This window comes from Eptesicus fuscus, chromosome 16 (assembly GCF_027574615.1).
Source record: "Eptesicus fuscus isolate TK198812 chromosome 16, DD_ASM_mEF_20220401, whole genome shotgun sequence".
In the NCBI taxonomy this organism is placed as follows: Eukaryota; Metazoa; Chordata; class Mammalia; order Chiroptera; family Vespertilionidae; genus Eptesicus; species Eptesicus fuscus.
The window spans coordinates 22,830,713-22,939,041 of NC_072488.1; the positions used below are offsets into that span (position 1 = coordinate 22,830,713).

Below are 108,329 nucleotides of genomic sequence, written 5' to 3' on the forward strand. Positions count from 1 at the left end.
CAATGTTGTTTCTTTCCTTCATGCAAAGAAGAAAAAGGTAAGTGGCTATTTTGAATTTGCTAATGCAGCCATTTCTTTTATTTGTACTGAGGCTATATAATGTGGGCTTTGTAAAGTCTGCAGGATACATTTCTAATGGAAACACTCGCGTGCACGACTACAACAGCAAAGCAATAAATTACCATGATTTTGTACCCCCTGCAGCTCTGAGTTCCATCATACCTCAGGAATGTTGCTTTCACTTATAAAAACTCTACAGATATTGGTTTGCCAGAAAAACAAATATTAAATGAAAATTGTGCTCAAAGACGTGAGAAAAAGTGTGCAGTCAGTCATTGAAGACTTGAGAAATAAATTGCACTGGGGAGAACAATTTGCGATATATAGCTTGCTTAATAATTTACTGGAATTTGCAAACACGGTGATTATGCCAGGCAACGGGTATTTGATTAAATGGAAGAAAATAGCCTTACAGTGTAAGCTGTCCAGAGACTGGGAACACTTGTACTAACGTGAAAGGTTTTTGTATTTGTTTTTTTTAAATTGGAATATTCTTAGAGATTGCAATTTTACTTTTAGCTGGATTGCTTGTTTTTTGTATTCTCATAGCAACTAAATGACTAGAGTACTAGCATGTGCTATATGGCTGTGATTCTGGGCATATTAACTCTTGCCCAGAGTAAGATTTAGTAAGCCCTTGTTTTCTCGCCATGAATATCGGGCAAGAGGGGGGCCTGGCACATGGTAACATGTTCATGTTAGATGTGAAGAACCCACAGAACTGACTACAGGTAGCTCGCTTTACTGTGAACTCAATCAAAGCCAGGATTGTGCTTGGCCTGGGGATATGGACATGAAGCAAAGAACTGGTCCGTCCGTAGGGAGCCACAACCTGTGTTTTTCAGTGGCTTTGGGAGCCCTGGAAAGAGAATAATTGATATACCGGATGGGGAGAGGGGCCAGAGAAAGTGATGCCGGCCTAGTAAGCATTCAGGAGGAAGGAATAGGAGGGTGAAGCAGAGGAACAGCGTGCTGCAGACAGCCCGTGTGGAGGGGATCCGAGTCATGATGTCTGTAAAATGCTCCTGCTCTTCTGACAAGGAAAGGTAAAATCCCCTGCATTTTAAGTGTTGATTTATCATATATCCAACTCTACTAATTCTTGCCAACTCTGTACCGCAGGGATCTCAAATGAGCTATCTTAACAGATGAACAGAGACTTCACCGGTTCTCCACACACTGTACACCCAGGAGATTCCAGGAACAAGAGGCCACCACACAATTTTTAATTTAAAATTTTAAGAGTCATGTCCTTGAAATGGCTAAAAGCAGTTATACAAAAATCTGGACTACAAGTTATTCAAAGCATTTCACATTAAAATTATATTAGGCTCAAATACACGGATGCTCAGTTACATATAAAACACACTAGTTTCCAATGATGTGTACTTTTTAGAATTAGCTGTTTGCTTATAATTTGAACCTAAAACGTATTATTGAGCATTGCTATAATTGTGTTTACTCTGCATTTCCACTCATTTCAATTTCATTGGTAGATATTAGAAAGCATCCATTCACAAGCCCACCTATAATACACAATTATTAAATTTTAAATATTTACATTCAAAAGGGAAAGCCAATCAGTGCTAAAGATATGACACGATAGTTAATCACGTAATATATTCAATTAGCTGTTTAGAACGCTAGGTTAGGATTTGTGCCCATTTCCTCTGCACTACACCACATTTCACCAGCCAATACACAGGCTGGCTTGGAGTCACTTCATGCGATTGAGATTGTACTGTTTCCCCAAAGACGACAGCGAAGTCCAGATTATGCCCCAGGGTTATGCCTCATTTTAGAGACCTCTACTAATGAACCTTAATAAAACTGAGCTCAACTATCAGCATAACTGCAAAAAATAGGGCCTGCTTCAGTGGAATCACTAATGGAGTGAGGCTCATGGCAAATCCGGAAATATAACCACAGCACGTGCAGGTCCTGCACCCAAGTCACAAGGAAAATTTCATTAAGTCCTCTGGGTCTAATGGTTCCTTAGGTCTAACTACAAAAAGATGAAGAATATGGCCAATGTCATAACATTTATTTATTGGCTCTCCTCCATCATCCCACCCTCTCAAGCAATCTGGCGGCTCTAGGTGCAGGATGGCTGGTCCCACAGACAGGTTAGCAGTACAAACAGCAGGTCAAGCTATTTCCCCAAGGCCAGGCCGCCCTCCCCACTGCCCCCCGGCCACTAAGTAAACAGTGGGAAGCAGGTAAGTGATCACTGATTTCAAATAGACAAGGAATATAACAAAAAGGGGATAACTCTCAAATGAAACATTTTCAATCCCCATACCTTTGTAATGGCAAATTGACTATCATCTTACATTTTTTATAGTACCTATTTACAATGTAGATATTAACAGGCAAGAAAAACAATTTGGAGATAAAACTGAATGTACACCAAGATTCCACTCCTTTGTATATTAAGTCACATATTTATAGGATCTGAGTATGAAGTAAGAGGCTCAGTGTAGGAGTATTTTGTGCTGACAATTCCTGAAACCAGAATGAGAGGAAGTGCCTGGCTCTATGTCATGATCAGTTAGGACTCAGACTCAGTTTTGGAGACTTCTATGAGCAGAGGCTCATGGGAGCTATTGTGGTAGAGGGAACGCATGGTGAGGAACCTCTAGGCATTGGCAAATAGTACCCCGACCAAGGGCAAGCAACAGTCTCTTTGATTCTGCTTCCCTGGAAAATGAGCACTGGGTTTGATGGCTGGTAAGATACCTTCTAGCACCAACATTTTACAAAACTGGAAAATTATGCAGGGCTTCATACATGTAAAGAATTGATATATCATAGAATACTAAACATTAGAAAACTCATTGAACGCCATTCTGTGCAGTTCCAACCTTCTTCAGATAAACAATATTAACAAGTAAGTCTTCAATAAAGGAACAACCTTTTAATAAAAATAATAAATGAAATTGAGTACAGGGCCGGAAGATGAGTCAATTGGAAGACCCTGAAAAATTATGGCTTCATACATACATTAGGAACCTCAAAGAAAATGCCATAGGTTTATGTTGTAGGCAAACCCAAAAAGGTCTGGTGACCAAGTGCACACAGCTATCAATGAGATGTTGTATTTATCATATCCCTTATTACCAATAATACAAGCACATAAACAGATTAACTTTTCATTTATTTATTTTTGTCCTCTCAAATACATTTAAAAAATAACATTTTAGACACAGAATCACAAATACATAAAAAAACAAAGTAGTGCGTGCTTGCTTCACAAAGGAGTTTCCCTTAATTCCTTTAGCTGCTTTGCATAAAATTCAAAGCTTTCCTGTTGAGGAGATAAAAAGGAAGGTAAGGTAAGGTAAGATTTACTAGCAAGAGGTGATGGCACAAAACTTAAAAATCATGAAGTACTGCAAACTGGCAGCAGCACTTTGTTTCATGAAATCGTCAGCCCCAGATTCAGAGTAAACGCTAGCACCAGGAGCTTGCGTGAGCGTGTGCGTGTGCGTGAGCATGTACGTGTGCGTGTGCGTGTAGGTACCTGGGCATGGACAACTGTGGTGTTTGAGTCAACATGGTGTGTGACTTTCAGTTCAATGACACAATAAAAAGAAATACTGCTTATGATTCCTCTTGTTAAATAGAACAATAAAAACAATAGCCAAGGCATAGAAACAACTTAAATGTCCAATGAATGGATGGATAAAAAAGATGTGCTATACACACCAGTGGAATATTATTCAACCATAAAGAAGAATGAAATCTTGCCATTTGCAACAATATAGATGGACCCTGCAAGCATTATACTAAGAGAAGTCAGACAGAAAAAGATAAATACAATAAAATCTCACTTATAGTAGAATCTAACTAACAAGACACAAAACAGAGCTCATCTAAAGAAGACTGGTGGTTGCCTGAGAAGAGGTGGGGGATGAAATGGGTGAAGGGGGTCAAAAGGAACACATTTCCAGCTATAGAACCAGTAAGTCATGGGGATGTAATATACAGCATGGTGCTTATTAGTTAATAATACTGTACTGCATGTGTACAAGTAGCTAGCAGAGTGGTTCTTCAAAAGTTCTCATCACAAGAAAAAAATGTTGTTACTACGTATGGTGATGGATATTAACTGGACTTATTACAGTGTCATTTTGCAATACATACAAGTATCAAATAATTACATTGTACACTTGAAGCTAATATAATGTCAATTATATCTCAATAAAAAATGTCCTAAGTGAAGAAATAAAAACAAACTTATTTAAATTGAATAAGCAATTAACAGTTCTATAATACCCCTGGCTATTGAAATATAGGTTATGAAATGCTATTTCAAGTTGAAATAATGAGAAAACCACCCCAAGGACATTTGATAAATTCATAACTATAGTTGAAAGTCTGAAACTGACCTTGTATTTTAAACCTCACTCCCAGAGGGTTACGTTCTCCCACAGCCCATGCCCAATGAATGAAGGTTCAGTTCTCGAAACCCTCCCCTGAGGGTTTTCCACAGAGATCTAATCCTCATGTAATTAAGTATTCAACTTATTTTTTTTACACATTATTGTGAAGGGTTCATAAATCTGTAGAGGTGATTTTTTCCCCTTAAGAAATATGCCGAAACCGGTTTGGCTCAGTGGACAGAGCGTCGGCCTGCGGACTCAAGGGTCCCAGGTTCGATTCCGGTCAAGGGCATGTACCTTGGTTGCGGGCACATCCCCAGTGGGGGGTGTGCAAGAGGCAGCTGATCCATGTTTCTCTCTCACTGATGTTTCTAACTCTCTATCCCTCTCTCTTCCTCTCTGTAAAAAATCAATAAAATATATTTTTAAAAAAAAAAAAAGAAATACTCACAGGGGGCTCAGGGAAAGGGACAGGCTCTCCAGCATTCTTCAGCAAAACTGCATAACGTTTTAGAAACAGATTATCCAATTTTATGTTCTTTGCAGTCAAATTTTCATACAGTGCTTTGGCAGATGAGACATCTTTGCTCACGCCTAAAGAAAAAGATGTTAGTCACAGATAAAGACAACCTGTATTACTCTTTTCCCAAAACACTTAGCTATTCAGGGACTCCTACCTGGATGGCTTTATCCCAAATGAACACTTAACTACTGTTAGCAAAAGCCACATTCGGAATCTACAAGCACCCTCACTCCTTCCCCACACTTCTCATTCACTGAGTGTGTGCGTGTGCGTGTAGGTGTTTATACATGGGTATGGAAGGTTGAGGTGTTTGAAATAGACATGGTGTAGTGACTTTCAGTCACCACGAAAGAGAAGGAAAATGACAAATACAACTATTTTAAAAGATCCATGATTGTAAAAGTGACTACAAACCGAAATCCTCAACTACAGAGTAAGCACACACCATTCAACTCTCTTCTGCTTAAAACCACACTCTGAAATCAATGTAATTCAGGGATTGTCGTGGTGAGGGACATGTAAATTATGCAGAATCTTTATCTACATCAGTATCAAGATCATCAGCTAAACAACATCAAAAAGATTTTTAATACAGTCTTCTGTTATAAAATAAGCAAATGCGAGGAAAACAGTTAGCTACAACGACAAAAAAAAATCCATACAAAATCAATCCACATGAAAAGCTATATACATCTACCTATTAACAATTTACACTACTATTTCACTTAAGTGGGTGAGCGAGTAGCCCAGGAGCTAGGGTTAGCTGGCTCTCCACCTTGGCTGATTTACAGAAGTTTCCTTTTTACATTTACTGCTAAGATTATAGGGGCTCTGTTATTAACTGCTGGTAACTGTTAACATCTAAGCACCTAACAACCCCCTTACCCTACACTAATGTTCTATAAACAACCCCAACGGTGGCAGCTCCAGGGCGGGCCTCCAGAATGGACATCAGAAGTTTAGAAATCAACCGAAGGATCACCCAAAAGGGAGCGAGGGTGATGATGCAGCAGCTCTCACTGTGTCTGAACAGATCTTTGTAGGCTGGGTGAACTCAATTTCCTGTGTCAATCCTTTCCCTGCCATGCCAAGGGGCCATCTTCCAGAAAGCCGCTCAGAAAGCTCTGATCTTCCCTTTCACCACTTCCTGGTCTCCCTGCTTCTTCTCCCTCCCAATTCCCAAGTGCGATTACACAATTTAATAGTTTGATGCTGTTTGACCCTATTTCATGTTACTTAGTTATTATTTAATATCTGCCAATGGAACTCTGAGAAGGTTTATGATTATAGCTCTGTTTTCAAATACTTCATGTTCTCCTGACAAGGGTGGAAAACCAGAGGGCCAATTTACTAATTAATGCTGACTGCAACCTGTTGTCCTGCCAACAATAAAATCAAAAAAGCAGTTATTTATTTACCTCCTGCCTCAAGGGAGCAAATCGGTGGTTGGCAGATGGCAGGTGATCTAAACTTAGAAATGCTACCGTGTATTTGGATTACTGAGGGAACTTTAGAATGTTCCCTCTCATATGTGATGGGCAGGCAATCAGGAAACTCCCTAAAAGACAGGAATTTCAACTGTGACTAAAGGTAAAATTTTGGAGCCTACTTTTTAGTAAAGGGCCTATTATATCAAAGGCCTTGGTAGGCAAGAAGGGTACTGAAGGAGCAAGAAGGCAAGGCAAGTGGTAGTCTCAAGTATGTACCTATTTCATGCAATGTTTCAGGTGGCAGGGCCTTGGGGAGAGTCGATTGGTTCCCACTATGTAAACCCAACTGGACTTCCAAGACTTCCCAGGAGCCCGGGATCCCACTCAACACACAGGGCCGCTCTGAAGATGCTCAGTGATACTTGTTTTTATGTTAAAGATATATAAATAATTTCATATTTTTCCTCATAGTTTTTAAACATATTCTAAAGCTAAGTAAATTATTTACATAATTATCTGGTATTTATGACTTCTACCTTGAGCTAAAGACTAACTTAGTTGACTATATCATAAATATTTAAATCACTTAAATAATATAGTCAGATTAAACTACTTACTACAGCTTTTCATGATGCAAGTGTATATTTCTTCTTTTTCAATTAATTCAGGAATCAGTTCTATTAAAGATCTCAGTATTGGTGTCTAGGATATTAAAATAGAAGTCAGAAGAACTGTGAAATAAAACACTGATATATAAACATTAAATCACAAAATCTTGACAATAATTACAATAGAACTGCCTACTCAATTTAATAGACTATTTCCCTTCTGTATACAGGCTGGGTTCAGTTCTAGACTACTGCAAGAAAGCAAGTATCATAATAAGCAAGTCGTAATTTTATTTGCTAGATTAAATTTGAAAAAAAATAAAAAATAAAAAGCAACATCGCCTGGCTGGCATGGCTCAGTGGTTAAGCATCAAACTATGAACCAGGAGGCCACGGTTCAATTCCCGGTCAGGCACAAGCCCGGGTTGCAGGCTTGATCCCTAGGATGGGGCATGCAGGAGGCAGCTAATCAATGATTCTCATCAATGATGTTTCTATATCTCTCTCCCTCTTCCTCCCTCTCTGAAATCAATAAAAATATACCAAAAAATTTGCAATTAGGTAAAAACAAATTTTTAAAGTGTGTGTGTGTGGGAAGTGTGTAGAAATTAAGGAAATCTTAGACCTCCCAGACTGGAAACAACCTAAATGTTTCACAATAAAACAAACATTATAATTGGCACTCAATTTGAAACTTCATAATGTGCCCAAATAAACTAAGAATGGGGTTCCTGGTGATCAACTGGTAAAATCAGATCTAAATAATTATTTTTGGAAATATGCTTTTATTTTTTTTTTTAATCAAAAATAGGACTTGGTTCTGTTCTACGCACCATGCATGAATCTTTTAGGTACGTGCACAAATTGAGAACATTAATTTTTGGCACATACCAGTTTTAAGGCCAAATGGCTAAACTACCAGATGGTTAAAAATGGTAAAAAATGGCCTCGTGATGAGGGGAATGTTTCTGCACACTGTTACACGTACCAAGTGACCTAAGCAACAGGATTTTTATCTCCTGTTTCTCTGGGCCCTTCCTGGGGGCTCCTAATGCATATGCAGCATTCACTGCATGAACTTGTTTTGCGTTTCCAGTTCAACTAAGGAGCCACACCAACTTTTTATCAACATTTAAAAATGTAAACAAGTATAGACAAGTGAAGTCTTCGATCTTCAGTGTTTTTAGATCAGGCCCTGAAGCAACAAGACTGGCTTATAGCATCATTGACTTGTCGGCAAGTTAAGCATAGTACCTTTCCTGGCCTCTGGGAACTCCTCATAAAGAACACCACGAAAATTGGGGTTTGTTCAGCAATTGCACCACATCTCTAAAAATTGAAACATTACTCAGTAAGTGAAGGTTTCTGATAAACAAGCAGACCAAGGCAATTATTTCCAATTAAGAAAGTTCACAATAATACAGTAATGTATCATTACTAATAGGAAGGCCTAGTGGTCGACCAATATTTTTAAGGCAAGAAAAAAGAACCATGTCAAGCTTTTGTGAATGCTACCCTTGGCTTTGCAAGTATAAAAGTTTGTTTAAGAAGACAAGGGAGAAATTAAACTAGTGCTTCAACAACCACAGAATAAGGTTTAGGACTGCAAAGAAAGAGGAAAAAAAGAAACACTACTCCTCTCCAATTATACTGCCAAGCATTCACAAGTGAGCTAGGGATCATAAGGTTAATTATACATTTAATAAGGTGTCAGGGAGATAACTGCTCGTTTCTTTATAAAAATTAAAATGTACAAAGCAAGTTCTCTTTAAAGTATAATTACCTACACTTATGCATACAAAAGGACTGATTTCAATCTCTCTATTTTATAAAAGGCTTTCATTGCGACAGCCAGTGCTTGAGAAAGACACAAAAGTTAAACTAAAAAAAAAAAGTTTATATGACAGACCACATAAATCAAGTGTCTACCCAATCTTAGATGCAACAGTAAAATCAAATATGGCAAGACAATATTTTAGTTTACACTCTTCATAGATGTCATTCCTTAAGTTTCTAAAAGCTCATTCCTCTTTCAAAGCTTTAAAACATTGTCAATACTAAAACGAATAATATAAAAAGAACTTTTGGGGACACACAGAACATTTACATTATAAACTGATGTTTTCGACATCTGTGAATAAAGTATTCTTCGGCACAGTAAGAATAATCTTTTACTATTTGACAAGCAGGTAAAGGATGGGTAAAGGCTTTATCATTTGAAACCTCAGTCTACTGAAGGGATGAAAACGAAAAGACGGCTGCTGTTGCATAACACTCAGCGGTCACCAAGAGCTGCTGGGCAGGCCGCTATGGCTGAATGCAGCTCCGAGGGCAGCAGGCTCCCACCCCAGGTGCTAAGAGCCGGTTCAGAACAAGCTGGTAGAGGAAATAACAAGCGCCACCCTTCTAAAGAACCATCAAAATACTGTGTTAAAATTGAACAAATACTACCACATGTATAATTAGATATGCAAATACTCCTAGTAGGTACACTGAGAAATGTACACACAAAGATAAAGCATTCGAGTTTATTTCTTTCAAGAGAGAATCTGAAATGCTAATGGCAGGAAGAATTAAAAATTCCTGAAATCCCTATCATAAACTTCCTTTTCTGTTTTGTTTGTTTTTGTTTTTTTGAAGGTAAAGAAACCAAACCAAACGATAGAATTTTCAATTAACTGAAATTTCTCTCTGGCCAGAAAAAGAAGTACAAAAGCCTTAAAGGAAGTGCCAATTTACACTTTTTACAAAACTGTTAACACAGACATATTTCTCAGGCATACCTTTTAAAAATGGCTTGGATTCTACTCTCAAACTAGAAGAACTTTAAGGACTGAAACTAGAGCTCTGGTAAACGAGTAGTTTTATCATCCCTCTCTACTACTTAAAAATGTAAGTGAATGTAATATTATTTACTATCAGAAATCGGCCCCAGACCTCAATTTGACACAGGGAGTCTACACAAACACGCCGCCGGCAGGATCGGGTGACTGTTTGACTGCCGCCCGCTGGGAAGGGGCTCCGCAGTGGGGCCTGTTTGTGTACATTGCCAGTGGCAGCTCCGATCACCCACCGTTCCCCACTGTTCCCCACTTGGAGCGGCTTTATATTTAGTGCTGCTAAAATAGCAGGAATGCAGTTGTCTCCTTCCCTGAAGATTGCTAATTTAACTGAGAGTGTGGGCCACAGAGACCTGCGTTTGCCGTTTAATATGTCTGCGACACACAAGTGCATAGAAAGCAAATTCAACTCTTAATAAACCTTGAATAAGGCACTGAAAATGTTTGAGTATTCAAGTGGAAGCGGTACTTGAAAAGCAAACATTTCCTACTTTTTGTTTGCAAACTGTGTTGCCATGGTAATGCATCGTATTTAGAGCATTAGAGAAATTAAAGTAGGAAATCAAAAGAATTGTTACCTATCTGTAGAGAAACATTTGTCTTTAAATCATTTCATCAAAACAAGTCTTCCCTCTGCGCCCCTCCCCTCTACAATCCAAGGACATTTCCAATCTGATTTGGCACAGCATCCTACAATTCACAATCCAGTCCTTATCGTGCAACCTTGACTCACAATGAACTTAAATGTGCTAGCAGCACCACAATTCCATTCTAATATTCTACCACACACTTGTGTCACGTAATTTCTCAATTTACTTCTGACGAGCCACCAGCCCCACTGCTCCATGTGTGGTGGGTCATTACCTCTAGGAGAGCTCTGGCATCATCCACCTTGCCCGAATCCACAAGCTGAAGGAAAAGGTCGGTGACAGGTTTGTATACGGCAAACTGATTGGCCAATCTCTCTGCCATGATGCTTACTGGGAAAAAAAAAAAAATGACAGGGGAGAAAAATCTTTCACTTAAACCATCCACCAAAGAAATTTGGTCCAGCCTCACTAGAGAGAAAATGTGGTTCCGTTTTGTGTGTGTATTATTTGTTTTTTGTTCCTTTTTTAAAAGCAAAAAATAGCTAACTTACTCTTTTCAAGTGCTGGTTCCAACTGCTCCTCTATTACTTTTCTGAATAAGTATGCCAAGCCAAAATACTGGGTTTCCGTGGTTTGATTCCCTGAAGTAAGCATACTTTCAATGTTTTCTATTGCAACATCTATGTTATTGCTGTAAAAGAAAGATATAAAGAAATACTTGCTCTTGTATTAATATTTCAGGTAGTTTTCATATGAGAACTTACCTTGGGATTCACACATGCAAATGCTTAGGGGAAAAAAGGAAATACATTCATAATTAACCAGAAAAAACACTATGCAAGTTGAACCCAATCATACTTTGGTAGCAAAAACAATCCCTAGGTGATTTATGCTACAATAATGAAAAGTAGTTGCTTATTTGAAAACACTGCTCTAGAGACAAAATCAAACTACTATATATACAAGCATTATAACTTTAAAAAATTGTATCTTAAATATTTAATTTGATTTTGTAGCTCTTTGGATATAAAATAAAAACTTGTGTAAGTGCTACAACTTTGGCTGTATAATCTACAATGGTCACTACTGCATAAAGTTACTATGTACCATCTCAGGATTCTTAAAGATGCTGATGATGTCTTTAAAAGGTGTACTTTCAAATCTCTCAACCGATAGTCACAATAATTTTTTCTCTCTCAGGTATTATAGAACATTTGAAAAATATTCAATTTATATTAAAATTATCAGAAAAAAGTATCTTCACACTTTACATTAAAAATTCAATTACATGGCCTTATTTAACAAGTTACAGTAAAAAAATTATCTTTATAACTTCTGGGGTAAAGTACTCTTTAATTGCTACTTTACAGTTATGGCACTCCAAATAATTTTTATGTTGAAATTATTACCTAAAACATAAGAATTCTCTAACTAAAAATGAACACCCATTACAATAAATTTTTCTTACAGGTCTTAGTTAGAAAAATTATTCACTAGTAAATAAAAACATATTCTCCACATCATATAAAACTGTGTTTTTATGATAACATTTAAAAATTCATCTGCTCTTACTTGGATAATTTCCTTGAACTTAACATAATGACATTTTCTCATTAACGGGAAAGTTTCAAGTTCTGTTGGGGAAATAGTTTTAAAAGGTAAAACGAAACACAACTTCTCTGCCGAAAGATATAGAAATCAAAAAAACGCTAAAAAACACAAACATTACATTTTAGTATCATAACCCATTAAATATATGTAAGATTAACTACTAAAGTACATTTTTTTCTAAAGGCCTAAAGAGGTCAATTCCATAATTATCCTCATGAATTTTGAACTTGAGAAAGTTAATAAAAATCAAGTTACTTCTTTCTACAGTGGTGATTCTCACAAGGAATCTAGTGTTGGTGGTAAGAGAATCACCTCTATATACCTCCTTTTTTGTGGAGCTGTAATGACAGGGTAGATGGTAGGAGGGTGGGAAAAGAGAAACTCCTATTTCAAACAAGCTTGCTGGGCCCTCTATTTCACAATGTTCTACTAGACTGTCACCCTCAGTGTTGCTGACAATCAATGAATTCATTTTTCACTTCGGTAACAACATGTTTCCACAAGGGCCTGGCCTGTATGAATGAGAACAGTTAGCAACCGTGAAACAAATTTTACGAATTTGAAAAATTTGATAAATGTTTTTTATTCTGATTTAATTTAAAGCTAACACATATTTCATAATATATAATAAAGTATTCCCAAACAGAGAATGGTCAGCAACTGGCATCAATATTTCCTCTTTAGTTGATGTGGTTTCTAATAGCTTTAAAAAGTTTTAAAAGGTAGTATTAGAGGTAATGTCCCTCCCAGCATCTGAAGGAGAAAAAGAAAGCTTGAAAATACTCACTTCTTTATTTGTGCCAAAGCAATGTTATTGATGAAAACCATATGTGAAAGTCCAATCAACTCTTCGAGTCCATTTACCATCTTCTGAATTGCTTGTATGCTTTCTAAATCACCCTTCAAAGCACACGCCTGAATCAGGCGGGTCACTGCTAACTTAGAAGGTGTCTGCCCCTGATCCAAGGCCGTCTTTAGCATTGTTAGAGCCTCTACAATAGAAGAGCAGGTGACAGAGTTTTTCTTGTTTTAACCATAATGACTTTAATGCACTTTGAAAACCAGCTTTTAAATACAAATACCAAATAGCTATAGACAAAAAGCTATGAATAATTTATCCTAGAATACAGAAAATATTAACACTTTATAAAAAAACCTAAAAAAATAGCAATTTATTTGACTACCTATAAGATAGAGACCAGAGAAATGTCTTCTTCTTTTTTTTTTTTTAAATGTCTTCTTTAAGTCACAGAAAATACAAATGATATTGAAAGAATGTGGGTACCATTCTGGGAAAACATTTAGTCAATTCAAGGAAGTTGACAAGTTCAGAGGAATATAAATAAGAATTTTAAAAAATAAAGTTTCCAAAAATACGTAATTTCTACTATACTAGTATTTATACTTTCCCAGACTTTATTATACTCAAAAATTAGATGATTATCAAATCTTCTAATATTCCAAAGATTCTTTCTGGAAAACAATATCTTCTTCTAATTCAAACAGGATCAATTATGCAATAGCAGCCAAACTGAAACATTCAACTTTCACACTAGCAAATTTATTTTACACTTCTGAAAAATATCTTGTAGGTAGTTTCTTGCACTCATTTTTCTAAGAAAATAAAACATCAGATTTCCATAGATATAGCCACAGAAATTTTTTTTTTCTTAAGTACCTGATTATGGATAAATTTGGAACATCCTTTTGATTTACTGACTCATGCAAGTGTAGTGAATTCGTTATATTAAATCAAGTGGTGGATTGAGTGAAAATATAATACTTAGCATAACAATTAACACTACTACTACTACCAAAAAAACCTTCACAGCTTACAGCAATTAAAGCAATGTAACCTAGACAAAACTAAGACTCTCAAAACAGCTTTCCAAATAAGGAGAACCTTTCTTTTATAGAAGAATGGAGAAAGGGTAATAATTAAAGTCTATTACAAGTGATATAGTGAAAAGACAATGAATTCAGTGTTTATTACTGAATAAACAATTTATAATAACTCCAAACCCCAGTTATTCTCAAATGGGGAAAAGAGGAAACCGGTAGTTTAAAAGGCATATTTAATAAAATTTTATAAATATGTACATATAGGTAACAAAAAATGTTAATATAATTTATAGAAAATACGCTTGGTAACATCTTTTTAACTGGTGGTCATACACAGATAATTTCAGGATATATATATATTTTTAATACGTTTTATTGATTTTTTACAGAGAGGAAGGGAGAGGGATAGAGAGTTAGAAACATCAATGAGAGAGAAACATCGATCAGCTGCCTCCTGCACACCCCCCACTGGGTATGTGCCTGCAACCAAGGTACATGCCCTTGACCGGAATCGAACCTGGGACCCTTGAGTCTGCAGGCCGATACTCTATCCACTGAGCCAAACCGGTTAGGGCAATTTCAGGATATTTTTATTAACCAAGAATATTGTCAGCTAGGGAGGATTTTTCCACCAGTGAATTAAAATTAAAACAAAAATAAGATAATGATTATGATGATAGTAACTAGCATTTATTGAGCTTTAACTACATTTGTTGAGCCTTTACTACATGCCAGGCACAGTAGTAAGCAACTACACTCACAACTACCCAAGCACCAATTTTACAGGTGAGAAACAGAGGCAGAGAGTTTAAATAATTTGCCCAAGGGTCATATTGCTAGACACTAACCCAAGGACCTAACCACCGCAGAGCCTGCATCAATGGATGCACATGTGCATGACAGAGTGGAGGATCCAGGAGAAGAGATCACATCATATCTACCCTCAAGGAGTATGGCACTTAGAACCTTAATCATATTCCCAGGACCTGCCTTCTCTACAGTTTATGACTTAAGAGACAATAAAAACCAGTACCTATCCCCACCTGATCCTTTTCACTCTCACCTAATTTATTAGTCATATTGATTATATTGCAAAGGTAACAGGTATCAGCTATTAATATTCCAAAATAGTATTTGCTTATAAAATTAAAAATGAATTGGCTTTATTTTTCTTCCTGTTTTAGATGGGATTGAGAAAAAGAAACGTAAAAAAGAGAAGAGGATTTTAAAAATTGGGAGCTCAGCCACAGAGCAAAATAAAGACATGGGGACAGTGCCAACACGATTCCCATCCTCGCCCATAATCATTTTAACAACAGGTAAGTCTGTGTTGAGGCACAGGAGGTGGCTCATGGTTCCTGCTCTCAGCCAACTTCCAGTTCAACTGCATAGCTGAGATGTGAAAATTACAAGTCCAAGTTTCTTATGGTTTCTCCAGGGTATCTCACATATAAGTAGGGGGTAGTAGTCAAGTTAAATTCAGTTCAGGTTCCGCTCAAAAATTAATCCCTTGAAATTAAATAAGTGTTTTATTCTTATCTCCGTGCCTACAGATATATATAAACTAAAATACCAATTTGACAAAAAGCCTCTTTTGAAAATGAAAGCTTTTAAAATATTAAAAACAAGCCCTACAACACTCAATTATGACTCAAGGCTGTCCAAAAAGACTGTGTAGGCTGGCCCTGCCTGTGGAATGCTGAGGTGAAAATTTTGCAAAGAGAGAAACTATCACTTACACAGTCCATCCTAATCAATTAGGAAGACACCTAAAGATCAGCGCATTTAGGTATTACAGGCAACATTAACGCTACACAATCAGAGAGCAACTTTCTCTGAGGGATATGACATTATTTAATAAACACACAAGTGAGGAATAACATCATTATTAGACTGGTGAAGAAATAAGTAACATATCGAATAGTTAAAAGCTTTTTTCAACCTTCCTTAAAGATTTCCTAAGTGGGTTTTTGTCATACTGGCAAAACTATGGTGTTCCTATACTGACTACAATTCAAATGTAAACCTAACCATGAAAAGATGTGTACCTAATTTTAAGGTTCATCATTTTCCCCCTGGGGAGAGCTCATTCATAAGACCTCCAGATCCAAACCCATTCTTCAGCAAACCCATAAACAGCTTCTACCGAACAAGCGGCCCCTATCCCAATCCTCCCCAAAGTCATCTCTATATATTTCTGGTATTATCCTCTTAATATTTATTTAAAAACTCTAAATTCCAAACTCCAAACAAACACCACATTTTATTACTGATGGTATTATGAACTATTAAAAAAGTATTAGATTAAGTTTTAAAAATCAATATTATAATCATTTGGTGCACAATCCCACACATTTAACACTCAATTTAACTCATTTGCTATCTCACACACAACCAACACAATATGCAAGAAACAACTGCTGGGAATTGTTTTAGATGCTCTAAAGTAAAGTATGTTAATTTCCAAAGCAAAGTGACTTGTGCTGTGAATTTTAACGCACTTGAAAGCCTGTACTTTCTCTCGTTCTGGAACACAAATTTTGCATGTCTGAAGAGCTGTGATTCATCTTAAGAAAACCCATCTTGTGTTAAATGGAATGGAAACTGGACTAAGTGGTCAAATGACAAGTACATTCATATTCAAGCTGTATTATAAATGCATGTACAGTAATTTACGTCTCTCAGCTACCACAAAAGGCTCTTGATAAGCAGGTAATTTGCTAAATGGACTCCTTTATCCAAGTATTCGAAGGGCGTTACAAGAAAAATCTGCAGAGGCATTAATGTGACGTAAAGGTCAAGCATTGTGACATACCTTTCAAATAATCCCGCCTAACTTGCGTTATGATGAGGAGGCTGTTGGCAGCATCGTTCAGTGTGAAGCCCTTGATGTGGGTCTCAGCGCTAAAAGAAGCAGACATTTAGAAAGGAATTACTGACATGCTTCTGATACGATAATAAATGGTTGAGCACCAAGGTGAAATTATAAAAACTACTGTTCGTATGTTAAAAATATTGCTGCAAAATATCGACCTGGAGACAGCTTTTGTGTTATCCTGTCAATGGTTATAGAAGGATAATTTTTTTTTGCATTCTGACAGATGACAAAGTTGGAAATGAGCAACAAAAGAAACAAAGTACAAGATTTTTTTAAACAATCGGTTCAGATGCTGACATATTAGATGACTAAAATAACTGCATGCCCTGCATTGTTCTGCTGTATCCTAAGCTGGATCCCTTTTCCTCTTTTTTCTACATTCACCATAATTATAAAATGTAAAACTATTCTTTCGGCAACAAAAATGAACACTTATTTTCAGCACTGTATATTTTAAACATAAACTAAAGCATATTACTAACTAGCCTCATATCACTTGGTTGATTAATTTTTAATTTGCTGTCATCATACAGTTTTTAAAGGTGAACATACTGTAGAACTAAAACCATTGTTACATTAAAATTTAAAATTTCACACAACAATCTTGTCCTGGACTTAAAAATTTAAAATAAAACCCCCCAACTTTTTAAAACCCAAGAGCAAAAAAATGCTTTACTTATGACTAAAACCTACAGGATTTAAAAAACAAACAAACAAACAAACAAACCCTAGTCAGAGATGATTTCTGTTTGCTACACTGTTTGTACATCTCCTGTGATGAAATTTCAGCATCCCAGGGCTCACCGCCCGATTAGGAAATCTCCACAGGTCAGAAAGAGCAAAAGCAATTGCTGCCATTTGCCTTATCAAGCTCAGTGATGATCTTGCTGCCAACAACCTCAGCCTGCCGACGTGGGCAGATTTCGAGAACAGCAGGGTCACTGCTAAATTGTTCTCGTCAATCCCAAGAAAATCCTCCAAAGACACAGTGATGTGCCCATCCTCTGTCATTTCCAGCCTCTGGGGTTCACCCCTGCAGCCCCCCTCACCCCGAGGCGCAGGATTTTCTTATCCCCCAACCGATCCTCTTAATCCCACCAAAGCACCCACTGCTCAGTTTAACTCTTTTCCTTTGTACCATCTGCCAAAGCTCTTAAGTCAACAACTCCTGCAGGAGACTATAAACTGCCTAAAATAAAGGATTTACTTTCTCAATCTTTACATGATTAAATAAACTGTAGATGCTATTAAAATTAAGCTTACTTCTTATGCCAACATTATTACATGTATTATACCATATTTACTTGAAAATACTACCTAAAATTTATTAAAATCATGAGGTTAACAAAAGTTCTCTTTTAACGGACATCAGGTGTGAATTATAAACTGTTCAAAGACCTCAAAACACAGAACATTTTCTTTCCCACCTTGTGAAGCTACCTATTCAATACAAACATTAAAGTGAAATAAATAGGAAGACAAAGACTCTGTTCAGTTCCAGTATATACCAAACACTTATATTTTGCATATGTAGAAGTAATCAATCACATCCAAAGTATATTCCAAACTGGCAAAAGGAAAAAAACTACAAAAAGTTACTGGCAGAGATCTTTGAATTGGACTCATTCATACAATACAATAAAAGAAGTTTACTTCTGTCCCATAGTTTTGATCTTTCCTTTTGAAAAACCATCTAGTCCAGGGCTGTCAAATCAAACTTCCTGTGATGATAGGATTGTTTTTTATCTGTGTTGTCCAACTGGGCAGTCACTAGCCACATGTGGCTAAATGTGACAGAGGAATGGAAATAATTATATTTAATTTTAATTAATTTAAATTTAAACAAGCACATATGGCTACAGTAGCTATTGGGTCGAACAACACAGAATTCTAAACGTTTTCATTTGTAGAACTGCCAAAGTAAAGGAAATAACTACAAAGGATAAAGGGCATAGATCTTTTAACTTACAATCAACTGCAAAAATTAACGTCTTAACCAAAGGTGATAGTATTGTAGGGAGCGTTTCATCTTAGAGATTTCAGAGTAACAACAGGTCTATGGATTATACTTATATAAAACACACAGAAAATTAGTTGGTAATTATAATTTATCTCACTTTGTATAACAACAACTGGCCAATCCAGTAAAAACCATCAGTGAATTATTTAGCACTATTTCTAGACAGAATGCAATAAGAAGCTGGTAGGAACAGGAGAAAACAAAGTGCTATTCTTGAAAGATAACGTAGTGCTATTGCTAAGAATTTCCTAAGAATACAGCTTAATGTTACCAGATATTTTATTTTTATTAATTTTTAATTTTCTGATTTGAGACAGACAGACAGACAGACATTGACTTGTTCCATTCATTTATGCATTCACTGGTTGATTCTTGTATGTGCCCTGACCCAGATTAAACCTACAACCTTGGCATATCAGGATGACACTCTAACCACCAGAGTAATCCATCCAGGGCCATCAGACATTTTAACAATAATGTATATCCCTACTGTTCTCTGAATAAGCGGTTCCAAACCCTTGAAATAGTTCACTATACCTAGTTTTATTTGAAGCATAAAGAAAAGTAGTAATTCTAACTAAAAGTGAAAACATTTTGTTTTCTTTAAAAGTTTTAAAGACAGCTATTGCTAATACTTTTAAGGTTCTATTACTAGTGGGGAAGATTAAATGACCTTGTAAATAAAACTGAAAAAAATCTCATTAGAGGTCAAGTGAATCTGCAACACATTAGTGACAGCAAAAGTATAGCAAAAACAAAGATTGCACTTTTTATTAGTTCACAGGAAAAACCATTGCTCCTAAGACTGAACACGTGGCATTGTGTAGGTAATTATAACAACAGACTGCTATCTGGCCGCTGTTAATTGAGAGTAATAGCACCAGAAAAAGAGCAAGGGATACTGCTTCTCACTATGTGGCTCACTTGGTTACACCGTATTATAATAAAGATGCCTATAAAACAAAGCAGCAATTCTTTTTACTCTAATCATAGATACAGAGCTAGAAGGGCCTCATGTTGTCAATAAACTAGGAAATGAATCCGGAGAAGTTAGGTGACAATCCTTTAGTAACATAGTTAATTAGTTAGAGATTGGAACCACAATTTCCACTTGTGAATTACCAGTCCAGAGTTATTTTCAATGTAGACCTAACCCACAATACAATTCTTCATAGTCAAATAAAACATTTTATTGATTCCAGGGAAAGGCTGTGCATCCAACCTCAGATCAGGTGCTTCTGGACATTCTAAGGCTTTGTATCTAGGATTCTCTTAGGCCCACACAGCTACACGAGGAAGGTAGCAGTGTAATAATGGAATACTGCATAATACAAAGATAATAGTGACCACAAGAGTACAGAAAGGCTTCACAAGATCTAGAGAGGGAGGGAAGGAAAAAAGATAACTTATATTTTACAGTTTGTGGACATAAGAGGAAACAGAAGGGCTGTGCTTATAACCATCTTCTTGGTCAGCAGCTTGCATACTTGTTTGATCAAGTTTTTACAATACATACCAATGCATAGATATGTAAATGCACATGTAATTAAAATAAACTTTCACAAAATATTTTTAGCACATAAAGTGCTTTGATATTTTATATTCTAGTTCATTTTTTAAAATGTTGGTTCTGTCCCACTAAATAGACTCTATGACCCACTAACTGGTTAAAACTTGTTTGAAAAACTACTTGTGAAAAGGGTCTTCAGTGAAGGCATGCACACTGTGTGAACGCTCGGGTGAGGCAAGAAAATGTTTAAACCTTTCTATTTAAAACTTATCCTTCATTCCTTTATGTTTCATGATACACGTAATTGTGAGATATTAGTACTATTCAGTATTAACGGTATGTGACCAAAATGTTTAAGACTTGAGTCTTGGATCACTGGGTGTTCAGTAAAATGCAGACTGCTGATCAGCTGAATCACAGCCTCTTTTTATGCTACCAGAATTGGAGGTTTGCTGTTCTAGAACAAGTCCAGGTAAAATAAAAAATTATAATCTGTGCTTTTGGTAGTATTTTAGAGGTCTTTTAAACCAACCTCAGGATTAAAAGTTTTTAACTGTTCCTTCTTTGCTTCTATCCCCTCACTTTTTCATACCCAACTCTCAATACAAACGTTCCTCTATTTTTCCCACCTCCCCTTCTTCCCAAATAACTGTTGCTTCAGAATGCCATTCATTGATTATAATGGGTAGTGTCGGGAGACTGTTGATAATAATTTCCTGAGAAAAGTAATTTTAGAAAAAAACCTACATCCTCTTGATGACTTCAATGGGTACAAATGACAGGATGCTGTTCACTGTCAAATTTTCCAAGTCGCTAATTGAGGATACAGTGAGTATTCTAGAAGTAGGTAATTTACTTAGCGACTGAATATTTTTATTTAGGGAACTAGCCAGAGAGACAAAACCACTACCACCACCAAACGGACTAAGAACAAATAAAAACCATACAAAAACCACAACAGAAGGGGGGAAAAGGTATTTAAAATGCGTTGAGCACCTATATTTTCTCTACTTCGCTAATCTCTTTCAATATCTAGCAGAAATCTTTAATGTAAATATTATTATGCACTCATCATAGAAGAAAAACTGAGGCTCAGATTGAGAGGTAGTTTTTCAAAGGTCATAGAGCTTTCAAGTAAGATTCAAACGCTTCGGTACGCCAGGCTGCTCCCGCCACAAAAGGTGCGTGGATCTAGCTGCTGAACAAGAAACCGAACATGATACAAACCACTTTTCAGTCCCTGGGAACCATCAATGAGTTACGAGGTTACACAACGTAAATAAAAGGTATTGCACTACCCAGGGCCAGAAAAGGTTGCATAATTTATAGGTTTAAAAAACCCATAAAAATTAGAAAACCACTTCATATGATTTTTGTGGGTAGTTGAGTAACCGCTACAACACATCATTAGAAAAATCCTTAATAACAGACGGTATTTTTTAAAGTAAGAGGTATAATAAATGGACTAATACTTACAAATTTTTCACTTGCATTGCTTGTATAAAGCTATCCTTTATCAACAGTACTTTTATAAGATCATTGTAAGTTTCACTGTCGAACAAAACATTTTGCTTTTGTGCTTTCAGGAAAATATTATATGCATCTATGAAGAAAGTAAAACAACAAAAATGAGAGGACATCATTCTGAAGTGGCAAAGAGGGGGGGTGGGGGGAGAAAAACGAAAACATAGCCCTAAACCCATATATATTTGTTTCTTTTAAATTTTACCAACGAAACCACTCTACAGAGACATTCACACTGCTCATGCAAGCAGATGCTATCTCTCTTCTAATCTTTAAAATACAAAGTGAGTTTGGAAAACTACTACCTAATCCAAATGGATGATACCTGAAAGGGCCTCCTTCTACAGTTATCTTTCATATTCGCTTTCAAAAGTCAATGAATTATTTTCATGCCATTAAAATTAGAAACAGCTCTTCTGAATGTGTCAAAAGATACCAGTTTGAAGTAAACTGCAAAATGTGTCTTAAAGTCCAAATAAAGCAGAGGTATAATTTAGATTGAGGGGAGCAAAAGATTCATTTTAAAGCAATCTTTAATCTATAAGTGGGTGGTTACAATGGTTAACACTGCCACACAATAGCATTAAAGTGAATATAGCCTATAATTCTAAAATTAGGAGATCAAATTATTTGGCTGCGACAGGACTTATACAAAAACATACAATTTTCAAATATACAGATATCTAACAAGTAAACTAGCAACATTTGTTTGACTGATTAACAGTTTTATTTCACTTGTTCACAATAACTGTCAGTGAATGAAAAGATGTTACCAAAAGAGAAGTATCTACACTTTTCAGTCACTTACTTTTCTGAAATAAAATTGCCTGGCTATAAACATCCAACTGAAACTACAATCCACTCTCTGGTGTGTATAAACAAATCACAATAAAGATTGGCATAACTGAACTATTAGGTGCAACCTTCTATGGATATACTACAACATACAGCTAGGAATGAACTTGATACTAATGCTCACAAGAACATTTCGAACTATTTCAGTATTTCCTAAACAAGCAGAGACCAGGCTTGTATTTATAATTAGGGGAATTTGTATTAGCCCCTCTATTAAACTGAAATGACATACCAAAAACTTAATTATCCTTTCAAGTTAAATTCACAGAAAACAAGAGAGCAAAGGTATGACATTAATATTTGTATCTTAACTAAAAAAGAACAGACTATCATTCAGTACACAATGCATATATTTTCCTTTTAAAGGAGCTAAGAAGATGTAATACAAATAGTGTTGACTTTCCAACAAGCATATATAACAGTTCACCAGTTTGCTGAATGAAAATAAATAATATGTATTATTTGAATATTTAAGATCAATAAAATAATCTAGAAAATCTTACTAGTTGTTTTCTAGAAATTGTAGTCTTCACACAAATTACTATGGCTGTTTATTATTTTTCAGTAGTTAAAAAAAAAAGCATCATTATAATACACCAAACTCATTGACCACAGTTTGTTTCTCACATGAGAGTCACACTATCCCTTTAAGTATACCCGAACTATCAGAAATTTGATAAATTGCTAATGCAAGCATTCACTTCTCAAGGTATTCATATTTTGCTAAGCATTCAAATCCAAGATACACAAAAAAATGACCAAAAGCTCTGAAAAAAATTAACAGGATAAAACCAATTAGATAAGTGTAAACTGTATATTAAAACTAGAATAGGGATATAGCTCTATAATTATAATAAACACTGCATTTACTTAGTTAATTGGTTAAATTATTTTACTTAAATAAAACAGAAACTTTTAAAAAGGCAATACATGAAGGAGTTTTGGAATCTTTAACCAGAAACTATCCACTAACCTTATATTTATCTCAGTCAAGTCAAAAACTCCACTAGACTATTTAAGTAGTATTGATAATAATTAATTTTACATTTAGGTTGAAGAGCTGCATGGTGAAAGACTCAAGGATGAATAGACTGAATATGCAGCAATGAAAACTGACTCAAAGAATAAAGCTTCTCTGTATGATCGACAAAGCACAGGAGCTGAGCTTATTCAAATTTCATACATTTTATGTTAGTGTCACAAAATTTCTAGTTAAGTCAAGAAATTAAGAGGTTCTATAAATTTCTAAATTAATTTCTTTCTACTGACCAGAACTGAAAACTGTCAATATTAAAATGGAAAAAAATCTGCTACATATTGGTTAAATGATCATAAATCTTACTTGAAAATCCACACAAAAACTGAAGGACTTAAAGATAATGGTACCATTTTATAGAGACAAATTAACAAAATTAAAGGGAACATAGTAATATTTGATTTTGGGAGAGTACAACAAAGTCTAAGTGAAAATAGCTGGCATGAAGTTGGCAAGCTTACATCAGAGGGCTCAAGATGGTCATAAAACTTTTAAAGTAGTTATGGTAGAAGTAGGCATGCCTTCAGGGAAGTAAATAAATAGGGCTCATGTCCTTCCTCCAACCATGAGATACAGTAGTCCCTCCTTATTCAAAGTTTCTCGGTCAACTGCTGCCCAAATATATTGAATGGAGAATTACTGCTCTGGGTAGTGTGATGAAATTGCGCAGTGTCCTGCTCAAGTTGTGAATCATCCCTTTGTCCAGTGTATCCACGCTGTATATGCTACCCACCCATTAGTCACTTAGTTGCCATGTCCATTATCAGATCAACTGTCTCATTTTGCAGTGCTTGTTTGTGTTCAAGTATCCCTTATTTTACTTAATAATGTGACATTCACATAACTTTTATTACAATATATTATTGTAACTGTTCTATTTTATTACTAGAGGCCCAGTGCATGAAATTCGTACACGGGGGGGGGGGGGTGTACCCTCAGCACAGCCTGCACCCTCTCCATTCCGGGACCCCTCAGGGGATGTCCAACTCCCGGGGATTGGGCATAAATAGGCAGTCAGACATCCCTCTTACAATCCGGGATCGCTGGCTCCTAACTGCTTACCTGCCTGCTTGCCTGATTGCCCCTAACCACCTCTGCATGATCGCCCCTAACTGCCCCCCCCCACCTGCCTGGTCGCCCCCAACCGCCCCCCCTGCTGGCCTGGTCACCCCCAACTGCCCCCCTGCCGGCCTGGTCACCCCCAACTGCCCCCCTGCCGGCCTGATTGCCCCATGCAGCCTGCTGTTCAGTAGTTTGGTCGTCCCTCACTAACCCCCCTCCTGGCCTGGTCACACCACGCAGCCTGCTGTTCGGTCATCCGTCCAGTTGTTTGGATCATGATGGCCCTTGGCTTTTTATATATTAGGATTAGTTATCGTTGTTAATCTCTTACTTGCCTAATTTATAAATTAAACTTTATCATAGGTATGTGTGATAGGAAAAAACAGTATATAAAGAGTTCAGTACTACTGAGGTTTCAGGTATCCACTGGATGTCTTGGGACATATTCCCCACACATGAAGGGAGACTACTATATTGGTTAATTACTTCAGCATACAATATGATTAGGGTAGTTAATACCCTAACGATTTTTTGCTTTCAAATAAAGCAAAAAAGCCCTGGCTGGTTTGGCTCAGTGGAGATAGTCAGCCTGCGGACTTAAGGGCACATGCCCGGGTGGCGGGCTCGATCCCCAGTGGGGGGTGTGCAGGAGGCAGCCAATCAATGATTCTCATCATTGATGTTTCTATCTCTCTCCCTTCCTTTCTGAAATCAATAAAAATATATTTAAAATAATAAAAATAAATAAAAGCAAAAAATATATTAAAATTTATATACCAAAAAATTTTCATGATAATGCTATTTTCAAAGAGTAATTTTGAAAAAAAAGTATACCTATTTTAGTTTTTTAGTATGAAAAACTTCAAATGTACAGAAAAATCTAAAGAATAGTGTAATGAACCCCAAACATCCATCACCTATCTATAGTAATAATTATCAACATTTTGCCAGATTTGCTCTTTGTTTTTTTTATAGCTGAAGTATTTTAAAATAAATTACAGCCCTAGCTGGTTTGGTTCAATGGATACAGCGTCAGCCTGCAGACTGAAGGGTCCCAGGTTCGATTCTGGCCAAGGGCATATGCCTGGGTTGTGGGCTCGGTCCCCAGTAGGGGGCATGCGGGAGGCAGCCAATCAATGATTCTCTCTCATCATTGATGTTTCTATCTCTCCCTCTCCCTCTTCTTTCTTCTCTAAAATCAATAAAATATATATATTTTTAAAAATAAAATAAATTACAAAAATCTAGATTTTTTTCATCTGTCAATACTTTATTATATATCCCCAAATTTAGGACATAATCCTATAAATCATAATTATCATTATAATATCTAACAAAAATGAGAGCAATTCCTTAATATTACCTACCACTCAGTCAATATTTAAATTTTTCCAGTTGCCCCAAAATGTTTTCATTAATTAAAAAAAATAAGAATTAATATATACAATTACAGTTCCATCTCTATTCTATAAACATTCTAATTTGTTGGGCTTAGATCCATGTTATTAGAAAGAACACCCTAGTGTACATGCTTACCTTTGCTTTTCTTCCTTTGGCAGGCACTCAATAGATCTTTCTGTAAATTAATTTCTTCAAGTGATGGTGGTGGAGTATTCAGGGAATCTTTTTTATCCTCATCCCACAACTTAAAAACAAAATTATTCAGTTACACAAAAAGTGGCAAATACGGTGATCTTTTCAGTATAAAACTGCACTAATCTATGACCTAAAGTTATATTGACAGGAAAATCTGTTATGCTTACAGTTAAAAACAAATTACCTCAGGTACATCAAATGGAACTTCCTGATTGTTGTTTCTAAGGATGTCTGCTAATAATCTTAATGTCTTTGCACGAGGAATAATATTTTCTTCTTGCATTTTATTCCAGGCAGCATCAGCTCTTTGCCAGTCACTGTTTATATCTATAAAATTTGATGAAACAGAAATGAATGAACATATTAAGTAGAATTCATGAAAATACTTAGGACTTTCTATTTGATGTTGAAGGAAGCATTATTTCAAATATCGCCTCCAAGGAAAGGAACAGAGTGATTGTGGACCAAAGTAAAAAAACAACAACACTTTTTTCTGTATATCTTTTGAATTTTAAACCATAGATAATCCTTACCTATTAAAATCCAACTCCCCTCCCCCAAAAAAAGCAACAACACAAAACCCTGAACTTTATTAAACACCGTAGAAATATGTTGATAAAGTTTGTCTTTTTAAAGTAACTGAGAAACTGCCCACTGCTGAAATCAAAATCATAGACAGGTACTTCAAACTTTGGAAAGAGAATGAGTACATGTATAAGGTACAGTACATAGCTGAGCATCTCAAATAATTGAGTCTGCAACAGTATGATTTTCCTCAAAAGTGACTAAACAACAAACTTTTTCACTTAGTTGAGTAGGGAGAATTTTGTCTCTTAGATTGACTTGAAAAATTTCTATGACAGTGTGTGATAATTTTTTATAAAATTTTACTTCGTTTTATTTTTTTCATCCATCTTTTATCCCCTCTATGCCCTCTACCCCCTCCACCCATTCCTCTCCACCCCTGAAATCACCATACTGTTGTCCGTGTCCATGACTTTTTTCTTTTTTGCTCAATCCCTTCATACCTCTCCCTGAGCTATCTGCCTGCTCTCTGAGTCTGTCTCTATTTGCTTGATAGTTCAGTTTGTTCATTAAATTCCATAAATTTCATATGAGTGAAATCATATTGTACTTGTCTTTCTCTGATTGGCTTATTTCACTTAGCATAATGTTCTCCAGGTCCATCCATGCTGTTGCAAGGGTGAAATTTTCTTCTTTTTTACAGCAGAGTAGATGTACCACAGTTTTTTTCATCCACTCATTTTCTGATGGACACTGGGCTGCTTCTAGATTATGGCTATTGTAAATAACACTGCAATGAACATAGGAGAGCATATATTCTTTCAAATTAGTGTTTTGGGTTCCTTTAGATAACTCTCCAGAAGAGGAATCACTGGATCATGAAGCAGTTCCATTTTTAATTTCTTAAGGTAACTCCATACTGCTTTCCACAGTGGTTGCACCAGTCTGCGTTCCCACCAACAGTGCAAGGGTTCCCCTTTCTCCGTATCCTTGCCAACACTGGTTGTTTGTTGATTTATTGATATAGCCATTCTGACAGGTGTGAGGTGCTATCTCATTATGGCTTTAACTTGCATTCTCTGATGATTAGTGACACCGAGTATTCTTTCATATGTCCAATGGGCATCTGTATGTCCTCTTTGGAGAAGTGTCTATTCAGGTTTTTTTGCCCATTTTTTTATTGGATTGTTTGGGTTTTTGGTGTTGAGTTTTATAAGCTCTTTATAGATTTTAGATATTTACCTCTTAGCAGATGTATCACTAGTGAGTATGTTCTCACATTCAGTGATTTGACTTTTCATTTTGTTGATGGTTTCCTTTGCTGTGTAAAAACTCTTTAGTTGGATGTACTCCCATTTGTTTATTTTTTCTTTTGTTTCCCTTGCCCAAGGAGATATAGCAGAAAAAAATATTGCTACAAGAAATGTCTGAGATTTTACTATGTTTTCTTCTAGGATTTTTATGGTTTCAAGTCTAACATTTAAGCTTTTAATTCATTTTAAGTTTATTCTTGTGTGCAGTGTAAAAAGGTGGTAGTTTAATTTTTTTTGTAAGTATCTATCTAATTTTCCCAACACCACTTATTAAATAGACTATCTTTAGTCCATTGTATGTTTTTGCCTCCTTTGTCAAATACTGACTATACAGGCATGGATTTATTTCTGGGCTCTCTATTCTGTTCCACTGCTTAGCAATGAGTTCGTACATCAATATGCATTATTCTGGAAAAAGATCTATACTCATGATCACTGTCGACAGTTACCTAGTTATAGAAGTGACTGATAACATCTGGAGCCATGATTTTAACCAGTGTGCTGCAAGGATTTAAAAAACAGACAATAACTGCCTATTTAGTCAGGGGCACTGACCTTTTTTCCCTTAGATTGTCAAATAAAAAAATAACAGCCAACACAACAATAGCTGTCTGGTGTGAATGAATCAAAATTACACCTATTTTTTTTTTGTCAAATTGGTAAGAAATATAGAATATTTCTTGGTGCGCCGCAGAATTTCAGTAATTAGTTAATGTGTGCCATGAGATGAAAAAGGTTGAAAAATCACTGATCTAGAGGATTTAAGTAAAAAGGAAAAAAAAATAGTGTATATTCAAAAGTCCTATTAAATTCTGCAAGTCTGATGAAGATTTTTCTCACTTCTCATTACTGCAGTAAGAATATCAAAAATTATGAAGATTGCACAGTGTCTAGCGATTAAATATAACATTTTGTGATAAAGTTCAATCTGCCCTCTTCTTAAGCCTCTGTTGAAGATTCCACATTTGACAATCCCTGGTGCTTCCTCAAAGCAGGAGACCCCTTTCCTGTCTGTCTACTGCCTTCAACAGAGTAAATAAATGTTTCTAAAATGAAAATACGAGGACCAGTCAGATTACTTACTATATAGTTTTAGCAGATTGTAGTACAGCTGGTCTCTGTCACATTCAAATAGCTTCTGTGTCAGCTCCACTAATTTTTCTAGAGTTTCAACCTTAAAAATATGAAGAGATGGATCTAGATTATATAAAATATTTTATAGTTCACAAATCTCAGTTGAATAATCCTTGAAATTAGCTTTACCCAAAAAAGGTAAATTAACTTTACTTCAAAATTAAAGGCCTGAGCACAATGATGTGAATGTGCTTAATGCCACTAGCCTGTACACCTTAAAATGATTAAAACGGGAAATTTTATGTTACACATATTTTATCACAATTTAAAAAAAAAATTTTTTAAGTGAAAGGGTTCAAAGGTTCCTTGGAGTCAAGGACACAACATGATCAATTATCTAGTTGAGGGAACCTCCACAAGGTGCATTTGAGAATTTTCAAAGATATTTGGGGTGGAGGACTCTGAGTATACACTCTGTTTTTCAAGAATATTCTTCCATACAAGTTCTTCTTCCCCTGTGGCTTTTACTTGGCAAGATGTGGACAGATATCTGAACTGCAGGGGAGGTAGGAGAAGTAAAGCAGAAATTGCACTGGGCTCCCAGCAAGCGACTCCTCTAGTCATTAAGGATTAAAGCAGATTTTAATTGCCAAGGAAATAAAGTTAGCCTGCTCAAAATAAATAAAATAAGACAAGCTAAAATCTTCAGGGCCCAAATCAGAATTTTTAGGAACTACGGCACCTCGGAAATAAGAATTAAGCCATAGCTTATTTGGAAAACAACCAAGATAACACTACTTCCATTAATAACACTGTATCTCCTGAAATCCCCAAGTGCTCATATGACAAGCAGGACACTTGCTTCCTACTCACAGTTTTAGGTACTTGAGACCAGAAATTAAACACAAACCTGATTACTTGAAATACATCTATCACAAAACCACTGAAGTCTGGTAGGTCGTGCTCTAATGCCTGGAGTCTGTAAAATAAAAAATAAAAATCACATAGCACATAAGGTAAGGCTGTAGCTAAATGTTAATTTTTCAAAGACAAATAGTTTTCCTTTCATGGATTTGCTGCCTCCTTCTCAAACATATACATTTAAGGAACCTACAACTTAAACCCATAATTATCAAAGACCTTTAGGATTAGAATAGAGCATAACACACAACCAATGCTTAACCTGTGTCTGTAAGATTTGGGTTATTTCAAAATGCTGTTTTACAGATCAATTTCATTCCATAAATCTTTAGTTATTAAAATGGTTAAGCTTCCTTTAGTTCAAAAAGAAATCTTGAAATAATGAACTTAAACTCCAAAGTATGTCAAATCTCTCCCTCCCTCCCTCCTTCCCCCCCCCCCCTCCCTCTCTCTCTCTCTCTCTCTCTCAGATCCCAATATATTCAGGAAGCAAAATTTACTAATGTTGCATAGACTTTAATAACAACTGTCACAATAATAAACCAATAGCTTTTAAAAATGCTTTGTAAAATTTTAGTGATAAAAGTCTTCTGACTACCGCAAATGCTTGCCTAGATCTAAAACTAAATGTCTAAAGAGCTAAGTACTTAAGTCAAGCTAAGTATTTACAATTAGTTCAGAGTCTTAGTTTATTTCAATAATTGAGCCATGTTATATCCTTATATCCTCAATTAGAAATTACTGACATTTAGTCAATAACTCCGGCTTCAAAGCAATTATTTTACAATTCTGGATACTGGAATAAAAGCCAAACCATTATACATATAATTCCAAGGATTTGTCAGTGAAACTCTAAGTAGTTTCACCTTGTGTAAGAGGGCTTCACCATTAAATACCACAGTTCAATCACAGCATTATGATAACAAAACTACACACTCACGAGAGCCCTGGCCGCTCTAGTCTACAGGAGAACCTTTACTGATATCTCCATTCAGCTCGGCTGACCAAACCAGGTACCCCCTCACTAGGATCTCTTATTTATAAACCTTCCTATTTTTATTTCTTAAAATAATATTATATAATGTTAAATTAACAACTAAAGCAGAAACTAACAACTCAGAGCTTTGACAGAATAATGAAAAAACTGGTACAGAAGTTGTATAAGTGTTCGCATGCTACCTGTACAAGTGTTCACATTCTGGAATACAAGAAATGAATGTTGAATGAATTAATTTTTAACTATATTCTCAAGTATCATTAATATTTACATTTTCACATAACTTCCACCCATGGATTTTCTTACATTATCTGTTTTGCTTCACATGCATTATGCTGAAAATGAAACCAACATCAACTGCATACAAAAAGCCCTAGAAAAAACACTAGACAATCCTCTTTCGAACATGGCAAAATGCAAGGACTACATTCACTTACAACTTTCAATATTATTGCTGATCCAAATGCCAACGATCTATAAATAGCACAACTTTTATAGAAAACTCTTCCTTTTGTGGCTGATTAATCTCTGTCACTGGCAGGACAGCTGACTTGACAGCACATATTCCTATGTTTCATTTTGAAATTGAGAACTGCTTTCACATATACTAGTAAGTCTCAATCATCAAAAGAACATCTAGGTCAGATTAACTAAATCTCCTAGGCTTCTGTAAAAGAGTCTACATTTCTGGCTTATCTCTTAACATCTTACTGAATTTTAAACACTGCAAGTTGAAGGCAAAAATAGAAAAATGTAATAAAAACAGGGAGAAGAATAAAATTCTAACTGGGACATTGAATATAACTTTTCAAAAACCAGTTAATGCTGAATTAAATGGACTCACCTCTAGTTTTTTGTTTTGCTATATACAATCTATTTAATGAACAATGAAGATAAATTACTTATTGTAATAGAAAACAATAAAAAACTGGGTTGCTGTGCTTCAAAACTGTGAAGTTCCGATTTAGTACTAGGTTCACTTATATAAGTTCAAGAAGTAATCTAAAATAACCTTCATTACTTTTATTTCATTATATTACTGATATACTAGTAAATCTGTTGTTATAATAAGGCTTTTATGTATACTAGTAAAAATAGACAAAGTAATTACTACCTTTAAAGTGAAAAGAAATGAAGATTCTTTTACTTCAAACTGTATTTCAAAAAACCTCACAATCTTAATAAATTAGACTGAAATAGAAAATGTTGTTTTTTGTGTGTTTTATTTTTTAATATATTTTTATTGATTTCAGAGAGAAAGGAAGAGGGAGAGATCGAAACATCAATGATGAGAGAAAATCACTGATCACTGCCTTCTGCATGCACCTACTGGGGATCAAGCCTGCAACCTGGGCATGTGCCTCTGACCAGATTGAACCCGGGACCCTTCAGTCTGCAGGCCAACGCTCTATCTGCTGAGTCAAACTGGCTAGGGCTATGTTGTTGTTTTTTAGTATATTTTTATAGATTTCAGAGAGGAAGGGAGAGAGAAAAACATCAATGATGAGAGAGAATCATTGATCAGCTGTCTCCTGCATGCCCCATTCTGGGGATTGAGCCCACAACCTGGGCATGTGCCCTGACCAGGAATTGAACCATGACCTCCTGATTCATAGGTCGATGCTCAACCACTGAGTCATGTCAAATAGGTGAAAGTTTTATGTTTTAATTTTTTTTTTGCTATTACTGCTGGAAATGGAAAATGGAAAACAAACAATTACCTCTAGCCTCATGTTCTCTAGCCAGAGCATTAGGAGGAAAATCAAATGTATAAGAGGGATGAGACAATAACAAGAACTCAACTATTGCCCTAACCGGTTTGGCTCAGTGGATAAGAGCGTCGGCCTGTGGACTGAAAGGTCCCAGGTTTGATTCCGGTCAAGGGCACGTACCTTGGTTGCAGGCACATCCCCAGTAGGAGGTGTGCAGGAGGCAGTTGATCGATGTTTCTCTCCCATTAATGTTTCTAACTCTCTATCCCTCTCCCTTCCTCTCTGTAAAAAAAAAAAAATCAACAAAATATATTAAAAAAAATAAAAAACTCAACTATTTATCCCCATACCCAGGATAGCAGGTGAGGAAAAAGGGTATCATAGAACTTATTAATCCTTTCAATGTTAGTCCTTTTCTCCAAAATCTTCAGAGATAGACTTATAGACCATATCTAGTAAGGAGGATAATATTTATGGCTGAGCAAGTCAAACTAACAGTCTAACTATTGTCAACTGAACATGATGCACTTCAACCAGGTGTTAAGAGTAGACACTAATTATACTTCAAAGCTATAGTTATAAAAACAGTATGGTACTGGCATAACAGACACATACATCAATGGAACAGAATCGAGAGGCCAGAAATAAATCTTTGCATATATGGTCAGCTAATATTTGACAAGGGAGCCAAGAATACTTAATGGGGAAAGAAGGTAATCCTATATAACAAAAGCCTAATATGCAAATTGTCCCCTCAGGCAGTTGTTTGACAGCTCACTATGACATGTGCTGACCACCAGGGGGCAGTGTGGAACATGGCGGGTGTTGGTGAAGCAGCGCTGGCAGCAGGCAGCAGTGGAGGAGCTGCAGGCCCCAAAGGGCCCTGACAACAGCGGGACCACTGTGGAATGGTGGAGCAGGTGAGTGGGCGGAGCCAGGCCAAGGCGGGTGTGAGTGGGGGTCCTTCACCCCGCAGATGGTAGGGGGGGGTGGCCCGAATTGATCGTCCTGCAGGTGGGATGGTGGAGCAGGTGAGTGGGCGGTGCCAAGCCAAGGCAGGGTGCCAGGCGGGACTGTGGGGCTGGGGGCGCGAGCTGGGGCCCAATCTCTGCAGGCTACCCCAAGGGGCCCACTCATGCACAAATTCGTGCACCGGGCCTCTAGTCTCTTTAATAAATGTCATTGGGAAGACTGGATAATCACATGAAGAATGAAGTTGTACTCCTATCTTATGCCAGTCACAAAAAATAACTCACAATGGATTTAAGATTTTACTACAAGACCTGAAACCATAAAATTCCTAGAAGACAACATAGGGAAAAGCTTCTTGATATTAGTCTTAGCAACGATTTTTTGGATAAGGCACCAAAACCAGAAGCAACAAAAATAAACAAGTTGGACCACATCAAATTAAAAAGCTTTTGCATAGTGTAAGAAAAAAAATAAACAAAATTAAAAAGCAACCTACAAAATGAGATAAAATATCTGCAAGTCATATATCTGATAAGGGGTTAATATCCAAACTATATAAGGAATTCATACATCTCAATAGTAAAAAACAATCCAATTAAAAAATGGGCAGGGGAGCTGAATAAACAGTTTTCCAAAGAAGAAATACAAATGACCAACAAGTACATGAAAAGATGCTCAACATCACTAATCATCAGGGAAATGCAAATCAAAACCACAATGAGTTATTACCTTGCTTCTGTTAGATTGGCTGTCATAAAGAAGACAACAATCAATGTTTCTGTCCCTCACCCTCCCTTCCACACTCACAAAAAAAAACAAGACAAGGTAAGTGTTGGCAAGGATATGGAGAAAAGGGAACCCTTGTGCACTGTTGGTGGGAATGGAAAATAGTATGAAGGTTCCTCAAAAGATTAAAAATAGAGCTACCATATGATCCAGCAATCACACTTCTGGATATATATCCAAAGGAAATGAAATCAGGACCTCCAAGATATTTCTGTGTTCCATATTCACTGCAGTATTATTCACTATAGTCAAAACATGGAAAAAAAAACTGTTTGTCTATGATGAATGTATAAAGATATGATATATATTACATGCAAGAGAAAGAAACAAATTCTGTCATTTGCAACAACATGAATGGACCTTCAAGGCATTATGCTAAGTGAAATAAGTCAGACAAGAGAAAGACAAATACTGGATGATATCACTTATATGTGGAATCTTAAAAATTCTAACTCCTAGAAACAGAAAGTAGAATGGTGGTTGCCAGGGACTCAAAGGGTGTGGGAAATGGGGAGATGATGGTCAAGGTACAAACATCCAGTTCTAGGGATGGTGATTAGAGTTAAGAATACCATATTATTTACTTCAAAGTTTATAAGAGAGATTTTAATTACTCTCACTACAAAAAAGAAATGGTAATTATGTGAGGTGATGGAGGTATTAACTAATGCTACTGTGGTAATCATTTTATAATATATAAATATATCAAATCAATACCTTGTACACCTTAAACTTACACAGTACTATTTGTCAAGTATATTTCAATAAAGCTGGGAAGGAGGGAAGAGAATATATAGTGATCTCCCCTTTTCTACTTCTTTGCTCTAATACTTCCTAACCTCTCAAACTCCCCATGTTAAGTACTAACATACCCACCAGTCTCCTCTTCATACCCCATATCCTCCAGAAAATCTTACCTAATTTCCTACTAGGGAATAAGTTCTACTCTTGAACTTGCATACCTATTTATATTTATAGCAGTTAACACTTCTCAGTCTTATATACCAATTCTCTTCACATATTAATCTCATGTTCAAGGAGTTTCATATTAGCTCCCTGAGGGTTGATCTTAGTCTAATTCACCTCTCTCTCTTACTCTTTCTTTTGGAAGAAAATAACACTTTTTCTGAGTATAAGAAAAAAAAATAAAAAAAATATATATATACACACACACACACACACATATATATTTTCTCATTATAGAAAACCCAGAAAAGCATAAAGCAAAATAACAGGTATAATCCCATCCTCCTACAATAATCCATGTATAAAAATAAGTCTATGTTCATTTTAATCACTGGTTTAATCTTATCTACTACAGTGCTTCAAATCAAAGAAGCTTCATTGTAGATTTTGCTTTGGAAATTCAACCCTAATGAATCTACCCATTGGTAAGGCACTACTGCATTTTGGGGAATGATAAAAATGTTACTCAGTATTTATAATATTCTTTCATATGCTGATACAGTCCTAGCTTATTAATTTGCATTTTTCAGTAATCCTTAGAAAACTGTAAGAAAGAACTCCAGGTCTTGAATTCAATAGTGAAAAAAGCAAGTTCCCAACTTTAATTCAGCTCCAACTAACCATTTTTTAAAAAGCAACTAAAGCCGAAACCGGTTTGGCTCAGTGGATAGAGCGTCGGCCTGCGGACTGAAGGGTCCCAGGTTCGATTCCGGTCAAGGGCATGTACCTTGGTTGTGGGCACATCCCCAGCAGGGGGTGTGCAGGAGGCAGCTGATGTTTCTCTCTCATCGATGTTTCTAGCTATCTATCCCTCTTCCTTGCTCTCTGTAAAAATTCAATAAAAAATATATTAATAAATAAATAAATAAATAAATAAAAAGCAACTAAAATGTACCACAATATATTCTCATATATTAATTATGCACCTTGCTGAACGACTCTAGGAGATTGTAGGAATTCTGTAAAGCTACTCTTTAATCTTTAAGCAATTTTGTATATCCCCACTACGAAAATTCTGTCATCAGTAGACAGCCATTCCTAAATGATTACACTCAATGATGTTGTACACTGGCAAAGATTTAGAGTATTCCTATTCATTGCCTATTCATGTGAAAAGCATGTACCTTATGCTAAGCATCATATTGTGAATTATGTGGGGTAAAAAAGATAATACAACCCCTACCTTTCAGGGGCAAAGAGAATTAATATTATTGATTACTACCATAATCCAGGAAACAGGCAAGCTGCTTTACATACATTATGTGATTGAATCTTAAAAAGATAGTATACAGGGTGGGGCAAAAGTAGGTTTACAATTTAGAGTATGAGAAACAATTTATTCTTGTATTATTATTATTGTATTATTTTCCATATAGACTGTAAACCTACTTTTTGCCCCACTCTGTATTCCCTTTTATAGATGAGAAAGCGTAAAAAGGTTTAGTAACTTGCCCATTATCACACTAGCAAATAGATGGCAAAAGGAGAACTCACTCTATACCTTTGGCTCTTCCTATTTTGTCCTGCTTATTACATACAGAGACACGTGATTATCTACTGTAGAACCTTTCATCACTATTATCTGAATACCTGAGCTTAATTTCTACTCTGATCAGTGCCCTGCTAATACTGATACCATGCATACAGAGCAGCAGAACTTAATAGGCAGGCAGCTCCCCTCATAATTTCAGATATACATACTGTGCACTTACAATGAAAGAATTTATACCATTCCTAAAAAATACAAATGACCTACTCAAACTATAGAAACACCTGTCCAAGAAAGCATGTCCCACTTGCCTCTGGCAAGAGGATCAATTAAGTTATAAAACAGACAAGAAGAGAAGAAAGTTCTGAATTAATTTCAGTCCTTTTCCATACTAGACTTTTCTCTTCTTTCAAAACATCAATAGAAACTAATAATTTTATGGGTATGTATCTATGTTTTCAATTTAATGATAAGCAGTCATAAATATACAAACAAGAAGGCCAAACACCACCTCTGTGTACCATCCACCATGGGCACTTTTGGAAAAAGACACGAAGTAATAGCAAAGTATGATCTAAGAGAAACACAATTACTGATGTGTTTACAAATTTATATAATCACGTTAAATATGTTTTTAGGGTGATGTGTCCATCTTCTGGGGAATGTTTAGTTTTTTAGGGGACACAGAATTGTTTAATAGTGAAATTAATCACAATTTGTACAGACTTTATTGTTGCCCTTTCTCTGACTTATTGATTTCAGTAAGCAAAATTTCAAACTTAGATAAAATATACGAATCCCAAATAGGTCAGGTTTGTCACCTACTATTTCCCATAAGCTGCTTACCATAGTTAAAGAAAAAAAAAAAGAGAGAAGAAATTTTAAATTAAATGCCAAACAGTTGCAGACAGCACTTGTTTGGCTGATTAATTTACAGACAAGCATTACAAATAAATCTGAGTATGGACTGCAGCAAATTAAATCCCACTGCTTTTAAGAACAAAGAATTCCTTGGCAAAGAGGATTAACAACTTTATACCCAGGAATGCCAGTTTAATTTAATTGTTCCACAATCCAAGATTTATGCAAATGTCATCTTGATATATAACAGTGAATTTAACAAAGTGAAGAAATAAATTCAATATACAACTAGGCTGCCTTTTCTGAACTGTAATTATATACAACTAGCGGCCTGGTGCACAAAATTGGTGCACTTGGGGGGGGGCGGGTTGGAGGAGACACATGCGCTCCCTCAGCCCAGCCTGCGCCCTCTCACAGTCCGGAACGCCTCAGGGGATGTCTGCCTGTCTTGAGTGGAGGCGGCTTGTGGAGGCGGCTTCTGGCTGGGCGGCACTCCCCCTGCGTTGAGCGTCTGCCCCCTGGTGGTCAGTGTGTGTCATAGCGACTGGTCATTCCACTGTTCAGTCGATTTGCATATTAGGGTTTTATTATATAGGATAAAGAAACTGGCCAAGTATCTCCCCACCACCGCCCCACTATTGGGATTGAATTATATTAACATGAATTAGAACAAGTATAATTAAAGGTTAAAATTTTTAAACTCATCCTAAGACTCTAAATAACTGAACTATTAGAATACTGTAGTTAAAATCGCACCTCAATGATCTTCTTGGCCTCTTTGTAATTTCCCGTTTGTAGGAAGGCAAAGAAGAGATCATAGAGCATTGTCATTTCACCTTGTTCTTGGCTCACAAAGTCCATTGCTAGAGAAGAAAGAAGAAAACATATTAGAAGAAAAAAATAAAGAGAAATATAAAATCATTGAAGCTCTAGAAAAATACAAGAAAACTTTAAAACAATATTTAGAACACCTTAAGGATCTATGTCAACCAATTTTCTGTCACATTTCTTATTTAACTACATTTATGACATTAAGTACCTAAGATTAGCTTCAAAGAAGACTGGTGACAATAAAGGTAAAAAATCTTAATAAAGCTAGATCGCCAAGAAGTAGAACAAAAATTAATAGAGAGGCAACTTTTCAAAATGAACAGTTATTAAAATCAAAGACATTTACAATACTGAAATTTTATCTGATATTTTTCTTTTTAATTTAGAAGTGTAACAACATTTCTCTGGATGTGCTTGCCTTCGTGTTTGATTTTCTCTTCACAGCAATGCATTAAGATTAAATAAGTGACGAGGGGGGGGCGAACACCATGTACACCAAAATATTAAAAGGTGACTAACCTTTCTGAATGAGATCAGATTCGCCTTTCTCTATCAGTTTACATAAGACATCATGAATCCTCGGTAATATTTTATACTTGTTATAGCAGTCAATGCTGGTTTCAAGAGCAGTGGGTAAGTCATCCCTTGGAAACATAAAAATATTAACAATGAATAAAATGTATATGACTGAGCTTTATTTAAGGCAGAAAACCTTAAAGCCAAAATGAAAAAAAAAAAAGAGAAGTAATTCTTATATATAAATAAATGTTCAGAGTACAGGCATCATTAGCAGTTCCCTGCCTCATCTTTAATATTTTGCTTGCTAAATAGCACTTTAAAAAACTCCAAATAGATGAAGGCCTTCTTTGTGATTACTTTAAGAATACATTACTTCTAAAAACAAAGATTACTATCAAATATTTTTCTAACTACTTTTGTGTTTATGGTTCTCAATAATTCCAAATTGGGAAACCTTATTTTTTTATTTTTTAATCCTCAGCCGAGGATATATTTATTGATTTTAGAGAAGGAGGGAGAGCAGGAGGTAGGGAGGGAGGGAGAGGGAGACAGAGATTGAGATAGAGATAGAGGTTGAGATAGAGAAAGAGATAGAAACATCGATTGGTTGCCTCGAGGATGCACTCCGATTGGAGATGATCGGGCCAACAACCTAGGTATGTGCCCCGGCCAGAAATTGAACCCAAAATCTTTTGGTATACGGGCATTTCCCAGCACTTTCAACTTCACCATCATATTTTTCATACTGCTATCTTTCCAGGTAAGGAGAAAATAACCTGAGAATTCATATATGCAGAAATTTACTGTTGCTAAAACTAGAATAATCTTATGGTCAGTGAATTCTAGAAGAACTCTTAAGAGGCTTTTCATTAGAGGCTAAGCTTTTAAAAATAATTTCCAATTATAAAGTAAAGGCTTCTCTTATGTGGTAATAAGTTAATATAAAAATATATTTTCATTAAGTCAGAATTTCTTAAATAAGAGTGTGAAAATATATTCTTGTGGGTCCTCAAAACTACTTTTTCCTTTAAAAGGAAACAACAGTATGAGAAATATGCAAGACCTTAGGAAAGCTGTAAAGGTTATGTGATCCATGTCTCCAATGAACGTGTTTCCTGGTTTTGCATCTTGTGAAATGTTTTTTTGTATTTTTGTTGAAGGTTAAACATTTGTATAAATTGTAAATATATTTGGTTTATTACAGTAAAGGCTTTAGTACCAATAAAAAAAAAAGATTATGTGATCCAATTCTACCTGCCACCATCCTTTACTATTAAGTAACTGAGGAAATTAAGACACTTGGAGATTAACTGATTACTGCTAGGTGAACAGGAAGAATGGTACTACCATCAGTTCCCTGGGCCTCCCACTTTCAGTGGAGTATACCTAATTACACATTATGCTCTATTAAAAGCATTGTTGTTTGGTTAACCTAATACAGCAATACAATTTTGAATTAGAAATTAGATTTTTTAAAAGAAAGCAGGAAATGTATTTAAAAAAAAGAAAAAAGAAGAGGCATGGTTAGAGTCATGGACCAAAGTCATGACAGTGATAACTTTAGTGGAGAAAACACATTTCTCTCACACAAGCAACAGCTTTCAAAAGAAAAAAGCCTTTTTAAATTTTCTGTTGAAGCCCTAACATTTTGGTCCATTATACAAATGTTAGGTTGCCCTAGGCTGAATTACTATTTTATCTAGATTAAGATTTTAAGCTGTACTAAAAAAGTAAAATACCATGAAGAAGCATTAATTTTACTGCAATAATCCTGACACAGTGAAAAAGAGCCTGTCCTGATGGAACTCTACCTTATCCCCTTACTGGGCCCTGTTTACAGTGCATCTTCTGGCACCCCACAGAGTCATTTGAATTTTTGTCATTTGGGGTGAAGACTAAATTACAGGTTAATTTCAAAACTGCAAGTAGATGTTGCAGGCTAGATTACTGTCATACAAGAGAAATGCTACAGTAGCTACCACATATGATATAAAGCTTTATATAACCAGTATTTTCCCTTGCTTCAGACACAAGTTCAGTTACTACCTTTCTACAATTCCTTTTCATGGAAAACTACTAACATATTTTTAAGAGAAAAGCTAACACATACTGATTTTTTAAAAGTGGTATGATTTGCTTTTTCAGATCAATTCCCAAACTAGAATAGTAATGTCTCAATTGTATTTCCCCTACATTAGGTCAAAACTATCAATAAATGAATGAATAATTGTTCTGTCAATCAAAGAGACATGTTAATAGTCTTTGGTCTCCAAATATATGTGTCTGAAGATTATACATGCTCAAAACAACAACAGAAAAGACAAGAATATCAAAATGTAAATAATTCTTATATTTGTTAGAAATTTAAGTGCCAATGTTACTGCCCTCAGGTTGCCAACAAAATGAAATAGAAATCTATAATGAAACATTTTAAAAAAGCGGTACTTACGATAAAAATGAACTAATGACTAGTCTGTTCTTTCCAATCACTATTATCTACATTCTGACTTGTGGTTGGATCATGTCCCTTTAAAAAGAGAGAAGTATCCCTTCTTCATATCATTTGATAACATTATTAATTTTTCCTATTAAAGTTTAGAAATGTGGTGATGGAAATGAAAAAGTCCCTATAGTCTCATTGCTATGAAAATAGCTGTATACTCATGGGAATTCTGAATTTCAATCCCATTGATAAGTACTGCATGCAGTTCAGCTGCAGCAATGTGATACATTCCTAGAAGTGGCGATGAAAAGATTAACACAATAGCTGAACTGACGGACCTTTGGGTTCCCTCCCAGTTCTAATACTCTAATGTGAGGTTGGGTCTATGAATTTGAGCTTATTAGGTTTATCAGCTCAAATGTTTCACACCAGCAGAAAAAATAATCTCCTGAAAATACCACTTTCATTAGGCAGGATAAAGTCAGTAAGAGCAGCAACATATCAAAAGGAAAAGGTGAAAACAACTTTATGCCCAAAATGTGGGGCACACACAACACTACCAATCAGTGTACTTCTAGTTTCTGTGACCCAAAATGATTATGATTTCTTTTGTACACTTTAAAAGATTAGAATTAATTTAAAATTCTATTCTGAAACAACAATAATCTTTTCAAGAAATCTTGTGGATAACCATTAATTCTGGATTCAAAACTTTGATTCCATACTTATTTCAGTGTATTGGGGTGGGCAAAAGTAGGTCTACAGTTGTGAGTACATGAAACAGTTTTATTCTTGTATTGTTTGTTAATTATTGTATTCTATGTTTTACAACTATAAACCTACTTTTGCCCCCTCTTGTATGCATAATTCCTAAAACTTTATATACAAACTAGAGGCCCTGTCCATGAATTTGTGCACAGGTGGGGTCCCCAGTGGGGGTGGGAGGGTGGGGGATGGGACACGATCGGCCCTCCCAGCGGGCGGTGGGATGCCCTTGCCGGCCCAGGGGTTCCGTCCCGCTGATGTTCGAGCCAGTTGTTGCTGCTTTTATATCCTTTCTTCCTTGGGAGGGGAAGCAGCCGCAATGCCCAAGGCCGACTTCCAGGAGGCCAGCGGCACTGTTGGGTGGCACTGGTACATCCGGTGCCTGGCCCATTCACTGGAGATTGGACCTGCAGGACTACTGAGGGAGGGAGTGGCTGCCGCCGGGCTGGTGGACCGTCAGGACGGGTAGGTCAGCCAAGCAGAGCTCCCGCAGTGCGTGTCATAGTGACTGGTCTTTCTGTCCTTCAGATATATATATATATATATATATATACACACATATACACACACACACACACACATACACACACACATACACATATATACACTACAGGCCCAGTGCACAACATCTGTGCACTCAGGAGTAGGGGGTAGGGAGTCCCTCAGCCAGGCCTACACCCTTTAGCAGTCTGGGAGCCCTCGGGGAATGTCCGACTGACCTGACGGCTTAGGGGGAGCAGGCCTAAGCCACAGTCGGACATCCTTAGCACTGCTGCAGAGGCGGGAGAGGCTCCTGCCACTGCCACCACCACTGCAGCTGCACCGTGCTCACCAGCCTTCAGCCCAACTTGTGGCTGAGTGGTGGTGCTCCCCTCTGTGGGAGCACACTGTCCACCAGGGGGCAGCTCCTGCATTGAGTGTCTGCCCCCTGGTGGTCAGTGCGCATCATAGGGACCTGTCGTTCTGCCGTTCGGTCGATTTGCATATTACCCTTTTATTATATAGGAGATATATATAAATATATATACACATATATATAGTACATGGGTCACAAAGTGTAAAAAGTCCATTCCTGATAAAAAATTTAGTCCCTGCTTTCACAACCTTCAACTACTGAAAGAAAATCAATTACTATTACCTCTAAAAAACAAACAAAAAACTCCACTGTGATAGTTCAATGACTAGACTACCCCAAAAAATATTTCAGTGAAATGCATAAAGTAATTTTCATGAATGAAACTATATATGCTAAAAAAAACCCAAAAAACTATATATGCTACAAAATAGTAGGCAATCATTTTAAAATATTTTGATTGATGCAAATTAACTTCATATAAGCTTTATCAAAATTCTGTAAGTCTATGAAATAAAGGCAGAACAGAGGAAAGATTCTATAATCCTCAATTTTAAGAACACATATACATAATAGCCTGAGTCCAATAAGTAATTCAATCACTTAAAAGAAAGTTTTATTTATTAACATGAATAGACTCACTTTGCTCATATTAAAAATTCATTTCTGAAATCTCTAATTCAGTTTTTAAGGAAATCTGAACTTACATAAAACTACTAGAAACTTAATTTTGCATTATTACATAGAGGCAAACTTTAAGCTCATAAGGCAAACATGTTATATCTGGTTTTAAGTCCTTGTTATAAGTATGATATAATGTCCCTGAAAGAAAAACAAACACTGGACATACTTTCATATAAGGTATTTCCTGACCATAAAAATATCTACTTAAAAGTACTAGGAAACAAAGCACTCCTGACCCAAATTCCTCACTATAACTTTAAGTCACAAATGTCTTTCATATGATCTTGAATTGTTAGAACAAGAACAATCAGTGACCTCTATCTATTCACCTATCAGTAGCTTTAAACTTAGTCTCCTTAGTTATAGTAAACTTTCCAATTTCAGAGAGTATACTTAATTTTAACAACCAAAAAAATAAAGTGCTCCAACATAATGCATAAAGTATTACAGAAGTGGCAATTTACTTAAAGGGCTTACTGACTAAAAAGCTCTCAAAATCTGAAATCACTAGAGAAAAGAAGGATTTGGGGGGGGGGGCAGTTTTTAAAGGTGGGGGGAAACACCTTAACATTCTAAAAACAAACTGTTGTATAAATTTTAAGCAGATCTGCAGTTTGGAGAGAAATCAATTCAGGAGAAACCATCATCTTCACAAAAATTCTGTTAATTAAGAGAACCAACCCTTGAAAGAGCAAATTTTTTTTTTCTGTTCATCATCTATAAATGAGGAATCTTCAAGGAGACTGGTGTTGCAATTACAACTAATCCTTCCCAAAAAATTAACTGTGTTGAAGGCTTTGTAATTTCCCTAGGTACAATTTAGCTGTCACTTACTTTAAAATTTACTCAAACATGCATTCCGAACAGCACTAACTAACTTCACATGTCAAGTGCTTTCCAGCCAATTGAGTCTAAACTGGAAGTCGGTGTTAAACAACTGAATGATTAGACAAGATAGCTCATTTCCCTGCTCTTTTGTTCAGAATAAAATGCCACATTTACATTATCAGGCTCAACAGGATTTTCTGACAGAGGGAGAAAAAGCCCTACTGAACACTGTCCGCACTAAGCACATGAAGCCTGTCATTTACCAATCATCCTTCAGAAAGCAATAGTCAGGAATGTAACTTAATTACGACCCAACGATCCTTGACGAAAAATCATCTTATCACTGTCCTGTCCCCCTAGGGCAAATGAAACACATTTGTCCTTTGGCACTGATGATGCTAAATTCTTAATTGCAATAATGGAGTAAAAGAGCCAAACCTCCTTAATTTCCTTTCAGCACATAAAGAGTTTTATTCTAGAAGGCAAGCATTCCCACAAATAATAAAAGTATCCAGTACAAATGAAGATGCTAAAATTGAAGGGGAGTGTATATGACAGAATAACCAGCATTTAATAAAATATATTTCCCATTTATGTAACATGTTAAAGTGTTACAGTGAGTTTTAAAACATATTGCTATCTACAGAAATTATGACCTTTTTATGAAAAACTCAAGATTAATTTATCAAGACTCTGAGAGGATTACATATAGAAAGTCCATGATTCATTTAAATGAAATGTATGTGGATACATACAGATTATAGCACAAATCAGCACAGAAAAATCCTTACTGGAAAGCAAAAAGTAATGCTTCTTTGATCAGTTTTACTAAATAATCCAGTTAAACAGCTTGAGATATTTTTCATATGCAATGAAACAAAAGTAGATCCAGCTATAAAACAAGTGAATCTGAAACTGCATCAAATTCTTATGCCTTTAAACCTAATGGTCAAGATTTTATTAATTTCATTTTCTTTACCATTGCAAAAAGACTAATCAAAAACTCTTTTAACCTATTTTAAAGCATTTCTTTCTTCCTTAATATGGAGGACTCAGGTCATTTCCCAGAATCAGGCATGATCTCAATTTTTAAAAATGTAAATAGCCATAAAAGAAAATGTTTAAAATAACATTCATTTGGACTACATGTAGACACATGACTTGGAGAACAATCCTAACATAAAGGAACACATGAAAATGTTCAACTCTGCATATTTTTCTGTTCAACACAAATATTATCATTTTGATAATACAGAAGCAGATTAGTTTATCAACTTGTTTATAATTGGGCAAACCTGTTGTTATTTTGGCAAATAAATAAAAGCAAAACTTATTATTTTCCATATCCATAAAGCTTTTTATATATTATCCAAGTAACAAAATGACAGTGTTAATTTCTCCCATGTTTTTTCTAATGTTGAAAAAGTCAGCTCAAAATTAAAATCTACTGAATCTTAAACATCATCTAAGGAACTCAATCTCATGAATTTTTTCCAGAATTACAATGTGTAAGTAATAGCCTCTTTAGAGTCACTGCAATGACATTCCAAAAAAATGCTTGCCTTTGAATGAAAGGATGAAGATTTTGTACTATGTTCTGGAATGTTTTTCGTAATTTTATCTCAAGTTTGAATAACTAAGACTCATTCCCTAGTTGAGCTCATAACTGCTGAGGTCAATTACATTATATTACTAGGATTATTAACTAGTATAGTTAATCCTAGTATTGCACTTGTCAAGATTCTGAATTAGCTAATAATGCCCATTGGTTGGGGAAAACACATTTGGAAAAAAGTTTCAAAGTCAATTTTTTCCTTTAACTTATCCCCAACTAAGAGTGCTGCTACTGTTTTCTGCAATTTATAAACATGAAATTTCCTGTCTCCTTTTTATTATTCTCATGACTCTAATAAAACAATCATAAAAACCTTTTAAATTATGATAGATGAATGTGAAAGATCTTGTCATGGAGACTATCTCTACAAAGCAAAGATAACAAAAAATAAAAAAAATAAAAAAACCTTGGGCAAATAAAAATAAAGGTAATAATTTCTCTATGTATGTGAAAAGCGTAAGAAATCATTAAAGAAAAGATGCTAATTTAGATTTCTCTAGTCCAATTAACAGGGACAGCCAAATTTTACTGGGACATACAATTCTCTGGCTGTACTGTATAATCAAAAGCACAGAGAAGCTCCAGGTTAAGTCTGAAACCCATGGTATTTCCATGTTCCCTTGGGTAAACTCTTCTTGGTTCATGAGCCCCATCTGCAGACCTGTTTTGGAAAACTTTTATGTCTCCTCTGTCTTCAAAGTATTTCTATTTGTAAGATTCTTTTCTACCATGGCCTCATTTTTGTTAATTATTTTATTTTTGCTCAATAGTGGAGAAGGGCCTAAATTTCTGGGCACTGGGCCCATTCTTTCAAATCCCTATGCAGAGCTCTACATGCAATTTGCAGAGATGGGTCTTTTTTAAACAATCAAAAAATTCTAGTAGGAAGCATATTAATTATAGGATTTCTATATAAAGTTGGCTGTGAACCTGAGAACTCAATAATACAGTAATTGTTTGAATCACTATTTCTTTAAAAGGATGCAATGCTGAGACAGTAAAGGTTAAGATTTGGCCAATCATCTAACTTGATAAACTGTTTTTTTAATAGCATGGCAAAGGAATTATTTCATAAAGCATGTATGTGAGTGTATATGTGTATACATATATATTTATATACACATTTCCTAACATAAAGATATTTTTTTATTCTACATTTTATATTCAATTCTAAAACACTCATTATATTTAATTATACCCCCTAATAAATAAAGGAAAATTACCAGAAATTTGGGGAAAATATAAGAACATTAAGATGTAGCTTTCATTTTCCTCCTGGCATTGATAGGACAACATCCAAACTAAAATCAGAAAGCCCCAATGAGGAAATAAGCAGATTAAAAACTGCATTAAGCCATGGAAAAGATGACAAAAGAGTTAAGATCTAAGAAATTAAAAAAACAAACACACACAAAAGGAAAAGATAATAAAGGGTACTTAATCATCATTACAAGAGAGTAGGTTGATTTCATGATTTGCATTGCAAATAATACTTTAAATTGGACACTAACATGAGCATTTCAAAAAAATTCATCTCACAAGGCACAGAGACAACTTCTACAACAGAAAAACTATATTGGTACAGCAATTAAAATACCATTTATAGAAAAGGAACACTGAAGAAATGCTGCCACACTGTTACTGATTAACAGTCATGATGCATAATCAAAAGCCCCTAGGGAATCCTTCTTTCTTACACTTATTATTAATTAACACTTATAAGGCTCAAAACTGGAAAAAATTCGATTAGATTTCATGCAATATTATCATGTGCCCTACAAAAATTCACCATAGACCATCCATCAGAAGTAATCCACAGGACCATAGAGCTGCTGGTGAGTTTAAAGGTCACCTAGTCCATGTGTCCTCTTAGTCTTGGCAAATAACCTTCAAGGCTTCCACAGCACCACAGAGTAGTGACAAAGTATAATCCCCAAATGATTAGACTCCTTCTTTTAATGCCAACATATAAAATTCAAAATTCAATTAACTTACTTTTCCAGATATAGAGTGACCAATGGGGAACATATGTTGATGGTTGGTTTAATTAACCCTAGAGTGATGATGGCTTCATGTAACTGTTTTACTGTTTCAGTTTCACCTCTTAAAGCTGCGCCATTTAGGATGTGAAAAAAGGACAAAACTGTTGTATCTTTGATAAGAACATCCTTCTCTTTCATTTCCTTTAGAATGTTAATAGCATCTACAACGAAGGAACACAAAAGACCCTTAGGTAATTTCATGTAGGGAAAACAAACTGCTATTAAAACAGCATTTCAAGCCCAGCAGGAATGTAAATTCTAGTGTATAATGCCGATTTCAAGTTAATTACTACTTGCATTTCTAAACGAGACTACAATTATAAATCCACAATAGCATGGTTTTATCATTTCTCTGCAACTTTGACTACAAATTATAGATAGGGACTGTGTGCCCACTTTGCACCACATAACCCTGTACAGTCTGCCCTATAGCTGTTAAGATCCTCCTAAATGGATGCTTTTATCGTTCAGAGCTAACATCTGCTAAATCACACCATTGTTTCTTCAGCAGATGGCTTGTCAGGAAGCCAGATAATAAAGATGTGTTTACACTGTATATACAGGCAGACTAATGGTCTGATACCGATAGGGCCTGTTTGCTATGTCGATACTAATTAGCCAAGCAGAGCCAATGAAAGCTTTCCAAAAGACTGCATGTTAATACATTAGATTCATTAAGCTTCATTAGGAAGGCAGAAACAAACATTTTAGGATATGGAATAAGTGCATTTTTATAATGTTGCTCTTAATTATTGCACAGGCAAAATGTTTTGACCGCTTTACAAAAAGTGATTTTTAAAAGCAGCTAATCATTATAAAGAATTTTCTGTGTTAGAAAGGCTTCCTAGGAAAAAAAATTCAATTTTTATATCAAATAGTCTCTCCATACATTTTTCATTATAAAATAAGTTTTTAAATCTCTAGAAATAAAAGGAAGAGAGGAAGGCTGAAAAAGAAGTTTCAAAATAAAACCCAATGAGAAAGTTAAGAAACAAGCAAATAGTAAGAATATATCAAGTGTAATTAATTATATTAGGCTTAGCATTAGCATTATCTCAACAATGAGAACATTAGAGTATGCACATCAGCTATATATCATCTAGGCTTTCTCTAAAAACTTCTAAATAAAAACTTGTTAAAGTGCACATTTGGTTAATGTTATCAAAAGGTAAGACAAAGATTGCTGCAAAATTCATATTCTAAAATAAAGGTTATGTTTATAAGTTTTATGTTCAGCCTTCAGACATTTTAAAGCAAAAACAAAGCCATTAGTGCAGGCATATAAGCAAATTGTTCCATAAGCCAAGATCTTCAAACTCAATCCAAACAGCAATGCTAATAAAAACTAGCTGCAGAAATGCAAAAAGCACTGAGCTGTGCAAATGTAAATGACAAGCTTGCCAATCCATTAAAACTAATGGCCTACACTGTCCATGCTGCTCTGGTTAGATTCACATGCAAATTTGTATGCAAAGTGTTCAAGCACTTTGCAGGACATGATATACCATTAATATCAATTCACATGTTATTCCAGTGGCAAGAGACTTGCATCACATATCTCCTTTATATGCCCAGGCTTACCTTGGAGTTTGCCATGTTTTCCCAATACTTTTACAAGGCCTAGATACTTGCCGGTGTCAAGGACAGCAGATGAATCTAAACGGTCACTAAAAGTTAAAAGCCAAATTTATATTATGTTAAAAGTCAACTAACTACACAAAGAACAGCAATATCCATTTTTATCACTTATCAGATAATCTGAATTGTTACTAATATTGGCCTCTACATTTCAGTTAAGGTTTATTTTTGAAGCCATATTCACATTCACTTCTTATATTCAAAATGAAAAAAGAAATAAAACTCTAGCACTACATATAAATTACATCACTCTATCAGCAAATGATAGGAACTGAAGGAACTCTTGCTTCGTAGCACTCTAGGTGATCCCAACTTTGTAATGAACATTGAAATACTCAAAGAGACATATTTTTATTTGATAAATCTATCAAAATGAGACACCTAAAGATACCTGAAAAATGGACAGAATTTTGTTTACACTACAGTATAAAAAGGAGACTGTTTAACAAGCCTTATAAAATAGTTACCATCACCACTGTTGTGATATGCAGTTGTATAAATTGGGGGAGAGGGGGTCTTGGCTTTAAAGGAATAGAATGTCTTGTACTTAGACAAAGACTCTTTGCTGAAAACAAGCCATAATTAATCAATGAGTTTTATATTATGCAAAAACACTGCCAAAAGAGAATTTTAAAAATTATATTACATAAGAGAGTAATGTTCAAACTTCATGATCCATCAAGGATAGTATCAGCGTTAACGCTGATTTGTTTCAGTGCCAGCATACTCACAATTCTTGTTTCAGGTTCAGTGCATCTTCTGCATTATCATGTCGACAGCACAAATTTATTAAAGCTGCATAGCCACCAATAACCATGTCTGATTCATATTTTGCTTTCAATTCAAGAGCTTTTTGCATGTTCTAAAATAAAGGATAGACATGAAAAAGAATAAATATAAAAGAAAATACAAAATTTCTTGTTTTAATGTTCAAAGTGTAGAAAAAGTTACTCATGCTTTAAAAATAAATGGATTCATGTTATTTACTTCACCTTGTTCCTTAATATTTTCATTCACCTATTGAAAAACAGGTAAGACATATATGTCGGATTTAAAAGATGTTATCTGTAATGCAAAACAGACCACTATACCAAATTTGATGTTTTAGTACTGTATTATAAAAAGGACATCCCAGATTAAATATATACCAAGCCACCCCTTACTCACAGTCTAATTTCCATACACTGAAAATGTATCATTGCAAAGTTCCTCAGAGTCTAGTTTAATATCCAAGTAATGTGAAAAAATATTTTGGAATTTAACAGTACCATGTTACAATCTTAAAGCCCATTATATCTTTTCCCCAAAATCACAGGCATACAACCAAATCATATTGAACTAGAAACTGAAAAAATCTAGTGATATGCCACAAATCGCAGACACACACTAAAATAAACACAAAGTACAGCTGGACGCCTGCTGAAAAAAAGCAAGAGACCCTTTATCTCAGAAAGAGCTTTTTTTCCAGCAGGAAAATGGAATTTCAATCCCTGCATTAACAATCTAGTAATATTTGACTTGCAAATGACTACTGCATGTATCAGTTGCTTGACAATCTAGATATAAGAGACCGGAGCCATGGCTTGAAAGGACATTTGGCATGTATGATAAACCTATCATGGCTGTTACTATCATTCACTTTGCAGATTATTGTAAACAAACTACAGCAACCTGAAAACATGCCATTCAAGGTGTAGTGGAAATTAGTTAACCTTTCATTTAATTGCATTCTTCTCAGGCAAGATGTATAATAATCATAAAAATCACAAATATTCTATTTGGCTTTGCTTATACTTTTATATATAAAGAATTTTTTACCTTAGTAGCATATTTTGAATATTTAAACAAATATTACCTCTTCTGAACAAAGCACTAATATGAGTTGCTTTAGGATATCTCCTACAGGTTGATTTTCAGCTTTTAGTTTTTCAAGTGTAGACTCCAACTCAGATGATGAAACCTTAATAGGCTACAGAAATGGAAAGAAAAAAGGAAATTTACCACAAAAAGGAAAAAAGGAAAGAAAATGTACCCCTTGCCACTCTTCCATTTATTTACTTACTTACTTACTTACTTACTTATTTTTGCAACTCTTCCCTTTAAATTGACCTTTCCTAAATGTCATAAATGCTATCAAGAATATTAATCTGGGGATCTGTGAATGGATTCTAGGGGTTTATAAAGCTCCTGAGATTATATGCAAATTTCTTAGATGGGTTGATTTTTCTGAGTTGGGAAATAGCTTTTACCAACTTCTTTCTTAGAGTTATACTGACGGCAAAATGTTAGGAACCACTGATTTTATAAAAACAGTCTAGAATTTTCATTAAATTTTGTTTTTATAGTAGGTAGTATCTACTCAAAAAACCTACTTACTTTTTGAGAGTCTGTCTTCTCTCTTTCAACCAATATATGAACATCCTAAAATTGGGATTTAAATTAGAATTAGAAAACACATGGAAAAATATATTAGCAAATGGCAAAAGCCAATTTTGAAAGTTTCACATTTTACTGCTATTTTTCCATCTTTTCAAAAATTTCCATAAATTCTGTCATATTTTATTAACCATTATAATAAATGTTTTAAATGAATTCTTCAATATATAAACAGTATTTACCAACAATCAATGAAAAAGCCTTGTTTTGTCATTTAAATAAATTTTCTTGTACTACACATCATATTTAAATAAAATTTTAATGTGATTTTATATATAAATTAAGCATTTTAAAAAGTTAATTATTAGTTTTCACACACCTTAATCAATTCAGGAACATGGTAGCTATCCAGTAGATTACGAATGCCTCTGTAGATATTTTCGGAAATTTTTACATTCTGTGCAAAAGGAGGAAAAAAAAAACATTCAGTTTTAGACAAGCAAACTGAAATTGGTCTAACAGAAATTATCTCAGACATAATTTAAGTCTCCAACTCCTGTATGTCATTGAGAAGTGGTCTGGTTGTACTTAAAAGCAGCAATTTCAAATCTAATAGATACATGTCAGGCAGGACAGGCATTATATAGCAAAAAAATGAAATGGTACCATCTCCTTCAGCTGATGGAAGTATTGTCTCAAACGCTCCTCCTTGGCCTGTACCTCTAAGTCACTCATGCTGTCAATCAAGTTATAAAGAAAATAGCCAACAGCTTCTGTGGAAAAAAACAAGAGAAAGCATTCCACTAAAATTACTGAGACTGTCATGTTATCAAGATTAATTTATAAGAAATCATTTTGGTGTGAGATGTCACCCTGATGAGAGGCTCTGAAATGGCAACAATGATCACTGAGGCATAGAGATTATGTGGTTTGGGAGCACATATCTAACTGGTGAGTGAAAGGAATATTAATTATTTTCAGACCGAGTGACAGCTTTTCAGTACTGAATCTTACTTCAATCTATTTTTTTCTACCACTCTATGACAGAAGTGGTCCTGCCCAAGGCCTTACTTCTTTCCTGTCCAAATCACAATAGTGAGAATAAATAAATGCCTTATACACATTTCTATACTAATTTTTTATGGGCAACATTTAGGAAAACATAAAATTTAAAAGGATTGTTAAATGTTGAGTATAGAAAGTTAAATAATTTTAATAAGCAGATACAGCAATCCTGTGGAGAGCTGCCTATTAGCCAATGAAAAACTAAGATTAGCAAAGATGTTTTATAACAACAGTAATTTTTCTATGCATTCAAGCATAAAATGTATAGGGCCATGTGTTAATACCTAGAAAATCCAAACTTTCAGGAAGGGTACCTTCTTAGAGAAAACCCTATATTCTAGGCCCCATTATATAAAAATAGTGAAATAATTAAATGTTAGATAATGTAATAAATTATACCTAAATGAAAAAAATCTATCAAGACCTCTGTACTACTTTATATGTTTTAAATTAACACCTATAAGACATTAAAATCACATAAACACTAAGGATTACAAATTCGTAAGCCTACTTTCATCAGTGCTATATAAGAAGCATTTCCTCAATTCCTAAAAAGAAAAGGCCTCCAAATCCTGTCTTTTAAGAAAATAATTATGACAAAACTAAACAACTCATAGATCTCAAAATGTTGTGGTTAGCAATATAAAGATAAACCAAATGTTTTCAAATTTCACTTTCAAAAAGAAAATGTTTATTGCTGTAATCTTTCTAGCCCATCAATACACAGAAGAATGAATTTGTGGATAAGTTACAATCATCGAAATTGAAACGCTACCCATTGGTCCTTGAGGCTCCTGGCAATAACGTTCATCCTTGTACAACAGTTCCGTTATCTGTTAAGAAAGAAAATTCGTGCATTGCAGCAAGAGAAGCAAACAAGAATAAATGCAATCTGAAATTGAATTCTTGAAATAATAAAGCTTTCCCCCAGTAAGATATCATTCTATATCACGGTAATTCAACACCACCCCCACCTGCCAAGGAGATTGTTTCGTTCTTAAATAATAGGTTTGTCTTTTAAAAACAAAACCAAAACAAACCCATGTTGAAGGAAAACTGCAATGTGTTTTATGAATGTCACTAAGAAAAACTCTAAACTGATTTGTTTATATATTATTTTAAATGAATTGCTATATATTTACCATATAGGAAAGAGCATATAGGAATTATCAACCAATATTTTTTCTCATCATATTGTTTTGGGTCTTACTGAAATTGGACCAGTTGCCTCCTTTTAAGTGAAGTATTACAGAAATTATAAAGTAAAATATCCAGACCATTTATTGTATTTTAATTTTTAGTTTTTCAACAATCTTTTCCCAGGCATTTTAATGGCATTAAAACAAAAGGGGCCAGAAGTTCCAATATGTTTATTCTCATTGATTCTTATCAATTGAATACAAAAACACATACACAACACTTATTCAAAATTAATTCTGCTGGCAAATTTTTAATTAAAAAAAACAACACACCAAATATGTATTTTATGATGAAAATGATTACAAAATCTATAGCATGACTTGCAATTTTTGAACACAATATTTTCACTATATATCCTTGGGCGGAAGATAAAAACAAAAACATATAGTTGTTTTCCAAAGTGATATGAGGAATCATGAACTAAACTATGCTTTGTGTATTCTGAAACTAATTTTTTTTTTTGCTCTTCAAATAGTACCTGGCATATTATAAGTGTTAACAATTCAAACTGCAGTTAATTCTACTATTTATTTGCTAATATGGAAAATGAGATAAAATTAACCATATCCCACTTCACTCCACCATGAAAATCATGCTGTGGTTAATGGCAATTCAAAAGATAGAAACTGTTTAAAAACAAAGCAAAACAATCATCACCTACAAACTGTTTTCAACCAACACAGACATATAGAAGATAGACAATACATTCTATCAGAAGTTGTAGCCATACATTAAATAAGACAGCGACATTTAATACCAAATTTTGAACATAGACACACTGAATAATGAATAAACCAATAAAAAAACCTTTCTAGTGTAAAGATTCCTTACAAATGTAACTATCTCCACCATATATTATAACTGACTATACAGTTTGAATAGCAGCATAATACTAAAAACAAAACTGAGTAAAATTTAGGTTTAAAAAAATATTTAAAATAATTTGATTTTGAAAATCAAATTAACAATGCACATTCTGATTTTATTAAGATACAAATATTTCTTGCAATTCAACATAAGGATAATTGTACTTCCTGCATAAAAGCAGTTAACCTCTTAAAAAGACAAGTTTAAAATTGGTCTTTATGTCATTCACACATATATACACATACAAATATATCTGAATGCATATTTTAAAATTAATTATTAAATCTGTATGGTCAAATATCAATGCAATAATGTTTATAGTTGTCCTTTGGAAAAATTAAAAACCTTATGAAGAATTTAGGAAATGGATTGCTTCAATAATAAATTTCATGATCCAGGAAGGCAGTTTTAAAACTACTAAATTCAAGATTCTAAACTCACTAACTTATAATAATGTATCACATATGTGTATAGCATAACTCTTGCTCTTAATAGCTTTTTATACATCACCTTAAGATTTGCTGTATTAGAAGTACTTACCTTACTCCAAAGATTTATATTCATAGACCTGCAGAGGGCAGCAAAGGATTGAAAATAAACTCAGCGGTTTAAAAAACATTTTAAGTTAAAGCGAACTACCAGTTATTATATGTAATGCATACAGATCAAAGGCTTAAAACAAATAGGTAAATAAATGTTTCCAAAACCAAGTTGAATTTTCAGGAGAAGGTAATTTAGAAAGGTTGACTCTCACTGACTTTGAACCCTCAAAATACAAGTTAGTTTGGGTAAGAATCATTAAGTACCATCCCTAAAATTTTAGGGAGTTGAATGGAGCAAAACATTTTCATGTTCTCTAAGTGTTTGCCCACAGACTGCTTATTACTTGTAATGGTAAAGATAGTAGCCATATAATGGAGAAATCAAACATCTTCACCTGGTGATAAAAATTAACATCACTAATGAGATGCTGATGGACAATGTGTGTTTTTAGATTTAATTCCCCAAGGAAACATCACTCCTGTGGCATTTCAGGCAGGATGTGTAACCTGAAGCTAATCATGGGGAACCATCAATGAGGAACATTCTATAAAATAACTGGCCTATATTCTCCAAAAATGTTAACGTCATAAAAGACAAAGGCTGAAGAACTGTTTCAGGTTAGAGAAAATTAAAAAGACAACATTCATCCCTGAACTGGATTCTGTACAGCGGGGAGGTGGGGAAATACAAAAAAGAAAATAATTGATAAAACTGACACATAAACTATATTAGACAAAAATATTCAATCAATATTGTTTCCTGAATTTGCTAATTGTGCTGTAGTTGTATAACAGAATAACCTTTTTCTGTGGAATTACATACTGACATATAAGGGTCATGATATATGTGCAACCTAAGCCCAAACAGTTGCGAAAAAATAAATTTTCTGTATCTATGTGTATACTAGTATGTGTATAAACAGACTGACAGACGGAGGGAATGAATAATGATAATGTGTCAAAATGTTAAATGTTAATAAATGGAGTATGCAAGAGTTCACTATACTATTCTTGTAACTTTATGTAAATTTGAAATTATTTCAAAGAAAGCAAAAAGAACAGCTTATCCAAATTTTGCCTGTTTGATCTTATACTACTTCTAAGTTTTGTAAACGTAGTTTGTAAGCTTTGCATATTTAATTCAAATATATAATCTACCTTAAGACTATGTGTTTTAATTGTAATTTTGCAATGTAAATATAATTTATATATCATAATTATAATATATTTCAAAATAAAAAACAAATACATGTTCCATGCCCCTCTAGAACCCTCTTCCTTATGAAGCACATTAAGAAATGGTTTTGAAAAAAAAAAAAAGATGGAATGAGACATCAGTTAACAGAAATGATAAACTGACCTAAATAAAAATTGTAACCCTAAGCTGTAGCAGGAAACAACCTCTCAAATATCACAGGAGTTTTCATCTCACCCACCCCTCCACTGATTACAGAGCAGCCTCCTCTGACTACCTGACATTTCCATATGCCAGAAAAGATCTTTTTTCCAAACAGTAAGTGAAAGAAGAGCGAGAAATCAAGATATGAAGATAAAATAAAAACCTATACTGATAAAAAATTAAGCATCTTTTTTTGGTTAGGTTAGGAACAGCTTTAATTCCAAGGAGTCTTAACCTGTAGAGGTCTATCACATTTAAGGAATGGCTGGGGAGAGAGTAGAAATATCAGAGTTTTTGAGGAGGCCAATGTCCACAAGTGTACAATATTAAGTGGCAAGACTTGCAGTTTGTCACCTTTTCTGTATCATGTACCCCTTTGAGAATTCGATGAATTTTTTTTTCCTCAATTACTGTTAAGTTTGTCAGGTATGATAACACTACAGTGGTTATTTTTATTTAAAATAAATTCTGAGGCAGCTAGTTGATGTTTCTCTCTCATTGATGTTTCTAACTCTCCCTCTCCCTTCCTCTCTATAAAAAAATCAATAAAATATAATAAAATAAAATAAATCTGAAATGTAAAGTATTTATAGATAGACTAATAAGTATATAATTTAAACAGTCCAGAAAAAAAGGGGGTGTGGGGATGGAGGTGGGTTGAAAAAGGAATAGATGAAACAAGATTGCCAGAATCTTAACTGCTGAAGCTGGTTGATGGGGACTTGGGAGTTTGCCATTTGTGAATGTTTAAAAATTCTAGAAAAATAAAAAATAAACACATACCAACTCTTGTCTAAATTTTACATCTCTATTCTAACTCTCAACATCAATCAATAAGCTATTTTGCCCTGGCCAGTGTGGCTCAGTTGGTTGAGTCTGTGCACCATGAGGTGGCCAGTTCAATTCCCGGTCAGGACACATGTCTGGGTTGCGGGCTTGATCCCCAGTAGGGGGTGTGCAAAAGGTAGCAGACATAATCAATGTCATTACAATCCATTATCTTGGCATTAATGTAACCTTCTACTTCATTTGATGCTGAATCAAATATTAAAATCCCTTTGTCAATACATTCAGTACATCTATTTAATAGTCTCTTACTATAAGCTTCGCAGGGCTGTGAGTGGGTAGGAGAAAACTGAGGATTTAATGGCATTTAACTTGGTGACTTCAATAGGACTAGCAACAGAAACCTGATTTTTTCCCCCAACATATTTTTGAAAAGCAGCCCCACTTCAACAGTAGACTCCCACCTGCCAGGTTCAGACTGTTGCCAATGGGTCAGAAATCCCTCCTTAGATCACAGAGCTCTTTCTCGTGGACTATGAAGACCTAAATGCCTCCAAGGAAATTCTGAAGCATTTCTCTTTTTGAAATGTAATACTCCCAGCTAAGTTGTGACCTAGCTTCAGTGACACATTGTCTCCTAGAAGTGACTCAATATTTCTAATGGTGGCTTTCAGTAATATTTATATATATAGTATACTGTCCCATTTCTCATTTGAACTTTGTTCAGCTAGCATTACTGTTGGGAGAAAAGAAAGTCTTATTCATACTAAACTTTTTCTTGCCCTTGATTTGACATAAGAATTTGCTAACTTTATCAGTTAGATCTAAATGCCCTTTAAAATATACTCTCAAAAATAGCCTTAAAAAAAAAGGTTAAAAGTAAAAATTCCCTAATAATCTTGAATAAGCTCACCTTACCTAAGCAGTTCTGAATTTAAATAGTTTTTACAGGTGTCTTTGCCTACATAGGTTAGACAATTTAATCTATAAATTGGAAAATTTTAGGAAGGCATTGCACTTGATTGGTAATCAGTGACCATTTCTTGAGCATATCAACTTACAGAAATACTAACTTACCTCTTAACTACTACTTTCAAAAGATATGAAGAAAATATTGTTGGTTTTTCAAAATTATTGTTGGATAGTATAAAAAATTAATCTTGGCCAAAACAGGTTACAGAACACATGCTGGAACTATTGCCTCATAGACCCTGGACCTACCACCAGAAGGCAGATTATATTAAAGGTAGCTAAGTATCCCCAAAATCGCATTCCAACACTGAAATGCATACTCAAGTTTCCCTTAGAATTAGCTCAAGTGACTACGATATCTCATTTAATGTTCTATAAATTCTAACATTTCTGACAATCAGGAATAATTATTTTTGATACAGAGTAATTAAGTCAATCTGTTATGTGCTAATACTCACAGGAGTTGTAGGTAGTTAATTTGGACTCTATTAGGAATGTCAAATACTCATCCTTTTGCAATCCCACTGTTAACAATTGATTCAACAAGGATTACCAATGGCTGCTAAAACCAGAGTGAAAGCTGCTAGGAAATAGGATAGACAAATTGTCTCAAAGTATTACCCCAGACTTCTTACCAATTACAAAGTGGGTAAGGTTCCTTTGCAGAGGAGACATAGGGAAACCACCCCCATAACCAAGTGTTCAAACTTAGTTAATGGCACCATTATTTGACACCTGACATTATAACTCTTGAGACAATAAGAAATCCTTATCACCTACTAGAGGACCAATGCACAAAGATTCGTGCAAGAATGGGCCTTCCTTCCCCTGGCTGCTGGCACCTGCCCTGCCCCTGGCAGCTCAGGCGCCTGCTTATGCAAATTAACCTGGTCTTTGGTGGGTTAATTTGCATACTCACTCCTGACTGGATAGTGGACGTCATGAAGGTATGGTCAATTTGCATCTTACTCTTATTAGTGTAGATGAAGTATTCTAGCTAAAAATGTTCAATCTGAGTCTGATCATGAGAAAAAAAATTCAGACAGAAATGTGGCAGGTACATTCTACAGATAAAGTAGCCTGGACTCTTAAAAAAAAAAGTCAGTGTCATAAAAGACAAAAAAGTCAAGGGAACTATTCTAAATTAAGAGAATATAAAGATAGCAATCAAATGCAATGCATGACATTAATCAAATCCTCAATAAAAAATAATATGACAGCCAGGTTTCAGCACCAAAAAAAAAAAAAAAAGGTAAAACAGAACTATGACAATCTAAATATGGTGATATTATAGCATTATTAATTTTTTGGAGTGATATTGGTATTGTGATTATACAAATGACCTATTTTTAAGAGTTGTGAGCTGAAGGATCCAGTATTATCTGTATGTCTACAACTTCAAGTGGTTCAGCAAAAAAGAAGTAACAGTGTATGTACAAGTTTGCCCCACCTCAATGTGCATATACATAGCTATACATATGTCTATATCTAAAGAGTATATAAGAAAGCAAGTAAATATTGAGAAAGAGTATATAAAAAAAGCAAGTAAATATTGAGAAAGAGTATATAAAAAAAGCAAGTAAATACTGAGAAAGAGTATATAAGAAAGCAAGTTATAAGAGTACATAAAAAAAGTAAATACTGCAAAATATCAACAAATGGTAAATCTATATAAAGGGGGTATGTGGATGCTTCCTTTATTATTCTTTCCATTTTTCTTTATGTTTAAACTAGAGGCCCGGTGCACGAAATTCGTGCACGGCGAGGGGGGTGTCCCTCAGCCCAGCCTGCACCCTCTCCAATTTGGGACCCCTCGAGGGATGTCTGACTGCCCTCTCACAATCCAGGACTGCTGGCTCCCAACTGCTCACCTGCCTGCCTTCCTGATTGCCCCTAACCACTTCTGCCTGCCTGCCTGATCACCCCCAAACCACTCGCCTGCCAGCCTGATTGATGCCTAACTGCTCCTCTGCCAGCCTGTTTGTCCCTAACTGCCCTCCCCTGTAGGCCTGGTCACCCCTAACTGCCCTCCCCTGTAGGCCTGGTCACCCCTAACTGCCCTCCCCTGCAGACCTGGTCCCAACTACTCTCCCCTGTAGGCCTGGGTCCCCCCCAACTGCCCTTCCCTGCAGGCCCAGTCGCCCCCAACTTCCCTCCTCTGCCGGCCTGATTGCCCCAACTGCCTTCCCTTGCAGGCCTGGTCCCTCCCAACTGCCCTCCCCTGCTGGCCATCTTGTGGTGGCCAACTTGTGTCCACATAGGGGCAGCCATCTTGTGTGTTCAAGTGATGGTCAATTTGCATATTACTCTTTTATTAGATAGGAAGGATGTTTAAAAAAAAAAAAGTGGGAAGAAAAAGGTCATTAACATTCCCTGAGCACACAGAGGAGTAATTAAATATTCAAAGTACAAATCAAACATACATATAAATTTGTCTATAACTCCAATTCACCATAACTCAAATAGTGCTTTCTTCAATAAAACAAGACCTTTACCAAATTGGTGTGTATTTCTTGGAAAATATGGTATAAATGGCTGCATAAACTCAATTCAACTTCTTAGTAGAAAGAATCAAATAGATTTAAGATTATTTCAGGTAACTAGGACATTGGAAGATTTGGAATAATATCTGTCTTTTCTTATATAGTAGGTCAAAAAGACAGTAGAAATCAGACTGTATTCAGGTAAAGGACATATAAGGTGATCATCTTACCTCCTAAAGCCTAGAATTAGGGAGCCTCTCACAGAAGTAAGTGAGAAAGGCAATGTATTTGATTCCACTGCAAAAGAAAATTGCCATCATTAAATCTGAGATCAAAGACAAAAACTTAAATTATCAACTTATTTGGAAACACTTTTATACTAATACCTTTTAATACTCATTTCAGAAATTTTATTTTTAAAATGGAAATACTTTCATATATAATTAGTTACTAGATATTGCAGTATTATATACTATATTCAATATAATACAATGTAAACTATCCATTTGAAACACTTTTACTTAGTTTTTACGTGTACATATATAACTAATAAACTTATTCATATTACTTCATATATATGACAATAACTAATCTACCAGCATACTCAGAGTCAGCCTGGTACAAATCCTGAGGCTGCATATTAAGGGGCAGTGTGGCACTACAAAGGGACAGAATGTAAATACCTTATGGTACCCCTGTCCTTTAAAGACAGCAGATGAGGAGGAAAACTTTCCTCGGAATGGGATTGGGTTCTATTAAACCATTCACACTTTCTCATTCTATTTTCCACTATGATCAATGACAAGCTTTCATGAAAGAGTAACAACCTGAAGTCATAATAAAATAGGCCTTTACTTTTTACATAATCTACATATATAAAAGCCTAATATGCAAAGTGTCCCCTCGGGAGTTTGACCTACCAGGAGTTTGACCTACTGGGAGTTCGATTGCTTGCTATGTCATGCGCTGACCAGAAAGCGGCACGGAATGAAGGAAGGCCCCGGCCGGCAGCCAGCAGCCAGGGAAGGGAGGCCCCAGCTGGCAGCTGCTACGGACCCTGCATGAATTTCGTGCACTGGCCTCTAGTTGATTTATATTGATCTTTCACTTTTCTGGACATTTGTTTGCTCTACTACTCATTTTGTCTTTTAACAGTCTGCATCCTTGTATGTTTCAGTACTGACATTGTAAGCCTTATTGGCCTTAGTATTAGAATCAGGCCTTAAGAAGCAAGGGATGGAATCACAGTAGGTTATCTCCTGAATATATTTTCCCTGTCACTGCATTAAAATGGTGGCATGTAAAATAAATAAATAAAAGTAAAATAAAATGGTATCCTGTTAGCCCTGTCTGGTTGCTAAGTGGTTAGAACATCAGCCCTCGAACCGGAGGGACGAGGGATTGATTCCCAATCAAGGGCATGTACCTCGGTTTGCTCCTTACCCCCAGTTGGGGTGCATGCAGGAGACAACCAGTCAATATATTTCTCTCACTTCAGTGTTTTTCTCTCAATCTCTCTCTCTCACTCTTTCCACAAATCAATGGGAAATATACTCAGGATATTTATTTTTAAAAAGTGGTGCCATGTTGTAAATAATTAACTTAATCTTTTCAGTAAACATGTAATTTGGGTACTGAATGATCCAAGATGAATTGAATTATAGAGGAACTCATAGTGGAAGCAAATAATGAAGACAATTAGTAAACACGGTTTATATGAAGATTAAGATATTATTACCTGGTTAACTTAAAAAAAAAAAACCTCATGGGAAAAGTCACAGTAGATTGTAACATTATTTACTCATCTCTCCTAAATGTGAATAAAAATTTAACCCACACACATAAGGAGAATTGTTTTAGACTACCTGTTATATCCCTTCACCAAGGAGCATTAGTTTCTCAGGGTTTTTTATACAATACTAGAGGCCCAGTGCACACAATTCGTGCATGGGTAGGGTCCCTAGCGTCTGCCGGCCACCAACCGGGGCCTCCCTTTATTCCACCCTGGTGGTCAGCGCACGTATAGCAAGCGATCGAACTCCCGGTCAGTCAAACTCCCAACGGGGCACTTTGCATATTAGGCTTTTATATATATAGATTTAGTCACTCAAGGAAATAAAGTCTTTCAGCGACCTTTAATTTGCTTGATAAATTAATTTTCCATGCTTACAAACACAAGTGGGAAAATGTTTCCTACTACTCCACAAACCCATCTAGATAAGCCATCGTTGTGATATGGTAACCAAACGTGCAGACCTAGGAGCTACCAATAGTGATTACCAGCAATTACAGAATTAACTGAACTCCAGAGACCTGCAAATCAAAAGAGAGGAGGCACTGACAGGAGTGAATTGAAATACTCTAGTCTTAAAGTTCCCAGAATTTCTTTTCAAATTTAATAAACAATCTCTTAAAATTTTATTTTTATACTATTCAAATTAGTATTTTACAAAACATTGTCAAGTTTTTATTTGTTAAAAAGGCGAGCAGAAACATCTTAGCAAGTTGAAGGCTGCTGACAAAAAAACATCTAGTTTCCTTAGCAACAAACAAGTCTGAAAAATCAAGAGGTTGACAATGAAGTGTAATGGATGGTATGAAAACGAGTAATGGCAGCTCTCATGTATGTGCCTAGATTCCTCTGCTAATGTTTCTCTGTTTTCATCTAGTCACAATGGAAAATCTATATATTACATACAGTGGAAGGCAAAATCAATACACTCAGACAGCAGCCAGCATTAATACACAACCTTCAACTCAAATAACTATCCCTTTATCAGTCACTAATTTTCACACTGAATATTTTGTCTTTTCCTTACAATATTATGAACTATTTTAAATAACATATATACAGATAATATATACTATTTATCTGTTTTTTACAAAGCTTCCACCTATAAAATTGAATATATATAGATTTGAAAATTAATTGGAGCTTAACTTTTAACATACTAGGGGTTAGAAATTAAAGTTTGTGTTTTATTTTTAAACAATATCTTCTTTACAAGATCTGAAAAACTCCCAAGTAACATCATAAATATGTTAAAAAATGAAGACTTTAAAATGTACTATGGTGAAAAAAATGAGGTTGAAGATAGAAAATCTTGGTTCTAGCCAAATCACTAACTTTGGGCAAGTCATTTAACTTCTCTTTGCCTTTCGTTATCTATCAATGGAGGTAATTTTATTAACATGATGAACATTGTAAAGCACCTTTGCATTTAAAAGAATTTAGTAAAAATTTGCTGTGCTTTTGTTAATGAGGACTGGCTTTATGTAACTTACAGCTAAACCAGAAGTTAGTTTAACAAACAGTTTCAGGCACAGTATCTCATTATGATTGTCACAACTTCCACAAAGTAGATACATAGATAGGTAATACTGTCCCCATTTCATGAAACTGAAGCAAAGAAAGGTAAAGAGACTTATTCCAGGTCCTATAAATAAAACCCAAGTCTTCTGGGTCCCCAGTTTTACCTACCACCATGTTATCTCTAGGTTCTTTTAACTTTAAAATTGCATCCATATTATCCACAAGATTATATCATAAACTGTCTTATCAGTCTGACTTAAAACATAAAAACTTCCTTTCTTTCAAGGAAATTACCTTGAACTACACTAAGGTAGGCATTGAGGGCAATAACTATCCTGTATGCTTTCATTAGTAACTAAAACCACACCTATCAAGTTTACTGCTAACGTTGCATACTTACAAAATGATAAAACATAGTCTAAGTTCCCATTTATTGCTTCACTTCTCAATTCAGCTTGAGAAATTATATTATTGTCAAATGGACATCCATTTTCCTAGGGATAAAGCACATTTTAATATTATGCCTTAGCTAAAAACATTTTGATATGCTATTCAAATTTCATGTTTTCCCATTTATTTATACCACCATATTCTGATAATCCTTCGTTTCTAGAACAATATGTAAATCAAATAACTGAACTTTAGCAACAGTTCCAACATTCCAAATTAAATGCTTATCTTCAAATTCAGATAATTTATTACCCTTAGAATGCCTTCCTTCTAGGAAAAATTTACTATTGATAACATTTAGAACAATTCTCTAATTTAAAATAAAATGAAAATTGAATGCACTAATCTAAAATGACATTTGGGGCAGTTAGTGAGGTAAAAATAAAATCTAACTTATCTCCAAATGGTTTTCACTTTTCCTAACATCATCATTTGTTTAATAATTTAAGTACAGAAGCCAAAAATTAGCTCAAATATACGTTCTAAGTCACAGTATAATAGCACAATATTAAAAACTACCCAATCAATAATAAGCAATGAATAAAAATAAATTATGGTATATCCATACAATAACACAGCACGCAGGCATAAGAAATAATTGGTGGAGTTACATACTATAATGGAAAGGTGCCAAGTTAAAAAAAAAAAGGAGATTTATGGAAATAAGAATATGTAGGAAATTACTTTTTTAATATATTTCTTTAACAATAAAATATATACAGGCTCAAAATACCCTGCTAAGAACTCAGAGTAGAGAGGTAGAGACACTCAAGACCTAAACTCTACCTTTTAGGAGGTTGTAATTATGTAATTACTTCAAAGAAAGGAAAGAATGCTCTAATATTAAAAAAGTCAAGGCATTATGTGAATAACCACCTAGGAACCAGATATTTTGAACAAAATATTTCTTATTAAAGTATTTGGTGCTCTGCCATGTTGTCCCTAATTGTATGTAGCACTTTGTTTTGAAAATGGAAAATATGGAAAGTGCAACCCTTGCTGATCCAAAAGTCAATTTCTTCATAAAGGCCTTCCCTATTCTCATGGAGACAGGACGCATTGGTTAGGAAAATAATGCTTTGGAGTCAAACAAAAGATTATTTTTAAAAAGCAGAATAGTAAATATACTGAGTGTATTATGAAAATTCATACAGAAGTGAAAAGTAATATTCAAAAAATGAAATATAGCGGCATTACATAGTGGGATTAAGGAGCAAATAATGTTTTATTTAAATACTTTCTGATATTGGCATATTGTCATTCAACACACAAAAATGATGCTTTAAGTTTTTTTTAGTTTTACCAATATTTTTACAAAACTTTAGAAAACTGCATACAAACACGACAATTTTTAGTGCTCAGCTTAATGACTTTTTTCTTTTTAGTCACACAAAACATTAGGGAGGCAAGACATTCTCTTCAATTATGAAATTAAATCGTATTTGAACTCACCTGCAATACAGCACGAACTGACTTTACACTATCAAAGGATGGAAACACATAATTTACGTATGTCTCCTGATCAGGATTTACTCCCATTTCATGCATTTCTTTGAGGACTTTAACTATACCTATAAGATAAAATTTAAAAGTACAGAGATGAAGAACTTGGAATAAATTAACAAAAGATCAGAAAGTTTAGTTCATTCAGCTTCTGAATCACAATGAAGAGTACTCAGCATTTTGTTTGCCTAAAAAAGAAAGCAGAAAAACAACAGAACTGGGAAATAAGATAAGTGAAATTCTGTAATATAGAAAAGATTATAATAATGCTCCCTACTTACCTCTTAGGGTAGTCATAGAAATTAAAAGAAAACAATGTGTGAAACCCTAAAAATATTAAATAAATGTTAATAGTAACAATGATTTAATTTTCTCCTGTTTTAAAACACTATAAGAATTTTTTAAATTTCCTTAGATATTATGTAGAATAAATGTAGCATAAAGTAACCATATAATTGATTTTCTAATGTGTGAAAATGGCCAACATACTGATAACTTTATTCTGTACAAAACACTTCACCCAATCATCTACACCTCAAATACCTCTTATTCTCTTAATTCTTTTTTTTCCCCCCCAATAACATTTATCAGGAGGAAGAGTATATTCTGCTTACTAGATGACCTGTGTTACTAGCATTTATAACATATGTTTTTTCTAACCAAAACTAAAATAGGTTTAATAAGATCTGGGTTCAGTCACTCCCTCAGATAAGTTCAGTCACTCCCTCAGGCATTCTCAGGAAGTATACCAAAAATATTCACTTCAGTAATATAGTCAGGCTCTGGCTGGTGTGGCTCACTCAGCATCGTCCCATATACCAAAAGATTACAGGTTTGATCCCCAGTTGGGGCACATACAACTGACTGTTTCACTCTCACCTCTCTCTCTCTCTCTCTCTCTCTCTCTCTCTCGGCATGTCCCCAAGTGAGGAATTTTTTTAAATAACAGTATAGTCAGATGGGAAGAAACATTTATCAGTAAGGAGACAAAAGGTGACTGATCTGACATACCTACATCCTGCTAAAAAATACAATTCATATTTCTTTTTTAAAAAGATTAAAATAATCCTAACACGGATCCCAAAGCTCTGTGAACTTAGAAAATCTAAACTAAGACTAAATAGTCTAATAAAAAATTTCAAATATCGTCATAAGAAAGTTTATGAATCTAGAGGAAAGTTTCCACCAAAAAAAATTTAAAAGAATTAAAATAGCCCTGGCCGGTTTGGGCATCAGCTAAAAGAATTCAAATTTTTGGGAAATATAAATGGTTTACCTGATCAACTTTCACCAACTATGACCATTTACTTGATTTTAGACTCTAATCAGAGCACTCACTTTATTAGGACCCAATTTCTTACTTTTTAAAAATACTCTCTATTCAAACACTTCAGTCAACTGGCATTTAGGCTTTCTCATCGGCTCTTCCTTATATTTTACCCTGCCTTTATTTTTATTTTTATAGTTTCTAAATATACCAAGAGATGTAGATCCTTAGTCATTCTGGGTTATTTTCTCTTATTCAGGCCAACTTGCTAAAGTTCTAAGTGATGACTTTTCCATTTGTGCCACAAAGAAATATACTAATAAGATGAACAACGAGGTAGTCATTTTAAGTCTGTCTTAGTGGCTGGTCATGGCTAAATTCGCAGCCAGAAAAATTCCAGAATTCAATAAAATTTGATCACCCTATTGTTGAAAACTCTTGGTGCAATTTGATTTGTCCCTAAATATCTTTCTTATCCTGAATGGTTTTATTTATTCCACAGGAAACATTCCTCTACATCCTCCATCACTATAGCCATTATTTTCTTCTTTTATATGTGACTTTCCATGGACAAAGAACAAAATCATTGCAGTAATAAGAATGTTAGTTGCTCACCTAACACTAAAGAAACTAGAGACTACATACTGCCATTCCCCTGTTACATGAAGGAAGATTGTAGAATATATTACTTTACTACATTTCTGAATCTCCTGCAAAGGAGAAACTAGTTTTTAAAAACTGTAAAACAACTGACAATATCTTATACTCTCAAGTTACCTTTCTCAGCTTTTCTATTTTTCCAGATAAAACCTTCACTGACTCTGGGAGGTTGGGGAATGGGTGAAAAAGGTGAAAGAGATTAAGAAGTACAAATTGCCAGTTATAAAAATAGTTACAGGGATGTAAAGTACAGCACAGGGAATAAAATAATATTGTAATAGCTATGTATGGTATCAAATGGGTACTCACAAAGATGATCACTTTGTAAGATATATAAATGTCTAAACATTATGTTGATATACCTGAAACTAATATATTGCATGTCAACTGTAACTTGAAGACAAATTAATTTTTTAAAAGACTTTCACTGATTAAAAAACTTGGTAACACTTTTTTAAATGTCCTTAATGCAAAAATCAGTATCTAATTTTTAATCAATAGCTAAAAATTTTCATAAAATAAATTCAGCATGTTTACAAACATTTAGTATGGAGGTGTTATGGTATCAAAAAAAGAGTATTTAAAATAGGAGGGCAGAAATCCTCACAGGTAATCCCAGCACTACTGACAGCTAGATGTGGAACTTAAGGTCACTCACTGAATCTTTCTGTGGCTCTCAGTTCCTTCATCAATATAATTTGAGCTTTCAATAAGACACCTCATAAACCTAAATTCTAAGGTTCTTAGAAAAGAGATTCAAGACAAAAAGCCCACTTTTCTACTAGTTTGAGCTATATCTACAGAAAAAATTACCTGAATTCTTTTGTAAGTACTAAGTAGTGAAAACATGATATCCAATTCAAGACTAGATACAGGGCTATGGTTGAAGAAAGCAAATTTACCTGATGAAGAAACAAACATTTAAACAGGGGTCCCAAAAATATTTTCATATCTGTGGAAAGGTGGACAATACTTACATGCCCACACATTTTCATGGAACAATGTAAACTTTCTGTGGTTCAAAAATATGGATTAAAGATTACTTCTTCAAGCTTTCAGAATTGGAGGCTATGCAAAGAGTTAATCAACTAGCATATTGTTTTCCAAAGATTTTTCTAAAAAGGATTTAGAGACTTTTATAGCCAGAAACAATTAGGGAATACTTGTTTCACTATTTCCTTTAAGCCAGAAGACAGCTATATATTTAAAATAAAATTGCAATATGAAAGTCTGCTAAAAGCACTTTTTTGTTGTTTGTGCGTTCTGTTTGTCACCCAATGTCATACTAACAACTCTGCATTTCATTCTAAGCACATTACACTTCGAGATAAAATGAAAAAGACCATTTTTTGTTTCCCCAAGGGGGAAGTACTTCCGTTAAAAGCATCTTTTTATGATACTACTCTTTCTGAATTACCAATAATGCAAACCAAAGAATTAGATACTGTACTCTAAAATTTAATATTTGTTCAATTCTTATTCATATCCTATAGACATCCCATGTGTACAAGAAAAAAGTATGATAAGTGCTTAAATGTACTTAAGGACCTGAAAGACTGAACATTTCTGCCCTTCAATCAGCAGGCTGTCAGGTCATGAGCACTCATTGTGCAATAAAAGTTTTTCTGTCTTTCTTATTTATTATTGTAACTCAGCTCAGTTAAGGAGAAAACAGACTGGTCCACAAAGAAAATGGCTTAATTATATATAACTTTATCTTCAATAAGGCTAGGCAAACTTATTTCAAACTCTATATATAAAATAAAAAACTAGAGTCTTAGAAAAACATAAAAATAATGAACTATTTATTAAAACTATACTCACAAGTTTGAATATCAAAACCAGAGATGAATTAATAAATAAAATCAATGTAATTAAGATGAAAGAAATACATTACCATTTGGCTTTTTAAACGCTGATGATATTTTACTATGATTTAAATCAACTCAATTTTCTCAGATCTCATACTCAGGAGTTAAGTATGCTTTCCCATAGAATTCAATTAGATGTGTATAGAAACTGTTACACTGGATCTCTGAACCATTATAAATCTGTAAAAGGCAAAACCTAACCTTGAACATTTTTCTCCTTCTGATGTCCAACTAGCAATGGCCAGAAATAATGAGTTCTGATAGGAAAATCTTCTTCCTGCAGAGCCTTCATTAGAGCTTTTGCCAAATCTGAAAGAGATACCATTAAATATTACAAAGCTACCTCAGAAAAACTTATTTATGTTGGTTTTAGCTATGAAAATATAGTACCAGTTTTATTGGCTAGTAAAGCACACTGCAGTGTGAACTGCAAAGGAGATCCATGCAGCTTGGCTTCCTTTAACTTCTTACAGTAGTCTTTCAGCTTCTCTGCAGGCTAGGGGGGAAAAAAGAACACATTAGCTCCCTCTGATTTTCTGCAAATACTCTAACACTTTTGGGTTGAAAAGTCTGAACCTCTCATCCTCTTTTTATCCGTCATCTTACAAAACAAAAACAAAGTTTTCATAGTATTTATGTTTGGTCTAATCTCATAACAGGTCCTTATACTTATTTTTTTTAAATATGTTTTTATTGATTTTTTTACAGAGAGGAAGGGAGAAGGATAGAGAGCTAGAAACATCGATCAGCTGCCTCCTGCACACCCCCCACCGGGGATGTGCCCCCAACCAAGGTACATGCCCTTGACTGGAATCGAACCCGGGACCCTTCAGTCCACAGGCCGACGCTCCATCCACTGAGCCAAATTGGTTTCGGCAGGTCCTTATACTTTTTAAAAATCTCATTTTACTACCTATTATATTGTCTACAAGGTAAAAATGGACAGAATACCGTATTCATAGTCACACAGTGCCGTAAAAAGAAACTGCCAAAGTCATTCAGACCATCTTCCTTTGATAAAGGACATGCTAATAAAACTTGCAATGCTGTATCTTCCAATTTTTCAGTGACTAAAAGTAAAATAAGGTTCATTGCATCTGGAAAGAAAACAAAGACATCCTTTGTTACCGAACTGAATAATACTTTTACACTTTAACCAATATGAAAGACAAACTTATGAACTACAAATACCAAAAGGATATAATACTATCCTTTAAAATATCCTAAATAATAATGGAACACTTCCACATCAAAACATTCCAATGTATCCATTAACTCAAGTTTTTTAGTTTATTAAGCTGACTTTGAGTCCTATGTTCATCTATCACAACCTCCCTATTGTTAAAGAATGCCCCTTTCATCATGTAAAAACGGTAATTTAGATGATTACAAAAATCATGAAAGTAAAATTTATAAAACTACCTGGAATATATCTTCTTTCATATGCAATTTTGTCCAAAATTTCTGAGACATACTGAGGATACCCAGCTTTACTGAAGCTAAAGATAATTTGCAATAAATCACGGTCCATAAGGTAAAGATCGGACTTCTCCACCTTCTCCAGAGTCTATAGATAGTTCCAGAAATTAGAAGAATAAGTCAGAAAGCAGTATTTTTAAATTAAAGCTAAATATATTAAAATACAAAAATTTTAATTAGGAACATATATCATCTAAAGATTTGGGACTTCTTTTATAAAACAGAAATATTCTGCTTCAACACCAAGGTACCAAACTATAGGAATTCTCCTATAAATACTATTATTTTCAAGAGATACCTTTAAAAACAGATATAAACTATATTCTTCTGCTATAAGTTTATAAAAATGATTTTAAAGTATGTTTATTTATACAATAAGCCATACCTGCTTAACATGGTCAATGTCACCCTTCTCAGCATACACATTCAATAAGGCTAGATATGTGTCTGGACCAGGCTCAATTCCAGCCTCTTTCATCACTGTGAGAATATTTTCTGCATTCTTCATATCTCTGTAAGTTAATTCAAAGAAAATAAAACAGCTTACCATAATACCGCCAAATGTAATATATCATTCAATCGCAAATGTATATCTATACTTATCAAAATTAAAAGCATGGTAACATCAGAAAAGGAAAATACATATTAAACTGGTTAAAGGTTTTAGAAATAAAGATCATAAACATCCCAAATTTTTACAGGCAATTTTTACAAAAGAGAAACCGAACTGTATAATAACTACATAGACATTAAAGAATGTGTATTCTTTCACTAAATGTGTTACGATTCAAATTTACCTTTTTAGTAAATTATTCTTCACACCAAAAAAATATTTTTCAGGGCACTAGCAGATCAATTAAAAAACTTTACAAAGTCAGTTACTTTTGATCAGGCCCAATTTTTAAGACTGAGCATTTTCAAATAAAAGTTTTGTGAAACTGATAAATTTAAAAATAAGGTATTTTTTAAATGTGCAGGTTCTATCTCACATGCTCAAACTTTTTTTTGAGGAGGTTGATAAACATGGTTTAAGATTTTCTACACTATTTTTCTATAATTTAAACCTCGCCTGAGAACAAAACTTTAGATTGAACATACCCAGCTCTTGCATGCCCTGTAACAAGGGCACTGAATACTGCCTCTGTGACTGGAAGATCCTTAGTTTTCATAAATCCAAGAATCTTGCTGCAATAAAAAATGAAATAAAAATACTCCTTGGAATTATACATCAAAAACACTTTCTATAACACATACACACAAAACCCCATTCCTTGAAATTATATCAATAGTCTTGAAGTACTCTTGCTAAAAATAGTAATTTTAAAAAATCTCATTGTTTCTTCTATGCTACTAATTAACCTTTAAAAAGCATAAAGTTTAATAAGATTGTACATTTCAATATATCCCTTATTTCCTAAACCCTCTATCCAAAAGTAGTAATACATTTTACACAGAGAAATGTTACAACTGATTTTATATGAACCTGTGAGACAAGTTAAGTTTTATAAATGAATACGATTTAAGTAGATAAGAACATTTCCTTTAGGAAATAATTTAAATAAAGTAAAGCTAGCTTTATGTCTCAACAATTTTAAACCTCTGCTTCAATAAATTAAATTTTTAATTAAAATAACAATTGTTACTTATCTTTCACCTGTTACATAAGTCATATTACCACATATGCTAGATTAGAATACTTCTGAAATAATTTCCCTTATTAAAAAGAAACTCAAAAAAGAGAGTGAAATATTCTAGGTTTAGAAGACTTAAATATTTGTTTGTTTATACATACTTTTATAGAGTTCCATACCTGGCACCTTCAATATCTCCCACATTACAATAAGCAGCAATCAACCTCTGGTATGTTACCTGGTAATGAAATGGGCCAGTTAATATTTTTAAAATAACATTTCTAGTAAAGAAAAAAAGAAGAGTGGATGTGACAACAAACATTTATAATAACAGCTACCTACACGATTTGGTTGAATGTTTGCTTCCTCCATTTTTGCCAAAAAGTCAGTTGGTGAAAATTTATGTTCATTTTGAAGGTAGACTTTAAGTAAAGCATTATAGTGACTTACATCATACACAGTACCTACAAGTGAAATTTAAATCAGATTTTTAGAAAAGCGCTTAAAATCATATTCTTTATCACAATGAAAACGTGTACTTAACAAACAAAAAGAGTAAATGATCACTTAAGTATTTCACCCCAAACTTAGACCCACTTATATAGAAAGCCTGTCAGAACAGATAGAGCAAGCTAAACTTGCAAGACAGTAATTACTGAATTACTATAGTTACAAGTAACTGCCTATTCAGATATTAGGTCTCTTACTTATGAAGCATAGTATTCCCTTCCTGTTAGAAAATGCTGACAATTCCCTTGTATTTAAAGTGACTGAAAGATCTTTCTACATAAAGCAGTCCTTGTCACATTACAGACACTGAGATGGATGGATTGTGACTATAGCTGTTTATACAGGTAGGACTATGCTGGCAATTCGCTTACTTTACTAACTAGGCTACTCAAAGACTTTGAAGATTCCAATTCCACTCCATACCCAGTTGCTGAACACCATTTCTATTCTGCTTTTATTAATTACCTGTATTCAAATGACCTTTGTTTTCTTTCTGCAACTATCTTGCCTAAGGCCGCATTAATTAAGGTTACCACTCAGACTTACTATACCCACTCATCACATCATGGTGATCAGATCAATCCAGTATTAACATGTTTTACTAAATTTTCAAGAATTAAATATCTTTTTATTCACCTGCCTGTGGCTACGTAAGCCTATGGTCAGTGTCTGCTATCAGCTTGAGATTCAAGGGAACAGAGACCTATTCTGTTAAATTAATATTTGGGGAATTTTTTAAAATATTATTTTATATTGATTTTTTTTAGAGAGAGAGGAAGGGAGAGGGAGAGGAAGAGAGAAACATCAATGTGAGAGCAAACATTGATCTGCTGCCTCCTGCACGCCCAATACCAGGGACTGAGGCTCTATTGAGCCCAAAACCTGGGCACGTGCCCTGACTGGGAATTGAACCCCCAACCTTTCGGTGCTCAGGATGATGCCCAAACAACTGAGCCTCACCAGCCAGGGCAATATTTTTTATCTTAATACATAGACATGTAAAGTGCTTTACTGTTTCAGACACTGTGCTAAGTTCTCCGCTTATAAAGGCTCAGTTACTGTTCACAATAGCTTTGAGGCAAGCATTATTATCATCCCCACCTTATAGATGAAGAAAACTGACTTTTACTTGTCCAAAGCCACATGGTTATTAAGTGATTATAAATTTGAACATAGGTGGTCTGCCTTGAAAGTGCAATCTCTTAACCACTATAATACTTAAACAAAACCATGTGCAATTCAACATCTGCTTTTTGATTATGCAACAAGGTTACCATATAGTAACTAAACACTTATTTTTTATTAAGTGTAATATGCACAAAGAAAGCATGATGGTCCTGGCAAAGAGGAAAACAAAGATGTTATGGATTCCACTCTCAAATAGGATATAGAGGAAAGACATGTTTGTGAACAATTACACTAGAAAGTAATGTGTCTATCTTTCTATTGAGGTGATAACATTATGACTATGCAAGGGCTTTTTTGTATTTTAGCACATAACTTTTTTCAAATATTTCTCCCAGTTCAACGTGTTTTTTATAAAGTATGCGACTTATTGACATATAGATATTTCTAGTTTTTATGGTCAATTCTTTATTTTCACTTTTCTGTTGCATTTACACTTAGAAAACTCTTCTCCATTCTAAAATATATTTATTTCATATCCACTTTTAAAAACTTAAAAAAATGAACCTGTCATCAAAATTAATTCTAGATTAATTCAAAACTCTCAGGGGAAGCTCTGTCTTTATTCTATAGTTTATATAAGTGCTACACATCACTTGAAGGATAGTCCTAGATATTTTATATATTTGTTACTACACTTGAATACTTTTATCTATTTTAGTTTCTAACTATGAAAAGTTATGGATTCTTGACCATTTAATATTTCCAACTATTTTATTGTAAGTTAATTTTCTGGAATTTATAGGCAAACAAGCACATCACCTAAAAAACAGTAATTTACAGTATTGTTTCACATCTTATTTCATTGCCATTATACATGATATTTATTAGTTGTTGGCTTTAGATTTTAACATGTTAAAGAAACACCCATCTATTCTTTAAATATTTTTTACATCAGAAATGAACATTGGGTTTTATCAAATGGTCTTTTAAGCTACTTTTTTTGGAATAAGTACTATGTTCACAGTTCAAAGTTTAAACTGTTTTGTATGAATATAAACATATAAACATTTTTCTTCAAAATGGCAGCACAGTATACACACTATTCTGCATCTTAATTTTTAATTATATTTTTAAAAATACCCATTAGTATATGAAGAAATCCTTTTAACAGTTGCACAATATTCCATTTTATGGACACTCCATAATTTATTTAATCAATCTCCTACTGAGGGACATTAAAATTGGTTCAAATTTCTTACTATTACAAACAAGCTACAATGAAGAATATCCTTCTGTAAATGAGAGTATATCTGTATCTAAATTCAAACAAATGAAACTGCTTAGTGAAATGGTATATGCATTTATAACTTTTGACAGACCTAAGTCCTTTGTATTTTGTTATTTTGCTTTTTAGCTTACCATTAAAGTAAAACTTGATATGAAAAAATATTTTATTCTTAATGCCCCTAGATGTCACTATAACTCACCGAATAAATCATATTGTAAAAAATTTGTGAATCAAGTAGCCCTTGTATAAAATTAAATTATAGTTTATTTAAAGAAATTATTGTTTTTAATATATTTTATTGATTTTAGAGAGGAAGGGAGAGAGAGAGAGAGATAGAAACATCAATGATGAGAGACAATCATTGATCGGCTGCCTCCTACACGCCCCCTACTGGGGATCGAGCCTGCAACCCAGGCATGTGCCCTTGGCTGGAATCGAACCTGGGACCTTTCAGTCTGCAGGCCAACGCTCTATCCATTGAGCCAAACCAGCTAGGGCTAAAGAAATTATTTTTTAACTAAAGGAAAAAAATATCTGCACCTTTTATACACACCACATATTCAAATAATCATACCCAATTCCTGAAGTTTGTCCCATATCCTATGAGCTAATTCTGTCCTCTCTGAGAGTTTTAGTTCAGGCAGGAGAGAACCACAGCTGCGCAGCAGAAGCAAGGCATGATTACCACCTGGGCAACCTATGAAAAAAGATTAATGGGTAACATTTAACATAGAATCAATATCATATAGATAAATATCAAATCTTAAACTGAAATCTAAAAATATTCAAAACTCTCTTGCCTCCCTAAAGATAATATTAAAGACTACCCGTAAATTGGAAAAATCCTATCCTAATCCACAAGTATAATTTACAATGTTACTAAATGTTCTAAGATTTTAAAAATTAGTCTGCTTTCTTAAGGCAGCTAAGGTTATGAATCTGTAATTTGAAAGACTATAGAATACAAGGAACCTAATTTATAAGCAGTGCTTACTGCAATTCAAAGGCTGTTTCTCAGTATCTTATGAAATAACACAAAGTAGTACAATTAAAACCCATGGATATCAATTTTAGGTTTATAAATAGTTACAGAATAATATCAACTTTCTTCTCCCTTTATCCATGTCCTTTATCAAAATGTCCCTGAAAGGTGACTTTAAAACAAAAACAAAAATATACTACTAATTGTTTGATTCCATTTATATAAAGTATCCAGAATAACATATGGTATCTATATGAACAGAGAGTACACTAGTGGTTTCTTAGGACTGGAAGAGATGGGAAGGTTTAGGAGCTGATGGGGGTATGGAGGTTTCTTTTTGGGGTGATAGAAATGTTCTGAAATTGTGGTGATAGTTGTACAATTCTGAATAAATCAAAAAAGAGAAAATGAAAAACATTATTCAAATGCACATTAATTATAACTGACACTTCTTTGGTATCCCTCTTCATTAAATTCTGTAGCTTCTTAATGTGACAAATTCATGGACGGGCTTTAGGTAAGCTGGTAAATGCTCTGAAACTACAAATAAAATTATGTGTGTTTGCATGTGGGCTTTTTGTGTGTGTGTGAGGGGATAGGGAAGTAGAGGGCTTACAAGCTTCCATCAAATTATCAAGTTGCATAAGTGATTCAAATAAATTTTAATAGCTAAGTGAAAGTGAAAGGGAAATAATAAAAGAGAAATGATTAACAGTGTTCCTGGAAATCTGTCATTTGTGATTATTTTAGGTAAAGCTGACACTAAACAAGGGAAAATAAGAAAAACTAATACCTTCCAAGAAAATTTACTACTAAAAGTAACTCTTTTATAAACTGTGAAAAGCAAAAGGGCAATTTTTATTTGATTTTGAAAAAAACACCTGAAACAAAATGTCTTAGTTACTCAAAAGTTTGCCCTGATGAGCTGGAAAGACAGAAAGATAACAAATAAAATAAAATCATGATCACTAGAAATCACAAATAAAAGTATCAAAGAGCTTGCCCACCAACAAGTACTTATTAAAAGTCCAACTTTTTAAACAGAAAAGTTTGAAATACCTGAGTGACAGGTATTATCAAAGACTTTTTGTAGAAGTGACTTTGGGATGCGGCCAGTTCTTCGGACAGAATTATCTAATCTCATGAGAGCCCAATCAAACTGACTGGCACTCCTTCTTTGAGAAGTGGACTCCTCTTGAAGATAATTCTTTTTTTCAGCAGCAATGGCATACAGCCTGGCTTGGCTCAGTAGTCCTCTATAAAATGAAACACAATTAATAATAAATTAAGTCAACTACTACCCATATAGGTCATCTTTTTTTAAAAATATATATTTTATTGATTTTTTATAGAGAGGAAGAGAGAAGGATAGAGAGCTAGAAACATCGATGAGAGAGAAACATTAATTAGCTGCCTCCTGCACACCTCCCACTGGGGATGTGCCCGCAACCAAGGTACATGCCCTTGACCAGAATCGAACCTGGGACCTTTCAGTCCGCAGGCCGATGCTCCATCCACTGAGCCAAACTGGCCAGGGCTAGGTCATCTTTTTGAGCAAAATTTATACAAAACTTTTTTATTAGTTACTAAATACATAAATTCATATTCAAAATGCAATAGCATTTTGCTCAGAGAAGTATAAACTGGTAGGCAAGAAAGTTTGACTTTTGCTTTAAATAAAATCAGACACAAATACGAATTATATGCAAAGTAAATATCTTGACTAATTATTAGAGTGTATTGATAAGGTCCCATATGGAAAACTAAGACAATAATATGGTGTGTACCTGATTTCAAATATCAAACTTAAAAATAATCCTATGTGTGAAGGAAACCATCATAAATCTTCGAACTGAATTTAAACTTTCTCTGCATTCGAATATCATTAATACAAAATTTCTAATTCAGAGATTTATATATATATTCCAAAATATTTTAAATTTTCCAATAGCAGCCAGTACGTACAAACAACTATATTGTATATACTAAGCATATGTTAACCAAATATAATACAAAAATACTTATTAATCCAAGCATGCCTTCAGGATTATAAACGCATGCTTGGCATGTGTGTATTTTTACCACAGTCAATTACCAAGATAAATATTTATATAGTAATAAGTTTTATTAAACTCTTGATTTCCTACCCTACATCATTAACCTGAAAAACCAATCACAAATTGAGTGATTAAGTATGTGATGTTACATTAAAGAAAGCTACACCAGTAGTTTCATCACAAGGTGATGTAAAACACAGAGGCAGCATTTGATACCAGACTAGAAATGTTACCACTGTGATCTGGGACAAATCACAACCACTCTGGTCTTAATGATTCCACCTAAGCAAATAAATATAATGAGGTGAAAATAAAATGGAAAAAATCAGGATACTAACTAAACAAGTCAATGTCACATTTAGTTGATTAAAATCTGTTAAATGAGCAAAAGTGCCTCATTGATTAGTCTGTTAAATTAGCAAAATTAATTAAATGCTAGATTACTACCTAAAAACCACAAAAGATACACTCCTACATATTCATTCCTTATTTTCAAAGGTTTTCTCTGGCCATTTATCTGGCTATTAGAACAGGTGCTACTAACCAAAGCCTTTGTTAATCAAGCAAACACAAAAATGATATTTTAAATCACCCAAAATAATGTGTCAAGTTCAAGTGCAGTCACATTGTTCAACAAAAGTTGATTATAGCAATTTCAAATTATAGTGAAATATATTTGCCCAAGTCTTTTATATAATCCAAATCTGATACTGTGAAAAGGCTAAATAAATTGTTAACATCAAGCATAATGTTTTAAAATGTTAACATCAAACATAAAACAAAATTCAGGCAGAAGACAGAAATGTTAATATACCAGCACAGCATTCTGAACACTCTAAAGCTAATTTTTCTTATAAATCTTTAATGCAGCCATTAAACGTAAGTGTGGCTTTCATTAATTAAGTTGAAATATGAATCTGCTATAAAATAAACTGGGATAGGGGAAGGATTACACATTTAAATCAAAGAATTCTTCAGTCTTCAAAAGGATTCTCCAGCACTTCCCCACATGGCAGTGCTTTCTACATTTATTATTTGGCCCAGAAATTATTTTTAAATTCACTAAACACATCCTGAAAGAGACAAAACTTTCATGGCCTGGTATGCTGTGATAGAAGGGAAAGAACAAGTCCAGGGGTCATGATGGGTCCATGCAAGAGAGGCATCTACTCATCAGCTGGCACAAGCTGAAGCGCACTGCTTCCAAATGCCGATGATCAAAAAAATTGATGTTACCACATAACCTGTCATAAATGGCTCAGGAGTTCCCCTCCTAAGACTCCAGCACTCACCACGAATATTCAGGTTACCCATGAATTTTCTGACACTAAACAAGGGAAAATAAGAAAAACTAATACCTTCCAAGAAAATTTATTACTAAAAGTGACTCTTATAAACTATGAAAAGCAAAAGGGCAATTTTTATTTGATTTTGAAAAAAACACCTGAAACAAAATGTCTTAGTTACTCAAAAATCTGGCATTTAAAGTTATTTTTCTTATTTTTAAAAAATTGGTGGTGGTGATTTTTATTTTTACTCTTCATTAAAAATAAAAAAATTAACAATTTTATAGTGGCGTGTCTATTTCAAAAAGCTACAAGAGATTAGTCTGAGTGGAGCGAGCGAGCTGAGTGGTTGTGTGGTCCATCTCGGAGACCAGTAGCGCTTGCAGCATGGCTGACCAACTGACTGAAGAGCAGATTGCAGAATTCAAAGAAGCTGTTTCACTATTCGACAAGGATGGTGATGGAACTATAAAACAAAGGAACTGGGAACTGTAATGAGGTCTCTTGGACAGAATCCCACAGAAGCCGAGTTACAGGACATGATAAATGAAGTGAATGCTGATGGTAATGGCATAATTGACTTCCCAGAATTCTTATAATAATGGCAAGAAAAATGAAAGACAGACAGTGAAGAAGAAATTCAAGAAGCATTCCGCGTGTTTGATAAGGATGGCAATGGCTATATTAGTGGAGCAGAGCTTCGCCATGTGATGACAAACCTTGGAGAGAAGTTAACAGATGCAGAGGTTGATGAAATGATCAGGGAAGCAGATATTGATGGTGATGGTCAAGTGAGCTATAAAGGGTTTGTACAAATGATGACAGCAAAGTGAAGATATTGTACAGAATGTGTTAAATTTCTTGTACAAAATTGTTAATTTGCCTTTTCTTTGTTTGTAACTTATCTGTAAAGGTTCCCCCTACTGTGAAAAAAAAAAAAAAATGCATGTATAGTAATTAGGACTTTATTCCTCCATGTTTTCTTCCCTTATCTTACTGTGATTGTCCTGAAACGTTATTTTAGAAAATTGATCAAGTATCATGCTGCATGTGACTTATTCTGGATACATCTAAGCCCTTCTGCACATCTAAACTTGGAGTTGATCAAATGAGGGAACATCTGGTTATGCCTTTTTTTAAGTAGTTTTCTTTAGGAACTGTCAGCATGTTGTTGTTGAAGTGTGGAGTTGTAACTCTGCGTGGACTATGGACATTCAACAATATGTACTTAAAAGTTGCACTATTGCAAAACGGGTGTATTATCCAGGTACTTGTACACTCTTTTTTTGTACTGCTGATCCTGTACCAAAAACATTTTCTTTTATTGTTACTGCTTTTTAAATTTTGTTTAGCCACTTAAAGAAAATCTGTTTATAGCACAATTTGCCTCAAATCCATTCCAAGTTGTATATTTGTTTTCCAATAAAAAAATTTTTTACCTCCCCTCCTCCCCCAAAAAAGCTACAAGAACCAGATTTTTATAAGCAGGCTTCCACCTGTCAAAAGGCTCTGTCTTTTTAAAATTAATATTTTACTTTTTCAAGGCATTTTTTAGGTTTACAGAAGAATTATCTGGGAAGTACAGAATTCCCATATACCCTCTTCCTCCTCTACCCAGTTTCCCCTATTAACAGTAAAGGTGAGACTAGGTAATGGAAAAACAAGTAAAGTATTTAGATTTTATGATCTATATATATAAAAGGCTAATATGCAGTGTCCTCTGGGGAGTTCAACCAGAAGATGGGGGCCCCAATTGGCCCTGATAGCTGGCCAGGCCTAGGGACCTGGCCTAGGGACCCGACCCGTGCACAAATTTTGTGCACCGGGCCTCTAGTATGCTTATAAAACACAAGACTGATTTTCATAAAGCTGCTCTCTTGGCTTATTTTGTTGTACCATTCTGTAGTCAATGGGGATTGCAAACATCATTTATGTTCTCACCAATCCCTTATTTTGACTATTCCACTTGTGTTTTCTTTAGCCTGTTGATACAGTTGATTACATTAATTGGTTTTCAAGTGTTGAGCCAGCCTTGTACACCTGGAATAGACCCCAAATTGGTCACAGTATAGAATTATTTTAATACATTTTATACACATACTGACCCCACTTAAGTTTTAAGATATTAAAAATTCTAAAAGATAACTCCTAAAGTGGTTGGTACTCCTTTCAAATTGCTCCACTGCTATTCACTATACCACTACTACATTGTTCCCTGAAGCTCAAAATCTTAGGATAATTATTTTATTGTTCAATCCCTCTCACCCTTCACACCCATCCTTCCAAGCAAGGCAGAAGTCAGCAGGCCAAGCAAGTAAGCAACAGATGGGATGAGGTTTGAGAGGAAGACTGGCTAGGCCATAAAGTATTTTGAAGCTAAAGAGTCTGATTTTTTTTTTTCTAGACACAGATTTTATTTCAGGAACAGGATTGTATCAGAACTCTTAGGCTTATAAGCATGATCTATTTCTGTTTTGAAAAGGTAAGTCAGGCTGCTGAATGGAGAATAAATTAGAGGGCAGCAAGAATTAAAACAGAGATCCATTGAGGAAGCTATTGCAGTGTAGTCCAGGTGAGAGAATGATGGAAACTTGGACTACAGTGGGCAGTGTAGATGGGACAGAAATCCATAGCACCACGGCCATCACCTGATTTAATTACAAATTCCAAGTCACACCACACAATTTGTTAATTCTTACCTACATGTAGTGAAGAAAATCTCACGTATTAAGTGCTTACTTAATTCTCTGTATACATCTGACACTATTATGTATCATTTTCATAAACAATTGATAAGCACAATCTTAAAGGGAAAAAAAGAAGGCTCCATGGCCTGGTGGAAATACATAAGCGGTAAGAGTGTGGGTTTGAGCCCTAGCCAGTTGGGCTCAGTGGATAGAGCATCGGCCTGTGGACTGAAGGGTCCCAGGTGCAATTCTGGCCAAGGGCACATGCCTGGGTTGTGGGCTCGATCCCCAGTAGGGGGGTTGCAGGAGGCAGCTAACCAATGATTCTCTCTCATCATTGATGTTTCTATCTCTCTATCCCTCTCCCTTCCTCTCTAAAATCAATAAAAATAATTAAAAAAAATAAAAGAGTGTGGGCTTGCGTCCTACAGACCAGCCTGAGTTCAACCTCTGCCATTTACAAGATATGAGACTTTGGCCAAGTTACTGCAACTCTCTCAAAGCCTGTAAAATCTGAGAGGTAACTGTATTTACCTCACAAGAATATCATAAAGATTGACTGAAAAATACACTGTTTCCCAAAATATCACACTTCTGCTAGGAAAGATGGTTTTAGATTACATCTAGACAAAGATTTTCCATTTTAGTAGTTCTATGTACTGTAATAAATATTTTAAAATACTTACCACAGCAAGCTCTTTATTTTACTAGAATTCCCACTTAAGGCAAAATTAAGTTATAAAAATGTTAGTTTAAACCTAAAACCAATGTTAAGAAAAATATTAGATATAAATAACAGTTTAGGTAGTACTCAGTTTTGGCAAAAAAATCTGAAGGCAGTATACAAATGCCCCAAGTTTGGATAACATTGGAAAAATGTATATAAAAAAACTGGCAAAGTAACTGTAATAAATATTAACTACGTATTTACCAGAGCATTTTCTTTTTTCAATGTACTAACAGAAAGCACATAAGACTTATTTTAAAGGGCCTATTGAAATTCAAGCTAAACTATTTAACAGCTACCTGGCTCTGGCAAAGGTATTTGGTCTAAGCATTAGTTCCTCATATGAAGAAAAATACTACCTTGTAAAGATAATATTTAAAAAAGCAGTTATCAGATTCCTAACAGAACAGTGCTCAAAAAAGCTCTTATTCTAGAACATGCTCAATAAACATCTGTTGATTGGCCTTTTTGTAGTCTTTTGTAGAGCTGTCACAATGAACTTTCTCCCTGAATTATTTTGCAAAGCCTCAATTCTTCAAAAAGTCTTGCCCAGTTAAGCTGTCCCTCAAACACAGCTCTATACTTTATGGTAAGTCACTGAATTTCTGACTAAAAACGTGTGCAACTCTCCTACACTTTGATAATAGTCTCCGGGCTTGAAACACCAATGCCATTCCTTTCTCCCTATCCAGATGTTCCGTCCAGCTCAGAATACTGCAGTCCATAGGGATGTCTCAGCTCTGACAAGAAGTGATGAAGAGTCAGTTAACCAGGTTGAGACCTATAATGTGATGGGGATACTCTTTAAAGTCTACAGTGTGAGAGTGGGATGAAGTAGATTACTCTAACGATCCCTTGCAGAGTTAACATTCTCAGATCTTACCTGTGATAGTCTTTAATTCCTAAATTTATAACATATCATATATTGTCTTTTTTTTTAATGTTTTTATGTCCTTAAATACTTTCATAACCTAAACTACTTATTCAAAACATTTCAGAACTGGGAATCACAGTAGTTGAATCCCAACTGGAGATCCTGGATAAAATAGTTCACTCTTCTAAGCCTCAATTTCCTACTTTGAAATGTGTGATGTATTCATACAAATACACTTGGAAAATGGTAAAGATCTAAACAAAAGGTACTATCTATACTAATAAAAGGGTAATATGCTAATTAGACCGAGAGACTGGCCGGGGAGGACAGTTGGGGGCCATGAGGCCGGCAGGGGAGGGCAGTTGGGGGCCATGAGGCTGGCAGGGGAGGGCAGTTGGGGGTGCTCAGGCCGGCGGGGCGGGGAGCAGTTGGGGGCGAGAAGGCTGGCAGGGGGTCAGTTGGGGTCAATCAGGCTGGCAGGCAGAGTGGTTAGGGGCAATCGGGCAGGCAGGCAGGTGAGCAGTTAGGAGCCAGCAGTCCTGGATTGTGAGGGGGATGTCCGACTGCCTAAACCGGCAGTCAGACATCCCCCGAGGGGTCCCAGATTGGAGAGGGTGCAGGCTAGGCTGAGGGACAACCCCCTCCCTGTGCACGAATTTCGTTATATTAATCTCCAAATCTATTCTTTCTAATTGTTAGCATCCTTACCAATCTCTCGTTCTCTCTCTCTCTCTCAAGAAAAGGAAGTATCTTTCCTCAGTTCTGCACCCACTAGTTGAGGTCCTATTAGTCCTAACTTGTAGTATTATGTTGTTCCTAACTGGTCTGTCCATCTCCAGCCTCTATCTCTCCATGAGTCTATGTGAACTTTGTCAACATTTGTACCTCTCAAAACCTTTCAAAGGCTTCCAACCATCAAATGACCAACTTTCTAATCAACCTTGTTAGCATTAAGGAATCAAATAACCTTTGCAGTGTCAACTTCCACTACATACCACCCCACATTAGTCACACAGGATAGAAGTACCACCTCCAAGTTTCTTCATGCTCTTCTCTTCCCCTGGAACACTGACTAGTCATTAGCGTGCCTCCTCTCAAACTGAAGTGATCCCCTACCACAAAACAAATGTGATTGCTCTTCTCTCTAAAAGTAAATTCATCTCCTATGGGTAGCACTAATGTAATAGTTGCACTGTGCCTATCATAATCCTCTGTAATTGATAAATTTATACACACAAGGAGCAGAGGCTGAATCACAGCCCCAAAGGACCGAGACATACTCTTAATGCTTGAGAAGATTTTCTTTAAGTGATAAACAAGGGATTTTTCTTTCCTTCCAACGTTAGACACGTCACATCAGTCTGTCTTAGGGCAATATGTGATCTTCACCTTTGAGCCAACCATCAATCTAAATCTACTTCCAAAATGGTTTACCTCAAAGCTAATCTTTCCTCTGAAGCACGCAAGTACTATTCTTAAAACTCTCACAATGCATAAGCAGCTTATAATCCAGAAGTGTGAGAAAATGAGTATGAGAAAGCAAAAGTGTTGCTCTTCCACCTCCCCAAAGAAAGGGTAAGAGCTGGTTTTTAAGAAAACATTTGTTTAAAAAAAAAAAGCGCTGCCCTGGCCAGGTGGCTCAGTTGGTTGGAGCGTCGTCCCATACACCAGAAGGTTATGGGTCCGATTCCCAGTCAGGGCATGTACCTAGATTGCAGGTTCCATCCTCGGCTGGGGCACATGCGTGAGGCAACAGATCAATGTTTCTTTCTCTCTCTAAAAATCAATGAAAACATATCCTCAGGTGAGGATTTAAAAGGAAAACATTTTTTAAGTACTGAAATAGGAAAATGAAGAGTAAGACTAAAGAATATAAAAGTATATACTTTTTGGCCCCCGTCAATGTGGCTCAGTTGGTTGGAGTGTCATCCTGTGCAGCAAAAGGTGGCGGGTTCAATTTTTGGTCAGGGCACATACCCAGGTTGCAGGTTCCATCCCCAGTTGGGGTGCATGTAACCAATCGATGCCTCTCTCTCATATCGATATTTATCCTTCTCCCTCTCTCTAAAAAAAGTACATACTTTTTGGTGCTCCAATTTTGAAAACAGGTTAATATATTTGCTTAATAATACTCATTTTTCCTTCTCAGACAGGACATTCCTGGAAATAAAGATCAGAGTGAATGTGTGGAAATTAACTACATTATATGAATGGGCTAAGTACCCCAAACTTCTTTGCATCTCACAATATTCCTTACTCAATGTCTAAGATTTTCATTGATATCCTCAACTCAAGGCAAAAAAAATAAAACAAAGTTTCTGCCTTCAAGGAACTTACAGCCAGGTCTGGAGTGCATGTAATCATGTTAATGGATGCTTTAGTGAGTCCAGCTATGGGAGAAAGTACAAGAAAGGAGCAGTCAAATGAGAGAAGCAGTCAAGAAAGATTTAACAAAGAAGGAAAACACTTGAGTAGGGGAAAAGGTAGACACACCTCAAGAATGAACATTATATTCAAAGGCAAGCAGGTATGTAGCATGGCCCACCAGAGCCTTGCTGGCCCACAGACCAGCAGCATTTTTATCATTTGGGGGCCTGTTAGAAATGCAGAATCTCAGTCCCCTGCCTAGATTTATAAAATCCAAACCTACCGTTTTTTAAAATATATTTTTATTGATTTCAGAGAGGAAGGGAGAGGGAGAGAGTGATAGAAACATCAGTGATGAGAAGGAATCATTGATTGGCTGCCTCCTGCACGCCCCACACTGGGGAGTGAGCCTGTAACCTGATCATGCGCCCTTGACTGGATTCAAACCCGGGACCCTTCAGTCCGCAGGCTGCCGCTCTATCCACTGAGCCAAATAGGCTAGGGCAAAACCTCCATTTTTAACAATATCCCCAAGAAATTCTTATGCTCATTATAGTTTCAGAAACCCAGTAGACTTCAAAATAGTAGTTTGGTATGGTTAGAATATAGGATGCCATGGGAAAGAACTCATAAGAAGCGAGACTCCAACATCTCCAGATCATGGAGCACCTTACCTTGGACCTAGTGGGAGTCATCAGTGTCTGACTGTAAGTAATAAAATGACATGATCAAATTATCAAGGAGACTAGAGAATGATATGGGGGTTGGAAGAAGGGATTCATTCCACATGAAGTAAATCTAATAAGACTTAATCATTGTGGAGTCAATACATGGGGTAGGGGAGGTGTCAATGAACTATGAATGAGAAATCTCGAGGAAACAGCAATAGCAATATTCACTAAAGCACAGAACACACAAGGAACAGATTTGGGAGGTAAGACTAGACCAATATGAGATGTGATGGATCTGAAGAACCTGTAGTTCAATCAGTAGATATCTAGTAGATAGTCTATGTACAGAAAGAGAAATAATGCCATTATCAGAGAGGTAGGGCTGATACCCTGAAAATGGAAGAGGTCACCCAAAGGGGATTAAAAAATGAGAAAGCAAAGGACTAAGGACAAAACACCCCCAAACATCAACATTTAAGAGATAAACAGAGGAAAAAGGAAGCACCAAAGCCAGTGAGAAAAATTCTAAAGACAAGAAAATCAAGAAAGAGTAATGCCAATGATGCCAAGAAATGAGTCTAATGCAGGCAAAATAGGTGACAGTAATATGCCAGAGATCAAGGCCTTGAACATGGGTCATCTTACACATATGCTAAGTGACTAGAAGGAGTTATATATTAGTATATCAATGGTTCTTTCTGGGGGATAGAATTAGGATGATTTTTAGTTTATTGCTTTTTCCTGCATTTTGCAATTGTTCCTCATGAGTTTTATAATTTAAATATATATGATAAAAAAGTTAATAAACAAGACAATGATGGTTTTTGTAGAGGTGACTGCAGTGGGTAGATGAGGGGATGCAAAGTGAGGAAATGAAGGATGGGAGTACAGACAGGGAAGAGAGATTGGGAAGCATCTAGAGTCCTGGGGAAAGTTTTATATTTCAGGAGGGAAAGATCTAGGCATGCTTGGAGGCTGAGGGACAGAAGATTGCATAGAAAAAGGGTTTAGTGTCTAGGAGAATAAGGGGACAAATACTTCTTTACTTACTGAGCACACAGTGGTGAATAAGGTAAAGTTCTGCTCTCAAGCAACTTATTTTCTAAGAAAATAGAGAAAAGATAAACAAGTAGTATCAGACAAGTGAGATATGCTATGATAAAACTAAAATAGGGTAGATTTTTACAATGAGTGTTGACATAAGGCTTCTCTAAAGAAACAGCATTTGAGTTGAGTCCTAAATGACAAGAAGCAGGAAAGACTTCTACTTTACAGATTAGACCGAGGATCAAAGAGGTTAGGTAAGATTTTGGAGCAAGTAAATGGAACCCAGGTCTGATGAACACCCAGACTTTTTATAATAAAACTAGAGGCCCAGTGCATGAATTCGTGTACAGGTGGGGCCCCTTGTCCTGTCAGGTGATCAGGGTCGATTGGGGCCAGCTGGCCGGGGAGAGACCAAGGGAGGTTGGCCAACAGGCCCCAATAGGAGCCCATTGGGGCCCACCAGCCAGGGAGGGGCTGTGGGAGAGCTCCAGAGCATGTCTGGCTCTCTCACCCAGTCCCCATCAGCTGGACCCCAGCAGCAAGCTAACCTACTGGTCGGAGTGTCTGCCCCCTGGTGGTCAGTGCGCGTCATAGCGACTGGTTGAGCGGTTGACCGATTCGGTTGGGCACTTAGCATATTACGCTTTTATTACATAGGATACCCTTTCTACTAGATTGTGTTCCCTCTGTTGTTTCCCTCAAATGCAACAGTGAAGATGAACAATAGACCCTCCAAGGGATGTTAAGGACTAGACAAATAAAGAGTAACTGGCATAACTGACTTTGTCAAAAGAACACTTTGAAAGCCAAAAGATGTAGTTCTGCGAAAGCAGAGGCATGAAGGTCAATGACTGAGGCCTAATGAGAAAATCTAGGCAGGCTCCAGGTTACAAGTAGGCTACATTCCCAAGATTTATAGCTAAGTTGTTAAGCATTCAGAAAACATTTCCTCTATTTAATTTTATGCAGAGAGTAGGTTTCCAGGCTGGTCTACAAAGATCCATGTAATCATACTTATTATTATAGTAACTAATAAAGCACTTACTAGGTACCAGGACCCACTACCCACGCTATTACTACTCCCACTTTATAACTAAGGAAATAGGCCTGGCTGGAGATACTAAGTAACTTGTCTAATGGCACTATGCAAATAAGTAGAGGTCAGCAGTCCAGCCCTGGCCTATTACAGATCCTTAGCTCTTAGTCTCATGCTGTCTCCCAAAATACCTTTAAACACTAGTCTTTCAAAGTCGGCTTTTCCCCAATTCTAAAACCTTAGTGCCCATCTCCCCTTCTCAGGGGTCAGGAATACTATTCAAATGAATACTTATTCCCCACCCCTACCTCCACCCCAAAAAGCCTAATACCAAACCTATCTCTTGATAAACTTCAATCCATGAGGGCATTTACTCACACGTTTGACACCCACTGAGAATTTAACTTGCCTTTGGAGTCTCCACGGAGTGCCTTGCATGTGTTCATTTATTCATTCATTGACACTTACTGAGCCTACTCTGACAATTCCCAGCCCATACCACAACCTCGTAAATGCTAGGAAACTCAAGCAAAATCCCAAACTGATCATAATTAAATGACCATCTCTAAGCTATCCCTTGCTCATTCAAAACTCCCAACCTACTCTCCCCTCCCCAGCCCCCCCCCCAATAAAACTCAAAATCTAAGTCCTAGCTGGTTACTGATCACCAATAATGCGTGCCCATGGGACAGCCCTAGCCGGTCAATCCTAAGGAGAGTGACACCCGACCCTCGCAGCAGCCTTCAAAGCCCCTCTCAGCTTCGTAGGCCGGAGGTAGCCCGAGGACATGATCCAAGCCGGAAACTAGCCATGCCCGCGGCCATGACCTTCTGAAGGCGACCAATCCAAATCACCCGAAAACCTCTGTAGGGAGCATGGTCCGATGCCCGGGGAGGTTTAGCCCTGGAGAGGCGAAGTGGGCACTCAGAGGGGGCAGGAGGGGCCCATGGCCCTCCAGGGTCAACGCCTGATCACCCGGAAGACGCCCACATTGCAGGCGGGCTGCGGGGAGTGCAGGGCACTCACCCGGGGACCGGCGCGATGCGAGCTGCGGGCTGACAGCGGGCGGCGGGCGGCCTGCCTGGGCCGCCGGCGAGGAGGCGCAGGGAGAGCGGGAGGCGCGGAGCCGCCCCGGCGCGGAGGAGCCAGCGGGCCGGTCTCAGAAGGGCTGCCATGGCTCGGCTGTGCCTACCGCGGGCTGCACGTTCCTCCAGAAGGACAGGAGGAGCACGTGACCTCGGGGTCGCCCGGCGCGGGAGAGACCAAGGCCGAGCGCGCCAGACGCCAGGGAAGGCATGAGTCGGTTTTCCGCTTGGAAGACGGAATTACCTACTTCTGTGAGGAGGTACGGTCCCTACGCCAAGTTTAAAATGACAACGGGGCCTTATGTGTTATTTAAGGGAGTTTTCACTTTCCGTCTTATGACCTTCACCCCAGCTGGTTCAGCCGCTCCACCCCTACGCTGTTCAGTTGGTAGAGTCGGAAGAGGTCGACTCCGCCCAGGTCAACGCCGGAGCTTGCCGGGGCCGACTGACGAGAACGCTCGAGAACTCTGCAGAAGAGCCGACTGTGAAGATCCCGGAGTGCGGAGTCTTCAGTGCGGAGGCGGGTGCCCCTGGCGTTCAGTGTTGCCGCGCGAACTGCTGGGGAGCGTCCCGGGGCTCTCAGAAATGTGGGACAGAAAAACGTGGAGGACCTTTGCACTCCGCCAGGGAACAGGGTAAAGGAACACCTAGGTTCGACCCTGCGTCCACAGGCAATGCCTCGCTTTATGAACTAGCTGGAGTCTGACACTTGCAAAGCTTTAACCGAACTCACCGCCCCCCCCCCCCCCCCAACTCCCACGCTCCCCTCTTCCTTCAATAAAGGCACCAGCATCGGAGGTAAGAGCAAGATGATGAAGAGTCTGGAGCCAAATCTGGGGATAGCATAGGAGGCTCTTGCTTTCATAGGGTTTATAGTCCAGAAAAGTCCCCTGTGCACAGGTAGGACAGGCTTCCGCTCCCTCCGCACCACCTGGCTGCCTCCTTCCCATTCCCGGGTGAGCACTCAGAAGTTACCTTTGGAAGCCCTGCCTAGTCATTTCCCGTTTGGCTGTTTAGCTCCCTTGACAGCTCCTTGAAAAAGAACTGTGTCACTTTTTCTTTTTTTTTTTTACGTTTTCTTTTTTTATTGACTTATTGGGGTTGGTTAAAATTACATAGAACTCAGGGGTACAATTCTAATACATCATTTGTATATTGTATTGTGGGTTCAACACCCCAAGTCAAGTCGCCTTCCATCACCATTTTTCCCACCTATACCCTCTTCAGCCTCTCCCTACTCTTTCCCTTTGGTAATCACCATACTGTTGTCTGCCCATGAGTGTGTGTGTGTGTGTGTGTGTGTGTGTGTGTGTGTGTGTTTGTTTGCTTAATCCCTTCACCTTTTCCACCCAGCCCTGTCACCTCCTTCCCCTCTGACGGCTGTCAGTCTGTTCTCTGTATCTATAGCCTGTTTCTATTTTGTTTGTTAGTTTGTTTTGTTCATTAGGTTCCACATATAAGTGAAATTATATGGCATTTGTCTTTCTCTGACTGGCTAATTTCACTTAGCATAATACTCTCGCTGGCCAAAGAGTAAGATTTCCTTCCTTTTTTAGGGCCAAGTAGTATCCCATCGTGTAATTGTTCCACAGCTTTTTTATTCATTCCTCTACTAATGAACACTTGAGCTACTCCAAATCTTGCCCATCCTATATAATAAAGCCTAATATGCTAAGTGTCCAGTTGTCCGTTCAACCAATCAAAGCATAATATGCTAATGATATATATGCTAAGGCTGCTCAACCGCTTGCTATGATGTGCACTGACCACCAGGGGGCAGACGCTCCTACTGGTAGGTTAGCTTGTTGCTGGGGTCTAGCCAATCGGGACTGAGCAAGATGGGCAGGACATGCCCTGGAGCCCTCTCACAGTCCCTCCCCTGCTGGTCAACCTCCTACATCCCTCTCTGACCCTGATCATGCACCAGTGGGGTCCTTCAGCCTGGCCTGCACCCTCTTGCAATCCGGGACTCCTTGGGGGATTGTCGGAGTGAGCCCGCTTCGGCCCAATCCCACAAGCCAGGCCGAGGGACCCCACTGGTGCACAAATTCGTGCACCGGGCCTCTAGTTTTACATAAAACATATATCTGAGATTGTAGCCATTATAATCTAAGACAAAGATTTTCACTTAAGACCAATTTTCTTTTTTCAAAGAAACATTCAGCCCTGGCCAATTTAGCTCAGTGGATGGAGCGTCAGCCTGAGGACTGAAGGGTCCCGGGTTCGATTCCCGGTCAGGGCACATGCCCGGGTTGTGGGCTCCATCCCCAGGTTGTGGGCTCCATCCCCAGTGGGGGGTGTACAGGAGGCAGCCGATCTGTGATTCTCTCTCATTATTGATGTTTCTCTCTTCCTTCCTCTCTGAAATCAGTAAAAATATATTTTAAAAAAGAAAAAAGAGCCCTAACCAGTTTGGCTCAGTGGATAGAATGTCGGCCTACGGACTGAAAGGTCCCAGGTTTGATTCCGGTCAAGGGCATGTACCTTGGTTGCAGGCACATCCCCAGTATGTGTAGAAGGCAGCTGATCGATGTTTCTCTCTCATTGATGTTTCTAACTCTCCCTCTCCCTTCCTCTCTGTAAAAAATCAATAAAATATTAAAAAAAAGAAAAAAGAAACATTCATCTTCAAAATTCTGAGCTGGAAGTATGGTATTCAATACCCTGAATGGGAAATTTACAAGATAGGGGATATTATTCTCATTTCACTTAGGTCAATTAAACTTTTTTGGCATCCTAACAGGGCCCCTACCCTTTATGGTTAATCACAAAAGATCAGAAAATAGAACCGATCACTCATAATTGTTTGTCCACCTTTTTGGAGTCTTCTCCAGTTTTCACACAAATCCATTCAAAATAGTGTGAACCAATTTACAATAGCTAAGATCTGGAAACAGCCCAAGTGCCCATCAGTAGATGAGTGAATAAAAAAAGCTGTGGTACATTTATACCATGGAATACTATGCAGCAATAAAAAAGAAGAATCTCTTACTCTTGGAGGCAGCATGGAGGGACCTAGAGAGTATCATGCTAAGTGAAACAAGTCAGTCAGAGAAAGTATCACATAATCTCACTCATATGGGATCTAATTAACAAAATAAACTGATGAACAGACTGGATCCAGAGACATGGAAACATGGAACAGAGTGCAGAATCTCGGAGGGAAGGCAGGGGAGGATGGGTGGGTGGCAGATAATCAACCAAAGACCTTGTATGCATATATGCATAACCCATGGACACAGACAACAGGGTGGTGAAGGTCTGGGGTGGGAGGCGGGGGCAGGCTGGAGGGGGCCAATGGGGGGGGGGGAAAGGGGGACATATGTAGTACTTTCAACAATAAAGATTAAAAAACACACACACACACACAAAACAATGTGAGCAAAGAACCAAGTGATTGCCTTGAGTTTAAAAGCCTATTTTGCTTAAAAGACTTAACATTTTAAGCAACAGATGTAATGTTTAGCTGTGATTGTATTTTCTCTTAAGGCAACTTGTCTGATGAATCAAGGGCTTCTTCCATCTGTGATTACATCTCCATATTCAAATTTATTCATGTATGTAATTCCCAATTATTCAAAAAAAATTCTGCTTTGACTTTTATTTGCACACAGCCCGAGATTCTCAGTATAAGTGGAGATCCAATTTATTATTGTTATACCCTTCAGCAACACTTCTGTCAAATAATAATTCTTCCATGAGCCCACAAACCAGAAAGACAGATGCAGGGTCATTTACTCTAAGAAAGTAACCAGCACTGGCAACAAGGGGCTGTTGCTGATATTCTCCCAGTGTCATCATGTGTGAAGGCTGAAAGTTTACGTGTTTCCCACAGGGCAGATAGTGTCTGAATAAATCAATAGTAGTCAAACATAATTGGCATTTCAACGTATTATACAACCGAGTCCCTTCGAGACAGAAAACAGTTGTAATCCTTGTAATAGCTGAAAATAAACTTTAGGAAGTCTTATTAACAGTCATTGTTAATTCCTGAAATGTGGCATGAATCTCTTCAATTTCCTGGTTAATTGATTTTTTTGTTTTTAAGGAACTAGAAAATACATTTAATTTTCTCTGAGCAATAGATAATGTGGTATTTCTGTTTTGGCTTGTGCCTCTGTAAGGCTTGAAAATTCATCTTTTAAAAGTTGGACACTTTTATGTAACTTGCCTTCTGGTAATTTCAGTTTAAGTTGGAGAAGGAGACTATTAAAGTTTACTTGGGCTTAGGAAAGAATACATGGATTTTCCATTGCATTAAGTTGCAAAGACACTGATATGGCTGTTCTTGGCTGCCCATCCTGTTTTCCAGGCCTGATTGGGAAGAATGCAAATCACTTAGAAATATGGTACACACAGCAGGATGTAGAAACGATGTGTCTGTGTTGTCTTCCACTGGAGAGCTAGTGGTATGTTTTCAGTTGAGTGTGGGAAAGTTGAATTATGTTAAATTAAAGCAGTTTGTGAACTATATATGGGAAGGAAGATATGTTTTTATTACTGCATGTGAGAAGGAGTAGTAGACTGTGTCAGCATTTTGTTATTGTTGTTGTTCTAGTTTCTCTTACATGCATAGTTCTTCTGATTTCCAATATCACCCCCTACTTATAGACAGGGATCAGCATGTGACCCAGGCCTAGCCTATGAGAGAATTCCATCCTTTTGGCTAGAGTTTTTGTTTTGGGTACCCAAACTAAGGCAATTGGATTTATAAATGCAGCTAGTACCGCATATGTCTTATCCTAGAGTCATCAGCCATTAGAATGTGAGTTAGTAATTGCCATTCTCCCTGCCCACTGAAGACACCTGTATGTAGTAGGAGAGAATGAGAACACATAGAGAAGTAGAGCCAAGGACTAGAGAGAGGCCTGATGACTTCATTGGGGTTTCTATATCCAGTTGTGCTTGAAGTCAAATTTACACCTGGGCTTCCCAGTTGCATGAGCCAATTGGTAACCTTTGTACTGAAGCTAGTTTGAGAGAGGTTTTTGCTGTTGCACTAGAAAAAAAGGATTTAATACAAGTTGAGTTTGGATAGGATCATCATTCTACCAAATTTTAGATTTAGTTCTTTGGCAGCATGCTTCCTCTAAACACGAATAAGTGTTGATTCTTTATTAATAATTGAATGTTTCAATTCATTCTGTGTGTTCTCATCATTTTTTATTATTTTTTTATTGTAATTTCATTACATTTTTAAAAAATAATGCACTGAAAATGCTGAAAGATTAAAATACAGCTAAGCTGTACTCCAAAGTTTCAACAAAAGGGAACAAATTAAGGATAACTAATTTTTTTTTAATTTAAAAAGTCAAATACACTCCAAATTGAAACTAACACAAAAAAATTCCACAGGAAAATAGTGCAAAAATAGAGGTTGAGGAGAAATACCCTAGAGCAAAGGTGAAATGTCTGTTGACCAAATGGCTTGGAAATAAGACTTTCAAAGAAGAAAGTCTTATTTAATTCTTCATTACACACTACCGCTATCTCCCCAAATATAATTCGCTGCTCTAGGAGGCTTAGTTCCTCCAACTTCTACAGATCCCATGACATATATTTTTTACATAAACACTCCAGGTGATTATGATACACATCTAATTATAAATTTATTGAGTGAATTACATAAATGAACTCATTTCACATTCATAGTGGTTCTATAAGATAGATTCTATTATTAACTACATTTTATAAATGGAACTGAGGCACAGAAAGGCTAAGTTGCTCAGGATCACACACACACTGCTAGAAAGGGGTTGAGCCAGGTTTGAAACTTGGACAGGCTGGTTCCAGAGCTGGTGTATTTAACCACTACCTTGTACTGTGTTTTTTGTTTGTTTGTTTGTTTTGTTTTACTTTTTTAAATTTAATTTTTAAAAATTTATTGTCTAAAGTTTACATATGTCTCCTTTTTCCCCCATTGACACCCCCTCCCCCGCAGCCATTCCCTCCCCGGGCAAGCCCCCACCGCCTCAGTGTCTGTGTCCATTGTTTATGCTAATATGCATGCATACAAGTCCTTTGGTTGCTCTCTAACCACCACCCCCCCTCCCCTGCCATTTGTCTCTGGATCTATTCTTGTTCATCAAATTATGTTGATCATTATATCCCACATATGAGTGAGATCATGTGATATTTATCTTTCTCTGACTGGCTTATTTCGCTTAACATAATGCTCTCCAGTTCCATCCATGCTGTTGCAAATGGTAAAAGTTCCGTTTTTTTTATAGCATTGTGGTATTCCATTGTGTAGATGTAGTACAGTTTTTTTAATCCACTCATGTGTTGATGGGCACTTAGGTTGTTTCCAAATCTTAGCTATTGTAAATGGTGCTGCTATGAACATAGGGGTGCATATATCCTTTCTGATTGGTGTTTCTGGTTTCTTTGGATATAGTCCTAGAAGTGGAATTACTGGGTCAAATGGGAGTTCCATTTTTAACTTTTTGAGGAAACTCCATACTGTCTTCCACAATGGCTGCACCAGTCTGTATTCCCACCAGCAGTGTACAAGGGTTCCTTTTTCTCCACATCCTCGCCAGCACTTGTTGTTTGTTGATTTGTTGATGATAGCCATTCTGACAGGTGTGAGATCGTACCTCATTGTTGTTTTGATTTGCATCTCTCAGATGATTAGTGACTTTGAGCATGTTTTCTTATGTCTCTGGGCCTTCTGTATGTCCTCTTTCGAAAAGTGTCTATTTAGGTCCTTTGCCCATTTTTTTTATTGGATCGTTTATCTTCCTTTTGTTAAGTTGTATGAGTTCTCTGTAAATTTTAGAGAATAGACCCTTATCTGAAATATCATTGGCAAATATATTCTCCCATGCAGTACCTTGTACTGTTTTAAATAACAGCCTGGATACAAAAGCACAATATTATAGATGACAATTGCAGGCAGGCCAGTAGGAGATATATTCGGTTCATTTAGGGGCTATTCTGCCTCTCAGGAACTCTTCCACCTTAGCCAACACTGATTTCTCTCATTTCTGAACTTCTTATACTCAGCTTAAAATCAGAATCACACAACTTGGCATTTAATTATATCCCCTTTCATTCTGTTAGTCCTGCCTTCTCAACTGTATCAGAAATTGACTGAGAACTCGGGTTCTGTGTAGAACCTGGTGCAGTGCACCGTTAAGTTATTTGTTGACCAAATTGAAAAGTGCAAAATTGATCTTGGAAACCTGTTACTTGTGAATTTTAGATTCATTTAAGGACTGAATTAATGAGGTTGTCATTACATGTTATCAGTTCCTACCCCTTTGCAGTTTCAGATGTTTAACCAGATAGATATTCCTCCCTTCGGTCACATCAGATATCCTTTGGATGCTCTGCACTACTCAAAGCCCATGTTTATTTTGCTAATCAAATCATTGTGGGAACATTTCCTTCTTGTAGCTGAGAGCAGCAGTTCTTGAAAGATTTTCCTTTTGAGAAAGCTTCCAGCAAGCCTTTCCTCTTTGACTTTTGTTTATTTCCTAGAAATGTCCATGCTGGGACAAAATTACTTTATCCAGATGCCAGTGATTGAAAAGACATTCTAATTATTTGTCCATGGTAAATCATAAAACTTGTTTGGAAACCCATTTATTGAACTTGTAAATGTTCAGAGGAAAGAGTGGTTTTCTAAGTACTGCTAAAATAAGGTTGGTGTTTGGAAATACTGTAGGCTTGATTGCATTGAATTGTAAGTTGAATCATTACTAACAACTTCTGGGAGGTTTTCAGTGATTGTTTGATTCAGCTTTACTGACTATACTGCCCACAGCAACTCTGGCAATGATTCCCCTAAAGGCACAAAAAGGCTGCCCACCTTCCGAAATTCATGACAGCTGCATTTGCCTACAGAGTCTGGAAAGATATAAGGTCTTTGGAGACTAGAAATGTGATTTTTCCTTGTTTTAACTGGCAGTATGAGCCTCTGGCATTTCAAAGTGCAAGTCATTAGTGTCCACCCATGTGATGTTAATCTGTCTGTGTTTCAGTCTCAGGACATTTTCCAGTTGCTTCTGCCACAACAATCTCTGCCATGTCAGTGCCTCTGATGCCCTTGTGAATTCAGGAAGCTCTGCATTGCCAGCAGGACTTCTCAAAACTGGTTGCTAACCGATCCTCAATTCCACCTTTCAGCTATCTTTAAAGAAAGTCTCAAAGCTTACTTAAAAGGTGGTGCTTGTGTTTGGCATTTTCTAATCTGGGCTGAGAGCAAGCAACGTGAGTGAGTGTGTGTGTGTGTGTGTGTGTGTGTGTGTGTGTGTGTGTGTGATTCTCAGTAGAAAGAAGGCTTTTATTTTTAATTTAGGGCTTGAGTCATGCAGTCTGGGGAACTTAAGTTGATGTGATCACATCTAGAAGAAATATGAGACTGGGGGAGGGAGAAAAGGGAGATGTGAGAATTGCCAGAAAGCTACAAAAACAAGGCACTTGAATGGTTGGAAGGGACTCAGGAAAGCTAGGGGCTTCAGGTGATGCTTGAAACGGGTGTGAAGGGTCCGAATCATCAGGACAGCCTATCTTCCTTCATCTTCTTGGAATGACTAAGCTGAACCCCCTGATGTCTGACCTATGGTTTGGTGGAGGGCCAAAGGGGGAGGGGAGCGTTCTCCTTTCATCAGATCAGTCCAGACGTCCCAGTGTGTTCATATGACATGGAGCCAAGCCATACCGAACAGCTAGTTGACAGTTGTTAAGAGCCTTGGCCTTTTATTTAATCATCAGAAAAACCGTGGCTTGTAGGTGCTGGTAAAGTGCCAGATTAATTATTCAGAAACAAGTGCCTGGGATTGGACCAAGTGTTGTCTCATTAGCATGCAGTGTCCATGCTGGAGTCTGGTTAGAAAGCCACAAAAACTGCAGGAGGGTTTGGTGGGAGGCAACCAGGGGAAAAATAAAATTAACTTTCCCTGTGTTGTGCTGTGAAATCTCATACTAATAGAATGCCACCCTCCCCAAAATAGAAGAAGTAATGTGCCCGGGTCCAGACCCTGTTCTGGAATATGCAAGACAGTTATTCTATCAGCTTCCTGCATCTTGGCTGGCCCATAAACTTGTCCTTCATTCCTCTTGTGTCTAAGGCCAATCTTCCCACTTCTTTCAGATCTCATCTCCCTTTATCTGTTTTTAAGGACTTCACTCCTGAAATTCTCTCTTCTTTCTCCTGTACCCTCAAGTTCCCCTCTCTTCTAAATGATTCCCAACAGTATGCATTTCATCTTAAAAAACAAACACACAAAAAAACCCTCTAGATTCTACTTCTCCCTCCAGAACACCGCCCCCTTTTCCCTTCACAATAAAATTCCTGAAAAGAATTGTCTATACTGGTTTTTTCCTCTGCTTCATCAGTTTTTGTTCACTTTTGAACTTACTCAGATCAGACTTTTGTCCCCACCATTCCGTTTACCAATACCTTTATGTTGCCAAATCCAGAAGTGAATATTCCTCCTGAGTCTATTTTACTGGATTTTCTCCTTTTTGCAACCTTTAAACATTGCAGTGCCCTGGGCCTTGGTCCTTGGGTTTCTTCTCTGTCTGCTTTGGCAAACTCCTCTTACTCTCATGGTTTTTTTATACACCATTTCTATAATGATGACACCCAAATTCCTATCTCACTTCTTCCCTGAGGTCCCATCTCCAGTTCCCACTTGGATGTTTAATAGATCGCTCTGATCCAAACTGCTTCTCTCACAGTCTTCCTTCTCAGTAATGACTCTTCTATTCTCTGAATTCCTCAGAGCAAGAACCCAAAGATCATATTTATTGCTCCTTTCTCTTTCACATGATGCATCCAGTCCATCAGCAAGCCCCGTCAACTCCACCATCAAAACATACTGCACTTCACACTTCTTGCCACCTGCATCATCACCTCCTACCACGTTCAGCTCTCATCTGGACTACTGGAATGGCCTCCCAACTGCTCATCTACAGTCTGTTTTCCACGCAGCAACCAAAGACATATTTTTAACACATAAATCTAATCATTTTATTCCCCTAGTCAAAACTCTTACACCTTTTCCATCACACTCAGAACAAAAATTCTAAGTCCTTACCGTGTTTGCATGAGATCCTATGTGATGAGGCCCCTGCTTATTTCTTTAGCCTCACCAACTTGCTCCCTCCTAGTACCTCTTTCCACACAAAGTGGCCTTCCTATGGTGTCTCTAACACCTAAAGTTGATCTCTCAGATGTCATAGTCCCAGGTTTCACTTAAAATAACAGCATATCATTTATTGAGCTCCTACTGCAGGCAAGTCAATACATTAGGCATTGTACGTATATTTTTCATCCTAACCATGACTCCCTCAACATAGATCTTACTATCTCCTTTTTACAAATAAAGGAACTGGGGATCAGAGAGGTTAGGTAATCTGCCCAACATAGCAGAGCTGGATAATAATAAAGCTTGGATTCACATTTAGGTATGTCTGGTATTAAAGTCTAAAGTCTTTCCACTGCATTATGCTACTTCTTTGTGACCAGAATAGGCCAGTGCAGACATAATGCCCTTAGTAAAATGTTACTTTTTATGGAGCGAGAAAGAGAGGCAGAAACAGAGAGAGAGAGAGAGAGAGAGAGAGAGAGAGAGAGAGAGAGAGAGAGAGAAGAAAGGAAGCACTGGTGTCCTAGTGCTCATTATAAAGCTGGCTTGAAAGAGATTGCTAAGGAAATTGATCCTGCTAGTAAACTCCTTGAATCTCCAGAAGAGAAATGTGCATGTGTGTGTGTGGGAGGGGAGTAGGGGCTGGGAGTGGGAGGTGGGGAGTGGGGATATGGTCGTGGGGAGGTTGGGTACAACATCCTTTCACCTGAGTGATGGAGCCTATAGAGCTGGGAAGCAAGCCCTGGGGAATGGCTGTAGTGAAGGCTCTCTTTTGTCTCCAAATGCTAATAGTTCTGGATTCAAACTCTTTTCTCTCTTTGACTGGACCCAGAGATAATAAAACAAAAAACTTACAGCATATAATTTGGCATTTACTCGTATAGTAGGCTCACAAAATTTTGTTCTCCCTGACAAGGCTTGTATAATTCTATCAAAATAAATCTCTGAAGAAAAAAAAAAAGCTTTCTTATAAAGTCTATGGGAAGTCTTTTCAAGAACAAAAATAACACTTAAAACTGATGTTCTGTATACCTTCTTTTTCTTCTCTTTTTTTAGAAGAAATTCTGCCCTTTCTGATAATAGAAAATAAAAAATGTCAGGAGGAAAAATGTCAAAATTTGGCGTGCTGCAGAGAGTGGAAATTTCTCCAACACTGCTTTGAATTTTAAAGAGTTTTGGGCACAGGTTGTTCAGGAATCAGATTTCCACATCCAAATGTGTTCTTTGTCAGAGTCTTTGTACTCATTCATCAGACCTTGACTGAGAATATGACTGTATTAGGGTTTTCTAGAGAATCAGAACCAGATATATAGATGGACAGACAGACAGATGAGATTTATTATAGGAATTGGTTCATAGGGCTATGGAGGCCAAGAAGTCCAACAAACTGCTGTCTGCAAGATAGAGAACCAGGAAAACTGATGGTGTAATTTAGTCCAAATCTGAAGAACTGAGAACTGTAGGATCCAACCCTAATTCAAGTCCAAAGATCCAAGAATGGGGGTGGGGGTGGGAGGCTAATAGTGTAAGTCCTGGTCTGAATCCAAAGGCTTGAGGCTCAGGAGCTCCATGATGTCCAAGAGGTACTAACTTCACAGTTACAGATTTCTATGTAAATGTACTGACCATATATATTCAGACCATCTTCTCACTATATAAGTTGGATTTTAAACATTTGCTGTGGACATCAGGCCTCCCACCAGCAGTTCCTGTAGCTTCTTTTTAATTCTTTCCTCCCTGTTTGTATTTCTTAGCTACAACACTGAATGGTTGATTCAAAGTACATTTCTCGATCACCTCAGGAAACTCATGTGTCTCTCTGGTATTCAGTCAGCAGAGCACCTAACCCTGTCCCACATATCTCTGACTTATACTTTTGTCCATTCTGGTTATATGATGTAAATAAGAAAATGTAAAAAGGAGAGGGGAATTGAGGCAGTTGACTGTGTTGAGTTTTATTTGTGTGGTTTATTTGTGGAGACAAATTATATATATAATTATATATATATAATTATATATATAATTTGTCTCCAAGTCTGTCAATCTCCAAATTAGAACAATAGTCAGTTGTGGTTCTCTCTGATTAGTGGAATGGAAGGTTCTGACCCCAAAAGGAGGAACATATTTTATGGACTTGTCTTATTTAGATTTTGTAGTTGCTCAATGTATCAAAACTCATATTACGTACCATGTATTTTTGTTATGAATATTCAAGAATAAAACAAAGTGTGAACACTTAAAAAGTATTGATAGCCAAAACAAGAAAAGAAAAGAAAAAGTGTACAACTATGAGCATTTTGACATAAGCACTCACAAGGACCTTTATTTCAGTTCACCCGTGTCTCAGAGTTAAGAGAAACATCCATGCTCAGTAATGTCAGTACCATGGACAGCGATGCATTGGCAACATGCTGCATCTCCCAGCAGAGGAGTTAAGACTTGATGTAGTCTATCTGCCACACCAAACCAGTGGAATGAATCTTATGGTGAATTTAAAAGACTAATCTTTCTACCATTTCTACCAAGATTCCCTTTCTTTGAATTCTCACTAGGAACAGGAAAGCCCCATATGCCCTCTATTTAGAGACTTGGTGTACTGATGTGTGCATATGTTTATATGCACACATACATGTGCACAGAAAACAATGCTTTCAAAGAACTAAACCTAATTCTTTCTACAAATATTGAGGACCCTTGAAGAAGAAAATTGGGCTATCTTAAAGTGGTACTTTTGCCCTTCTGAATTCAGCTTTTTCTGAATACTAAGACATGGAACTTGGTTGTCCATGGTATTGAGCACCTTAAGACCAGCCAATTATCCCTAGTCTGAGGCCCCCTACTTGCCCCCTGCTGAGGCCAAGGATAAAAAAAAGACCAAAAAAACAAAAAACAAACAACTGAAAAGGCTGGTTGGCCTAATTTTATGAGTGTATTTTGGATTATTTATTTATTTATTAATTTTCATCTGCATACTTCTCAATCAGTCTTAGCTTGATGTTGGTCCTAAATGGCATCTCAGGGGCCAGAGCCAGGGTAGAATAGTATTGTTTACTTAATAAAAAAAGAAAATGATGCAAAGAAATGTGTAAAGTGATTTAGAACCTATAAAAAGCATCTGCAGTACATCTCCTTTCTTGCAAAAGGGACAGTTCTGTCACTGAGTGGCATTATGAATTTTGCTCTATGGGAGACATTACTCTGGGGGACTACTTTCTGATGCAAAACTTTAGTGGAAAATGCAGTCTTGTTGTTTTAAGTCTTTAGCATGGCATTCATAGGATGTTTTTCCAGTATTTCTCTCCTGGCTGACCACATACTAATGACTATCACCCACTGGTAGGTTATACTTCTCTTATCCAATGCTTTGCCCAAATCAGACTTTATGGGCCTCTGCACCACAATTCTCACTGTTCCCTCTGCCTGGCATGCCCTAACCACTTATTATCTTTGCTTTTAAAACCTTTGTTTTCATAGGTTTCTCTCAAAATCACTTTCTTTTAAAGTTGTTCTACTGAACCTCAGAAGCTACTGGGCAGGTGGGGATAGATAGGAAATGGAAGAACAGGGTTCTGCTTTCCCTTTCTACCGGAACTGTTTCAGCTGGATCAGTTTAAGTGTTGAGATGCCAAGAAAGCAGATTTTATTTTTAACAAAGAAGACTGCTGTTCAAGAAATTTTTAAAATTAAGAACTCTTACAGCCAAATTTTGTGTTTTACCTTATTTATACCCCCTACTCCAACTTGGTCTAGATTTTCTCAGTTATCTTTTTTCCATTAATATTTTAGTGAGGTATCTAAACTTCATTTTTTAATAAAGTGGGGTATAGGTAAATAATTAAGTAAAGGAGAAATTGTTGGTATTTGACTTGTAGTGGAAATTGAAGCAGTAATTGAGATCACCCAGGGAGAGAAGGCAAAATGGGAAGAGACTAGGGCCAATGATGGAACCCCAAGAATAGCAAATTTATGTGATTGGTTAAGGAAGGAGAACCCAGAGAAAGAAAACTAGCAATGGAAAACATTTTAAGAAGGAGGAGTGGTCAGTGGTGTCCCAGAGTAAAAAGAGGTCACGTAGATGAAAATTGAAAATGGTCATTGGGTTTAACAACAAAAAAGTTAGTGAGGATCTTATCCAAGAGCATTTCAGTGAAGGTGTGTACCAGGCATGGTTGACTAGGGAATGGAAATGAATTAATGGAGATAGACCTTGCACACGATTGGCTGAGAAAAGAATTAGAGATAAAGGAAGTTGAAGGAGGATATAAAATGGGGAGGGGTGTGGTTTGTCTTAATTTTTAAAGCTAGGATAGATAGAAACATGTTTATAGGCTGAAGGAAAAGTTCCAGTAGAGAAGGAGAGATTGAAAGTACAGCAAAAGAGAAGGAACAGCAGTTGACAGAGGAAGATACTAGATGGGTGATGAGGATGGAATCCAGAGGATCAGTTCCTAAACATAGTCATGGGTGGAGGTAGAGAGGAGCGAAGGTGAAGGCCACTGAAGTTGGGACATCAAGGAAATGTTTCACCTCCCCCTCCCTCCCCAATTAAAACCATTTAGAAGATATGCTCACAAAACAGATGAAAAGTATTTCTTAATATTTAAAAGCTAAAGTAAATTGAAAAAAAATGATAGAAGATACAAAAGAATGACAACTTATAATTAGAAAAATTTTTAAATGAGGTTCAATATCCAGGAAATAATTAGAAATAAAGGGAAATATTTACTTCAGAAATGGATTATTTATTTATTTATTATTTATTTATTAATTTTCATCTGCATACTTCTCAATCAGGCTTAGCTTGATGTCGGGCCTAAATGGCATCTCAGGAAAGCATTAAAAAATAATAAGCACTATAGATGAATGACTGAAGAGAAATAGTAAAAAGAAGAAAGAGGGTTTTTTAAAGGAATATAAGCCAAAACAAAGTAAAAACAGAAAAATGCTTCTTATGAGAGATGGAGGGAATAGAATGAGAAGATCAGGGATAGCTAGAATTCTTTTAATGTACATTGTTTTGTAGATTTGACTTTGAAGCCATATAAATATGTTATAAAACAAAATAATATTTAAAATCTATCATTAAGAAGAAAAAATAGAGCACATATATAAATGCATAGTAGTCTGATGTAATCTCTCTAAAGATTTCAGTGATCTTTAGTAATCCTAGCCAAAATATTTCCTTCTTCAATCTTGTTTGTTCCAATAGGAAGTCAAAGAAAAGTTGAACAGTTTCCACATAATAGACTTTTTTCATTGGAAGGGAGTTAATAGAACTTCTTTATCCTGAGCCAATTCCACTTCACTTTTCTCTGAGGCCCACTTTAGTCTGTTTATTTGATACTTTATAGTTTTGTTAAGATTTTCTAGGTTGAAACCTAAGATAGAGATAGGGATCTGATTCATAACAAGAGCATTGTAAATTTGGCTTTTTCTCACAATGACCTAGGCAATAGCATCACCTAGAGATTAAAGAGTTTAAAGTGACTTGGAAATTGCCACAGAGTGACTGGGGAGATCCCAGGGCAAGTTAATTTTTGTGGGTATTGCCTATTCTCTTAACAGAATTTTTCTTGGTCAAGACTCCAAGGAAGAAAGTGGGCAGTATTGCAATCCCAACAAAGACATTAGCCAACCCCACAGGGAACTGTGGCAACAGGCCAGTCTTTACAGCCCCATAACTGGACGTCAGCTACCCCTACAAGGAAGTATGACCTTGGAGAATGTGTTCAGTTTTCTTTACTCAAGGCTAACAGCTAAGGGCCAAATCTATCATCACTCCCAGCAGCTGGGGGAATAACCCCTTTCTTCCTGAAAAGGGTCTGGACCACTCATCACAGCATCCACTAAAACTCCCAAAAATTGTGGAGGCCTATCCCAAGTCAAGACTTTAGCTCAAAAGTCCTCTTCTGTCCATTTGCAATGGATTACCAGTTCATATTTGCCCATCTCAGTTTATTTCAGAGCATAGTATATTTCCCACAGTAATTGAAATGCAAATAGGAGAGGTATCTGGAAGGATAAGCAATCTGACTGGAAAAAGGGCATAAGGGGCAATTATACCAGAGTGACCTCATTGTCATGGTTTGTTGGCTTAGAGTGGGGACAAAATCAGAACCACATGATGGACCCACTTGAAGTCATTGAGAATGGCTGGTAAGTGGGTGCCATAATAGTTCTGGATCTTCTTCTATCCACTGTATGCCTCCCTTAGAAATATTGAGGGATCATTGAGGAGGAAAGTGGAGAACATGCCCTCTCACTTGGACCAACTTTATTCTGCCAGCTGGTCCTCAGGGTCCCGCTAATTCTAACCCTGGGCCTCCAGTGCAAGTCAAGAGGTGAGAAAAAGAAAGCAAATATATATTTTTAAATGATGATAATATTCCCATTCTCTGCTCACCCTGGAGGCTTAT

General features: G+C 36.2%; 1 protein-coding gene and 1 pseudogene across 1 annotated transcript; one reads left to right on the forward strand and one right to left on the reverse strand.

Moving 5' to 3' along the window:
• Positions 1–3,204: 3,204 nt before the first annotated feature.
• On the reverse strand, positions 3,205–91,930 carry LRPPRC (leucine rich pentatricopeptide repeat containing). Its single transcript, XM_028140007.2, has 38 exons — positions 91,755–91,930; positions 79,036–79,232; positions 77,569–77,691; positions 74,411–74,532; positions 74,248–74,306; positions 73,536–73,622; positions 72,823–72,949; positions 72,381–72,525; positions 71,910–72,055; positions 71,349–71,454; positions 71,160–71,267; positions 67,110–67,228; positions 65,608–65,701; positions 62,125–62,191; positions 56,253–56,280; positions 54,421–54,478; positions 53,247–53,353; positions 52,960–53,037; positions 52,581–52,625; positions 52,060–52,173; positions 50,936–51,066; positions 50,148–50,233; positions 48,520–48,727; positions 39,337–39,461; positions 38,743–38,849; positions 30,193–30,261; positions 29,292–29,382; positions 26,555–26,697; positions 26,311–26,419; positions 21,774–21,900; positions 16,705–16,793; positions 12,835–13,039; positions 10,988–11,127; positions 10,711–10,826; positions 8,261–8,335; positions 7,016–7,100; positions 4,897–5,039; positions 3,205–3,367 (listed from the first exon to the last, which is right to left on the reverse strand). Exons 1-38 carry the CDS (start codon positions 91,901–91,903, stop codon positions 3,311–3,313), a joined length of 4,185 nt encoding a protein of 1,394 aa, XP_027995808.2. The 5' UTR covers positions 91,904–91,930; the 3' UTR covers positions 3,205–3,310.
• Positions 81,690–82,227, forward strand: LOC114230274 (calmodulin-like; annotated as a pseudogene).
• Positions 91,931–108,329: the final 16,399 nt, after the last annotated feature.

Bases quoted from the DNA above. Each gene is read 5' to 3' on its own strand.
- LRPPRC (XM_028140007.2), bottom strand. From the start codon at position 91,903: ATGGCAGCCCTTCTGAGACCGGCCCGCTGGCTCCTCCGCGCCGGGGCG. The intron at 48,728-50,147 runs GTAAGCCTGGGC...CCTTCGTTGTAG, and splicing joins AAAACATGGCAAACTCCAAG to ATGCTATTAACATTCTAAAG. The intron at 5,040-7,015 runs GTAAGTAGTTTA...CTTTTTCTTTAG, and splicing joins TTGCATCATGAAAAGCTGTA to GCGTGAGCAAAGATGTCTCA.